Source organism: Somniosus microcephalus, chromosome 3, assembly GCF_052327205.1.
Source record: "Somniosus microcephalus isolate GS21.2 chromosome 3, FLI_Smic_1.0, whole genome shotgun sequence".
NCBI lineage: Eukaryota > Metazoa > Chordata > Chondrichthyes > Squaliformes > Somniosidae > Somniosus > Somniosus microcephalus.
The window spans coordinates 339,185,586-339,307,481 of NC_140989.1; the positions used below are offsets into that span (position 1 = coordinate 339,185,586).

Genomic DNA, 121,896 nt, shown 5'->3' on the forward strand with positions numbered 1-121,896 from the left:
CTATCCGTTCCCCAACTGAAGTATTAAATCGAACAATATCCATCGGAAGCCATACTGACTGCAGCGTCAGTCACGAGCCAACTACACAACCACCAGAGTACAAAGAAAGATTTACTGAAAGCATTTTGATTTGACAGAGCCCAGTAATAGATTTCCCCATGCGACAGGATAAAAGCAAGCCCCTCGTTGGAAGTATCCTGTCATTACCATCCACCAACTAAAAGAGCACCATCGTGACAAAACATTACAAAGTTGTTTAGAACATGCAAGACCTTCAAGGAGGCCCAATGAGTTTGAATATTGGAGGGATGCGCCCCCCCCCAAAGACAAGGTCACAATTTGGCAGTAAGTCAATATGGGGAGCACCCCCCCTGTAAAGCATGAACACTACTGCTGTTGAAACTAATTCAATTAGCCAACACAGCTCTTTCAGCTTAATTGGTTTTGAAGTTAAAAAAAAACTCAAGTTAATTTCCTCTAAAGGTTTTCTGTCGAGGGAAAAATGTTGATCAAGATAAAATGGTAACAGGTCAAACTTGCCTCAACAGAAGCATCACTCCAGCTTGTGGATGGACCTATTCTGCTGCATCATGATGTCACATGCCCAACATTGACAAGACAACAGTCCTGTGCTCTCCAAGTAATCTATGGTGTGAAGTGCTTGAGGATGTTTCAACGCAACACGATAAAACCATGAAGTATTTTCTCAGTTCCTTTGGAGGAAGGCCAGAGAACCAGAGGGTGGAGAAGGTACCAAATTAAGTAAAACACTAGAGCTACAAGAATTGAAACATAAGAATGTATCATGGCTAGAAATGGTAAAAACATGACAGGTTGCATAAATTTGGATTGTATTCCCTGGAGTTTGAAGTGTGATCGAATTGTAGTGTTCATAAAAAAAAAAGGATTTGATATAGTCGATACAGAGTAGCTATTTCCTCTAGAGAGTCCAGAACATGAAAGCACAATCTTAAAATTAGAGCTAAGCAATTCAGAGGAGAAATCAGCCCCCCACCCCTGAAAGCTGGGTCAATTGAAAGCTTCTCAAGACCAAGCAACAGACTGGTTAGGCAATGGATTTAAGGCAGGTAAATGGAGTGGCATTAGAAATCAGCCATGGATTTAACTGACTGCTGGAACAGGCTCGAGTGGCTGAATGGCTTACTCCTGTTCCTATGAAAATTCATATGCTGTGATTTTTTTTTTTTTTTAAAGTGGATCAAACCCACAAGAAAAAAAAAGTTAATTTGGTGCATTCCATCCAGGAGAGCACACTGCCCATTGTTCCAGTCCTCAACTTCACAGCACAATGTTTCCTGCATATCTCGGGGAAAAAACAGGAAAATTCACAGGAACACCCACAGAGATTCCTGAAACATTGTCAAGTTATGGGATTCACAGCTCCTCCCTCCAGCCACCACCATGTTAAACTACTGCTCAACAAGTTTGAGTGTAAATGCAGTACAAAAAAGCTCAAGTGTTTCCTGTCTCCTTATATGCAGCCTGCAGAGGCAGTTTCACTTTAAATTAGTAAGTCGCTTAGAAAGCTGGATAGGGTCTGGAATGTGATAAAAAGACTGTGTTCCTGCTCCAAACTACAGCCAGCGTGCCAGGTGGGTGAAAGGGGACAGCCTTCCTCTAATCTCTCACAATGTTCTAATTATGTAAACCAAAAGAATCTCCAGCAGATGGCATTTCTAAATTAAAGGCCACACGCCCTCAGAGGCCAAGTCAGGCCACAACAACTTCATTCCCATCAATTCTAGAGGCCAGATCCTGGATTTACTCATATCGAGCACGCTCCCCACTCACGTGCCACCTCCCAAGAATGGAAAAAAAAACACTTTCCTCCCACAACAGACAAATACATAAACCCATTATCCCTCCAGCCAGCCTCACCGCCCCCACAGCCAAGTGCATGCAGCCACTACCCCCAACAAGATCACCACAAAGTCATCTCTGCAGCCTGGGGGGGGGGGGGGGGGGGGGAAAAGAGGGGGAGAGAGAGAGAGAGAATACAAATTATATGAATGTATATTTATACACTCAGGGATATATCTGTTTATACACTATGGATAGATCTGTATTTTTGTGTACAACCATGAATGTTTTTCGATGCTTTGGCAACATAAGATGTACCTTGTCATGCCAATAAAGCGATTTGAATTGAATTGAGAGGGGGAAGAGGAAAGAGAAAACTCAGATTAAGAAATTTTTGTGGCAGCCTTTCTCTGCCACATACTGTAGCTACTGCCTGGGCTCTACCAATGCCACTCACAATAGTGTTGGGAGGTTCAGTCAGCGTGAGGCAGTAGTTCCTCCTATTTTCCATAGGGTGTACGTATAATGAGATCTTTAAATACTACCTCTAGCAAGAGGACAAACGTGTAAAGGCCCTCCACTAGCAGCATCCAAGCCCAGATACCATTGGAGGTGCAAAGTTTGATTTATTTTCTTAAGCTATTTAAATTTTAAATGCATTTACAGAAATCCAGAAGGGTTCTAAAGATTAGAATTGCTAACTCCCAAACCAGAGTAGGAACATTTCCAAAGCTTTCTCTACAGCCCCCTCTACCCAAGTTTTAACACTGCAGAGAACAGCTTTCAGTAACCATCTCTGGCCCTTAATCCTGCAATGTTTCCATCTATTATTGCATTTTACATAGGTTTTTGACAAGATCGGAATGTGTTTCTTTAAATCTTTCAAACACAATGCTGAAGTTAGCCCTCCCATGCATTCCTTTAAAATGCAGATTCTACATTCCTTGCAACCCACACCACTGCCTTCACATCAGGCCCAGCTCCAGATGAGTTCTAATTTATTGCATCCTTTCCACTGTAGTATACCTCACACTCAGTGATGTGTTGCTACATGTGAAGTGATTCTTATGTACACACCACTGCCCCAGATTCTTGCAATGTGCAGATGCAGCACTGATCACGACTCACTGATATGAAACAGGCCAGTGACTTGTTGACTACAATGAAAACTTATAGCACCTTTAACATAGTAAAACATCCCAAGGCATTTCACAGGAGTGTGAAGACAAAAAATGACACCAAGCCAGAGAAGAAATTAGGGTGGATGACCAAAAGCTTGGTCAGAGGTAGGTTGAGGAGCATCTTGAGGAATGAGGTAGAGAGGCAGAGAGGTTTATGGAGGGAAGCTTAGGGCCTAGGCCACCAATGGTTGAGCAATTATAATCAGGAGTGCTCAAGAGGGCAGAATTAGAGGAGCACAGATATCTGGGTGGGGGGAGGGGGTGAGGTCATGAGGAATTTGAAAACAAGAATGAAGTGCTGCTTAACGAGGAGCCAATGTAGGTCAGAGAGATAGGTCAGGGTGAATTGGACTTGGAGAGAGAGATAGGACACAGGCAGCTGAGTTTTGGATGACCTCAAGTTTATGTACAGTAAAGCATGGGAGGCCAGCCAGGAGTGTGTTGGAATAGTCAAGTCTAGAGGTAACAAAGGCATGGATGAGGGTTTCAGCAGCAGATGAGCTGAGGCAAGGGCAGAGACAGGCTGCATTAGAGGTGGAAATAGGCAGCTTTAGTTATGCTGCAGATGCATGTTCGGAAGCTCATTTCAGGGTCAAATGACACCAAGTTTGCGAACAGTGTGGTTCAGCCTCAGACAGATGTTAGGGAGAGGGATGGAGTCAGTAGCTAGGGGACGGAGTTTGTGGCGGGGACCGAAAACAATGCCTTCGGTCTTCCCAATATTTAATTGGAGAAAGTTTTTGCTCATCCAGAACTGGATGTCGGAGAAGCAGTCTGACAATTTAGAGACAGTGACGTGGCAGAGGCAGCTGAACGGATGGCCTCAATCTATGCACGTTACTGACTCAAGGAGGGCACTACAACATTCTAGAGTGTGCTACTTTGAGCAGTTCTTGGCCCTCATCAGTATTTAAGACCAAGCTAAATTGGACCAGACTTGACACCAATCAAAAATACAAAAAAAGTCCAAATGATCCACGTCTATAAGTTAGCTAGCCAAACTAAATTTTAGATAGTCAATAGTCCCTGATTAAGCAGGCAATGCTGGAAAAGTTAGATAAATTACCAGACTTCAAATTACAGCCTTAAAATGAGTCAGAGAAAAAAAGTTACGGTCACATCAAAGTGGACAGCACTCATTGGGTAGGATTCTAACATTAACCACTTAATCATGGAGCAGTATTGGCAAACATTAAAAATTAAGTAGATTGTGAAATACAGGATTTATACAGCACTGCCACGCAGGGTAACAAAGTAGACTGTCTTAATACTGAAGGGCCAGGAACTGCTCAAAGTAGCACTCACTGGAATGCTGTAGCACCCTTGGAAGAGTCCTTAAAGCAGAAGGATTGAAGATCACAGGGAACTGTCAAAGCTATTTTAGCTACATATTAGAGTTACTAACTACAAGCCCAGGGCAATCACAACGAGGATCTCATCAAATCAAGAGGATAAAGAGTGCATTAACAAAAGCTGCTGCTTTCAGTCATGAGAAACACAGAACAGCTTGTAATTTTTTTTTTTTTTTTTTAAATTTAAAAAACTCAAAGCATCCTTCATGCCTTCAGAGTACCCCTGCCCAAAACACTAGTCAGACTATATGGCATACTGGATAGTTTGGATTGGTTATGAGGTTCCAGTCAAAATTGCAAGAAAACAGACTTGCATTTATATAGTATCTTTCACGACCCGAGGACATACCAAAATGTTTTACAATCAACGAAGTACTTGAAGTATAGTCACCGTGGCAATGTAGGAAACATGGCAGCCAGTTTGCACAAAGCAAAGTCCCACACACTGCAATGAGATCTGTTTTAGTGAGGTCAGTTGAGATAAATGTTGGCCATAACACTGCCCTGCACTTCGAAATAGTGCCATGGAATAGTTTATGTCCACCCGAGGGCAAACAGGGCCTCAGTTTAACGTCTCATCTGAAAGATTACAATCAATCTGTTGCTAAATTTGAAGTTGCGTCATCATAACTCAAACTAAAATTAAATTGTTTGACAGGTTGAGATTTTTTTTTATATAAATTAAATCCTATTTGGCCCAGAAGGAATTTTTGATTTAGAGGGAGGAGGTTGCTTGAGTCTACAGAAATTGAAGATTAATCTCCAGTCCAACTGTATACAGCCTTGTCCAGATCAATGATGCCATTAAGGGGCACTTCATCAGCACCACTGCTCCATGAGAGGCAGCAGCAAGCGTTCAAATTATTCAAGAAAAAGTGTTGCAGTTGATTACTGTTGTGAAAATGTATGCCAAGGGTATCCATTTCTGTATTTCTTGCTAATATTTCAGTCCATTTACTGTGTTTTTTTTAAATAACTCAGGCAGCTGTGTTTCTGCAACAATTAGGCCATTGTCCACACAATTGAGAATAAGCTGTGTTCTGATGGACAAGAATGGAACAAGCCTAGTCTGCATTGTTATAAACTGAAGCAGAAGTAAACCTGGCAACAGACACCACCATGCAATAAGTCACTCCTACTAGGGTGTTGGCCCCATTAAGATTGGCACCATAAATGCCACTAAAAATCACTTTTTCCACAAGTTCCCATTTTGTTACAATCTAGAATGCACTCTGAAAGGGTGATGGAAGCAGATTCAATTGTAACTTGAAAAAGGAGAATATATACACACACGGAAAAATTTACAGGGATAGCTTTCTCAAAGCCGGCAGAGCCAAGATAAGCCAAATGATCGCCTGTGGGGAGGGAGGAATAATTGGTTAGCTCTTTCAAAGCCAGCAGAGCCACGATAGGCCGAATGGTCTTCGGTGCTGTATGGTTCTATGATGCAAGATCAGTCAGTCCAAGTATTAAAAAAAAAACAGCAATTTACTCAATACATTGTGATATTGGTCATTTTTCTCAAGTACAGTCAGTAGCTTGAACATTTGTATTTTTTTATATAAATTTAAAATTTTTTTTTTTTTTTTTTAAATTGAGAAAAAGGCTGAAAAGGAATGGAAAGATTTCAGGACGGCAGAAATCATGAATTGAGGTCACCTCCAAGGGCCAGCCTGGGTACCATGCATGATCAGAGTTGAGACAGCATGTGTAAGGAAGTACTGAGATCAGCAGCCTGTACCTTTCAAAACTCTACAGATTGGCTGATACTTTCAGACAGAGCTGAAGGACTGTGAATCAGATTCAGTCCTTTTAAAAATGAGTGCAGTTATATTAGCATTAATGTGAAGTTGTTCTCACTTCATCAATGCAAAACTGGAAGTAATTAGAAAATTTGGCTCCAGAATCCATTTTATGCCAAAGGAGTAAATTCTGTAGTAGCAGGTTTCACTTTCAGTTTCTAGGATAATAAAAGACAGCACACACATTATCACGTCCTCCAAACAGCCCAAAATAATTCATAGCCAATTCAATAGCTTTTGAAGTAGTGAGCATTCTGTAGGCTTAACAGCCACCAATTTGTTCAAGTCCCCACAAACAGCAAATGAGACAACTGACCGATGTTCAGGCGACACTGGTTAAGAGGAATATTGGCGAACACCCAGCTCTTAGTTCTCAAAATATGGTCACATCGGGCAAGGCTGCACTTTATTCCCCACCCCTACTTGCATTAAGATGGTTGTGGACTTTTTTTGGAATCACCACCATCCTTGTGGTAAATGGCTGTTCTCCTTGTAGTCGCCAGCTAGGCTACTTCAGTGGCCAAAGTGTCAACCACAGAGTGATTGTGTGTGTCAGTCAGGACAGATCGAGGAGGGGTGGTGTACTTTCTTCCCTGAAGTTACAGTAGTTAGTTAACCAATCAAGTAGTTTTGATGGGTATTTTCTTGGTGCCAGCCCACAGGTTTATTGAAAAATCAATTTCACAGAATGAAATGGTTGGATTTAAACTCAATTTCTGGGTTGCTGAGCTGAACAGCATGGCTTCAGTCTCAATGTTCTGTTGGGGAAAATGCAGGCTCATCCACAACTTTATACACTGCGCTGGTTGTGGATCATGGTGCCGGGGGGGGGGGGGGGGGGGTGAAATATGGCATCATCAGCATACATATAGAAGCTGACCCACACCCATGGGTCACACTGCCAAAAGGCAACATATGGGGAAAAAAAGGTCAGATGGAACTTGTGTAGCCCAGGAGGTAAGAGAACATAAGAAATAGGAGGAGTAGGCCAATCGGTCCCTCGAGCCTATCATTCAATAAGATCATGGCTGATCTGATCCTAACCGCCAATCCACTATCACAGAACCATCTCCTGAATCTAAACAGAATTAGACACACGAAATAGGAGCAGGATCAGGCTACACGGCCCCTGGGCCCGCTCCGCTACCCACAGGGCCATGACCGATCCGAACCTAGACTCATGTCCAAATTCCTGCCCGCTCCCCGTAACCCTTAATTCCCTTTACTTCTAGGAAACTGTCTATTTCTGTTTTAAATTTATGTAATGATGTAGCTTCTACAGCTTTTTGGGGCAGCATATTCCATGGACCTACCACCCTCTGAGTGAAGTAGTTCTCCTCATCTCAGTTTTGAAAGAGCAGCCCCTTATTCTAAGACTATGCCCCCTAGTTCTAGTTTCACCCATCGGGAACATCTTCCCCGCATCCACCCGATCCAACCCCTTCACAATCTTATATGTTTCAATAAGATCGCCTCTCATTCTTCTGAACTCCAATGAGTAGAGTCCCAATCTACTCAACCTCTCCTCATGTCCATCCCCTCATCCCCGGGATTAACCGAGTGAACCTTCTTTGTACTGCTATTGCCAAACAAGGGCAGTAGGATCATGGAAGACAGTGGAGCAATCGACTGTTGTCCTTCTCAAATGCTCCACAATGTTCAAGGAGCGATAATGGACTACAGTCAGTCATGAAGTATAATCACATAACTGACCAAGGCAGTCTGTGTGATGTGGGGAGGACAGAAACCATTAGCAAGTAATTTGAAAAGGAAATGGTGGGAGAGCCGTGTATGGAGCCGACTGGTGATAATATGTTCAAACAGAAGTTAGTTATGGGACTCGTTAAGAGGTCAAGAGTAGACTTTGTGGGGCAGGGAAACACCAGTCTCAAGAGTGGTAGGTGGATAGTCACACCCCAAATGTCTCATTTAAAACATTAAAACAGCAATGGCTAATTAAAATACAGCTTGATGTGAATGTAGCACCAAGTGGCTTGTTACAGTTGCAATTGTGCTCCACATTCCTCCCTCACTATCCTACATATTTAATTGTAAAGTCTCATGATTCTTATCAATCTTGTGATTTGTACTGCATGGATGCCAAGGTCTCTATAGGTCAGCACTCCCACCAAATACACATTGCAGTATCTGGTCATCGCCCCACATCTCAAATAGTAACAGGGTCAATGTTAAGGACTAGAAGGCTGAGAGAATCTCAGGCTGCTCTCCAACTGCAGTGTTGGTGTAAAGCACTTTAACTTTGTAGCGCAAGAGCGAGTTATGACCCAAGCCGATTCGAGACTGACGTGTCGAAGACTGCCTCCACCATGTTGTCTCGCACTGCACTATTCCAAAGCCAAGCCCAAATGCAAAATTTACAATATAAAAAAACTTACCAATGCAGGGCATAAAATCACTTTACACTATTATGATGTTTTCCACCCTTCACCTCACATCTATCAAAGAGAAATTGGGATTTTGTATTGTGCACCAGCATCGACTAGTTCAGTGAACTCAAGGAAAATAGCACTGGTACCAGGCCCGGGAGGGGGAAAAAAAACCATGCGCAGTATTAAGGACAATACAAGCAATTCTAACTACTTAGCCTCATTCTAATCTGCAGAAGGCAGATATGTTCCAATTACATAGTATTTGCAGCACAAACAGTCCCTCATGCCACATCATAGCTACAACATTCGTTCTGCTATTTCAGAAGCCGTTGTTACTCCATTTGTTCATCTCAGCAAGTTATTAAAAAATGCATTCCTTGTAAGGCAGCAATGGAAGGTGCATTTCCAGCCCCTCACTCATTGCTGACCATATTCCCTACCTCCCCCGAATGCCCTTCAACAGACGGCTCCAGTACACAGGTACTTCATGGGCCAAACCCCCCCCCCCCAAATAATTCCCCGCATTGTGGTGTGGAGCCAAGGGGTGATCTTTGGGCTGCCTACACTGGTGGCTTGATAGGCTCAGGCCGCTCGCTCACACCAATTTAAAAATGGAGCTTGCTCCTGCCGCCGCCCTGCAGTTTTGCTACCATGACCAGTTGACGCCCCTGCCATTTACTGAATGGCAAATCATAGTAAAAAAAAAAATTAAAAAAAATCACATTTTCTGTGTGTGCACAAAACCGCCGTATTTTTTTCAAAAAATAAATGAGATTTAGACGTTCCATTACAAGTGAGTGATGCTTTATTACACCCTGAAATTTTGTCTACTGTCTAGGTTCACACAAAGAATGGGCACCTGAATGAGGCATGAGAACACTGCTAGCATATGGAGAACTGTACCCCAACAGGAGTCAGCCCCCTCAGGGTGGGGAGGGGGGGGGGGGGGAAGGAGAGGCAGAAGGAGGGAAGAATCAAGAAATATCAGAAAGATTGTTTACAATAGAGCTATGACTTGGGAAATCAATGATTGAAGTTAACAGTATGGTGTGAAAAGGCATGGGGTCTCATCTCTGTTTGGCAATCAGTTTGAGTGACTGGATGGTCCATAAAACACAAGATCTGTATCCAGCAGGAAGAGAATCAAAAGAAAATGGTACAAGAGATGCTTTTACTTTAGTTAGAAAGAAAGATTGTTGCCGCCTTCAAGACCCATGCGTGAACAGGTTTAGAGAAGCCATCTTCACAGGACCTCAAGCCACACAGCAAGTTTTGGACACAGGGCCAATGTGCACTGCCATGCATGGTTGGTTAGGGAGTTTACAATTAATGTTTTGTCAATAATAAATGAAGTGAATTAACATTACTGTCTGGGTGTACAAATCCATTTAATGGGTAAAAGGACTTGTCCAACACAGATCAAGTAAAATGTCACATTTCTCCCCCCCCCCTCAAATATAGATTCATCACACCCACTCCCTTTGCATTGACTAGCTCACAGACACCTTGAAGTGCTTAGAACTATGTTGAAATGACAATAGGCAGCAGCAATTACAAGTCACATTATTGCACTGCCAATTACAGGTCACCCACTTCCAGTCTCGTAGCTTTTAGCCAGTGAAGTTAATGATTAATAAGAGCAAGATTTTAATATACAGAATTGAATGTTATTTTTCCCCATTTAGCTCTTCCAAGACATCCTCCACTTGTCAACTGGTTGGGCTTCAGTTGACAACTACCATCCCCACTCCTAAATTCACTATGGAAGTTTCACCATGCACATAACTAGCACCATCAGCCTAGAAACTGAAAGGTTCTAAGTGTTAACACTGATTCAATTAGAGGTGACTGGCTAGCACTGGAGCAAAACCTTTAAGCACCAGTTACCAATACCTGGGCAGCCAATATCCCAATGCATAGGATGCTGACTATTGTTAAATTTGAGAAGGGCCAACTCTTCACCCTTCTCTTCCACCCCAAATTACTTCGCAACATTCACCATGCACATAACTGGCACCACACTGGGCATGCTTAATGTAGCAGGGAGCTTACTCCACATTTAACCCAAGTTCGAGGCTGCCACATTGCAAGTGGAAGATAAGTGGGCAGAGAGTAAAATTAAATTAGCAAAGATTTCCACAGCTGAAAATTCAGAAGAATGCAGATGTTCAATGAAGATAGGATTGGGCTCCACTGTGATTCCCTACCTTGAGAACAGCCTGCTGTCACTTGCCATCCTGCCTCAGATGAGGTGAAGAATGGCAATTGAGACACTGAGTATTACAGGTGCCCAGAAAAGGTGACTTAGGTGAAACAAAAAAGGAAACTGAAATAAACAGCACCTTTTGAAGGGTGCTAATCAGAAGTGGACCTTAGCCATTACTTCAAAGGGAACAGTACAAGAAATGCCAACATTGCTTTAGGAATAGGGGTTGGTTTGAAGTCCTCATTATAAAGTCTTTAATCAAGACTTGACACCTTGTCATTAACATTTGTGGAGATTAATTTTACAAGATATCCTTCCTGTTGTTCCAATCCATAGATCTGTTACTATCCAATTTGCACAGGAGCAGGGTGGTTGTGGGGGGGATTAAATAGCATAGATACATCTATTTGGTTTAATTTAATGTGAATGTTTTGACATCTGTAATGTACAATCAATTTTATCCTGCAAATACTGGAATGGAGCAGAGACAAACTTAAAGGCACAGACTTTGTTTAAACTAACAACCAAAATATCCTTTGAAGAATCCTAGAATCTTATAGCATTGAAGGCCACTCAGCCCATCACACCCATAACTGGTCTCTGGAAAAGCCATCCTCCACCCACCCAAGTGCTGGCTAACCCATGGCTTTCTATTGAAACATTGATTTTATTCAGCATTGTGGCCTGTAAAAGCTCATCAGTTACAGATGTTAGGCTAACTGGTGTATCCTTTCATGAACAGAGGTTATATTGACAATCTTCCAGTCCTCTCACCCAACTTCAATATCCAAATGATGTTTGAAAGATTGTCAGAGCTTCTGCTAGTTCTTCTTTGACACTCATTCAGATCACGTCACTTCCACAAGTTTCACCAATTTTTCCTGTGTTAGTTCCTTACTGATAGTTATCCTAATGACCCAACCTCCTCTTCCACCCTTCATTCTATTACAATGTGAAAACTGAGGGAAATTATTCAACTATTCCTGCATCCATAGGATTTTCTTTCATTTCTAGTGAGCCCTACCTGTCCCTTCTATTTTTATGTATTAGAAAATCATGTGCTATTTTCTAGTCTTTCATAACCTTGCTAATCCACTTTTTTGCTTCTCCTTTTATACTTTCTGTACTCCTTTGCTTTTTAAAAAAAGTTAAACCTACGATTAGTCACATACCTCCCAAGTCTCATTTTAAAATCCTTAGTCATCCAAGGAATAGTATTTGCTGGAAAATATGGACCTACTTCTGCAGATTTAACATGAGGCACCATATTAAACATCCAATAATTAACATATCTAATCTATGCAGTGTTACAGAATGGCTTGTCACCAACTCTTGCCTCCCATATCCAGAATAGTCCAGATTTGAAGTTAAAGTGACTCCAATATTAGTTCATCAACCTTCCTGGAGTGTTGAATTCTTTAAAAGATTCGTCCAAAAAAAAGTTTTAAACTAACCCAAATTAGTCCATGTAAAACTATCCATTCAAGAGAGCAGTCACACACCAACAGTCACCATTACTTTAAAACAGAGACCATGTGGCACTACAGGAGAAAGGTATATCTCCTTTCACTTGAGATATGCCAATACACAAGTCTCCTAATCTAAAAAAGTGGAAAGTGATGCATTTATATAGCACCCTTAACATAGGGAAACCTCACAAGCACAAGGCAGTGAAATTAATGCCAAATTAGCTACCCACTAGGATAGGATTTCCCAGTCTTATTCAGAAAAAATGCAAATCAGCAACATTTTAAATACATGTTCAGTCACAAACAAAGCAGGAAGAAAACACTAGTTCCTGTCACCAAGTCATAACCACCTCTTGATTAGGTTATCAATAGTCAAACTCCCTTATGTTACCTAGATAGTAGTAGTGAGAAGACTGAATACTGTTGATGTCTTCCATCAGTTCATGAAGTCAATAATGGCTCACATGCTCCTCTGCACTAAAATTACTTTCTTCTCACCATGTATCCCACATAGCCTCCCTTATCTCAGTCAGAGAGTGATCAAGACAAAGATGGGCTGGGCTACAGATGGCACAAACTGGGGGGGGGGAAAAAAAAAAAAACTTGATTAGCGGTCACACAAGGTCATTCAAGCAAGGTACACAGGGAGGAAGCGGTCCGCTTTGCCACTGTCTCCCAAATGGAAGATAACACCACTGAGCAATGCTTCCTCTAATGGCAGGCCAAAGGACAGATTTGTATACAATATAAAATATCTGACTGAATAAGTTGACTTAATGAATAGTCAAAGCCACCAATTTGTGATGAGAAAAAATTGTAGCTTCCTAAAACACTGGCTAAAAAAAATCCCAGAAAATCCCATGTAATAAAGCAAAATTTGATATTCATAATCAATGGACTTCAATATAAAAATTGATTGAATCATGGAACAGTAAAAATTGAATTTGACCTTCAGTTGCCAGGAAACAGTGAGCTCATAACTATCCAACAGAGACACCTATTCAACTCAGTGGGTTACAAATGGGTTTTTTTTTGCCCATGATCCATGATGGAGGGTGCATGAAAAATGTATATATAGTACTGTTCTGCACTTCACAACCAATTAATTACTTTTAAAATGCAGCCACTTATGTTGGCAAGCACAGCAGCCAATCTGCACACAGCAAAGTCGCACAAACAGCAAGGAGATAAATGACCAAAATGAGATGTCAGACTTGGCTCAGTGGTAGTGCACACCCAGGTCAGAAGGTTGTGGGTTCAAGACCCACTCCAGAGACTCGAGTGTATAATCCAAGCAGACACCTCAGTGGAATACTGACGGAGTGCTACATTGAGTGTTTCCTTCTTACTTTTTCCTCTATTGTCTTTTGGATGAGATGTTAAACAAAAGCCTCACCTGCCATAAAAGATCCCATGGCACTTTGAAGAACAGCAGGGCAGTTCTGATTATCTCTCAATTAACACCCAAAACAGATTATCTGGTCATTTATCTCGTTGCTCTTTTTGGGACTTGCCATGCACAAATTGACTGTTGCATTTCCTACATTACAACAGCGACACTTCCAAAGACAGTACTAATTGGCTGAATGGCATGAAAGCAAAGGTCCAGGGAGCTGGTGCTGGCCCACTAGATAACAAAGTTAACAGGCCATATTTTGCAACACTAGGAGTACATTGCCATTAAAAAACTTCACAGCTAACCCCAAACTACAAATATGATCGTGTAGCATAACATGCATCCTGATCCAGTGTAAGCAAACATTTAGATGGAGGGAGAGGGGATGAGCACATCAGGAACTTTTTTTTTTTTTTTTTTAAATAAATAAAGCTTCTCCCTCCCCCTCCTCACCTGAAGGCAGCAGCTCCTGCTGTGGTACAATTCCATGGCTGAGCAACATCTGGTACTTTACACTGTGACCAGTCTGCATGAATCTAGACCGAGTTACCAGGCTGTTCACAATGGAGCCTCATCCTGCCCTCAATTCACCTGCACACTTCCCATCAGAGAACAGCTAGAAGTCAAAAGCTGATACTACAGCAGATTTACTCCCCACTGAGCCCAGTTGATCTAGACGAGAGAACTAGATGTAATATCTCCAAATTTGCAGACGACAAAGCTGGGTGGGTGTGCGCTGTGTGGAGGATGCCGAGAAACTTTAGGATGATTTGGACAGGTTGGGCGATTGGGCAAAAGCATGGCAGGTGCAATATAACGTGGATAAATGTGAGGTTATCCACTTGGTGGCAAAAACAGGAAGGCAGATTATCTGAATGGCAATAGATTGGGAGAAGAAGTGCAACGAGACCTGGGTGTCCTTGTGCACCAGTTGCTGAAGGTAAGCATGCAGGTGCAGCAGGCAGTTAAGGCAGCAAATGGTATGTTGGCCTTCGTAGCGAGAGGGTTCGAGTACAGGAACAAGGATGTCTTGCTGCAGTTGTACAGGGCCTTGGTGAGACCACATCTTGAGTATTGTGTGCAGTTTTGGTCGCCTTATCCGAGAAAGGATGTGCTTGCCATGGAGGGAGTGCAGCGAAGATTCACCAGGCTGATACCTGGGATGGCAGGAATGACATACGAGGAGAGATTGGGATGATTGGGCTTGTGATGAGGGGATCTCATTGAAACTTATAAAATTCTGACAGGACTGGACAGACTAGATGCAGGAAGGATATTCCCAATGGTCAGGGAGTCCAGAACCAGGGGGTCACAGTCCAAGGATAACAGGTAGGCCATTTAGGACAGAGATGAGGAGGAATTTCTTCACCCAGAGAGTGGTGAACCTGTGGAATTCTCTACCACAGAAGGCAGTAGAAGCCAATTCATTAAATATATTCAGGAAGGAGTTGGATATATTTCTTAAGGCTAAAAGGGATCCAGGGGTATGGGGAGAAAGCAGGGACCGGGTACTGAAATTGGATGATCAGCAATGATCACATTGAATGGCAGAGCAGGCTCGAAGGGCCAAATGGCCTACTCCTGCTCCTATCCTCTATGTTTCTATGTTGTAACATCCCAATAGCCAAGCCCAGACAATTCAGCACTGACCTGGCTTTTTTGGGGGGGGGGGGGGGGGGGGGGGCGTTTGGAATCCTGGAACCTATAAAAAAGTTAGTGACTGATCAATATAGAGGCAGAGAGCACTGGTCTCCGCAAACCAGATTTTCCTCTTCTGTACTTGAACATGAATAATCACCTGGGTGGGTCACAACGGAAAATCAGGTGGGAAGGATTGTACACCTGTAACAGAACTTGCCTGATTTTCTGTCCATTTAAAACAGGCGCCATTATGGCTACACCACCCCTCCCGGCCCAATTTCCCTCCGTGTACTTCAGCAAGGTCCAACTCCTATCCCTTGCGCGGTTTTAAACTTAGCAAATATAGTCAACCCTGTGGCTTGTGCAGAGGGGGCCTTTTTAAAGCTCTCTCCAACTCTGCCTGTTTAGTACCGCGAAAGAAAAAAAGTGCAACTAAAGCTCAATTCAAATAATTGTAAACACTTCTCGCCTCACTAACCCCCCCAGCACTATCTCCGTACCCAGCTTGGAGCAAGGCCTCGCCAATCCCATGCCCGAGGATCAGGGTTTTGTCAGAACTGCAGCCTAAAGGAATGCTTCGAAATGAATGAGTGTCTTCGACAGAAAGTTCTGCTGGGACAGTAAAAGCCGGAAATGAATGACAGATGGATTTTTTTTTTTTTAAATCTTAACTTTTTCCAAGTTACTTCAGCCATTATGGAGAACTGCCGATATATATAATATAAAGCAATGGTTCATGTGATCGGAAACCCCATTGCTTCCAAGCGACAGAGAGAGAGAGAGAGAGAGAGAGAGAGAAACACTTTAGTCCAGTAAAGAACCACATGGAGGTGAAGTCAAGACCCAAGTTACTCACTCAGGGCTGAACATGAGCGATTGGTTTCTCCCGGGTTTCGCAGACTTGGGACAGGGTCGCTTAGCTCGGGTTACACCGACCCGAGACAAAGACAAAAAAAGTTTTGAAAGCGCTACTTCTTGCCGGCTACGATCATCTGATGGGCGCGAACCGGCCGGTTCACTCTCTAGACTTAAACCCGAGCAAAGCTCAGCCCCGCTCAACATCCAAGCCCGAAGCGGAGAAGACGACTTGACAGGGGGCTGAAACCGAATGAAACTCGAGAGAGAAAGAGAGAGAGAGAGAGAGTGGGGAGAGACTCAGCTCTTACCGTATAATCACTCACCAGGGACGCTTGCACTTGCTGGAGTTTCTGAAAAAGGAAGACGGCCCCAACATTAACTTGTCTTGCCCAACCCTTGGATCAGCTGATGGAGCGACAGCCCCTGAGCACAGGGAAGGCACTCGCCGGTTGGATGGAGAGAGGAGATCCGGGGGATGGGGTGGGGGAGTGATAGCAATCTGAACAGTCATTTGTTAACAGGAAGAGAAATAATGTTTGAAAGATGACCTCAGAAAACGGCCGTGTAATTGACAGCTTGTGACTAACTGACGCGAAGGAAGCTCCCGCTCTTGTCAGAGCGAAACTTTTAGGATTAAGCAGAAGTTTGCGATAGCATCCAATTTTTTCCACTCCCCAGAATGAACAGTCGATTCAAACATAATTTCTTTAAAAATTCACAGCATTTCGGTGGTCCCATGTCGTTCTTTATGCAGACACTGATGTACCAAGTGTGGAAACGGTTCTGGTTCAAGATGTGTATTTCAAGCTTACTATTACTAACTTTCTATTATAAACGCGTATCTCCAACTCTAGCGACATAGGAGTTGGAAGGCGATGGGGAAAAAGCTTAGAGACACGTGGGTGGAGGAGCAGCCGCAGACGAAGGGGGTGGGCTAGCAATAACGGAGGCCATAAAAGTAGCTATCCGTTTTTTTTCTAGCATGCATCCATTACGCCCACCCTTTAACAGAGGTCGGATTTGTGGCAAAAAAAGCTGAAGAGGGTTTAACTATCAATTAAATGTTCAATTGGCTACAAATTAAAAAGCCATTGGATTCAGCTAGTAATTACCAACAAGGAACAAACAAGCAATAGAAAACTGTGCAAAGTTGTTGCTTTGTTTTTCAAAGGATCAATTCTGAACTGGCGAGTAACAGGAAAAGACCAACCCCCCCAAAAAAAACACTAAATTGTGAAGTTGATTTGATTTTCCATCTTAATTTCCCCCCTCCCCAAGCTGAAAAATTTACCAGTAAAGTTAACAATTATAACCTACAAGAAGGTCATAAAAAGCTAAACTATTTTGAAGAAAATGCTTACTTTTACTCAGTTGCCTATACAATGTTGTACATCCATGGAAAACCTTTACATGTGTTAGTAGAAGCAAGACCTCAACTTACTGTGCTTCAGTTACTGGGTGCCTATTCTTCAGCATGTGGCTCTCAGTCAGCTGCAAGGCAGGATAACCTCTCGCCTTTTAATTTTGGCTCCACCAATCACCTCTGCTGAAATGACAGCCTCTCGCCTTTTAATTTTGGCTCCACCAATCACCTCTGCTGAAATGACAGCCTCTCGCCTTTTAATTTTGGCTCCACCAATCACCTCTGCTGAAATTCCAACAGCCAGCCCAGCCCAATTGCTTTGTCCCTCTTTTAAAGACCAAGTAAATTAAACAAATAAACAAACTGTAACTAAACCTCTAAGACTTTAAATAACCCTTAGCAAAATCAAATTAAAATTTGGTTATCCAACCCAACTATGCACTCCAGTCCCCGCGGCGCCCACCGGTCACGGAAGTGCTCGAGCGCGCCGGCGGACACCGCGTGCTCCATCTCCAGGGCCACCCGGGCGCGAACATGGCCGCGGAAGAGAGGGAGGCAATCTGGCTGGACGACCCCCTCGACCGCCCGCTGCCTGGACCAATTGATGGCTTCCTTAGCCAGGCCCAGGAGCAGACCCATGAGGAGGCCAATTGCCTTGTCGCTCATGCTTCCTTCAATGGCCCACTAACAGTTCTTTGCAGTCAGGCTTGCCCCGCCCTTACCCAGAGTTCCCGAATCCTTCACTAGGGCTTGCCAACCCTCCAGCATTGTCCCAGGCGGCTCCAGGAATTAAAAATTAATCTGCTACGAGCAACCTGGGAGAAAAATCCTGGGGACATTAAAAAAAATTGTGTGGGTTTCTTTTGCATTTTCTTTGAACATTTATTAGCTCTGAAATGTACTGGGAGACAGGATAAAATGACTGACTGACAGTCAAGCATCGTCCAATCAAGTAATTAAGAGCCTGTTTATGTTCCAATTAGCGTGGGAAGGTGGTGCACTGCGAGGATGGACCCGTTGGGTGACCAATGGTGGGAATGTAGAGGTGGGACGTTCGGAGGGGAAGTGCAAAGAGACCTGGGTGTTCTTGTGCACCAGTCGCTGAAGGCAAGCATGCAGGTGCAGCAGGCGGTTAAGAAGGCAACTGGTATGTTGGCCTTCGTAGCAAGATGGTTCGAGTACAGGAACAAGGATGTCTTGCTACAGTTGTACAGGGCCTTGGTGAGACCGCACCTTGAGTATTGTGTGCAGTTTTGGTCGCCTTATCTGAGGAAGGACGTTCTTGCCATGGAAGGAGTGCAGCGAAGATTCACCAGGCTGATACCTGGGATGGCAGGAATGACGTATGAGGAGAGATTGTGTCGATTGGGCTTATACTCACTGGAGTTTAGAAGATTGAGAGGGGATCTCATTGAAACCTATAAAATTCTGTCAGGCCTGGACAGACTAGATGTTGGAAGGATGTTCCCGATGGTCGGGGAGTCCAGAACCAGGGGTCATAGTCTAAGGATAAGGGGTAGGACATTTAGGACTGAAATGAGGAGGAATTTCTTCACCCAAAGAGTGGTGAACCTGTGGAATTCTCTGCCACAGAGGGCGGTGGAGGCCAGTTCATTAAATATATTCAAGAAAGAGTTGGATATATTTCTTAAGGCTAAAGGGATCAAGGGATATGGGGAGAAGGCAGGGACAGGGTACTGAATTTGAATGATCAGCCATGATCTCATTGAATGGCGGAGCAGGCTCGAAGGGCCGAATGGCCTACTCCTGCTCCTATCTTCTATGTTTCCTATCTTCTATGGAGGCAGGAGGTCATGTGTTGAAAACTACAGGAATATGTCCAACCGGAGTTGGCAAATCTATCCTTCACCCATGGTTTGTTCATCAGCTGTTCCAATTTTTCTATAGCACTTACAGATTGTAATTTCAACGACAGTTGATCACTATGATAAAAGAACCAAAAGTAGAAATCGTTGATCAGAAGACCATGGATGAAGAAAGACAGAGAAGAAAGAAGAAGAAAGGCTAAAAAGAGTTCAGTCAACCAGGTGGGAGAGCATTGGAAATTTGAGTCTGGAACTGACAAAAGCGTGGATGAGGAGGTTCAGCACCCTATGTGACGAGGCGGACAGTTACGCAGGTGGAAGTAGGTGGCCTTTGTGAGGGAGACGATATGGGATCGGAAAATCAGCTTGGGCTTGAGTGGAGATCTGACATTTTGTAGAGTCTGGTTCAACCTGAGGTGGTGGCTGGGGGGTGTGGGGGGGGATGGAATTGGTGGCAAGAGTTTATGGTGGGGCCCAAAGACAATGAAACAAAGAAACAGGAGCAGGCCATTCAGCCTCTTGAACCTGTTCTGCCATTTAATCCGATCATGGGTGATCTTTGCCTCAACTTCATTTACCTGCCTTTAATCCATATCCCTTGATAACCTAACCTAAAAAAAAATTGATCTCGATCTTGAAAATTTCAATTGACGCAGCATCCATGGCCTTTTAGGGGAGAGAGTTGCAGATTTCCACTACCCTTTGAATGAAAAGTGCTTCCTGATTTCACTCCTGAGTGGCTTAAATCTCATTTTAAGATTGTGCCCCTTTGTTCTGAATGTCCCCACCAGAGGAAATAGTTTTTCTATACCTTATTGAATCCTTTAATCATATTAAATACCTCAATTAGATCAAACCTCAACCTCCTAAACTCAAGGGAATACAAGACAATTCTACGCAACCTAGCCTCATAACGTAATCCTTTAAGCCCTGGTAGCATTCTAGGAACATAGGAACAGGAGTAGGCCTGTTCCACCACTCAATGAGATCATGGCTGATCTGCATCTTATCTCCATTTACCTGCCTTGGTTCCATATCCCTTAATCCCTCACCTAACAAAAATCTATCAATCTCAGTTTTGAAATTTTCAATTGACCTAGCCTCAACAGTTTTTGGGGGAGAGAGATTTCCACTATCCTTTGCAGGAAGAAGTGAATAGTCTAGCTCTAATTTTAAGGTTATGCCCCCTTGTTCTAGACTTTCCCACCAGAGTAAATGGTTTCTTTCTATCTTCTCTATCAAATCCTTTAATCGTCTTAATTAGTTTAGCCCTTAATCTTCCATATTCAAGGGAATACAAGCCTAGTCTATACAACCTGGTCTCAAAGTTGAACTCTTTTAGCCCTGGTATCATTCTGGTGAATCTTGGACCCCTAAATCTCTCTGCTCCATCACAGCTCCATCTTCTCACCATTTAGACAGACAATACTCTGATCTATCTTTCTTAGGTTCAAAGTGGAAGACCTCACACTTCCCCACATTGAACTCCATCTGCCACAGTTTTGCCCACTCATTTAATCCATCAATATGTAACTTTCTGCTCCCATCTACACTATTTACTGTGCCACCTAACTTGCTGTCGACAGTTAACTTGGATATAGGGCTCTCTATTCCTTCATCTAAGTCACTTATAAATAGAGCGAAAAGCCAACGCACCAGCCAATGATGCACCAGCCAATGTTTCCATTAAGCTGCGCGACTGCACGGCCGCACGGCGGTCTGGAGGTCCCGCACAGGCTGCTCACCGGCTTTTCAATGGGAATAACCGTGCATGCGGGAAGATTTGCATGGGCCATGCAGCCAGTTAAAGTTCCCGCGCACTAAACAAAAAATTACAGGGAACATTGGCCCTAGTACATAGAAACATAGAAGATAGGAGCAGGAGTAGGCCATTCGGCCACTCGAGCCTGCTCCGCCATTCAATGCGATCATGGCTGATCATCCCAATTCAGTACCCGGTCCCTGCTTTCTCCCCATACCCCTTGATCCCTTTAGCCTTAAGAAATATATCCAACTCCTTCTTGAATATATTTAATGTATTGGCCTCTACTACCTTCTGTGGTAGAGAATTCCACAGGTTCACCACTCTCTGGGTGAAGAAATTCCTCCTCATTTCTGTCCTAAATGGCCTACCCCTTATCCTTAGACTGTGACCCCTGGTTCTGGACTACCCGACCATCGTACAAAACAGGAAGGCAGAGTATTATCTGAATGGCAATAGATTGGGAGAAGGGGAAGTGCAACGAGACCTGGGTGTCCTTGTGCACCAGTCGCTGAAGGTAAGCATACAGGTGCAGCAGGCGGTTAAGAAGGCAAATGGTATGCTGGCCTTCGTAGCGAGAGGGTTTGAGTACAGGAGCAAGGATGTCTTGCTGCAGTTATACAGGGCCTTGGTGAGACCACATCTTGAGTATTGTGTGCAGTTTTGGTTGCCTTATCTGAGGAAGGATGATCTTGCCATGGAAGGAGTGCAGCAAAGGTTTACCAGACTGATTCCTGGGATGGCAGGACTGTCATATGAGGAGAGATTGGGCCGACTAGGCCTGTATTCACTAGAGTTTGGAAGAATGAGAGGGGATCTCATTGAAACGTATAAAATTCTGACAGGGCTAGACAGACTGGATGCAGGGAGGATGTTTCCCCTGGCTGGGGGGTCTAGAATGAAGGGTCACAGTCTCAGGATACGGGGTAGGACATTTAGGACTGAGATGAGGAGAAATTTCTTCACTCACAGGGTGGTGAACCTGTGGAATTCTCTACCACAGAAGGCTGTGGAGGCCAAGTCACTGAATATATTTAAGAAGGAGATAGATAGATTTCTAGATGCAAAAGGCGTCAAGGGGTATGGGGAGAGAGCGAGAATATGGTATTGAGATAGAGGATCAGCCATGATCATATTGAATGGCGGAGCAGGCTCGAAGGGCCGAATGGCCTACTCCTGCTCCTATTGTTCTATGTTTCTATGTTGTCCTGTTTGGTTCTAATGAGGAGTACCACCCAAACAGGAACTTTTCTTTCCCTTTCAGATGCTGACTGGCATGTTGTTGGAGATAGCCTTATACAGGTACTTTGTGGGGCCAGTGCAAAAGAAAGGGAGGTCCCATCAACCTTTTTTTGGGTCAGTCTGATCAGATAAGGACAGAATTGAGTTCTGCTGTGTTGACTCCAATGTCAAATAGTTTACCGACACTGTTCACACAAGGCTCTCGTACAACATAATGATTTAGATATGAATGTAGGAGGTATGATCAGTAAGTTCGCAGATGACACAAAAATTGGTGGAGTGGTAAATAGCGAGGAGGGAAGCCTCAGGCTACAGGATGATATAGACGGGTTGGTTAGATGGGCAGAACAGTGGCAAATGTAATTTAACCCTGAAAAGTGTGCGGTGATGTATTTTGGGAGGACTAACAAGGCAAGGGAATACATAATGAATGGTAGGACCCTAGGAAGGACAGAGGATCAGAGGGACCTTGGTGTGCATGTACATAAATCCCTGAAGGCAGCAGGACAGGTAGATAAGGTGGTTAAAAAGGCATATGGGACACTTGCCTTCATTAGCCGAGGCATAGAATATAAGAGCAGGGAGGTTATGATGGAGCTGTACAAAATGCTAGTTAGGCCACAGCTGGAATACTGTGTGCAGTTCTGGTCGCCAGACTATAGGAAGGATGTGATTGCATTGGAGAGGGTGCAGAGAAGATTCACCAGTATGTTACCTGGGCTGGAGCGCTTCAGCTATGAAGAGAGACTGGACAGGCTGGGGTTGTTTTCCTTAGAGCAGAGAAGGCTGAGGGGGGACCTGATTGAGGTGTACAAAATTATGAGAGGCATAGATAGGGTAGATAGAAAGGAACTTTTCCCCTTAGTAGAGGGGTAAATAACCAGGGGGCATAGTTTCAAGGGGCAGGAGGTTTAGAGGGGATTTGAGGAAAAACTTTTTCACCCAGAGGGTGGTTGGAATCTGGAACTCACTGCCTGAAAGGGTGGTAGAGGCAGGAACCCTCACAGCATTCAAGAAGCATTTGGATGAGCACTTGAAACACCATAGCATACAAGGCTACGGACCAAGTGCTGGAAAATGGGATTAGAATAGACAGGGCTTGATGGCCGGCGCGGACACGATGGGCTGAAGGGCCTCTTTCTGTGCTGTATAACTCTATGACAACGAATGGTCACTTGGGTAAGCGACCAGAGGGCTGCCAGACCATTTTGCTATTCAACACATGAGTCAGCACCTTCAGGAGAAGAGGTGAGGGAAGAAAAATATAGAAAAGTTGGAGGATAAAAAAAAGTGAAATGCTGTACTCTGCTGTGATAGTTAATGTAGGCGGTGGTTCATAGCAAACAGGTTCGTTTACATTCCATTTTAAATTCCTCACTTGTGAGCGCAGGGCATCACTAAAGTAATTCAAGTTAATAAAAACATTTTACTGAACATTTTGGAAAATTGATGCTCGACATTGTAAAAATATTTCTCCTGCATGTTTAATGTACAGTCTGAATTGGCAGCTGTCAGACTTTAGGCTGACTTGCTCCTGAAATTTGACTGCAAGAACTTGTTTGCTGAGTCTGTGCGAGGAGGATTGAAGACTGTTACAAGCAATAAATACCGAGGCTGAACAACAAGAACTGCAACTTACATTTATATTGCACATTTAGTGTAAAAAAAAATTCCAAAGATACTTCACAGAGGCATAATCCAAAAAAGTTGCTGAGCCAAGGAAGAATATCTCCTTAGGAGGGGGTGATCAAAAACTTGGACAAAAATGGATTTTAAGGAGAGGGAGGTGGAGGGTTTTAGTGAAAGAATTCCAGAGCATGGGACCTATGCATCTGAAGTCAGGACTGCCAATAGTGAAGCAAAGGGAGAGGGGGATGCACAAGAGGTCGGAGTCGCGGGGAAGGGAGAGTTCAGGGTGGGGGGGGCGGTGTGGTGGGGGAGGCATTGTAAGGCTGAAGAAGATTAAAGCGATAGGGAGGGGTGAGGCCTTGAAGGGAATTAAAGATGAGGGTGAGAATTTTAAATGAGGCTTTGGGCAGCAGGGCCTGGAGGTGACAGAGGCATGGATGAGAGTTTCAGCAGCAGCTGGGCTGAGGCGGGGCGGAGGTGGGCGATACTATGGAATTGGAATTAGACGGTCTTTGTGCTGGGGAGTATAAGAGGTTGAAAACTCAGCTCGGGGTTAAATAGGATGCCGAGCAATGCTCCCTCTAAATATTACCATGGGTGCGCAGCCTATTTAAATGCACAGTACCTTTAAATGTGCAGCCTGATCGCTGTCGCCCAGTATCTTCAACAGGACAGCTTGTGAGCGGCCTGCTCGGTACCTTCACAGATTGCTGCGTGGCCGTCACCCACGCAGTTTACAGGGAACATTGATGCCGAGGTGGTGACGTGTCTGATTCTGCCTGAAACAGTAGCTGGCAAGAGGCATGAAATTAATGGCAAGCGTTCAGAGTTTGTGGTGGGGGACAAAGATAATGGTCTTCACAAAGTTCCACTGGTGCAAATTGACTGGATGTCAGGCATAGAGTCAGACACTGCAGAGGAAGTGGAGGGTGGAGAGGGAGAGCTGGGTATCATCAACGTACATGTAGAAGCTTACCCCTTGCCTGCAGATGATACCGCAAAGGGTCAGCATGTAGATGAGGAAGAGGAGGGTGCCAAGGTTAGATCTTTGGGGGACTCCAGAGGTAATGGTACCGGGGCAGAAAGAGAAGCCATTGCAGTAGCTGGGCTGGCTATGATTGAATCAGTAAGAGTGGAACCAAGTGAGTGCAGTCCTGCTGAGCTGGACAAAGGACAGGCATTGCAGGAAGGTAGTGCGGCAGACTGCGCCAAAGGCTGCAGACAAGTTGAGGATTTCATTTGTGACTTTGGTTAGGTTTGTTAGGGCAGTGGGAGGGGCAGAAAGCTGATGGGAGAGAGCAGGGGAGAGGGGTTTAAGCAGATAGTTATAGCGGAGAAAAGAAGATGGGGATTTCCAGTTTAGCAGACAGTTGTGGCAGTGGAGTGAACATGTTGCAAGTCCTCACTGAGCTCTACTCTCTCGAATATATACGTGCGTCTGAATGAAATCCTGTTTTTCCCTTTGATCACTACAAACTTTTCAAATGGCTTTATATTCATTCCCACTGAACTTGAATCCCTTAAGAATTGCCTGTATAACTCACCCATCTGTGGTATGTTAGCAAATACCTGCACCTACTGCCACTCCCTGAAAAATTCAAAGAAAAGTAATCATATGGATTTCATCAGACTCTCCCAACAAGCTGGTTCAATGTTCAAGTGATCCAGTTTAGTTCGAAGTCACTTAATTAATAAATAACAGAAAATGCTGGAAAAACTCAGCAGGCCAGGCAACATCCATGGAGAGAGAAACAGAGTCAACGTTTCAGGTCGAAGACCCTTCGTCTTGACAAAGGGTTTCGACCTGAAACTTTGACTCTGTTTCTCTCTCCACGGATGTTGCCTGGCCTGCTGAGTTTTTCCAGCATTTTCTGTTGTTATTTTGGATTTCCAGCATCTGCAGTATTTTGCTATCAGTCACTTAATTAATATATGTAAAATTCCTATTACTCATTCCTTATTTGCATGAACAGTATTTTTCGTCCTACCTTTCGCTCAACGTCATTTATCCTGGTGAAACTGCAGCCAGAATATACGACTCCGACTGTGCCTTCCTCTACTAGCTGGCTATTGTGACTAATGTATCAAGTGCCTTTGACATCCTCAGGGCATCTCAAAGTGCTTCACAGCCAGTGAATTACTTTTGAAATGTAGTTAGTATAGGTATGTAAGTAGGCAATGTGTGCACAGCTAGGATCCACAAACAGCAAATGAAATACATGTCCAATTGTTTTCTTTTGGTGTTGAAGGTAAACCGTTGGTCAGGACACTTCTTCCAATAAAGCCATGTGATTTTGTATATCCACCCAAAGCAGGTTTAATGTCTAATTTGAAAGATAGCATCCAACAATGCAACACTTCTTTAGTACTGAACTAAAGTGTCAGCCTAGATTATGTGCTCAAGTCCTGGAGTGGGGTTTGAACTCTCACATTCTCCTGACTCAGGTGGGGTTGCTATCACTAAGTCAAGCTGAAAGTCATTTATTTCAGAGATTGTTTTGTAGTGATTATCCTTATGCTTGACTGGAGGAATATAAGGGCCAAAAATAATGGCCGGAATTTTATCCTGGAGGCGCGTAGGGGGGCTGCAATGCGGTCAGGAAAGCCGGGAGATCGCGTTTCCCTTAGGCCCTGCCGAATTTAAGGGAAGGGCCTGATTAACATTTAACTTCAGTTTCCCGCCTGCATCCAGCCAGATGGAGAGGCTGGCTGTCGGGCTGGTAAGCCTGCGGCACCAGGCTGCAGCGAGGAGGGGAGAAAGGGAGGGAGGAATCGGGGGCGCAGGGGTGGGTGATTCGAAGGATGGAGATCGTGGAAGGGTCGGAGGGTAGAGACGGTGGAGGGATTGGAAGGCTAGAGGTTGAAAGGGGTCCGGGGGGGATGAACGGCTGGTGTGGGGGTCAGATTGAAGACCAGAGGGGCGAATAGGAGGCCGGAGCAGGGTTTGGGGGCTGGAGGGGGGAAAATCGGAAGCCGGAGGGGAGTTGGGGGCCAAGGGTCAAGGGTCAAAGGCCTCGTGGGGAATTTTAGAGTCCTCAGGGGAGATCAGAAGGGTCGTAAGGACTGTCCGATTACGGGGGTTGGTGAGGCAGGAATGCTGGATCCAGCAGGTAAGTGGAAAGGCACTTACCTCTTGGATCTAGCAGTCCTCACCTTTAGCTGGCAGGTTTCCCAAAGCCAGGGAAACCCACCTGCCCACAGTTAAATTTAAACTGGAGCTTCAAAATGAGACGCGCAGCCTCATTATAACATTTAAAGTGCTAACTTGCCTCCTGGAAGCGGGTTGCCCCACCCCGTTAAAACCAGAAGTGGGTGGGATGGAGGTGGGTTAGAGTCAGGATTCAGATTTTTAAAACATTAACTTCCCACCCAACCCATCCATTTTTGGGGGTTAATATTCCCCCTAAGTGCACTGGTGACCTTTCCAGTCACTGGCAATCATATCCCTATGGTTCCGGTTGGCTACCGTTACCCTTGCACTGGATAGAATCGCCTTGTAGAGCCAGTTCTTTAAAGTCATTGCCAGGTAGGTTATTGGCATCATGCTGGGTGCAGCTGAAATAGTCTGCTGCTCATCATATTCATTCTTTCATCACATTGACAGTAATTGAGGTGCTTTTAAAGAAACCTCCAGCATTAAGGTAACAGGATTTGCCAAAGGACATGCATTTGGTGTATCTTTCAGTTAGATGCCATAGAAGCACGGAGTGGAATGAATATTGGTTTTGCGGCCAGGACATTACAAAGTTCATCTTTTAACGATCTTCCTGTTCTGCAGAACTCTTGGAATGAGTTACTGTACAGTTAGTTTCTCTAATGCTAGCAACAATGATTCAGTTGCTACACTATTTACATAAACATTCCCTCCATGGTCTGAGCAAGGAAACAGGAAAAATACATGAAATGTTAGCTGGAAAAAAAATTACATTAATACATTAAACTTTAGATGCTGCATAAAAATAACTAAAAAATACATTAAATATAAAACCTGCATTTATATAGTATTTTCACATCTTAAAGGATGTACAAGAAAGTTTTACAGCCAATTAACTACTTTTGAAGTATAGTCACTTTTGTAGGCCAACTTAGCAGCCAATTTGCGCAGAGCAAGGTCCCACAAACGATATGAATGACGAGGTAATCTATTTCGGTGACATCGAGATAAGCATTGGCCAGGACAACCAGAGAACTTGCCTGCTGTGGGATCTTATGTTCATCTGAGGGGGCAAATGGGGCTTGGTTCAACATCACATCTGAAAAACAGTACCTTCAACAATGAAGTAATCCCTCAGCGCTGCACTAAACTGTATTTTCTATTTTCCATCTGTCCCTTTAAATAGAAACTTCAAACAGTTTCCTATAACATCTGATTATAAATATCTGAAATATTAACAGGCCTGTTAAAGGTCATGGTTAGCACATTGCATGCAAGAATAATTAGGCTCCTACACAATGAGAGGAAGCGTATGTGGAGTGAATTTTCATTATGGACGAAACAGAAGCACGGCAACAATTTTCCGTTCTGTCTCCCCAAGTTTATGAGCAATCAGCAGATACAGAGAGCCAAATTTACAAATATGTATATATATGAATAAGGTGCTTGAACTTGGTGCAAAAAAGAAAGCTTTACATTTATATAGTGCCTTTCATGACCTTAGGACAGCCCAAAGGACTTTACAGCCACTGAAGTACTTTTGACGCGTAGTCACTGTTGTAAAGTAGGACATGCGGCAGGCAATTTGGACAAGGTCCAACAACCAGCAATGTGATAATGACCAGATAATGTTTGTAATGTTGGTTGAGTGATAGATATTGGGCAGGATCCCAGGGCGAACTCCCCTACTCTTAATAGTGCCATGGGATCTTTTACATCCTCCCGAGGGGGCAGACAGGGCCTTGATTTAACATTGTCTGAAAGACAGCACCTCCGACAGTGGAGCACTCCTCCAATACTGAACTGCAGTGTTCGCCTCAATTTTGCACTCAAGTCCATGGGACTTGAACCCACAAATTTCTGAGAGGCAAGAGTGCTACCACTGAGGCACAACTAACATCATGGAAACTATGAAGAGCAATTGATTTATAATTTAAAAAAAGGCTAACTTCCAAGTAAGTGAGTGAAGGAACAGCACAAGATTGGTGAATTAAAAAAAGGGGGGGGGGGGGGGGGGAAAGGAAGGAGATATGGTGTTGAAGTAGCAAAAGACCTAGGTGCTTTTGTACTGATGTCAAATCACTTCAGGAGTAACATTAAAAACAGCTAATAAACTACTGAACTGGATAGCCCCAAAAGTCCAAGTCAGAGAAAGTAATGCTTAAACTGTAGTACTCTGGTCATTCCACACCTTGTGTACGCTGCACAGTTCTAGTCACAGATAAAAACCATTCATTCAAGCTTGGGAGGCAATGCAGAGAAGAGCCACAAGGCTGCTCTTGGTGTTGGAGGACTGAGTTACAAGAAACTTCAGCTTTTCAATTTTGAAGCGTGGACTGTAGAGACATACAAGAGAAGAATTAGTATAGAAAAAGGAAAAATCTAGACCACTACTTTAAACTGAGTTAGACAACTCAGGTTTAAGCAAACAAAAAGAAACTTAGATTAGATATCAGCAAGTTCTTCACACAAAGTGGTCAACATGGAATGGACTTCCTGATGGAAGCAATAATCCAGGAATGACAAAAACAGTTTGGTGCTGTGACTTGAGATGGGAAGAGCATGGTGATTTAGAATGGATTAACGAAGATATGCCGAATGACAATTACATAGTCTTAAAATCAATTTATTACACACTTTGCTTTCCTTTCTCTGCTTCTCTAGCTCAGCAACATGTACCTTACAAAACAATTATTTGGCTTTTCAATAGAAAACTTATTTTATCAAACTGTGTCCAATGCTGCATTCCAAACACAATACAAGGAGGGATCAGAATCAGCTCTAAGAATCACAGCAGAACTAGATGGCTGGTGTTATATAGTTGTGATCAACCCAGGGGCAAACCCCCCAATTCTCTTCCCCCCCCTTCCTCTCAAGGAAAGCAATTCATCTTTAACAAAAACAAGTGAGTCACTTCAAGTAGTAGACTATAACATACAAGAACATAGTACTTAAACCATGGTCTTTGAAAGCCAGCTTAAAAAATGTAGCAGAGGTTTGCTGAGATAAGATGACCTTCACGGGCCTTGATTGAAGGAGGCAGAGTTTGTGGCCCTCAAACTTCCACTATGGCACTTCTCCCTCCTGCCAGGTATTTTTCCAAGTCAGTAGATATATTAAACATACATTAGAAACAAAGAGGAAAAAAACACCAAGTGCTAAAAATCAAAAACAATAAACTAGAAATGCATAGGTCAATTAGCACCTATTAAAAAAGAGAAAATAGATCTACTGCATTACAAGTTAATAGTAACTTGGTGTACATTTGCTCTTGGGCAAAGTGACTTGAGCTTTGACCAGACATTAATCAACTGATTTAAATCCAGAGTCAAGGTTGCAGCTGACTCATGTGAACTCAAATGAGTAATCTCACACTCCTTTGCATTGACACTATATGGAATGCAAATCCACGGATATCAAACATGTTAGACTAGTCGGTCAGTAAAATAAAAACTTGTCACTAGATGGATATACATACTAGACTATATACAAAGCTTGAATAAGCCATCCAAGTTTATTGAAAAAAAATGTAAAGATAAAAATATGTACAGTTTATTAAATTACAGTGTTTTAAAATGTCCTTTAAATACATAACCTGGTGATGCAGCACACCATTTTAAAATAAGATGGTTATTCCTATGCAACTTAAACTTCTGTAAAAGGAACAATACCACACAAAGCTTTAATACTCAAAAAAAATCATTGTTCATCATGCAAATAGTTTTGAATTTGGAAACAAGTGGAGAAAGGAGAATTGGGATAATGTCTCACTGAAACACTAGTTTCCCTCCAATTGAAAAGGTTTAGTACTTTATTTACAAACACCAGTCATCCTCAGTCTTAAAAATGTGAGTTTTGGATCCTTTGAGCAAGTGTAAACTCCCACATTTTTGTTGTTGTACAAGTCTCTCTAGCAGCAATTGCAGAGTTTTATCGAATGCCATGGTGGAGCACACTGGATTGATTGGCTACCATCTTCTTCTTTTTTGCTGGGTCCATAGCAAAGCACTTCCAGATACGGATAGTTTCATCTGCAGCCACAGAACATACTGTCGTGCCATCTGGGCTCAGAGCAAGGTCCAGCACACGAGCCTGATGACCTGCATGAGAAATAGAGTAACACATTAGATGGCATGATATAGCACCTATACTCTGCAATGTCTTAATCGGACAACTGGAAAATAAAAGCAGGAGCTGCATTGTTAAAGGCAAGACCCACATAAAAGATTTCGACTTCGCCTGTGCTTGAATCATAGCACATCTAGCTTACAGGATCAAGTGGCATTGAAAGTTTAGGCAAAGGGTCTATACTCAAAACGTTAGCCTCTTCTGTTCAGTTGCTGACATTAGTAATTTACAGTATTATTTGATGTTATTTTGAATGTTCAGTCCCTAGAGTGATAACGCAAATAATTGCATTAGGCTTACTCAAGGTTAGATCTGCACACACAAGTTAAAGCTATATAGTTTTCTAATTGTATAACGTTTCCATAATTCAAGTCAGTGACTACAGTATAGTCAACATATAGTCAGACATAAAGCTGCTTAGGCATTTCAGAACTGCTCTAAAAAAAAGGCACACCAAAAGTTAAAAAAACTTGCCCCAAAAAACAAACAAATTTGATTAAACCTAGAACTTGTACAGGACATATTTAAAAACATTTCACTACACAATTGAAGCGTTTACCTTTGAGCTCAGCAACTTTAGTCAAGTTTGGGTACTTCCAGATTACCAACTGATTCTGTGAAAATCCATGACCCGATACCATTTCTTTGTATTCTGTTGACCAGACTATGGAACAGACCTACAGAAGACAATAACGTGAGGGGTAAATTTAAATTTGAAAGTACCAAAGGAAAAAATTGATTATATATGAAAACATTGCCAAGTGCCCAGCTCAACCCACCTAACACCTATAGTACTTCACCAGGGAGGGTTAACCCAAATTACCTAGTCAGGCTGGGTGAAGCAGTTAGGGTACTTCCTTCAGGGATGGGGATGCTTTTAGTGATGTGTACAGGGAAGCAAATTCATTTGCTCCTCCACAGCTCAGTCTCCATTATTGAGAAAATATTTGGATTTGTCCCTGATCCAACAGGGATGACCTCATACTTCATCCGATATAGTTTTACTCACTCACTGTTCCGTTGCAACTTCCTGCTCCCATCCACACAACTACCTCCTCATTTAGTGCCTTCTGCAACTTGGATATACAATTCCCTATTTCTGCATCCAAGGAATATATGGTGAAAAGCAGAGGCCCAGTACAGATCCCAGAAGAACCCCACTTGCCACATCCCACCAGATAGCAAAACCCTTTTTATCTCTCCTGCCTCCTATCCCCCAATCCATGTCACAATCCTGCACTCATTTTTGCTAATAATCTTGTGTGGAACCTTTTCAAATGCTTTCTGCACAATGCTAGTGATCTAAAAAAACAAACTAGATTTGTCAGAGACTACCTACCTTTCACAAATCCATGCATACTGTCTATTGGATGATATTTGCACAAGTGCTCACGCTGTCTCTGGTGAGAAGATCTGTAATTACCAGATTTTGCACTTCCTCCCTTCTTAAATAATGGATTAATGGACATTTGCAATTTTCTAATCCAATGGCATAATTCCTGAATTGAGTGTTTTGGATAATGACGACTAATGTATATGAATTTCCAAACCCATTTCTTTTACTATCCTGGCGCGGACACCATCAGGCTCTGGATATTTGTCCATCGCAAGTCTCATTATTCTGTTCATTACCATTTAAAACAAGATATAAATCCACTAATCTCCTCCCCTCGACACGTTTAGATTCCTTGTACGGCTGGTATTTTGTCCTTTCCCTCCACTGTTAAAACAGATACAAAGTACAGTCCCACTTACACAGTCCCTGCTTATCCCTATGATTGGGCAAATGGTGCTAACCATTTAGACACAGCAGGATGGAGAAACAGAGGATGAAGATTTACTAAAGTTTCTTGGTTAATCAGGCCACTGTGTATAGTGGGCAAATTGCACAAACACCAACACTATAAGCAGTGGAGACTACAAGTCTGCCAATTCCTCATTATCCATTTATAGTCTCACCTGCATCTTCTTTAATGGGCCCACATTCCCCCCACCACACCAGTTAGCTTTGATATCCCTCGCAAGTATTTCATATTCACTTTTGCATATCTAATACTTTCTGTATCCTGTTGTTTTTTATTGCTCTCCTTGTTTGCTCAATGACTTTTCCTTCCATTTGTGCAAGTCTTTTCTATTAGACATTACTTGCCCTCGTCGGTGGCCCTTGGCTCACCATCCAATCATGTTTGAATAAACATTAAAAAACTACAGATTAGGGTGAAATAGTAAAATCATCTACCTGTTAACACTGGTTTCAACTCCCATACTGCATTAACCTCACTACCCTGGAGTTGTAGAACTAACCTGAGATCGAGTATCCACAGCATTCAAACAAGATCCAGTATTGGCATTCCAAAGGCGAATGAACCGGTCATTGGTGCCACCGCCACTTGCAAGGATACTTGCTTGCCAAGGGCACCAGGCAACTGCCTAGAAAAACAAAATGAAGCAGATACAGATCAAATTGGAGCATGAATATTACCAGTTGACCGCACTTGTGGCAATGCCAAAGATGCCAAGATAGCAGCCTACAGAAAAAACATCTATTTTGCAAGTAGCTCTCAAAATTACAGGAGACAGACAAAGAGCAGAAAGTCAAGTTTTTCCACTGAAAATCAGTTGCATATTATTTTCACCGCAACCCAGGTATTTGCATTACTAGCATTTGCAGGGGTGGTGCATGAGGCATTACAATGAAGTGTGTGAGCACTGATTAGCCTGGCAGTCGTCTCATCTTTTTGTAACTTTATCAAATGGAAGGACATGTAAAATAAAAGTGATAATGAAACTAAAAAGACATAAGGCAAGACAGGGCAAGCAATATTTATACATTGGTCATTTTTGTAGCTAAAATTAACTTGAGTTTAGGGTTAAGCTGGTTTCAACATCAAAAGCACAAAAAAAAAATCAAACCAACAGCCCTAGGTGGAACAGTCAAAAGGTGAATACTGTGAAGTTCATATGGGGGAGAAGAAAAGACAGTGACAGAATTCAGACCCGGAGTTACTCCATGTACAGCATTAATCCATCAAGAGTGCCTCAGTAGGCAGTTGTCTATGTATTGTTTATAAATTCGATTCCAGTTCTGTTGTTAGTACCAGTGATTTAGAGATAGACTGGGAGTCACATTGCTACTAATGCACTACAACTAAAGTCTTCACTTTCAAAATTTGTTCAAAAAAAAATTGAATCCTATAGATCAAATTGCAAACTTAGTTAAGCCCTCATCTGTTTGCCAATAAAAGCCATTTACCTTAACAGCACCCTGGTGCTGTGTGAACGTGTGCAATGGGGTGCACTCTGCATCATTCCCAGGGATACTAGGCCAGATATTCAGAATGTTGTCATTGCCACCACTAGCAAGATACCTGCCATCAGGGGACCACTTCAAGCCGCAGACCTCTTGTGTGTGTCCAGTCAGAGTAGATACGTGATGTTCTGCTACCCGAACATCATGGTGATGGATTTGACCCATTCTGGAGCCACTGAAGGAGGAATGCAGCGATAGAAAGAAAAAAAAAGTCAAAACATTTTGTAATTCAACATTTCCAAAGTTTTTGTTAATTACTTATTCTACTATGCACAAGAAAAATATTCATGCTTTGTACCACTTTTTTTTTTTTTTTACCTGGATAGAATGTAACTGCTCCAGCAGAGTGCGCCTACTCGTACAGTGTGACTCACCATATTCCTTAGACGTTTCCGACGCTCAACATCCCAAACCTTCAAATCAAAAATGTTTACAGTAAATTTGTACTGTAGAAGTTGTGCACACTTCAGGTCCAAACAAAACAAGTACAGCTGCAAACTAGAAACATTTCAATTCCTACACATGCCCATGCTTGGTACTAGATTCAGTCCCTAAAGTGACTGTCACACAGCAATAGTGTAAAGTCTCATAAGAGATTGAAAAGTTGGGTCAGCTGTCATAGTTGGCTACTGACCAATTGCATTACCTACGAAGCAGAGTTTAGGATGCTAGCTATCTTTGACCCTAACAGTAATTGGTGTCAAGATTTGTGATCAGAGTCAGAACTAGTTATTTGCCTTGCTAGAGTGTGAAGAAATGCAGACTATAGTACAATTAGTGTCTACAAACACATACCTATCATATGGTGTACAAGTGTCAATCACAGCAATGACTGACCTCTGACAGATCATACTGGTCTGTAGACAGATTACAGTTGCTGCTTCCTGGTCTACTACAACCAAAGTGGAATCAGACCACAAGTCTCGCACTCTGCTCTTACCTGAACCTCTCCATTCCTTGTTCCAACAGCCAAATAGTTCCCTTCTTTTATCCAGGATACAGAAGCAATATAGTCCTCCTGACCCTCCAATTGTACAAGTGGTAGGATATCACCTGACTCAGCCTGCCAGAGATACACATTATTGCCAAGTCCCACAGCCAGGTAATTCAGTGAACTCCAGTCAATCAAATTCAGATCTGAGGAGGGGTTAGAAAAGAGAAAGAAAAAAAACCAAGGGAAAAACAAATTAAGTTAATTAACTAAAATGTAGTAAACCGCAAAAGTCTGAACAATGGTTCTGAATATTACATCATTACACAAAATTAAGACAGATTAGGTAGGGTTATGGATACCAGCAATTTCCTCTGCATGCCAAAAGGAACATTTAAACCCCACAACTTACAGTAATCATTTCTGATCTCTGGAGCATCCAGGATTCTCTCTGGCATGGAGGGTATATACCGGGTGGCCTTCTTGGTAGAACCTGGCGTCGTTGACTGACTGTACAGCACTCTCAGGTTATTCTGGTAACCTAGAGAACAAACAGAGACTAAAACCACAGGACATGATTGGAGGGCTCCCCTACCCAAAGGATGGGACCGCAGCTGACAAAACCACAGAACAGGAGGATTCAAGGACTAGCTAACCAGCAGCATTTTAGCAGAAACATCCAATTAAAAAAAGCTATTTAATCCTCTGCACTGTTATTTTACAGAATAGTCTTGGGCAAGTTCAGCCCCAAATAACATGCACCCTCACCCACCCACCCCATTTTATGTTAACTACAAGAATGCTATGCATCAAGTTAAGCTTCCACAAACAAACTAGATATGGACATCATCCCATGGGAGCCCACCAGGGAGGACAATTCAAGAGATTAATTCCTGGGCAGGCAACCAATCACCTCACCACCTGCCCCCTCCCCCACTTTGTGCATTCTGGGTCATGCTTTGAGCTTTTTTTGGTCAAAAGAACAGCACTGAAACTTCAGTCAGCAAGCGCATTGAAAACCAAAATCCAACACTGCAGTTAACACTAAATCAGGTCAGAAAGAACAAGTTGGGAAGGACCTTTCAAAGACCAAGCTCCCAGTATATCTACCCTGGAAATAAAGCGATTCAATTGCAGGGGAATGTGATGTGACTTGTGCTTTCCCCAGCATTCTATTTGAATTGTCACAAACCAATCTACAACAACTTGCATTTATATAGCACCTTTAACTTAGTAAAACATCTTAAGCTGCTTCACAGGAGCATGATCAACAAAATTTGACACCAGGCCACATATTAGGACTGGTGATCAAAAGCTTGGTCAGAGGTACGTTTTAAGGGGAAAAAAAAGTGATGGGCTCAGGTCTGGAGCGGCAGCCAAAATGCATATGGGAATGGACACGGAAACTCAAGTTACATAGGCATGGTTATGCAGTAAGGTAGTAGAAATAAGATAGCACTCACTCCTTGTCTTGGACCTAGTTAACCTGGTCTCAGGACAAATAGGATGATTCTTACAAATTGCAGCAGCTGCAAGGTTGACACCCACTCTAATCAGATCGCCCATCATGATCTCTGCTAATCTTGCCCATCAGACCCACTTCCTGCTCCCTCAACCCTATTTCCACTAAACTGCTGACCAATCAACTTCCTTTTCTGGCTCCGTGAGCTGATATTGTTAACGGTTCTCTCTTCAGCTACTGTCCCCCTCCTTCAAATCTGCAGTCATCACATCTCTCAAACAAACAATCCTCGACTCCTCCGTCCTTGCAAACTACCGCCCCATCTCCAACCTCCCCTTTCTCTCCAATGTCCTTGAATATGTTGTCGCCTCCCAAATCCATGACCATCTTTCCCAGAACTCCATGTTTGAATCCCTCCAATCAGGTTTCCGCCCCAATACCAAAACAGCTCTGACACAAATGACATCCTATGTGACTGTGACAAAGGTAAACCATCCCTCCTCGTCCTTCTCAACTTGTCTGCAGCCTTTGAGAAGGTTGACCACTCCACCGTCATCCAGCCGGGTGGGACTGCACGCCCCTGGTTCCATTCTTATCTAATCGTAGCCAGAGAATCACCTGCAATGGCTTCTCTTCCCGCTTCTGCATCGTTACCTCTGGTGTCCCCCAAGGATCGATCTCATCTACATGCTACCCCTTGGTGACATTGCTCGAAAACACAGCGTCAGTTTCCACATGTACGCTGACAACACCCAGCTCTACCTCACCACCATTTCCACCCCTCCGCTGCCCCTAAATTGTCAGACTGCTTATCCGAGCAGAAATTTCCTCCAACTAAATATTGGGAAGACCGAAGCCATTGTCTTTGGTCCCTGCCACAAACTCCATCCCTCTCCCCAGCATCTGTCTGAGGCTGAACCAGACTGTCAATTTTTTCATCTTATAATACTCTAAGTGCCTTGGGATGTTTTGACATTGAAGGCGCTATAAAAATACAAGTTGTTGCTTATTGGTTTTAGATTTTAAACCATTTTTGTGACAACCACATACTTATGGTGGTAGGGAGGGTAGGGCAGGGCATGTGTCATTTGGAATTTTAATGTTGTATTGTACATATTAAAATTAAATGGTCCTTTTTCTTGCCTTTGTTACCTCTAAAATTAACTATTGCAACACACCCCTGGCTGGCCTCCCACATTCCACCCTACATAAACCTGAAGTCATGCAAAACTAGGCTGCCTGTGTCCCAACTCTCACCAAGTCCCATTCACCCATCAACCCTGTGCTCACTGACCTACATGAGCTCCCAGTTAAGCAAAACCTTGATTTAAAAATTTTCATCCTCGTTTTGAAATCCCTCCATGGCCTCGGCCCTCCCCATCTCTAATCTCTTCCAGCCCCACAACCCCACCCCCTTCCACAGCACCCCCACCCAGCTAGAGATATCTGCACTCCTCCAATTCTGGCCTCTTGCACCCCCCCCAACTTCATCGCTCAACCATTGGTGGCTGTGCCTTCAGCTGCCGAGGCCCCAAGCTCTGGAATTCATTCCTATCTCGCTCTCTTTTTTTCCTTTAAGATGCGCCTTAAAACCTACTTCATCTGCCCTAATGTGTCATCATGTGGGTCGGTGTTAAATTTCGTTTTATGACACTCCTGTGAAGTGAGTTGGGACGTTTTCACACACACACAATGAATGGCTAACACGGTTACCAAATCCTAGCAGCAGCCATCAGACACATCTGCTGTTAAGTGTTGGTGGCATGTACTGTTCCTGGCAATGCTTCAGATCCAATTCACCTCACCCCTCCTCCAAACCTAAATTATGGAAGTGTATACTTCAGAATGATCCTGTCTCATTCCTCGTCACCCCCATCCAAGAATCTTCCAGGCTTAATTTCTTTCCATTCCCCGGTGTATAGCTATGTCTATGCTTTACAGTACTCAGAAATAGGTCCTCTGGCTGCTTACACATATACTGCCCCTAAAATTTAGGGAACAAAATGGCAGAAGGTACTTGTCTCCATAGTCTCACCCACACAACATTCAGCAACCTACATCAAAATTCAGTCTGAAGGAGCTTCATGTCTGGAAAGGTCAATAGTGATCTGCAGCACTCAAATTTGAAAGTGCAGACAATGGCAGCCAGTAGCAGACATGGAGTCCATCTAGTCTAATTACTTCAATGCTCTGAATAACAAACTGAAGTTGCAAAAGGATTGATATTTGGGAGAAAGTTAATTGAGATTTAAACTTGTGCTCCAAACATAACTTCTGGCACACCAACTTTTTTTTTTTTTTTTTTTGGAGACAGCCTGCCAGCCAATGACTAGAGAAAAAGGTACCAAGACAGGACCCAGAATGTAATGTACCAGATGAGAGAAATCCAACTGTAGTGCCTCAAGTATTTCATCCACTCATTTGTCTGACCCTCACCATGGGATGGCAGCAATCATTTCCTGCATATGTAAACCTACAATAATGAATATTTACCAAAACAGAGATAGCTGAAAAGGGGAGCAGATAGTGACCAATACAATCTTCAGCAGCCAAGGGCACAGCATATCTCAAGGAAATAGAGTCTGCCATTACAGTGGAGCTTTGAATCTTCTAGTAATGAAGAACACCATATTCTTCAGCTATACTAGGACATGTCATTCTGGATAGTTTAAACACATCCCACAAGAGGGACTCTCAGGATGGTAATTTCTATTGTATCCCATTTTCCAAATCACAATAAGCCCAACAGGACAGCAGAAGCAACCTACTTGGCATTCTTGACCAGCCACAGGCAAAGCAGCAGTAATAAATAAGCTGCAACCCCTGAAAGTGCTTCAAGTCCATAGAGACGGGCTCACTGGAAGCACTTTATTAATAACGAGCTCAATTCCACAATCTCAGCAGCTAGACAGAAAGTAGTTTAAAAAAAACAAAGTAATGAACAGGAAGGGACTAGAAGAGCTTCCTTTTAGGCCAGTGGTCAAGACGTTACTTCACCGGCTTGCAAATCAAGTATCTCACAACCTATGACAATCTAGCAATGATTAGATTTCATAATCTGAACAGTTTAGATTGGCCTTTCAGATGACTATAATTTTCACCCTCTTTCACCACTCCCCCCTTTTCACTTTCAACAGGATTGAATCGAAAAGCCAGTCAGATGCACTAGCAAGGAATAGCAGTGATTCTTAAAATAGCATAGAGCCTTTGCTAATTAATCTAGGTTAAAAAATTTAAATTAAAATACCTTCTGGTGCACAAAGGGGTTTCCCACTCAGACGGAGAATTTTTGCCTGCTCAACATCATAACCATTCAAGTTTAAGGACCAGGTCTTCTGTTGCTCCTGAACAAGAAAGATACTGTAATTTATTGCAAGAATCTAGATGCAATTCAGCTTATTTAGCTCAGTCATTTTTGTTGACTCACTCATTTCTGTTATAGCAGCATAAGAAATATAACAAGAAATAGGAGAAGTAGGCCATTCGGCCCTTTGAGCCTGCTCCGCCATACAATAAGATCATGGTTAATCTTCTACCTCAACTCCACCTTCCCGCACTATCCCCATATCCCTTAATTCCCAAAAATGCAATCAACCTCGGTCTTCAATATACTCAACGACTGAGCATCCACAGCTCTGAGAATTCCAACGATTCACAACAGTGAAGAAATTTCTCCTCATCCCAGTCCTAAATGGCAGACTCCTTATTTTGAGACTGTGACCTTGTGTTCTAGATTCCCCAACCAGGGGGGACATCATCTCAGCATTAACCCAGTCAAGCCCCTTAAGAATTTTATATGTTTCGATGAGATCACCTCATTCTTCTATATTCCTTCTATAGGGAAGATAGGCCTAGTCTACTCAGTCTCTTTTCATAGGGCAATCCTCTCATCCCAGGAACCAGTCTAGTGAACCTTCGTTGCACTCCCGCTAAGGTAAGTATGTCTTTCTTCAGGTAAGGAGACCAGAACTGTACACAGTACTCCAGGTGTGGCCTCACCAATGCCCTATATAATTGTAGTAAGGCTTCTTTACTCATACTCAAATCCCTTTGTAACAAAAGCTAACATATCATTTGCTTTCCTAATTGCTTGCTGCACCTGCACGTTAACTTTGTGATTCATGTACAAGGACACCCAGGTCCCTCTGAGTGCCAACATTTCCCAGTCTCACCATTCAAAAAATAGCCTGCTTTTGTTTTTCCCTACCCAAAAGTGGATAACTTCACATTCCCCACGGTCTTGCCCACTCAGTCAAGCAGTCTCTATCCCCTTGCAGCCTTTTTGCATCCTCCTTTCAGTTTACTTTCCCACCTAACTTTGTATCATCAGCAAACTTGGATACGTTACCCTCAGTCCTTTCATTTAAGTCATTAATATACCACTACCACCCCTGTATCGAGCATGCGGAAGATGTGACCCGTCCATCGGAGCTGATCGAGCGTGGTCAAAGCTTCGATGCTGGGGATGTTGGCCTGAGCGAGAACAGACGCTGGTGCACATATCCTGCCAATGGATTTGCAGGATCTGTGGAGGCAGCGTTGGTGGCACCTCTCCAGTGCTTTGAGGTGCCTGCTGTATGTGGTTCATGTATCTGAGGCATACAGCAGGGTGGGTATCACTACTGCTCTGTAGACCATGAGCTTGGTGCCGGGTTTGAGGTCCTGGCCTTCAAACACTCTTCCTCAGGCGACCCTGGCACACTGAAGGCGGTGTTGGACTTGGTCATTGGCGTCTGCCCTTGTTGACAGTAGGCTCCCGAGGTATGGAAAGTGGTCCACCATCTCGTCTCATTTTGAATACCTCTTAATGCCTCTTCACTTCTTTTGTTCTCTCCCAACCCTGCCTTTCGATCTATTTCATTTCCTTTCCAGTTTTGAAAAAAAAAAAAAAGGGTTAGACCTGAAACGTCGACTCTAATTTCTCTCCACGGATGTTGCCTGGCCTGCTGAGTTTTTCCAGCATTTTCTGTTGTCCAAGGCCTTGTCGTGGATTTTGATAGTCAGGTGGCAGTACTGTTTGGCGGGGGCAGGTTGGGAGAGGACCTTTGTCTTACGGATGTTTCGTGTAAGGCCTATGCTCTCGTACACTTCGGTGAAGATGTTAACAATGGTTTGGAATTCGACCTGTGAGCGCAGACAAGTGTTGTCTGCATACTGTAATTCGACAACAGAGGATGGGACGACCTTGGATCTGGACTGGAGACAACAGAGGTTGGACAGTTTCCCGTTTGTTCTGTAAATTAGCTCCACTCCAGTGGGGAGCTTAGAGGGAGAGATGGAGCATTGCAGCAAGGAAGATCAAGAAGAGCATTGGTGCAATGACACAGCCTTGCTTGACCCCGGTCCGTATGTGAATTGGGTCTGTGGTGGAACCGTTGCTCAGGATCACAGCTTGCATGTCGTTGTGAAGCAGGTGGAGGATGGTGACAAACTTTTGAGGGAAGCTGAATTTGAGGAGGACACTCCATAATCCCTCACGGTTGACAGTGTCGAAGGCCTTTGTGAGATCAGAGAAGGCCATGTACAGCGGTTGGTGCGGTTCCCTGCATTTCTCTTGTAATTGACACGTGGTGAAGATCATGTCCATTGTGCCTCTTAGTGGGCGGAATCCACATAGCAACTCTGGGAGGAGCTCTTCGGCCACTGGGAGAAGGCAATTGGGGAGGATTCTTGCCATGACTTTCCTTGTGGCAGACAGCAGGGAAACTCCTCTAATTACCACAATCTGACTTGTCACCTTTCTTGAAGATGGTCACAATTACAGCGTCTGAGATCCCCTGGCATGCTCTCCTCCTTCCAGATAAGAGAGAAATGAGTTCATGAATTCACGCCAGTAGTGCTTCTCCGCTATGCTTTAGTGCCTTGGCAGGGATTCCATCTGCTCCTGAGGCCTTGTTGTCTGGCCAACACTTAGGGAAGTGTAAATTTTCCATTTTAGGGAAGTGTAAATTCCTCTATGCATTGGGAAGTCATTTTACTTTGATTGCTGTTTGCGCAGGTGGAATGGATCCAGATCTCTTGGCTTGACTTGTGCTTGCACTGGGAACAATTTTTGATCGAGTTTTGTAATTAGGCCTAGGTGCAATATGGAGCCCAGCATGTTGGTTGGGGTCATATCCTCCCACACTTGGCCGGCCAGACCATCACGTCTGCTCTTTGAAAGAGCTATCCAATTATGCTCTTTATACTTTAATTATAATAATTTAATTATACTTTAATCTTTGTGTGTTTGTTAATCTAACAGATCAAGTAAACAGAGAGATGTGCCTGGTAACCTCAACCACTGAAACCACTTCAAAAATGAATAGTGGGATGTAGAATCTATTCCTCATACCAGAGAGTGCAAGCAAAATGTCTGTTTCTAACCTGCCTCCAAATAGCAGTCAAAAGTACAAACAAGGGCAAAAAATATATACAATTACCTATAGCATTCAGGAAGAAGTTTTGCAATCACACTCTGAACCATAGAAATGAAGTACTTTATAATAGATCAATAGTTTGATGCTCAATTTAGTCCTTTTTCATATCAATTTCCTACTGGAACCTTTGGCACTCACCTTCTTGGTTGGAGATTCATTTTCTTGCTCACTTTCTTTAGAGATTAAGAAATGTGCCACATCCATTTGCACTGCATTACGGGCTGGAATGTAACGATCACCGCCTACTTTTGATGGTGTCCCTTGAACTCGGGAACATTTAGAAGATTTAGGAGTTTTCGTTTTCCCTGCAAGGCAGGCAGAAAGGCTCGATTAAATGATCTTAGTAGAGTGCAGCTTTCCCCATTCTTTGTGCATTTCAACCTTCACATATAAATCAACAGTTATTCATTTTTGGAGGGGGTGGGGAGAAAGGAGGAAGTAGTGAGGGAAGTGAAGAAAAACTAGAACTCCTTTAAGAGCTTAATACTAAAAGTCATGTATTTCCACTCCACTGATCAATCTATACTTTATCCTGAAACTACACAGCTTTTTTTTTTTTAAGGAACTAAATAAAGTAAGTGGTAATGCAGAGAGGTAGCTTCCTTCCAACAAGAGCACCAGTCTTCGCCAGCAGCCACATAGAAATAAGCATTGCTAGCTCAGAATGTCACAGGAGCAAGTGCTGGTCACCTTGACTGGTGCAATAACAGTAGTATATCAGTTCTAATTTCTCTAGATTAGTGCATCCAATACATTAGTCACTAGCCAAATGTGGTTAATTGCATGTCTGATTACTAAATATAAAATGAGTAATAGACACCATCATTGGGCATGTGATCTGAACACTCAGTTGCACAGTGTATCCATGTGTACTTTAACCTTTTTGGGAGTTTGCTGGCAAGACGAAAAGCAGAGTATGCTAATGTTTTGATCGTTGAGTGCTTTACCATTACTGAATGCTGGTAGATGTTAGTTAAGTAAAGTACTTTTACCTGCATTGTACGAGTTCATGCAAGGAGCTTTCCACTAAAATGAGTGCACGTCACCATAGCCACACTTGTGTATGGACAACTGCTATAAGCATCAACGCAGGCCCCAGGGATTTTTTTTGTATCGGACATTTTGAATGACCATCAGCCTGTTTGAAGATGGGAGGGGCCCAGGTGTTCGTGATGGACAGGAGATTCCAGCCAGGCCTACAAACTAATTATGGGAGAATGTCTGGGCAGACAGAATTCCCTGGGAAGACAATGGGTGACTCATAGTGACGAGCACCTAGATGAGATAGCCCCGAAAGGCAGGAACCAGACAAAGGCCATTGTAAATTAATGGGAAGCCACTTAACCCAGGATCAGGTGAGAAGTGTGGCCCATCATCTACCATTAACACCAGCACCTAGATGGGATAGCCCCGATTAAAAAGACATCACTGCAACTACACAGACCTTAATGAACTTTAAGGGTATAGAGAGAAGGCAGCTCTGGGGCCTCTCTCTCGCTTGCTCTCGAACGAAGCACTCCGTCCGGGACAGAGAGAAGAAACCACCACGAGTGACAAGAGCCTCGCCTTGCTCTTCAACTGTAGGAACGAACCTCGAAACTGGGACTTGGATACTGCATCGGCGATACGGAACCAGGAGACACGTTCTACACAGGGGAGCAGCCAGCAAGAAAATGGACAATCGGGGTGAGCATTGTTCAAGCCCACGCATCCTTAAGACCACCGGTACTGTGTGAGGGGGTGTAGTGTCCCAACCAATCCAGAGGGGTTTAGTGGGGAGGTTGTGTGTGTATTATATAGTGTATGTTCCGGGGTTTGTGGGACAAGTCCGTGTTATACTCTGTATTGCAACACTGATTGTAAGCGTCTTAATGTGAGACAGGGGCCTGTTCGACGGGCCAAGTTGTATTGTTGTACTGCTTGTTTTATGCCACCAGACATTTTACATACTGGAGGCGGGTGTGTGTGTTAACCTTATTAAACACCACGGTTGAGTCTGAAAAGCTTGTCATAGAGTCATAGAGTAATACAGCACAGATAGAGGCCCTTCGGCCCATCGTGTCCATGCCGGCCATCAAGCCCTGTCTAATCTAATCCCATATTCCAGCATTTGGCCCGTAGCCTTGTATGCTATGGCATTTCAAATGCTCATCCAAATGCTTCTTAAATGTTGTGAGGGTTTCTGCCTCCACAACCCTTTCAGGCAGTGAGTTCCAGACTCCAACCACCCTCTGGGTGAAAAAGTTCTTTCTCAAATCCCCTCTAAACCTCCCTCCCTTTACCTTGAATCTATGCCCCCTAGTTATTGACCCCTCTACTAAGGGGAAAAGCTCCTCAGCATCCATCCTATCTATGCCCCTCACAATTTTGTACACCTCAATCATGTCCCCCCTCAGCCTCCTCTGCTCCAAGGAAAACAAACCCAATCTGCCCAGTCTCTCTTCATAGCTGAAGCGCTCCAGCCCTGGTAACATCCTGGTGAACCTCCTCTGCACCCTCTCTAACGCGATCACATCTTTCCTGTAGTGTGGCGACCAGAACTGCACACAGTATTCCAGCTGTGGCCTAACCAGTGTTTTATACAGCTCCATCATAACCTCCTTGCTCTTATATTCTATGCCTCGGCTAATGAAGGCAAGTATCCCATATGCCTTTTTTACCACCTTATCCACCTGTTCCGCCGCCTTCAGGGATCTGTGTACCTGCACACCCAGATCCCTCTGACCCTCCGTCTTGCCTAGGGTCTTACCATTCATTGTGTATTCCCTTGCCTTGTTAGACCCCCCAAAGTGCATCACCTCGCACTTTTCCGGGTTAAATTCCATTTGCCACTGTTCCGCCCATCTGACCAACCCATCTATATCGTTCTGCAGACTGAGGCTACCCTCCTCGCTATTTACCACCCTACCAATTTTAGTATCATCCGCGAATTTACTGATCATACCCTTTACATTCATATCCAAGTCATTAATGTAGACCACAAACAGCAAGGGACCCAGCACCGATCCCTGTGGTACCCCACTGGCCACAGGTTTCCAGTCACAAAAACAACCTTCGACCATCACCCTCTGCCTTCTGCCACTAAGCCAGTTTTGTATCCAATGTGCCAAGGCACCCTGGATTCCATGGGCTCTTACCTTCTTGACCAGTCTCAATCCTGTTCACCGTAATTCCTGTCATATAGAACTAAGTAGGAGGGGCGATTCGAACCAAGGCAAACCACCTACACTGCTCTGGATACTATCTTTTACACACTACCCAGATAAACCCAATACATACTGATCTGCAACATGTCCATCATGAGTACAATGATCTGATGTTTCCTAGCAGCTACTACTACCCCAAGAAATACTGTATAATAAAAGTTCTGCAACCCATTCAGCAGAATGTACAATTATGAATTTGTCTGATGTTCATTACTAATGAAACTTTCCCAGATTGGCAAACATTGAACTGTATCTACATAGTACATTAATGTTCTGTGGCACTCATACTTTCTCTAAAGGCAATGCATACTGGACGACAAAGAACGGTTTGCAGAAAATAAAATTTGATAAGTCATAATTCCAAGCCTGCAAGTCAAACTAAACAAGCTACTTCCACACTTGCAGCAGGAATCCAAAGGCCAGACACTGTCTGCCTTCAATTGGGATCCTCAATCAAATATAGTAGCGTGGCCACTAGGATGGGGGACTATACACATGTACATAGTAATAAATTATTAATTTTGTCCTTTCAAACTGGAAATATTCTAGCTAGAGAAGACATTTTAAGTTATACAATACCAGGATAAAGAATGATTATAGGTCCAACACTAACGATCAAAGCAATTAGACAATTAAATCACAAAGCTCTCCAGATGACAGCCATAAAGACCAACAAATTTCTAGATCTTATTCTGATCTGTGCGGTTAGTGATTTTCACATTAGAAAGGAGGGAGGCAGGGCAGGGGAAGAAAGCATCTCACCTCTGTTTACTACCCACAAATCACTGCTAGAAAGGCAAGTGTGGACATCGAGAGCACAGGGCCACACTGGGATACAATGCCCCCTCTCTGGTTAGATAGCCTATTGACACCATCAGGGCTCACACTTGGGCAGAGTTCTGGAAAGTACCTGGAACTGTACCCTAGAAGGGGCCAGTGTTTTCAGGAAAGGCGGGAAGAAAATTGGCACATTTCGCCTTTTTAAAAAAAAGTGTACTGGCTGTTGTGGAACATGTCACACGCCAGATTGTTATGAATATTCTAAAGAAATTTAGTGACAACACTGATCCAGCAAATATCACATCCACTTTTGAGATTAGTCAAACCAGTTGTCTAGATATATAGAATCCCAGAATGGTTACAGCACAGAAGGAGACTATTCGGCCCATTGAGCCTGTGCCAGCTCTCTGCCAGCCCACTTCAGCTAGTCCCACTCCCCTGCCTTTTCCCCATAGCCCTTCAATTTTTTTTTCCTTCAGGTACTTATCCAACTCCCTTTTGAAAGTCATGATCGAGTCTGCCTCCACCACCCTTTCAGGTAGTGCATTCCAGATCCTAACCACTCGCCGAGTAAAAAAGTTTCGCATGTCACCTTTGGCTCTTCTGTCAATCACCTTAAATCTGTGTCCTCTGGTTCCTGACCCTTCCGCCAATGGGAACAGTTTCTCTCTATCTACTCTGGCTAGATCCCTCAAGATTTTGAACACCTCTAGCAAATCTCCTCTCAAACTTCTCTGGTCCAAGGAGAACACCACCAGCTTCTCTAGTCTATCCACGTAACTGGAGTCCCTCATCCCTGGAATCATTCTCGTAAATCTTTTCTGCACCCTCTGTAAGGCCTTCACATCCTAAAGTGTGGGGCCCAGAATTGGACACCGTACTCCAGTTGAGGACAAACCAGCAATTTATAAAGGCTCATAACTTCCTTGCTTTTGTACACTATGCCTCTATGAAACCCAGGATCCCGTATGCTTTTTTAAATTGCTTTCTCAACCTGCCCCCTTCAATGATTTGTGCACATATACCCCCAGGGGTCTCTGTTTAAGCACCCACTTTAGGAATGTACCTGTTAGTTTATATTGCCTCTCCTCGTTCTTCCTGTCAAAATGTATCACTTCGCACTTTTCTGCATTAAATTTAATCTGCCACGTGTTTGCCCATTCCACCAGCCTGTCTATGTCGTCGAAGTCTATCACTATCCTCCTCACTGTTCACTATACTTCCAAGTTTTGTCTCAACTGTAAATTTTGAAATTGTGCCCTGTACACCCAAGTCCAAGTCATTAATATATATCAAGAAAAGCAGTGATCCTAGTACCGACCCCTGGGGAACACCACTGTATACCCTCCTCCAGTCCAAAAAACAACCATTCCCCACTACTCTGTTTCTGGTCACTTAGCCAATTTTGTATCCATGCTGCCATTGTCCCTTTTATTCCATGGGCTTCAACTTTGCTGGCAAACCTATTATGTGGCACTTTGTCAAACACCTTTTGGAAGTCCATATACACCACGTCAACCACTTTGCCCTCATCAACCCTCTGTTATCTCATCAAAAAACTCAACCAAGTTAGTTAAACACAATTTACCTTTAACAAATTTGTGCTGGCTTTCCGTAATTAATCCACACTTACCAAGTGACTTAACTTTGTCCCAGATTATAGTTTCCAGAAGCTTCCCCATTACCAAGGTTAAACTGACTGGCTTGATCCTTGCACCTTTTTGAACAATATGCAGAAAGTGCCAACAGGGGCTGTTCTTACAGACAAGCACTTCCAACATCCTGGGATCTGCTGTTAGGCCACTAATGGGAAGAACTTCATACTGATTGTCTACCTCCTTATTGAAGTCTCAAGTACTTTCTGTAAATTTGTAATCCAGTACAATACACATTCCATTCTGAAAGTACACCTATTTTGAGATCACTTCTCTACCAGCTAGTCTTTAAAGATATAAATTCATTTTATAAATTATATATGTAGTATTAGCTTTACTTTTTCTGCAGAAGAAATGCCACAATGAGTTTACTTCAATGTTTTCCCTCCTTAAAATGTCATTACCATACCACAGCTGGGTGAACCAAGAACAGAATAAGGCACACAGAAGCAAATGTGTCCGAGGTCAAAGGTTACCCAAACATTATAACTATGAACAGAGTAGGCCAGGTGCACAATGAGCCCAGACTCAAGAGGAACTATATATTTATGGTTCTGATGAAGGGTCCCAGACCTGAAACTTTAACTGTTTCTCTCTCCACGGATGCTGCCTGGCCTGCTGAGTGTTTCCAGCGTTTTCTGTTATTTTATATATTTATGGTTCGGTTTCTCTACCTCTTTTCCCCCCTCCCCCCCCAAAATTTAGGAGGCATTGGTCTGAAAATTTAATTAAAAATGCTCTCTAAAATACAATTACCATTGAAAAAAATTAAGCCAAACATTAGAGACTGGCACAATGTTAATACAGTTGAAAGTTTAAAAGTTACTCCAGCTACCTGGTGTCTTGCTGGGCGTCAGCACCTTTGACGTGTTCAGTGACCGGTTTGTAGTTTTCATTGGCGACAGGCCACTGATATTAGCTGAAGTAGACAATGACCCAGAAACACTACTGGTCTCCTTCGCTTTCCGCTGCCACCTGGCCAACGGCCCGTTTGTTATGGGAGCATCCAATTTCAGGAGGTTGTTGATATCACTCTCAAAGACAAACTGAGACATTCTGTTCACACACTTCTGTGTAGAAAGAGGACATTAAAAACACAAGTCAGGAGATCATCCACAAACTCACCTATAGTTATACACATCTTTCATAGAAACATAGAAGATAGGAGCAGGAGTAGGCCATTCGGCCCCTCGAGCATGTTCCTCCATTTAATACGGATATGATATAATTGGGATTACGGATACACGGCTCCAGGGTGACCAAGGCTGGGAATTCAACATCCAATTCAATATTCTGGAAGAACAGGCAAAAAGGAAAAGGCGGTGGGGTAGCATTGCTGGTTAAAGAGCAGATTAACACAATAGTAAGGAAGGGTTATTAGCTCTGATGTGGAATCTGTATGGGAGAGCTGAGAAATACCATGGGGCAGAAAACGTTAGTGGGAGTTGTATACAAACCCCCCCCAAACAGTAATGCTGAGGTTGGGGATGGTATTAAACGGGAAATTAGAGATGCGTGCAATAAGGGCACAGCAGTTATCATGGGTGACTTTAATCTACATATAGATTGGGCTAACCAAATTAGTAACAATACAGTGGGAGAGGAATTCCTAGAGTGTATACGGGATGGTTTCCTGGACAAATGTGTCAAGGAACCAACTAAAGATCAGGCTATCTTAGACTGGGTATTATGCAATGAGAAAGGATTCATTAGCAATCTTGTTGTGCGAGGCCCCTTAATATAATTCTTAATGAAGATGGAGAGTGAAGTAGTTGATTCAGAGACTTGGGTACTGAATTTAAATAAAGGAAACTACGACGGTATGAGGCGCAAGTTGGCTAGGATGGATTGGGGAATGTTACTCAAAGGGTTGACGGTGAATAGGCAATGGCAAACATTCAAAGATTGTATGGATGAACTACAGAATTTGTTCATCCCAGTTTGGCATAAAAATAAAACAAAAAAGGTGACTCAACTGTGGCTAACAAGGGAAATCAGGGATAGCATAAGATCCAAGGAGAGGACATATAAATTGGCCAGAAAAAGCAGCAGACCTGAGGATTGGGAGCAGATTAGCATTCAACAAGGAATTAATTAAGAGGGGGAAAATAGAGCATGAGTGTAAGCTTGCAGGGAACATAAAAACTGACTGTAAAAGCTTCTATAGATATGTGAAGAGAAAAAGATTGGTAAAGTCAAGCGTAGGTCCCTCGCAGTCAGAATCAGGGGAATTTATAATGGGGAACAAAGACATGACAGACCAATTAAATACATTCTTTGGTTCTGTCTTCACAAAAGGAGGACACAAATAAACTCAGATGTCAGGGAACATAGGGTCTAATGAGAGGGAGGAACTGAATGAAATCAGTATTCGTAGGGAAATTGACGGGATTGACGGCCGATAAATCCCCAGGGCCCGATAATGTACATCCTAGGGTACTTAAGGAAGTGGCCCTAGAAATAGATGCATTGCTGGCCATCTTCCAAAATTCTAGAGACTCTGGAACAGTCCCCATGGATTGGAGGATAGCTAATGTAACCCCACTTTAAAAAAAAAAAGAAAACTGGGAATTATAGACTGGTAAGCCTGACATCAGCAGTGGGGAAAATGCTAGAGTCCATTATAAAAGATGTAATAGCAGAGCATTTGGAAAACAGTGACAGGATCAGACAAAGTCAACATGGATTTACAAAAGGTAAATCATGCTTGACTAATCTACTGGAATTTTGTGAGGATGTAACTGGTAGAATAGATAAGGGAGAACCAGTGGATGTGGTGTATTTGGACTTTTAGAAGGCTTTCGATAAGGTCCTGCATAAGAGACTAGCGTGCAAAGTTAAAGCACATGGGATTGAGGGTAAGGTACTGACTTGGATAGAGAACTGATTGGCAGACAGGAAGCAAAGAGTTGGAATAAACAGGTCTTTTCCGAGTGGAAGGCAGTGACTAGTGGGGTACCGCAGGTATCGGTGCTAGGACCCCAGTTATTCACAATATATATTAATGATCTAGACGAGGGAACTAGATGTAATATCTCCAAGTCTGCAGACGACACAAAGCTGGGTGGGCGTGTATTCTGTGAGGAGGATGCAGAGAAACTCCAGTATGACATGGACAGGTTGGGCGATTGGGCAGATGCAGTATAATGTGGATAAATGCGAGGTTATCCACTTGTGGCAAAAACAGGATGACAGATTATCTGAACGGCAATAGATTCGGAGAAGGGGAAGTGCAACGAGACCTGGGTGTCCTTGTGTACCAGTCACTGAAGGTAAGCATGCAGGTGCAGCAGGCGGTTAAGAAGGCAAATGGTATGATAGCAAAATACTGCAGATGTTGGAAATCCGAAATAACAGAAAATGCTGGAAAAACTCAGCAGGTCAGGCAACATCCGTGGAGAGAAATTTGAGTTGACGTTTCGGGTCGAACCCTTCTTCAAAACTGGAAAGAAAAGGAATTAGATCGAAGGCAGGGCTGCGATCAGACAAAAGAAGTGAAAGAAACAAAACAGCTAGACGAGATGGTAATAGGCTGAGATTAGGTGTAAAGTGTACTGGCAGGGCAAGAGATAGCTGCCAGGTGTGAGAGAAACAAAAAGGGGGGGGGGGGGGGGGGGGGGAGAAAGAGAAAGGAGTGGAAAAATTACAAGAAAAAATGTGTAATAGGGGCCGAGGTTATGATCTGAAATTGTTGAACTCGAGATGGAGTCCGGAAGGCTGCAGAGTGCCTAATCGGAAGATGAGGTGCTGTTCCTCGAGTTTACGTTGAGCTTCTGTGGAATACAAGAGGCCAAGGACGGTGGTATGCTGGCCTTCATAGCGAGAGGATTCAAGTACAGGAGCAAGGATGTCACGCTGCAGTTCTACAGGGCCTTGGTGAGACCACATCTTGAGTATTGTGTGCAGTTTTGGTTGCCTTATCTGAGGAAGGATGTTCTTGCCATGGAGGGAGTGCAGCAAAGATTCACCAGACTGATACCTGGGATGGCAGAAATGACATAGGGAGAGAGATTGGGTCGATTAGGCTTATATTCGCTAGAGTTTAGAAGAATGAGAAGGGATCTTATTGAAACTTAGAAAATTCTAACAGGACTAGATGCAGGAAGGATGTTCCCGATGGCAGGGGAGTCCAGAACCAGGGGTCAGTCTAAGGATAAGGGATAAGCCATTTAGGACTGAGATGAGGAGGAATTTCTTCACACAGAGTGGTGAACTTGTGGAATTCTCTACCACAGAAGACAGTTGATGCCAATTCATTAAATATATTCAGGAAGGAGTTGGATATATTTCTTAAGGCTTAAGGGGATCAAGGGATATGGGGAGAAAACAGGGAAAGGGTACTGAATTTGGATGAGCAGCCATGATTGCATTGAATGGCAGAGCAGGCTCGAGGGGCCGAATGGCCTACTCCTGCTCCTATTTTCTATGTTTCTATGTTATGAGATCATGGCTGATCATCCAAATTCAGTACCTTGTCCCCGTTTTCTCCCCATATCCCTTTAGCCTTAAGAAATATATCTAACTCCTTCTTGAATATATTTAATGAATTGGCCTCAATTGCCTTCTGTGGTAGAGAATTCCACAGATTCACCACTCTCTGGGTGATGAAATTCCTCCTCATCAGTCCTAAATGGCTTACCCCTTATCCTTAGACCGTGACCCCTGGTTCTGGGCTCTCTGACCATCGGGAACATCCTTCCTGCATCTGGTCTGTCTAGTCCTGTTAGAATTTTTAAAGTTTCAATGAGATCCCCTCTCATTCTTCTAAACTCTAGCGAATATAAGCCTAATCGACCCAATCTCTCTCCCTATGTCATTCCTGCTATCCCAGGTATCAGTCTGGTGAATCTTCGCTGCACTCCCTCCATGGCAAGAACATCCTTCCTCAGATAAGGTGACCAAAACTGCACACAATGCTCAAGATGTGGTCTCACCAAGGCCCTGTACAACTGCAGCAAGACATCTTTGCTCCTGTACTCAAATCCTCTTGCTATGAAGGCCAACATACCATTTGCCTTCTTAACCACCTGCATGCTTACCTTCAGCGACTGGTGCACAAGGACACCCAGGTCTCGTTGCACTTCCCCTTTTCCCAATCTATTGCCGTTCAGATAATCTGTCTTCCTGTTTTTGCCACCAAAGTAGATAACCTCGCATTTATCCACATTATACTGCATCTGCCCAATCACCCAACCTGTCCAAATCATACTGGAGTTTCTCTGCTTCCTCCTCACAGCACACACACCCAGCTTTGTGTCATCTGCAAACTTGGAGATATTACATCCACAGGAAACTCTATTATCCGACACCAACGGGACCTGCATGGTGCCGGTTTATCAAAAAGTCTGGATTACAGAGAGGTATAGTTTAAAAGGTACGAGAGCACCGTACACAGCAACAAATCCAGGCTTCCCTGTTGCTCAGCAACATGTGCAGGAACTCCGGCCACAGACCAAGCGTCCCTGTTGCTTAGCAACAAGTGCACAAACCCCAGTTACACAGCCACAGATCCAGGAACTGCCACTAATATGAAGTAAAACTTACTTGAACCTACTCCCGAATTTTGCTGGTTAACAGATTTCCAGTTATTTAGGTGCCGGTTAAAAAGAGTTTCTTGTAGTTCCCTCGTCTAAATCATTAATATATATTGTGAATAGCTGGGGTCCTAGCACCGATCCCTGCAGTACCCCACTAGTCACTGCCTGCCACTCGGAAAAAGACCCGTTTATTCCAACTCTGCTTCCTGTCTGCCAACCAGTTCTCGATCCAAGTCAGTACCTTACCCCCAATCCCACGTGCTTTAATTTTGTACACCAATCGCTTATGCGGGACCTTATCGAAAGCCTCCTGAAAATCCAAATACACCACATCCACTGGTTCTCCCTTATCTATTCTACCAGTTACACCCTCAAAAAATTCCAGTAGATTAGTCAAGCACAATTTACCTTTTGTAAATCCATGTTGACTTTGTCCGATCCCGTCACTGTTTTCCAAGTGCTCTGCTATTACATCTTTTATAATGGACTCTGGCATTTTCCCCACTACCGATGTCAGGCTTACCAGTCTATAATTCCCTGTTTTCTCTCTACCCCCTTTTTTTAAATAGTGGGGTTACATTAGCTACCCTCCAATCCATGGGAACTATTCCAGAGTCTATAGAATTTTGGAAGATGCCCAGCAATGCATCTACTATTTCTAGGGCCACTTTCTTAAGTACCCTAGGATGTACGTCATCAGGCCCTGGGGATTTATCCGCCTTCAATCCCATCAATTTTCCCCAACACCATTTCCCTACAAATACAGATTTCATTCAATTCCTCTCTCATTAGACCCCATGTTCCCCAAAATCTCTGGAAGGTTATTTGTGTCCTCCTTTGTGAAGACAAAACCAAAGTTTAGTTAGGTTTTTTCTCTCATTTCGTTGCTTCCCCCCCCCCCCCACCAGTCAGGCTCTGCAAGGTCTCACTGAAGCTGTTGCTAAGCTACAGAGATACTTACAAGGTACGGCCGACTGTTTAGAAGCTAAGCAACAGGGTTTGTTGCCAGATGCGGAGCTCAAAGCTCCGTATGTTTCAACATTAGCGCTGGTTTGTCCGGCAGTTTTGATGGGACGGTAACAGCTCGGTCCCGTCGGTGCCGGATATCAGTTTCCTGTATGTATTTAATTGGTCTGCCATTTCTTTCTGCCCCATTATAAATTCCCCCGATTCTGACTGCAAGGGACCTAGGCTTGACTTCCAATTTTTAGTCAGTTTTTATGTTCCCTGCAAGCTTACTCATTCTATTTCCCCCCTCTTAATTAATCCCTTTGTCCTCCTTTGCTGAATCCTAAACTGCTCCCAATCCTCAGTTTCGCTGTTTTCTGGCCAATTTATATGTCCTCTCCTTGGATCTTATGCCATCCCTAATTTCCCTTGTTAGTCACGGTTGAGTCACTGTTTTATTTTTATGCCAAATAGGGATGAACAAGTTCTGTAGTTCATCCATGCGACCTTTAAATATTTGCCATTGCCTATTCACCATCAACCCTTTAAGTAACATTCCCCAATTCATCCTAGCCAACTTGCATCTCATATCGTTGTTTCTTTTATTTAAATTCAGGACCCTGGTCTGAGTCAACTACTTCACTCTCCATCTTAAATGAAGAATTCTATCATATTATGATCGCTCCTCCCCAAGGGGCCTCGCACAACATTATTGCTAATTAATCCTCTCATTACATAATACCCAGTCTACGATGTCTTGATCTCTAGTTGGTTCCTCGACATATTGGTCCAGGAAACCATCCCATATACACTCTAGGAATTCCTCCTCCACAGTATTGTTACTAATTTGGTTAGCCCAATCTATATGTAGATTAAAGTCACCCATGATAACTGCTGTGCCCTTATTGCACACATCTCTAATTTCCCATTTATGAAGGGGTTTTATGAAGGGGAAGTCATGTTTGACAAATTTGCTGGAGTTCTTTGAGGAAGTAACATATATAGGGTGGATAAAGGGGAACCAGTGGACGTAGTGTATTTAGACTTCCAAAAAGGCATTTGACAAGCAATAATCTTGTGTGTGGCACCTTAAGATAAAAAATCACAGGATTGGGGGTAATATTCTGGCATGGATAGAGGATTGGCTATCTAACAGAAGGCAGAGAGTTGGGATAAATGGTTCATTCTCAGACTGGCAATCAGTAACTAGTGGTGTTCCGCAGGGGTCAGTGCTGGGTCCCCAACTCTTTACAATCTATATTAACAATTTGGAGGAGGGGACCGAGTGTAACATATCAAAGTTTGCAGATGATACTAAGATGGGAGGGAAAGGAGTGAGTGAGGAGGACATAAAAAACCTGCAAGGGGACATAGACAGGCTAAGTAAGTGGGCAGAGATTTGGCAGATGGAATACAATACTGGAAAGTGTGAGGTTATGCACTTTGGCAGGAAACATCATAGAGCAAGTTATTATCTTAATGGCAAGAAACTGGAAAGTACTGAAGTACAAAGGGATCTGGGGGTCCTGGTGCACGAAACTCAAAAGGTTAGTATGCAGGTGCAGCAAGTGATTAAGAAGCCCAATGGAATGTTGGCTTTCATTGCTAGGGGGATAGAATATAAAAATAGGGAGGTATTGCTTCAGTTGTACAAGGTATTGGTGAGACCGCACCTGGAATACTGCGTACAGTTTTGGTGTCCATACTTAAGGACATACTTGTTCTCGAGTCAGTACAAAGAAGGTTCACTCGGTTAATCCCGGGGATGAGGGGATGGACATATGAGGAGAGGTTGAGTAGATTGGGACTCTACTCATTGGAGTTCAGAAGAATGAGAGGCGATCTTATTGAAACATATAAGATTGTGAAGGGGTTGGATCGGGTGGATGCGGGGAGGATGTTCCCGATGATGGGCGAAACTAGAACTAGGGGCTGCTCTTTCAAAACTGAGATGAGGAGGAACTACTTCACTCAGAGGGTGGTAGGTCCATGGAATATGCTGCCCCAGAAAGCTGTAGAAGCTACATCATTACATAAATTTAAAACAGAAATAGACAGTTTCCTAGAAGTAAAGGAAACTTCTAGGAAACTAAGGGTTACGGGGAGCGGGCAAGAATTTGGACACGAGTCTAGGTTCGGATCGGTCATGGCCCTGTGGGTAGCGGAGCGGGCCCAGGGGGCGTGTAGCCTGATCCTGCTCCTATTTCGTGTGTCTAATTCTGTTAGATTCAGGAGATGGTTCTGTGATAGTGGATTGGCGGTTAGGATCAGATCAGCCATGATCTTATTGAATGGCGGAGCAGGCTCGAGGGGCCGATTGGCCTACTCCTGCTCCTATTTCTTATGTTCTTATGCCATCCCCAACCTCAGCATTACTGTTTGGGGGGTCTGTATACAACTCCCACCACGTTTTCTGCCCCATGGTGTTTCTCAGCTCTACCCATACAGATTCCACATCATCAGAGCTAATATTCTTCCTTACTATTGTTAATCTCCTCTTTAACCAGCAATGCTACCCCATCTCCTTTTCCTCTTTTTGCCTGTCCTTCCTGAATATTGAATACCCCATGATGTTGAGTTCCCAGCCTTGGTCACTCTGGAGCCATGTCTCCGTAATTCCAATTACATCATATCCGTTTACATCTATTTGCGCAGCTAATTCATCCACCTTATTATGAATGCTCCTCGCATTAAAAAAAGCCTGAAGGCTTTGTCTTAAACACTTAGTCCATTTAGAATTAATATTTACTGTAGCCTTGTTTGATTTACACCCTTGTATTCTCTGCCTTCCACTTTTGCTTTCTCCTTCCTGTCTTTTGTTTCTATCCTTGCTTCCCTTTCCTCTGTCTCCCTGCACAGGTTCCCAACCCCCTGCCATTTTAGTTTAAACCCTCCCCAACAGCACTAGCAAACACACCCCCTGGGACATCAGTCCCACCCAGGTGCAAACCATCCAGTTTGTACTGGTCCCACCTCCCCAGAACCGGTTCCAATGTCCCAGGAATTTGAATCCCTCCCTCTTGCACCATTCCTCTAGCCACGTATTCATCTGAAATATCCTTCTATTTCTACTCTGGACGAGCACATGGCACCGGTAGCAATCCTGAGATTACTACCTTTGAGCTCCTATTTTTTAAATTTACCTCCTAACTGCCTATATTCAGCTTTTAGGACCTCATCCTGGTTTTTACCTATATCGTTAGTACCTATATGCACAACAACTGGTTGTTCACCCTCCCCTCCAGAATGCCCTGCAGCCACCCAGAGACATCCTTGACCCTTGCACCAGGGAGGCAACATACCATCCTGGAGTCTCGTTTGCGGCCACAGAAACACCTATCTATTCCCCTTACAATAGAATCCCCCATCACTATAGCACATATACATGCAGTATAGTGGAAGTACCCTTATTTCAATAGTAAATGGATTAGGGCTAGTCCATTCAGTCTTCAAGCACACGTTTAGTAGATACCAGCTTGTAGTGAAACTGAAATCCCAAGCTTGGTACATTTGCTTTACCCAGTCAATGATTTTGAATCTATTACCTCTAGTTATTGATCCACACAACAAAGGGAATCATTTTCCCCTACTTACTCTATTAAAGTAGCTTTCATGGTGAATATTAGAGAGCTCACAGCAGAAGAATGCAGGGGCACAACCAAGTACTGACAGAATATTATGACAACATTTGTACCTCTGAGATTAAGCACCAGCTGTGGAAGCAGCAACTTTTGCACAGTAACTTGCTACATTGCCCCACCTAGAAATCACTGTGACGTTGTTGAGACTCAATGTGATGTCACCACAGAACAGTACATGGGCAAATTGCTGAACCAAGAAAGAAATGTCAAGAATGATTCTTGGACTTTAGGAATGAAGGAGGGTTTGCAATTTTCAGCACACTATTATCTCTGTTAATGTGCACAATGTACCAGACGAGTTCCAAATGAGTTATTGAACATATTGTGTAGTGCAGCACTCTGTTAACAAAGTTTTTAAAATGGTGGTGTTTTATACAAACCTGGCTACAAATCTGAAACTGAAGTTCTTTCCACATTTGGAACCTCATACATGCAAAGTAGTCCCCATCATGAATAGCAACAAGTCTAAACCACATTCTCAACTTTGTGACACAAACCTAAAATAGTCAAGTTAGCTTCAGTCATTTGCTCCAAAATGTTGATGCAATGGTGCAAGCCAAGAGGTGCCAGATATCAGGGAGCGGGAGTAGTAGTCACAAATAAAATCTAAATGAAATTAAGTACCCAAATCATTTAACTGTCACTGAATGTTCCCCACACCAAGTGCCAGGATATCAAATCAGGCCAACCATTTAAAATGAATTTGACAAGATTCTGAGGGGGGTTGATGCTGAGATCTCATTTCCCCTGGCTGGAGAGTCTAGAACTAGGGGGGGCATAGTCTCAGGATAAGGGGTCAGCCATTTAAAACTGAGATGAGGAGGAATTTCTTCTGAGGGTTGTGAATCTTTGAAATTCTCTACTCCAAAGGGCTGTGGATGCTGAGTCATTGAGTACATTCAAGGCAGAGATCGATAGATTTTTGGACTCTAGGGGAATCAAGGGATATGGAGATTGGGCAGGAAAGTGAAGCTCAGGTCAAAGATCAGCCATGATCTTATTGAATGCTGGAGCAGGCTCAAGGGGCCATATGGACTACTCCTGCTCTTATTTCTGATGTTCTGCCATAAGCCAATGGCCCCGATTATAGCCAGAATCAGCGCTGTAACATAAATGGGACCACAAAAAGTGTGTCTGCCAGCACCAGCCTGTCTCTTTAGCAGTGCAAGGTCACCAACACGGATGACCAACAAGGGCGGGCTCACATTCAAGCTGCAGAATCAGTGCAAAGCAGTTTGTTTCCCTTCCAACCATTCTGGCCCAACACAGCAGAACTCTGACAGCTGCAGAGTCAGACCCAGTACCACCAGCTGACAATGAGGAAGGATGTTCTTGCCATGGCAGGAGTGCAGCAAAGATTTACCAGGCTGATACCTGGGATGGCAGGAATGACGTATGAGGAGAGATTGGGTCGATTGGGCTTGTATTCGCTGGAAACTTATAAAATTCTAACAGGACTAGAAGATGCAGGAAAGATGTTCCCGATGATCGGGGAGTCCAGAACCAGGAGTCACAGTCCAAGGATAAGGGGTAAGCCATTTAGGACAGCGATGAGAAGGAATTTCTTCACCCAGAGTGTGGTGAACCTGTGGAATTCTCTACCACAGAAGGCAGTAGAGGCCAATTCATTAAATATATTCAAGGGAGTTGGATATATTTCTTAAGGCTAAAGGGATCAAGGGATATGGGGAGAAAGCAGGGACAGGGTACGGAGTTGGGATGATCAGCCATGATCGCATTGAATGGCGGAGCAGGCTCGAGGGGCCGAATGGCCTACTCCATTCAGCCCACCACCCCCCGGTAGCCTGTCCAATGGCCGGTCTACGGCTTCCCGCTGCAAAGCCGGACATTCAGCCCTGGGAGTGAATGCGCCGCTGAGCAAGGGTCCTGCCACCGCCGGGCGCTCATTCCCACACAACGACGCCCTTTAAACCCAGAGCCCAGCACTGTCCGTGCATTAAAGACACACACGCCGCGCCTCAGAGAGGCGAGTCTCACCGGCTCCGCTGCCCAGAGTTGGAAAGGCGAGTCTGCGGTTCCTCCCGAGCTCTCTGTCTCTGTGCCGTTGGCCCAACTCTCCGCCTGTGCATAAAATGGCCCCCCGCTGCCTCGCCGGTGGATTTAAATTCCAGTCTCCAACCGCTGTCCAAATCGCCCTTCTCCCATTGGCCCACTCAAACAAAAACAGCCGTCTCATTGGACAAAGCAAACGGAGGGCTGTGATTGGAATGGCCGGTTCCAACTGCCGCCGGTCGCTATAGGGACCACGCACACGCTGGCGCTCCCCCCCCCTTCCCCTCCCATTTCAGCTCTGTAAGGTGAGCCAACTCCCGTGCGTCACGTCCGGTGCCAATTGGAGACCGCGGGCGCCATGCTTGATAAAGGCCACACGCCCTCAAGTTGTCCAGCAGCGATAGGGTTCCCCCAATAGTGTGACCCGAGTAACTTAGAAAGTGCTCAAAAGAAGTTAAAATACTGCTGATGCGGTAAGTTTGAAGACAAAACAACCCAGCAAAAAGTTGCAAATACGCAGTTGGTGAGGCAGCATCGGTGGAAAAACATAGTAGCACAACAACCTGTATTTATACAGTGCCTTTAACTTAGTAAAACTTCCCAAGAGCTTCACAGGAGCGTTATCAAACAAAATTGGACACCGAGTCACATAAGGAGATACAAGGACAGATGCTTGGTCAAAGAGTTCAGTTTTAAGGAGTGTCTTAAAGGAAGAAAGAGAGACAGAGAGGTTTAGGCTGGGAATTCCAGAGCTTAAGGCCTAGACAACAGAAGGTACAGCCACCAGTGTTTGAGCGATTATAATCAGGGATGCTCAAGAGGGCAGAATTAGAGGAGCGCAGATATCTCGGGGTGGGGGGATGGTTGTGGGGCTCCCTTTCCTCTCCAAAGTCCTTGAACGTATTGTTGCCTCCCAAATCTGTGCCCATCTTTCCTGCAATTCCATGTTTCAATTCCATGTTTGAATCGCTCCATCAGGTTTCCGCCCTTGCCACAGTACCAAAACGGCTCCCATCAAAGTCACAAATGACATCCTTTGTGACTGTGACAAAGGTAAACTATCCCTCCTCGTTCTTCTTGACTTGTCTGCAGCCTTTGACACGGTTGACCACTCCATCCTTCTCTAACGCCTCTCCACCGTCGCCCAGCAGGGTGGGACTGCACTCGCCTGGTTCCATTCTTATCTATCTAATCGTAACCAGAGAATCACTTGCAACGGCTTCTCTTCCCGCTCCCGCATCGTTACCTCTGGTGTCCCCCAAGGATCTATCCTTGGCCCCCTCCTATTTCTCATCTACATGTTGCCCCTTGGCGACATCATCCAAAAACACAGCATCAGTTTCAACATGTACGCTGACGACACCCAGCTCTACCTCACTACTACTTCTCTCGACCCCTCCACAATCTCTAAATTGTCAGACTGCTTGTCCGACATACAGTTCTGGATGAACAAAAATTTTCTCCAATTAAATATTGGGAAAACTGAAGCCTTTTTTTTGGTCACTGCCACAAACTCCGTTCCCTAGCCACTGACTCCATCCCTCTCCCTAACATCTGTCTGAGGCTGAACCACACTGTTCGCAACCTTGGTGTCATATTTGACCCTGAAATGAGTTTCCGACCACATATCCGCAGCATAACAAAAACCGCCTACTCTCACCTCCGTAACATTACCCGTCTCTGCCCTTGCCTCAGCTCATCCGCTGCTGAAACCCTCATCCATGCCTTTGTTACCTCTAGACTTGACTATTCCAACACACTCCTGGCTGGCCTCCCACATTCCACCCTACGTAAACTTGAGGTCATCCAAAACTCGGCTGCCCGTGTCCTAACCCGCACCAAGTCCCGTTCACCCATCACCCCTGTGCTCGCTGACCTACATTGGCTCCCAGTTAAGCAGCGCCTCGATTTCAAAATTCTCATCCTTGTTTTCAAATCCCTCCATGGCCTCGCCCCTTCCTATCTCCATAATCTCCTTCAGCCCCATAAACCCCGAGGTATCTGCACTCCTCTAATTCTGCCCTCTTGAGGATCCCTGATGATAATCGTTCAACCTTTGGTGGCTGTGCCTTCTGTTGCCTAGGCCCTAAGCTCTGGAATTCCCTGCCTAAACCTGTCCACTTCACTACCTCTCTTTCTTCCTTTAAGACGTTCCTTAAAACCTACCTCTTTGACCAAGCTTTTGGTCACCTGCCCTAATTTATCCTTATGTGGCTCGGTGTCAGATTTTTTTTGTTGTCTTATAATTCTCCTGTGAAGCGCCTTGGGATGTTTTACTGCATTAAAGGCGGTATATAAATACAAGTTGTTGTTGTTGTTGGAGGAGTTTACAGAGATAGGGAGGGGCGAGGCATGGAGGTATTTGAAAACAAGGATGAAAAATTTAAAATTGTGGCATTGGTAAACCAGGAGCCAATGTAGGTCACTGAGCACAGGGGTGATGGGCGAACGGGACTTGGTGCGATTTAGGACACAGGCAGCCGAGTTTTGGATCACCTCAAGTTTACGTAGGGTGGAATGTGGGAGACCAGCCAGGAGTGTGTTGGAATAGTCAAGTCTAGAGGTAACAAAGGCAAGAAAAAGGACCATTTAATTTTAATATGTACAATACATCATTAAAATTCCAAATGACACCCGCCCCGCCTTCCCATAAAAAGTATTTGAGGTTGTCACAAAAATGGTTAATAAACAAATAAGCAACAGCAACATGTATTTATATAGCGCCTTTAACATAGTAAAACATCCCAAGGCGCTGCACAGGATTATTATAAGCCAAAAAATTTGACACCGAGCCACATAAGGGGAAATTAGGACAGATGAGTATTTCTCTCTCCTTTTTTCCAAACTTAAATTTTGTGGTTTATAGTTTATAGGGTGTCTGTGGTGTAGCGGGGATTGCTGGTAAACAAGGGCCCTTCAGTATATCATTTAATTGTAGTGTAATTGGTGGGATTGATTTGATTTAATTTAATTTGAATTAATTAAAGGGTAAGTCATGACAGGAGAGCTCTGTGCTGTGGTATGCTCCTCCTGCGCTATGTGGGAAATCAGGGACACTTCCTGTGTCCCTGATGACCATGTGTGCGGTAAGTGTATCCAGCTGCAGCTACTGACAGACCGCATTGCGGTGCTGGAGCTGCGAGTGGATACATACTGGAGCATTCGCGATGCTGAGGACGTCGTGGATAACACGTTTAGGGAGTTGGTCACACCGCAGGTAAAGGCTGCACAGGCAGAAAGAGAATGGGTGACGACCAGGCAGAGTAGTAGGCGCAGGCAGGTAGTGCAGGGGTCCCCTGTGACCATCCCCCTCTCAAACAGATATACCGCTTTGGATATTGTTGGGGAGGATGGCTTATCAGAGGAAGGCAGCAGCAGCCAACTTCCTGGCACCGTGGGTGGTTCTGCTGCACAGGACGGGAGGAAGAAGAGTGGGAGAGCTATAGTAATAGGGGATTCTATTGTAAGGGGAATAGATAGGCATTTCTGCGGCCGCAAACATGACTCCAGGATGGTATGTTGCCTCCCTGGTGCAAAGGTCAAGGATGTCTCAGAACGGCTGCAGAACATTTTGGAAAGGGAGGGTGAACAGCCAGTTGTCATGGTGCATATAGGCACCAACGATATAGGTAAAAAACGGGATGAGGTCCTAAAAGCTGAATATAAGGAGTTAGGGGGTAAATTAAAAAATAGGACCTCACAGGTAGTAATCTCAGGATTGCTACCAGTGCCACGTGCTAGTCAGAGTAGAAATAGAAGGATATTTCAGATGAATACGTGGCTAGAGGAATGGTGCAAGGGGGAGGGATTCAAATTCCTGGGACATTGGAACCGGTTCTGAGGGAGGTGGGACCAGTACAAACCGGACGGTTTGCACCTGGGCAGGGCTGGGACCGATGTCCTAGGGGGAGTGTTTGCTAGTGCTCTGGGGGAGGGTTTAAACTAAAATGGCAGGGGGTTGGGAACCTGAGAAGGGAGACAGAGGAAAGGGAAACAAGGATAGAAGCAAAAGACAGGAAGGAGAAAAACAAAGGTGGCAGTCAGAGAAATCAAGGGTTTAAATCAAACACGGCCACAGTAAATAATAATTCTAAAAGGTGTAAGAGTGTTAAAAAAAAGCCTGAAGGCGTTGTGTCTTAATGCGAGGAGCTTTCGTAATAAGGTGGATGAATTAGCTGCGCAAATAGAGGTAAACGGATATGATATGATTGGGATTATGGAAACATGGTTCCAGGGTGACCAAGGCTGGGAACTCAACATCCAGGGGTATTCAATATTCAGGAAAGATAGGCAAAAAGGAAAAGGAGGTGGGGAGCATTGCTGGTTAAAGAGGGGATTAACACAATTGAAAGGAAGGATATTAGCTCTGATGATGTGGAATCTGTATGGGTAGAACTGAGAAATACTAAGGGGCAGAAAACGTTAGTGGGAGTGGTATACAGACCTCCAAACAGTAATGCGGAGGTTGGGGATGGCATTAAACGGGAAATTAGAGATGCGTGCAATAAGGGCACAGCAGTTATCATGGGTGACTTTAATCTACATATAGATTGGGCTAACCAAATTAGTAACAATACTATGGAGGAGGAATTCCTGGAGTGTATACGGGATGGTTTCCTGGACCAATATGTCAAGGAACCAACTAGAGATCGGGCCATCTTAGACTGGGTATTATGTAATGAGAAAGGATTAATTAGCAATGTTGTTGTGCGAGGCCCCTTGGGGAGGAGCGATCATAATATGATCGAATTCTTCATTAAGATGGAGAACGAAATAGTTGACTCAGGGACTAGGGTCCTGAATTTAAATAAAGGAAACTACGATGGTATGAGGCGCGAGTTGGGTAGGATTGATTGGGGAATGTTACTCAAAGGTTGACGGTGGATAGGCAATGGCAAACATTCAAAGATTGCATGGTTGAACTACAGAATTTGTTCATCCCTGTTTGGCATAAAAATAAAACAAAAAAGGTGACTCAACCGTGGCTAACAAGGGAAATTAGGGATAGCATAAGATTCAAGGAGAGGACATATAAATTGGCCAGAAAAAGCAGTAAACCTGAGGATTGGGAGCAGTTTAGGATTCAGCAAAGGAGGACAAAGGGATTAATTAAGAGGGAGAAAATAGAGTATGAGAGTAAGCTATCAGGGAACATAAAAACTGACTGTAAAAGCTTTTATAGATATGTGAAGAGAAAAAGATTGGTGAAGTCAAGCATAGGTCCCTTGCAGCCAGAATCAGGGGAATTTATAATGGGGAACAAAGAAATGGCAGACCAATTCAATACATACTTTGGTTCCGTCTTCACAAAGGAGGACACAAATAACCTCCCAAAGATGTTGGGGAACATAGGGTCTAATGAGAGGGAGGAACTAAAAGAAATCAGTATTTGTAGGGAAATGGTGTTAGGGAAATTGACGGGATTGAAGGCCGATAAATCCCCAGGGCCTGATAATCTACATCCTAGGGTACTTAAGGAAGTGGCTCTAGAAATAGTAGATGCATTGCTGGTCATCTTCCAAAATTCGATAGACTCTGGAACAGTTCCTATGGATTGGAGGGTAGCTAATGTTACCCCACTATTCAAAAAAGGTGGTAGAGAAAAAACAGGGATTATAGACCGGTAAGCCTGACATCAGTAGTGGGGAAAATGCTAGAGTCCATTATAAAAGATGTAATCGCAGAACACTTGGAAAACAGTGACAGGATTGGACAAAGTCAACATGGATTTACAAAAGGTAAATCATGCTTGACTAATCTACTGGAATTTTTTGAGGATGTAACTGGTAGAATGGATAAGGGAGAACCAGTGGATGTGGTGTATTTGGACTTTCAGAAGGCTTTCGATACGGTCCCGCATAAGAGATTAGCGTGTAAAGTTAAGGCACATGGGATTGGAGGGCAAGGTACTGACTTGGATAAAGAACTGGTTGGCAGACAGGAAGCAAAGAGTTGGAATAAACGGCTCTTTTTCCGAGTGGCAGGCAGTGACTAGTGGGGTACCGCAGGGATCGGTGCTAGGACCCCAGTTATTCACAATATATGTAAATGATCTAGACGAGGGAAAAAGATGTAATATCTCCAAGTTTGCAGATGACACAAAGCTGGGTGGGCGTGTGTGCTGTAAGGAGGATGCCGAGAAACTCCAGTATGATTTGGACAGGTTGGGTGATTGGGCAGAAGCATGGCAGATGCAGTATAATGTGGATAAATGTGAGGTTATCCACTTTGGTGGCAAAAACAGGAAGGCAGATTATTATCTGAACGGCAATAGATTGGGAGAAGTGGAAGTGCAACGAGACCTGGGTGTCCTTGTGCACCAGTCGCTGAAGGTAAGCATGCAGGTGCCGCAGACGGTTAAGAAGGCAAATGGTATGTTGGCCTTCGTAGTGAGAGTGTTTGAGTACAGGAACAAGGATGTCTTGCTGCAGTTGTACAGGGCCTTGGTGAGACCACACCTTGAGTATTGTGTGCAGTTTTGTCCACCTTATCTGAGGAAGGATGTTCTTGCCATGGAGGGAGTGCAGCGAAGATTCACCAGATTGATACCTGGGATGGCAGGGATGATGTATGAGGAGAGATTGGGTCGATTGGGCTTATACTCGCTGGAGTTTAGAAGAATGAGAGGGGATGTTATTGAAACTTATAAAATTCTAACAGGACTAGACAGACTAGATGCAGGAAGGATGTTCCCGATGGCCGGGGAGTCCAGAACCAGGGGTCACAGTCTAAGGATAAGGGGTAAGCCATTTAGGACTGAGATGAGGAGGAATTTCTTCACCCAGAGAGTGGTGAACCTGTGGAATTCTCTACCACAGAAGGCAGTGAAGGCCAATACATTAAATATATTCAAGAAGGAGTTAGATATATTTCTTTAGGCTAAAGGGATCAAGGGATATGGGGAGAAGGCAGGGACAGGGTACTGAATTTGGATGATCAGCCATGATCTCATTGAATGGCGGTGCAGGCTCGAGGGGCCGAATGGCCTACTCCTGCTCCTATCTTCTATGTTTCTATGTTTGTATGCCCAAAAGCTTGGTCAAAGAGGTAGGTTTTAAGGAGCGTCTTAAAGGAAGAAAGAGAGGTAGAGAAGCGGAGAGGTTTAGGCAGGGAATTCCAGAGCTTAAGGCCTAGACAACAGAAGGTACAGCCACCAGTGTTTGAGCGATTATAATCAGGGATGCTCAAGAGGGCAGAATTAGAGGAGTACAGATATCTTGGTGGGGGGGGGGAGGGGGCAAGGTTGTGGGGCTGGAGGAGATTACAGAGATAGGGAGGGGTGAGGCCATGGAGGGATTTGAAAACAAGGATGAGAATTTTGAAATCGAGGCGTTGCTTAACAGGGAGCCAATGTAGGTCAGCGAGCACGGTGGTGATGGGTGAATGGGACTTGGTGCGAGTTAGGACACAGGCAGCAGAGTTTTGGATGATCTCAAATTTACAGAGGGTAGAAAAAGAGAGGCCGGCCAGGAGTGCGTTGGAATAGTCAAGTCTAGAGGTAACAACTTGCCAAGGCTTCTTCGGCAGCACCTCCCAAACCCGCGACCTCTACCACCTAGGAGGACAAGGCCAGCAGGCGCATGGGAACACCACCACCTGCAAGTTCCCCTCCAAGTCACACACCATCCTGACTTGGAAGTATATCGCTGTTCCTTCATCCTCGCTGGGTCAAAATCCTGGAACTCCCTCCCTAACAGCACTGTGGGAGTACCTTCACCACATGGACTGCAGCGGACCGTTGTTCACCACCACCTTCTCAAGGGCAATTAGGGATGGGCAATAATTGCCAGCCTTGCCAGCGACACCCACATTCCCGTGAACAAATATAAAAGAAAACCTTTAACATAGAAAAATATCCCAAAGTGCTTCATGGAGGTGTAATCAAAACATGGATGCTGAGCCAAATACGGTGATATTAAGAGAGATGAATAAACGCTTGGTTGAAGAGGTGGGCTTTTACGGAGGGCCTTAAATGAAGACGGCTTAGGAAGAAAATTCCAGTGCATGAGGCTTGGGTAGCTGAAGGCATGACTACGCGTTTCTCAGGGTTTCCACGGATCTTTTGCTGAAGTAACAGCAGTCAATTAGGAGAACCCCCATGGAAATCCAACCCCCTGGCGAGAGCTAGAACTCAAAACCTATGATCAAGAGTGCTAGCAACTGTACCGAGCTGATATCATTATTGCTGTGCCATATTATTTGTATATTTTAAAATATAGGCATTACTCAAATATCTACGTAATATTTCTGCTTGATGGTTAGTGGCCCATTATGCCCATCAAACCCTGCACAGTGAGAAGCCCGTCCTCGGCTCTCGGACAGACATGTCGAGGGCAGCCAGCTTGTTACCCCAGCCTGCCCTTTGTGATGGCTATAATAATGTCTTGCACAAATGATCTAATGGATGGCACTAAAGATGAATGGGCTGAAAAATCAAGTTCCATTGCTTAGATCGCACAAGATCAAATACTGTCTACAAAGAGAGACACATTTTACTAAAAAGCCATTTTTTTCACTGCTTTATTCAATTAATTAAGCAGTGAATCCCATAACAGCACATGTAGAGCCTTAGGGAAGATCTCTCACAGAAAAAATATACACTGTTATCAATATAACTGCAACATAGAAGGCAGAACAGTATTTACATGGCTAATATTACAAGGAATTGAGTATATTAGAATATGAATAAACACCACAAAAATAGAAAGTTAAACGTTTAGTATTTTTTTTGTGTATTTCAAACAGTTCATTACAGAGCTGCACTATAGCAACATTTCAGCTGCTGAGCTATTGCAGTGTTCACAATGTATATCAGAGAAACATGCTGTACAATCATTTTAGAGTAGACAGTGGTTCATTTGTGAATACTACAATTGCACTGCTCACATACACTGCCCCATGGCCATAATGAATACTGTTATAGTGAATAATCGGTTATACAGTGGAACCCACTAATTGGCACTGCTCGAGACAACCTCGCAAATTGTGATAAAATGGGAATTTCTGTTAAGCGGAAAGCAATAAAGCAAGATCTGGTGCATAACAACCTTTATTTGTCTAAATTCTGTACAACATCTGTACACAAGGGTGAATGTCATTTAAAAAAATTACAATGTCTTACAAAGGTGAATACAGTAGAACACATTAAAAAATTTTAAAAAATGTACATGTCTCCTGAGTGTTTTTTAAGCTGGTAAGAATTCTTTTATTTCTTTTGGTGGAGATCAGAAGTCATCAACCTCCACACTTTCCCCTCCAGTGAATGAAATTTTTCACTATTTTTTGATTCATTGACTCTCTGCAGAACACACAGTGCAGAAGCTACCTCTTTAGCTGTGGGAGTTTCCAGCTCTGGCACATCTTCATTTACATCTTCACAGCCTCTGCCACCGAGTCTTTCAGAGAAGAAACGATTTCTGCATCAGTCAACTCTCCACAGATGCCGAGGTCGTCATCCATCAGAACCAAAAAGGTCAAACTCTGTTTCACTCAAAGTGCCAAGAAGATTTGACCAGACAGGGCACAATAGAAAAGTCCAGTGTTGTCGCAACTGTAAATGCAGTCGGGTGGATACTCTGCTAACAGACGCAGCAAAAACATCCGCACTCCATGCCTCAGCAGCGGGTTTGTTACTGTCTGGTTTTTCATCACACAGGTTTTTGTGAACAAGGTTACGTCTCACTTTTCAGCGGCACAGGAATCCATTTGATGCTTCAAAGCTTTCCACGCCGAGTTCTTTGGCAAGTGCATCAGCTTTAGCTTTCAACAGGCTGCTGTCAAGCGGGATTTTCTGAGCTCTTTTGTGATTAAACCACCTAAGTAGCACTTCATCAATGTCAGCCATCTTACTTTCACACTTCTGTTTCCTACCCCGGTCCTCATTTCTTTCCCAGTCCTTCAAGACATCCGCTTTTCTTTTCAAAATTTTAGAAACCCAGGATTCAGAAATGCCAAGATTCTGTGTGACTTGCTTTTGACTGCGCAATTCCAGTTCTAAACAATCAATTGCTCATTCAGCCACAAGTCACAACACTTTTTTTGTTGAGCCATCTGGAAATTCGACTTCCATTCCTTCCACACAACACTAATACGCAGGTGGATACCAGGTAAAACTGGGACATGTTGACCACCAAACTCAATCAGGTTGAGAGGTGAAAGCCTCAGGTTCAACGGTAACAAGCCTTGTTAAAGTGGGTTAACAGATAACAGAGAGATAGAGATCACGGGGGGAGAGATCATGAGGGAGAGATAGAGATCGTGCAGGGAGAGATTGGGGGGGGGGACGCAGAACACGGAGGGGGTGGGTGGGGTGGGGAGAGATTATGGCAGGAGATGTGCTTGAGGGGCCGGGGAGGAAGCACGCCTGCCCCTCCTGGCCCACAAGCAGTGCTGAAAAAGCACTTACCTGCTAGAGCTGGCTGCTCCCACCTCCCTTCAGCTGCCAGGTTTCCTGAGCCCTGGGAAACATCTCCAGAGCGGGTTACTCACCATCTCCCAACCCATTGCGACGCTTCACATTTTTAACAATTTAACCCCTCGCCTGACCCTCTGCTGCCCATTGCGGGCAGGGGGTTAAAATTATCCTCAGTGAGTCCAAAGCACGTAACTGACATACAGTAACTCAGTAAAAGAAACCCATTTACCATAGTGCATGTTTTTGCAGTCCTCAAAACATTTGTCACAGTGAGTTTACAGTGTACTTCACCAGTGTGTATTTTTTCACAGCAGACATCCTTATGAATGAAAGTGCTAGTTTAAGTGGTAATTCCACAATCCCAGGTTGGAGATGGGGCTACAACATTGGGATTACTCCTTTAGCGTCAATTGATGCTAAATTGTGCACAGTTTTGTGATACAAGCTGACACCAACTGGGAACAGGATTCAGATTTAATAAGTTACTTTCACATAGAACTCCTGCAGTTAGAAATAGTAGACTTTCAACTGATTGGTTTGGGCTGGATTCAGATAAAGGTTCTAGAGGTGAAAGGTCAGTGTGCTGCCTGTCCCCTCACGTATAGTTTTAAATATATGACACATCCCCATATTACAGATAGGATAAGTATACATTTTTTTCCCCCAAGGAAGGCACACCTTTTTGGGTCTACGGGGTAGATTTTGCCGAACCTGTCGGGAAGAAGGCGGGACTTCCCCTTTTGGTTTTTTGACCCACCTACTTCGACGTCCAGCCAATCCGCGCGATTTTTCCCTTGATTGACCTTGTTGAGCCCGCCCAGTGGGCTCAGCAGGCCAATTAAGGGCCACCCAGCAACAGGTGATGTCACAGACTGGAATTTCATCTGTCAAGAGTCCTTGACAGATGAAATATCAGCATTTGACAGCTGTTTGAAGCTGTGAAACACTGACAGTCTGAGTTCTGACATGAGTCATTCTGCACAGACTCAGTTAGAACTCACACCGGCACTCAAAGCTGAAGGCTGTCACTTTTGACAGATCGCAGCCGTTCAGCTTTAAGTTCCGGCTGAGTGATGCGCTCCCGGCAGCTACAGGAAGAAAGGCTGTTAAGGTAAGTACAGGTAAGTAAAAGTTCTTTACACACTTTAGACACACCAAACACACTTATCTTTGCACTCATGCACCCATCACTCACCTGAGCGCCGACATCGCGACCCCTCCAACTCCTTCAACCGGACGGCCCGCCTGCTCTACCTGGCGTGGTTTGGAGCCGTTGGGAAACCCACACGAAACCCCTGAAAATAGGGATTAGGCTAAAAACTGCCTGTTAACTACCTGTTAACAGGCAGTTAAATTGGCACTAATCCCTTCCCGCCTGGTTTCGGCAGGTCCCAGTGCGGGGCGGGTACCCACCGCCCCTGAAATTTACGTGGGGCGGGGTTTTGGGTGAGATGGTATCGGGACCCCCAAATTCGGGATTTTCCCCCCCCACACGCCTGAAACCCCGCCTGACGGCTCCCCGAAAATCTAGCCCTACGTAGCTGTGAGCCACCCCACTGGTGTCAGTAAGAAGGCTGGTCAGTGAGTGCCTCCAAAGGATTCCTGTGGTATCAAGGCCAGGTGAGTCATCAAAACTCAATACTGGTGCAATATTTTCACTGTGACCATTACACATCTTCAGGTGTCTGCCCATTGAACGGTTAGAACCAGCAAGTGAGGATCAGGCTTGATGTCCGACGTGATGATACAAACGCGGCAATGATATAGACTTGATAATGTCGGTGATATGGTAATTTCTCAAAAAGTGGACTACAGTTTTATTCTCACTTCACTATTAAGAGGCTATGAAGTTAAAGTTTCATTTACACAACACGTTTTGTGCTAGTGTGAAGCAGTTCCTGCCTTGCACAACACTATGTGTAATCTAAATCCTGAGTTAGGGCCTAACCTGACCCTGGATGTTGGCTACCGTTATACTGTAACTGTAGTATTACTGCAACGCATAACCACTTTGCACCAATGCTCTCAGGGAGCACTGGGGATGGGCAATAAGCGCAGTCTCGCCAGTGTTGCTCACCTGCCAAGAACCAAAAAAAAGAGCACCCTATGTTTCGTTGTAGTAGCATACACAGTTCCTGGAGATGTAATTGTGTCTTAAAAGTGACAAAACCAGGGGTAATTTACTGCCTTGGTTCTCCTGAGGCAGAGCCTTGCTAACCCAATGTACAGCAAAAATTCAGGTAAATGCTTTGTACAATTTTCCAACTATTTAGATTAATGGTTGGAAAATCAAGCAAAGCTCACCAGAATTTCCAATATACTCTGCAAGCCAGTGGGGTCCGCCTATGGGAGGACAATATCAAAAATTGCCCCAATACAGTACGCTATGTCAAGGTTTATGTCATGTTAAGTGTGTATAGGGAAATTAGTGTACCTGTGTCTGGTACCAACTCATTTTCAGAGATGTCACGGCCAGATAAATTAAGATCTACTGCACCATGTGACAGTGAGGTGGGAGAATGGTTCTTTAATTGACAATGAAAGGAAGCCTTCATTAAGTTTTTCCACATGTTTGATAAGCTGAGATAAGCATTCAAATGGATTATTGAGGTTAGCAACTGTATTCAAAGGAATAGCAGACCACACAGATTAGCACTAGTAACCTATTTGGTGACTTAATTCTTTACTGCTGAAGCTTCTTTTATGTTGCCTGCATGTTACTGTATATTTGTCTAGATGTTTTTATTCTTTGGCTAGTGAGATCTGTCGTGAGAAAATATCTGGTTCCAAATCAGAAAGCAGGAGATACGAATGGTTTGAAATGTCTGTTGCACTCATTGATCGATAATCAAATGTTGCTGGGAAATGCAAGTGACCAAAGAGATGGAACATGTCATCATAACTGACCAATGGTGTTGGGTGTTGTTGCTTCATGCAGGTGATATTGATTGGCTGCACTGATGGGAACTGCTTGTTCCAATTGATGTCATTTTGGATATGTCCTTTATGACTTTTTGTGTCAGGGGCAAGAGGCCACACTCGTGACTGAGAATCCTGCAATGAACTAGTTTTGTCTCGCTTATGAAAGTTGATATCTTCCGGAGGAAGAGATGATGAGTCTTGCAGATCCAAAAAAATATAATTCTGACTGGAGTTATTGGAACTCTCAGTTTCATGATTTGACATCTCTCTGTGTTGCTTGGCGGCGGAGCATTCACTGAAATGATGTTTCTGACAAGCATCCTCTTGCTTTTCCACACATTTTGTGCTGTCATTTTCATTTACCTCAGATATGATTTCCAGAACTGAAGGGAAGAGCTCATCATCAACAAGTTTGTCACAAGTGGGCTGCAAAGGCTGTGGACAGAAAAGGGACACATTTTTTGTAATTTTATTTTTCCTCTATTTTTTTTCCTCAAGGATTTGTTGCATTGAAGCAGTGGATCTTGTCAGGGTAAAGTTCCATTAGGTGTTGGCCCTTCAGTACCTCACCCAAGGGTCATTCTTTATGTGTAGCAGGGGTCATTGTCTAGTGACCCTGGCTGATGGTTTCCCTCCCTACTCTGGCAACACTCAGGCTAGTTATCCCCCCTTACTTTTTTAAAAGAGACCTGTCCAGGAGATGGTGAAATATGGGCATCAGAAGGCAATACTTTTTCATACTCCTTTTCCCTTGAACATTTGAAGCCCCCAAGGGATTACTCATATCAGAAAAATACTTGAATGCTCTAAGCATTTCCTGATTTTTCCTTTCATTAGCTCAAGGGCACTGAGGCTGGTTGCAGCACTGGTTGACTCACTGGCCTTGCTTCGATCAGCCAACTCAACACAGTCCAAGGATTGAAGACAGGAACCCCTGGGTTTGTATGGACCAGTATCACTGCAGCAGTGCATTTATACACCATTCTATCAAGGAAGCACTGGTCCAATATTTTAAATCATGAAATAAATTAAAGAGTTAGATTTGGAGAAGTTATTTGTGCTAAGCCAGGAGTTATGTGGGTATATCGGTCCCTGGTAGCTAATGATTAGAAAAGTCAGTACGAATATAAAACATATTTCCTTGTTTCATACTTGCATCAACTTTTTTGCTAACATTAGTGAATAAAGTAAAATAATCCTGATGGATGTGGGGAGGGAGGGGCATAGTTTAGGATCTACTCCTAAAGTAGAGTGCCATAAATTGGACATAATATTGGCCCGGATTTTCCGATCGGAGGCTTCCTGCGTGCGGATGCCTCAGATCTGGAAAAAAATCTACAAACTTACCTGCTGGCTTCGTAGGTCCCGACACTTCCGATCCTGGGCCTCTCCTGGTCCGCGCGCGCAGAGGCCCAGGTATCCCAGAGGCGCAGGCAGTTTGCAAACGTCCCTGGGATCACGTGGGCCATGGAGAACCAATGGAAGAAGGGAATCTCCCTTCACACTTTTGACAGATCTCTCCGGATAGACCTGTCAAAAGTATGAATGGGGATCACTCAAAAAACACACTAAAACATTAAATATTTTTTTTTTAAATCACGTATTTAAAATTAGTTAAAATTACATTAAATTAAATATTTTGAACAGAAGTTTAATTTTTTGAAAAAAATAATTAAAGTTTTTTACGGGGCTAAAAATAAACTTACCTTTTTTAAAAAGTATTTTAAAATTATAAATGAGGTAAAAAAATATTTAAAAATACTTTTTAAAACTCTTATGCTGGTAAAAGCAGGCCTTACGCCCACAGAGGCCCTTCTCCAGGGCAGGCGGAGGAATTCTTGATAAATCGGAAGTGCAGGTTTTCAGCGCATGCGCTTCGCATACCTGAAACCGGCACATGCAAGGGCCCTACGGGTGTGTACACAGCTCGTATACACCTGTCGGGATCGGGAAATACGGGCCAATATTCTAACTGTGGCCTAACCAATGATTTGTTGTATCTTCATCTGCGCGGGCCCTAGGCTCTGGAATTCCTTCTCTTAGCCTTTCCGCCTCTCTATCTATCCCCCTTCCTTTCAGACGCTCCTTAAAACATGTCCTAATATCTCCTTATGTGGCTCGGTGTCAAATTTTGTTTGATGATGTTCCTGTGAATCGCCTTGGAACGTTTTACTACATTAAAGGCGCTATTTAAATGCTTGTTGTTGTTTAGCATTACCAGTTTACTTTTGCACTCAAGGTTTATATGATGACTCTATTTATAAAACCTAGGATCCCGTATATATTTTTACAGCTTTATCAACTTATCTTCCCACTTTTAAAGATTTGTACATTTGAGTCTCTCCGCTCTTCTATGCCTTTTAAAGTTTTATCATTTCATTTATATTTCTTCTCCATATTCTACCTCCCAAAATGTATTAACTCACATTCATCTGCATTACATTTCTTTTGACATATAACTGCGCAATCTATTAACATATTTATATCCTCCTGAAGTCACATACAGTCCTCTTCATAGTTAGCCATGCTTACTATTTTTGTGTCATCTGCAAATTTTGATATTATGCTCCCGATACCCAAGTCCAGGTTTATATATTGAGAAGAGCACTGGTCCCAAAACTGAGCTCTGGGAAACACCACTGTTTATGTTTCCAGTGCTTTAGTTAATTTCCTATCCATGCTGCCACATTCCCTTTAATACCATGCATGTTATCTGTCAGCAAGTTTCCTATGTGGCACCTTATAAAGTACCTTTTGAAAAGTCATATACACAAGATTGTAGGATAGGGTGTACCTGTAGGATTTAGTAAACATTATCAAGATTCTATAACCATTTTTATATAACTATAATATGTGAAATTGTATGTTAAAAGCCTGTATAAAATGGTGAATGGCTAAGAGCAAAGCAGGATGGGATTATGCCAACCTGACTAAAAACCTCTGTTTAAAATTACTGAAGTAACGGAATGTTGTGCTAAGTTTATGGAGACGAGGAATTCAGCAATATTATGCTTAATTGGTTCAGCTATAGGTTGGACAGACTGTTTTGTCAACATTCTAGGAAGTGTTCTGTGAAAAGTGAACATCTGAGATAAAGGTACTTTGTTATGCATAGAGAAAAAGTCAGAAGGATCAACAAGGTCATAAGATGGCTAACGAGGGAAGCAAGACTTTTTACCAGGTGTCAGAGAGTTAATTACTGCCACGTAAGCAAAACGAGAGGAAAAAGGGGTATAAAGGTACAGGTTTTGAACATCGAAAGCGCGGACCGTGTAACCAGAGATTGATAGGAGCTTCGGTCAACAGAACACAGCAAGATCCCAAGGAAACGCGCATCGGTCAACGGAACACAGCAACATACATCAGGAGACTTGCGCCGCGGTCACTCGGAAGGAACGCCGGGGTTTGAACGAACAGACTGCGACTATCCTCTTGTTAAGTATTACTTCTTTGTCCTGGATGTTTAATGTTTAATAAACCTGTTTTATTGATACACAATATACCTGTACCCGGAGTGGTTTGTGTAGTCACAGACTGTTTTACTGATACACAATATACCTGGACCCAGAGTGGTTTGTGTAGTCACGGACTGTTTTACTGATACACAATATACCTGGACCCAGAGTGGTTTCTGTAGTCACGGACACATTATTGTATTGATTTCTTTGTGAGTTCAATGACGAGACATTTATGAAAGAGAATGGCCTAGAAATTGGGTTTTGGCGCAGCGACGGCTTTAGCGCCGGAAGTTAGTGCCGGAGCTAAGTCGTGCTGGGCGGGCCAAAAATTCACTACTTCTGCGCCCAAACGGCTGCCGGCGCTGCTGAAAGCTGTTAGCGCCTGAAAACTGGCGCTATGCGCTGAATTTTGGCGCTATTCCGGCGCTGCGGCGCCCGCTGCGGTGCGGCAGGTTTGGGAAGTGCAGGCCTCCTCCTTCCCTTAAGGAGGAGCTGCCTGCACCCGGCCGCGGCCCGCGATAATCTTTTTAAAAATGAGCCCGGCACCTCGGACAAGTGCCGGGCTTGCTTCTGTTCCGGGGGGGGGGGGGGGGGGAAGTCCGGGGAGGGAGCTGCGGCCAGGCGGGCGGCGGGAAAGCGGCCGGCTGCCGCGGGGCCTTTAATGCGCCGGCGCAACGTTCTGTAAGGCACCTCTGCCAGAACGTTGCTTGCGGCTGCCACGGGCGAGGCGGCCGCAACTCAATTTCCGAGTTCGGGCGGGTTACCATGGCAACCGGGACGCTGCGCACACCGATGACGTCATCGGTGCCGGCGCAGCGCTACCGGCCTAACGCCGATTTAGGGCCCCTGTCAATTTCAAAACTTGCCATAACTTCGCCGCTAGGCCCTCTAGCGCCTCAAAAGCGGCGCTAAGGCCAGTGAATTTCTAGGCCAATGTCTTTTAATCTAAAGTCTGTTCAACTCTTTATACAGCATTTCAGGAGACACCATGCTAGTGATCCATCTGGAACGAAACTGAAACTAAACTAAACTGCCTTGCTTGTCTCTGTCACATGCCCTCTGCTGGTCAGGCACAAGCAATCAATACATGCAAACCTGCTGGTAAGGCATCATAATCAAACAGGCAAATACCATCTCTATTTGCTGATATCATTACATCTCCTTTTCTTAAAACAAAAGTATTTTACTTTTAACTAACAACATGTTTTCTTTGTATTAATCTGCATTTTAACTGTAACACTTAATGAACTTACATTATCATTATCAAGGTTTTTTAACCTTGCTTTGTGTGTTCACATGAAATATGTCAATACACTAGAACTTGAAGAAAGAATAAGATAACATTACTTCCTTCTATAACAATAGTCCTTAAATTTGCTCAATGAGTCTCTCAGGAGGCTTCACGTGCCTTGAGGATTTTCTGATTGATTGTCCTTGAATCTGAGTTGTTGCCTCAGATGATGTGTTCTCAGCTGTGTGATCAGGTTGTTCAACAGTATCAGTCTCTTGACCTGCTGTGGCTGGTCCCATGAGAAGATCTCGATGATTTCTTCTCAGAACAGCACCCTCATCTGTCTGAATGGTGTATGATCTTGGTTGAACTTCACTCAGGACAGTTCCCTTCTGAGTCCATGTGTTTGTTTTGTCTTTGAACCTTACTTGGTCACCAGTGTGGAGTTCAGGTAGGTTTTGTGTTCCTCTGTCATAGTAGTACTTTTGCTTTTCTTTCTGTTGCTCTTTGAACTTCCTCACTTTCTCCCCCTCTTTTGTTTTCAGGAGGTTCTCCGGGATGGGTAGGTTTGACCTTAGCCGACGTCCCATAAGGAGTTGGGCTGGTGACTTACCACACTTGAGCGGCGATGTGCGGTATACAAGCATGCTGTGGTAGAAGTCAGTTCCACTGTCTTTTGCCTTGTACATCAGTCTTTTCACTGTCTGGACCGATTTTTCCACTAGACCATTGGACTGTGGAAAGTGAGGACTTGACGTTGTGTGGACAAAGTCCCACTCTTTGGCAAAGTGTCGGAAACTTGCATTGTAAAACTGAGGTCTGTTGTCTGTGAAGACCTCGCTTGCCACGCCATGTCTGGAGAATATGGCTTTCATACATGTTATCACAGCATCTGCAGTGGTGGTGTGCAGTCTACAAACTTCTGGATACAGGGAGTAATAGTCTGTGACTACAAGATAGTCCTTCCCTTGACATACGAATAGGTCAGCGCCTACCTTCTGGTAAGGTCTGTCTGGTGCTGGGTGTGGCTTTAGTGGTTCTACCAGATTGCTTGCTTGATATTTCAGGCATATTGTGCAGTTTGACACCTCATTTGTCACATCTTGGTTGATTCGTGGCCAGTACATCACCTCTCGTGCTCTTTTCTTACACTTTTCGATTCCCAGATGTCCTCCATGGATCCTTTTTAGCATCTCTTTTCTCAGACTCTTTGGGATAACTATTTTACTTCCTTTGTCGACGATGTCTTCGACCACTGATAGTTCCGCCCTGCAGTTCAGTTCCAGTATTCTGCTATGTCAGGTGAGCAGCCTTGCTTCATGTTGGGCCATCCATCCAAGATGCTTTTCCTCAGTCGTCTCATTGTTTCATCTTTGTTTGTCTCAGTCTTTATGAGCTCCATTTTTGCATCTGCTATGGGCAGTGCACTTGTGATCATGTCCATGTAGGCGTTCACTTTTTCATCCATTGTGGTGTTTGCGGGCCCACTTGGGTCTACAGCTCTGGACAACGTGTCTGCTGTATACATCAGCTTACCCGGTGTGTACGCAACATTCAGTGTATAGCGTTGCAGCCTGATCATCATTCTTTGTATTCTAAGCGGACAGCTATTTAGTGGCTTTTGGAACAATGCAATCAAGGGCTTATGGTCAGTCTCTACACTGATTGCTTGTCCTGCCACAAACTGGTGAAATCTTTCACAGGCGTATGTGATGCTGAGCAGCTCCTTTTCTATTTGAGCATATCGCGTCTCCGCGTCTGTCATTGAGCGCGATGCATATGCAATAGGTTGCCAGTAGTCATATTTTTGCAGAAGAACGGCACCGAGCCCACTCTGTGATGCATCTGATGATATCTTGATGGGTCTCGCTGGGTCATAAAACCTCAGAACTGGTTCCTCTGTGAGCAGTTTCTTTAGATCGCTCCATGACTTCTCATGCTCATGATTCCATTCCCATTCTATGTTCTTTTCAGTTAGTCTTCTCAGTGGCGCCATCTTTTCTGAGAGGTTGGATATGAATTTCTCCATGTAGTTGATCATTCCATTAAACCTCTGTACGTCCTTTTTGCATTGTGGCTTTGGCATATTCTCAATGATGGACACCTTTCTGGGATCTGGTCTGACGCCCTCACCGCTAAGGATATCTCCCACGAATGTCAGTTCTGTCACCCCGAGCTGGCATTTCTCTCTATTCAGCTTCAGGTTTGTTTTCCTTGTTGCTTCCAGCACTTTTTTCAGTCTCTCGTCATGCTCAGTTCTCGTGGTTCCCCATACTATGATGTCATCCATTGATGTATCAACTCCCTCCAGGTGCTCATAGATCATATGGATAGTCTTGTGATACACTTCAGGAGCTGAGGCAATGCCAAATGGTAACCTTAGGAATCTGTATCTGCCAAATGGACTGTTGAACATGCACAGTCTTGAACTTGCCTCGTCCAGCTTCATCTGCCAAAATCCTGATGATGCATCTAACTTGCTGAAATACATTGCATTTGCAAACTGTGACATGATTTCCTCACGTGTAGGAAGCTTGAAGTGCTCTCTCTTTATTGCTCTGTTTAGATCTCTTGGATCCAGGCAAATTCTGAGCTTTCCATTCTTTTTGTCCACTACGATGAGGGAACTCACCCACTCAGTTGGCTCATCTATCTTCCGAATCACGTTCAGGCTTTCCATCCTGTCCAACTCTGCCTTCAGTTGCTTTTGAAGAGCAAACGGAACTTTTCTGCATGGATGTATGACCGGTGTCATACTTTTATCTACTCTGATCGTGTGTTCTCCTGGAATGCAGCCTAGACCCTTAAATAGGTCTTTGTACTCTTTCATGAGTTCATCATAGACTGTCTCTCCTTCGCTTTCCACAACGAGGACTCTCTTTACCAGGTTCAGTCTCTCACAGGCTTTTAAACCTAGTATGGCTTGCACCTCCTTTGGCACCACGATTAATGCTAACGTGTGCTCTCTGTCCTTGTGTGTTACTTTGACAATGCATTTTCCTTTCACTGGTATTTCAGTACCTGAGTATCCTGTCACTTTCACTTTGATTCCATGTATCTTTGGTCTGGGTCTAATTTTCTTAAAATCAGTCTCTGATATCACATTAACTTGTGCTCCAGTATCCAATTTAAATGGAATGTGTATGTCATTCACTTTTAGTGTCAACATCCAGTCTCTTTCTTCTTTTTTGTTTTCAGACACAACATCTACATAGAACTCCTCTATGTCGCTTTCATCTACTGCATGGACCTTGCTTTGTTGCACTTGGTTCTTGCAGCAACGGGCATAATGGTTGTTTTTGTTGCAACTATTGCATTTTTTACCATATGCTGGACACTTTTTTGGTGGATGCTGTGTACCGCATCGACTACATGACTTTCGATTGTCCCTTTTATTTTTGTTCGCTGGCCACGCCTCTTTTTTCACATTGGCGCTCGTTTTGTTAAACGGTTTGTATCCGTTCTTTCTCACTGCACCCACGTTGCAGCTATTGTCACTGAACAGCTCCTTTGCCTGCAACTTCACAGTCTCTGTAGCCCTACACAGTGCTATGGCTTTTCCCAGGTCTAGATCTTGCTCTCTTAGCAGTCTTTCCCTTAGACCATTATCTGGAATACCACACACCAGTCTGTCTTTTATCAGCGAGTCTATCAGTCCCCCAAATTCACATGTTTTGCTTCGGTTTCTCAGTTCAGTCACATACTGATCAATAGTCTCACCCGTTTTCTGTACACATGTGAAAAATCTGTGCCTCTCAAACGTCACGTTACGTTTAGGTATGCAGTAGGCCTCAAACTGTTCCATTATTTTATCTAGCTTCATTTTGTCTCCATCAGCAGCGAATGTGAAGTTATTATACACCTCCAGCGCTTCATCACCCATGACATGTAAGAACAGTGACGATTTCCTTTTATTACTTTTCTCGTCAGCGCCGATTGCCGCTAAATACAACCCCACACGTTGTTTGAACCTCCTCCAATTTTCAGCCACATTACCTGTTAACTGAAGCTTCGCCGGTGGGTGTAAACCTTCCATTTTTTCACTTCGTTAGCTATTCTCCAATGGTAAGCAACGATGTTCTCTTTTGGCCTGCTAATTTGTGGAGAGCTGATTTAACTTCAGATTTTTTCTCTTCATCTCTTTCAATCACTTCTAACACCATGTATTGATTTATTTGTGAGTTCAATGATGAGACATTTATGAAAGAGAATGTCTTTTAATCTAAAGTCTGTTCAACTCTTTATACAGCATTTCAGGAGACACCATGCTAGTGATCCATCTAGAACGAAACTGAAACTAAACTAAACTGCCTTGCTTGTCTCTGTCACATGCCCTCTGCTGGTCAGGCACAAGCAATCAATACATGCAAACCTGCTGGTAAGGCATCATAATCAAACAGGCAAATACCATCTCTATTTGCTGATATCATTACAATTATTATAAGAGCTTTTGAAAGCTACAAGATGCACTGCATTTCCTTTATCAATACACTCCAGTATTCCCTCCAGGAACTCTATAACATTTGTCAGACACAACTTGCCGTTTACAAATCCTTCCTGACTAGCCATTTATTCAAGTTTCTCCCCTATTACAGAAGTTAATCCACAGTTGCTGTTAGGCTGACTGGTCTATAGTTGCCTGGTTTATCCCTTTCTCCCTTCTTGAACAGAGGGGTTACATTGGCAAACTTCCAGTCCTCTGGCACAGCTCCCATATCTAAGGATGATTAAAAGATTTTGCTCAGAGCTTCTGCTATTTCATTCACCATTTTAGGATGTGTGTCATTAGGACTAGGTGCCTTCTCCACTTTCAGTTCCGCCAATTTATTCAGTACTACTTCCTTATCTATAGTGATTCTATCTAATTGCTCCACTTCCTCCTCTTGTACCTACTATCACACTCTTCTTTGTTATAACTGAGGCAAAGTACTTACTTAACATCTCTGCCAAACCTTCATCCTCAGAAAGCAATCCCTTCTTCCCTACACTATAGAGATAAATTGAAAATTTAGCTGCTACCAGCATGCCTCAGTTTTGTTTCTCTCTCACACCTGGCAGCTATCTTTTGCCCTGCCAGTACACTTTACACCTAATCACAGCCTATTACCATCTCGTCTAGCTTCTAATCTCTTTTACTTCTTTTGGTTCTTTTATTCTTTTGTCCGATCGCAGCCCTGCCTTCGATCTAGTTCCTTTTCTCTCCAGTTTTGAAGAAGGGTCAAACCCGAAACGTCAACTCAAATTTCTCTCCACGGATGTTGCCTGACTTGCTGAGTTTTTCCAGCATTTTCTGTTGCCTCAGTTACAAGCTATTTTCCCTTGTAAGCTCATAAGAGGAGATTCTGATCCATTCCACAACTGCACTGAAGATGTGTCTTGTTACCAGTATTGTTTGTATTATTAAACTATCACCTTACTTGGGGGTGTTTCTGAAAATCGGTGAGATATCCTTCCAGCAGCCTTTCCAGGTTTGGAATCTGTGGCCACAGTTTCTTCTTCACATTACTGACAAAGAAAGAACATGATCGTTAAAAAAGTTAGCATTTTTTGGTAAATGTACATCATTGCATCCTCTCAGTACTGATTACCGTCTGATTACTGAATACTCTCTAACTACTAACTACCCTCAAAACAACAACTTGTATTTGTATAGCGCCTTTAATGTAGTAAAATGTCCCAAGGTGCTTCACAGAAGCGTTATCAGACAAAGTTTGACTCTGAGCCACATAAGGAGGTATTAGGACAGGTGACCAAAATCTTGGTCAAAGAGGTAGGTTTTAAGGAATGTCTTAAAGGGGGAGAGAGGTAGAGGCGGAGAGATTTAGGGAGGGAATTCAGAGCTTAGGGCCTAGTCAGCTGAAGGCACGGCCGCCAATGGTCAGGTGAAGGAAATCTGTGTTGCACAAGAGGCCAGAATTGGAGGAACGCAGAGTTCTCAGCGAGTTGTAGGGTTGGAGGAGGTTACAGAGATAGGGAGGGGTGAGGCCATGGAGGGATTTGAGTACAAGGATGAGAATTTTAAATGCAAGGACTGGAATGATTGCTTTCTGAGTGCTGCAAATCCTATCATTACCAAATAACCCACAATACTAAATGCTGTCTGAGTCTTGATTACTTCCCTAGTACTGACAATCCTTTAATGAATAGGATCGCTCTCCAGCACAGTATTCCCCACGCTCCTAATACTGCGCCCCTTAAAAACGTAATACTCTTTGATAGCTACAAACTCTTTGAGTATTGGAAAGTCTCTCTGTGTTAAATATGGTCAGACAGAGTGCCGATTATCCTTTCAGTACTGAGTGCTATATATACATTGAGTATTGCACCCTTGAACTGCACACACTGGTTTGAGATGAGCCATGCTTTCAAGTTGTCACATTACAGTGCCAGCTCTGGTGTGAAAATGAGAGGAAACGTTTTAATTTTGGAGAAGTGCTGATGAGCCTGATTGCTCTCTGCTAACATTGCAGTTATAGTGCAGCTGGTTTGAAGCCAAAGCCATTGGAGACTACGCCCTTGAGGAGGTCTCACCACTTGACAGAACATTGTAGGTCACCAGGTTGGCAACGTCCTCGGGTGCACTATTCATTCAGCCTTCTAATGTAATTTTCAATTTCAGTTTTTAATCCTGCTTTTTGTAGTATAATTTTATTAAAATTGTAAGTGTTGTGCTTAATTCGTGTAATGTGGCCTGTGCAACCAAAAGTGGGTGTGCTTGATTTCTGTGGGCTGTGTCCCTGATTGCTTGGATCAGAAATTGAGCGGTATGATCTATCGCACTGTACAGAGTTGAGCGCAGTGACACACTCACTATCCACAGTTTTCTAATGTTCCACTGATTGATCCTTTGTATGTGGAGAGATAGATTGGTCCCTCTAACTCCATGCTATGGAGATCCTGAATGAGGTTTGCCTGAATATATTGTTACTGATACCTGTAGACATTTGGAAAGATGAGATGGGACACAAAAAGTGCTATCGCCAACAGAAGTGCGACGCCAATAACAAGAGACACTGCAGTCGGATCTGTCAGAAAAAGGGATTTGAGTTAGAGAGAAAAATATTGGCATTTATACAGCACCTTATCATGTCACGCAGAGCTGCATATAACAAATTATTTTGAAGAGCAATGAATATTGTTATGTAGGAAATGTAGCAGCTATCCTACGTACCACAAGATATCACAAACCGCACAATGATTGACCAATTAATCTGCTTTTGGTAGTGTTGGTTGAGGGAAGAATGTTGGCCATGACACCGGGAGAATTCCCTGCTCTACTTCGAATCCTGCTATGGGATCTTTAACATCGCCGGCTTTGAGGCTTTGAAAGTGTCAACTTAGTTTAGTTGGTAACTTACTCACCTCTGTGTCAGCTTATGGGTTCAAGTCAAACCCCAGGGCCTAGAAATTCAGTGGGCTGCGGCACCCGTTAGCTCCTTAAGAGGGCGCTAAGTGGGTTGGAAGCCACTGGCCACGCCTCCCGCTAAATTTAGCGGGACGCTAATGGCGGCGCTAGCCGTTAGCGCTGCACCGCTACCGATGACGTCATCGGTGTGCGCAGCGCCCCACTACCGCCCCGATCGCAATATTTAGTTGCGCCCCCTGCTTTAACGCTGGATGCTATTTGTGAATGGTTCAGGGGGCCTACCTGCGGCGGTAGAAGCGCTAATTAAAGGAGAGGTGCGGGGCGGCCATTTTTTTTGCTGGCCGTCTGCTAGCACCTCTCCGCGCTGTCGTCCCCGGCCCACTGAGCACCCCCCACCCCCCGCGGAGTGCCGTCTGCGTTCCAAGAGCCCGGCACTTCTCCTCGGTGCCGGGCTCTTTTGCCGGCATTCGCTATCCTCGATCGCGCTGCACAAGGCCCCTCCCCTTTAAGAAGGAGAGGAAGGCCTGCAGTTGCGCAGCGATCCTCAGCTGCAGCGCCCCAAGAGGGATGCGGGGCGCCTCCAGTAGCGCCGCGCTTCCCTCTGGGGCGCGCAAAGTGAATTTCCGGCGGGCGGCCGCGACTACTTCCGGGGCGCTACTTTTGACGCCCTGGCGAGGCTGGCGCCCCAAACGGGGCGCTACTAGCACATACTTTAGGCTTCAATGCAGTGCAGTACTGAGGGAGTGCTGCATTGTCAGAGATACTGTCCTTTGAATGAGAAATTAAAGGGGGCCCAGTCCACCTGCTCCATTGGGGGTCCACTCCACCAGCGTAAGTGTGGCAAAAGAGAACCCTGGTTGCTCTAGCCCCAAGCCAGAGACCCTCTCCCAAATCCTGGGAAAAGGGTTATTTGTATGACCGGGGTGGGCGGGGGGGGGGGGGCACCTGCCAGAACACTTTAGCAGCACCTGCCCGATCCATCTAGCAGAAGGCAGAACGGCCTAAAGTCGCTCTGCTGGGGAAGCCCGAGGCCCATCTCAGGGCCGAAAAGTAAAGATAAAAATGTCTTCAGCTTCAAGGGGAGCCATGCAAAACGTAGAAATGAGCTTTCTCTCAGAAACTTCTTGGGCTTTTACTGGGGCCTCAGTCATGCTCATGCCAGCTCTCAGCTGGATTGAGTTCCACTGAGACCTATGGCGGGCGCAAAGGCTGGAATTTCCCAGGGAAACCTGGGAACTCCCCCAGATATATGCCCTTGATGTAGGCGGAAGATCCACCCATGGTTCCCCTCCCATCAGAATTTAAAAGGCCAGTCTAAATGGGGTGGAATCCCAATTCCTCAGTGCTCCCAACTATAAATCGGGTTTTCTGCCTGTCTGAACCCAGGAAATTTGGGGCCAAAATTCACAATCTAGTAGGAATTGTTGCTTGTTTTTTGCATTTCAGAACAAAAATGTACAATTTGGAAAAAGTTCTCTTAAGCATAAGCATTACAAATTTTAATAAAGTCCAGAGCATGTCTTGACAATGACAGCGGCATCGCTGTATTGTGAGCATGTCACACTTACTCATAGAGCCTGGGATTGTTGCAGTGAAAGTGTCTGACCAGCTGCTCCAGTATCCTCTGTACGTGACTCCATTGGGTTTGGCTCTGAGCTGCATATAATATGTTTTTCTTTGGAGAACGTCCAACACCTCACTGTGCAATGGCTTCTGGATAAGTAGTGTCTAGAAAAGAATACCAGGAAATTCTAAGCATGGTCCAAGCCAGCCTTTACTTTCATTGACTATGTTGACCAACGGGCGGGCAGTGACTAACTGAGATAACGCAAAAAGCACTAATACATTCTAGTTTGTTGCTTTCTGCTTTTTGAAATATTTGTCTTGGTATTATTTGAGCCATGTGCTGCCAACTCACATCGTCTTAACTGTTGTGCTGTAAACTCGCATAAGCTCAGTGTTGCTGTCAATCAGTATCTTCTTCAGGTATAATGAAAGAGCTGTCGACTCAAGTGTTTCTATTCACAGTCTAAAGATAAGGGGTAAGCCATTTAGGACAGAGATGAGGAGGAATTTCTTCACACAGCGAGTGGTGAACCTGTGGACTTCTCTACCACAGAAGGCAGTGGAGGCCAATTTATTAAATATATTCAAGAAGGAGTTGGATATATTTCTTAAGGCTAAAGGGATCAAGGGATATGGGGAGGAAGCAGGGACAGGGTACTGAATTTGGATGATCAGCCATGATCTCATTGAATGGCGGAGCAGGCTCGAGGGGCCGAATGGCCTACTCCTGCTCCTATCTTCTATGTTTCTATGTTTCTAAGTCATCCGCGTTCAGCGCGGTGTTGTGCAATAGGGATTGCCGAGTCGTCACAGGTGTGGCTATGGCGACATCACTTTAGCCACACGCACTCATTTTTGTAGAAAGCTCTTTTTATGACCTCATACAATGCAGGTAAAGTACTTCACATACGTACATTTACTTAACAAGCACCTGTCACGATTCAGTAACCAAGCAGGTAACACGTTCACAGCGATCAAAACACATTTGCACGCACTGCTTTTCGTCTTATCATTTTATCAACAAATGCACGTAGGCGTAGAAATTCGTCTCGGGCGGTGATGCAAAATTATCAGTATTGGACCGGCCGCCTGTTACAGTATATGCAGCTCCTGATATTCAGCTCCATTGACTGCAATAGGACTGAATATCATTCGCTGCGTATAACAGGCATCCAATACCGCCCGTTTTTTGCTACTGTCCGAGATGAATTTCTAGGCCAAAAAGGTTAAAGTTCACATGCATACAACATGCGAATATGAGTTTTGCAATTATATGCCCAACAGCGGTGTTAGTCATTTTTTATTTACTAATCAGAAATGCAGTTAGCCACACCTGTTTCCCAATTAGCCACACGTGGCTAGTTGCTAAAGTATCAGGCAACTCTGTTTTGGTGGTAAATATGTGGAAGATGAGTATAATCTTTCTCACAGATTAATCAAGCATTACAGATTCATGACATCATCTTCACATGAAGCAAGCATGCTGCAGACTCATATCATCTGTCTCAGGGAGTAAGTACATGGTGCACCATGACGGCGTAGACTTGAGTAGAATGCTACGAGTCACCCCAAAACAGAGCACCTGGCCAAAAAGGTCCCTTTGTATCGTATATGAACAGAACAAATAGCCACAGACCCATAACAGTGTGCTGTAGAACTACACTTGTCACTGCATCTCACTGACAGCCTTGTCCAATTACCATCACCTTTTGCTTTTTATGCCTAACCAATTTTGAATCAAGACAATTTTACTATTAATTATATGTACATTCATCTTTTACAAAAATCTTAGTGGTAAGGGAAAATTCAGTGATTTGATGCTTTCTTTGGGGAGCTATACACCCAGCAAGGAGCCACATTTAAAGCGAGCGGGGCCCAGTGAATCAGCACTACCGCGTTGTCGCCCTAACTTTGTCCTGCGCTTCCTTTGGGTGTGTTCCCTCGCTGCAAATGTGGGATTGCTGAATTTACCCTGTAGATCTTTATTAAATGCCTCATGAGAATCCATAACTCTCATAAAGTAATTTAGTTACCTACTCAAAGGATCCTAGTAAATTTGTGAGGCGAACATGATGGGGTCGATTTTCAGTGTGCCGTGGAGTTGGGATTGGAGGCGTGCGGGGGGTTAAATTCCTGAATTTGGGGGTCCCGACACCATCCCGCCCAAAACCCGCCTCCATGTAAGTTTCAAAGGAGGCAGGTACCCGCCCCGCACTGGGACTCGCCGGCCCGAGGCGGGAAGGGATTAGTGCCAATTAACTGCCTGTTTTCAGGTAGTTAACAGGCAGTTTTTAGCCTAATCCCTATTTTGAAGGTTGTTGTGTGGGATTCCCAACGGCTCCAAACCACGCCAAGTTAGAGGAGTCGGGCCGTCGGGTTGAAGGACTTGGAGGGGTCGAGATGTCGGTGTTCAGGTGAGTGATGGGTGCATGAGTGCAAAGGTAAGTGTGCTTGGTGTGTCCAAAGTGTGTAAAGAAGTTTAAATTACCTGTACTTACCTTTACAGCCTTCCTTCCTCTAGGTTTCGGGAATCCATCATTCAGCCGGCACAGAAAGCAGAATGGCTGCGATCTGTCAAAAGTGACAGCCTGCAGCTTTCAGTGCCGGTGAGATTTCTAACTGAGTCTGTGTAGAAGGACTCAGGTTAGAAGTAAGGCTGTCAGTGTTTGACAGCTTCAAACAGCTGTGAAACACTGATATTTCATCTGTCAACACGTCTTGACAGATGAAATTTCAGTCTGTGACGTCACCTGTTGCCGGGAGGCCCTTAATTGGCCTGCTGAGCCCGCTGGGCGGGCTCAACAAGGTCAATCAAGTGAAAATCGCGTGGATTGGCCGCATCTCGATGGAGGCAGGACTACAACCCCGAAAGTTGTAGTCCCGCCTCCTTCCCGACTTCCGAATGAAAATCACCCCCGATGACTTCCCATGATAGCAAAATACTGCTGATGCTGGAAATCCAAAATAACAACAGACAACGCTGGAAAAACTCAGCAGGCCAGGCAGCATCCGTGGAGAGAGAAACAGAGTTAACGTTTCAGGTCAATGACGAAAGGTCTTCGACCTGAAACGTTAACTCTGTTTCTCTCTCCAGGGACGCTGCCTGGCCTGCTGAGTTTTTCCAATGTTGTCTGTTGTTATTTATGATGACTTCCCACTTTGGCCTCGTTCATTGGGCAGTACGGTAAAATTCACTGGACATCTTCTCCACCACTCATTTAACTTAGCTTGTCTATAATTCGCTGATTCATGTTACGAGTCCAGATTACATGAGCTATTGTCTAATCTTCAGAAGCCTTTAAAACAGTTCACCAGTCCCTTCCAGCGCCAGAAGTCACTATTGGTACTGATTGGTTCAGATGGTCACAAATCAGTCTCAGTCTCAGGTTTGTCCACAGAGTCATTATACTATGGGAAATGATTCAAAATGGATAGAGACTGGACGGTGGCTGTGACTGATGTTTAAGCAGAGAATCTCACCGAGCAGGGAGCATTCTGATCTAGAAATACATCAGTGTTGTCAGTCGTAGGTGGAGTGTTTGCAGTTGCTGGGAGATGGCTCTCCGAATTCCATTTTCTTTTCTTTATACAACAGACTTTACAGAAAATAACAAGCTACTGATAAATTCCCCTCCTCCTCCTACCACCTACCCCCAACAATGTGTTTTTACATTTTCCCATCACATCTTGCCCATTACTCTTTCACTCAGTCCTTCGTCCCCTTTCCCCTGTGTCCCACGACTGACACACCTTTCCTTGGCTTACTGGCTCACCCAAGTCCCACTCACCAGGGTGGAGTTTGGGTGACCAATTGACGGAACACGCCAGACGATTGTCCTAACCCCCGGCGAAGAGGCACCCGCGATTTTGAGGCACCGGACACATTAACACCGGGCCGGCGAGATGCTGGGGCACCAAACGGGTGTCCTAAAGCAAGCTGCTGGATTGAGGCCTCCCGATATCGGGCCTCCCCAACTTCCAGCAAGGTGTGTGTGGGGGAAGGGAGGATTCCAGGGGCATCGGCGACCCACATTATTTTTGTGCGGCCCGGAATGGCATGTTCTGACCAGTTCTGACCTCAAATGGCAATCGGGGGTCCGAGGGCCCTGATTTGCATAATAAAAAAAAGGGGTACAGCCTGAGGCCACCAGGCATTTGGGCGCAAAGTGGCAGGCCTCTTTATTACTGTTAACAGGGTGGTAAGGCTACTGATTCCATTTTGAGGCTGTTACAGTCCCGTTAACGGCAGGTGATGGAAGTGAAATTTGACCCCACCCACTGATCCACTCACCTTCCAGCCTGTGCCATTTTCCTCAGAGTATCTGATCTGATAAACCATTTGTCCCAGGAGTTTCCTGATTGGTGGCTCCCAAAAGAGGCGGAGTTTCCCACCAGCTGTGCTGATATCAGTCTTCACGATTCTCGGGGGATCAGGGCGAACTATAAGGTTTAAATAAAAAGAAAAAAAATTATATTTGTTTTATTATATTAACAGTTAAGGAAATTGTTTCAAGAAACCCCATTAGAATTTACCTTAGTTACTGTATATGTTTAAAGACAGCACTCACTTAGAATGAAAGGTGTTAGATCCGTGGTTCAGTGGATAAGTAATTACACGGATGCTGTACATAAACAAATAACAGGTCTTTACTGGAGGAGGGCAATCTCTAGACTGGAGTACAGAGGCATGCGCACAGCTTTATATACCGGTGTGGTTACTGCCGGTACTACAGTATACAGGAGCTGTAAAAAGTAGCTCTGACTTAAAGCACATACACTACAATTCCTCCCTTTTTAGATTAATAATACCCCCTTAATATTCAAATAACAATTACATTTTTACATGTACATTCAATAACAAAAGTCCATTTATAGATTCAGTCTTTGGGGCGGCTTCCTGACCCTTTCGGGATAGCGCCTTTCCAGAGGTTCTTGTTCTTGGTGCAGAGGCGATTCTGACCCCCTTTCATCGGGTAGTTCATCGGGTTCCACTGCTACTGGGTCTGAAGTAGATACTACCGGTATGTCGGGTTCATCCCCAGGTACTTGAGACATGGGGTTGATGCATTCCTGTGATGCTAAGATCTGATCGACGTGGCGTCTCACAATGTTCTCTCCGACATCCACTGTGTACATTAATGGCCCCTGCCTTGTACATATTGTTCCGGGTTGCCACTTCTCTGTTCGATAGTCCCGGGCCAAGACTGGTTGCTCTACATTGAAGCTCCTTGTCGGCTTCTCGTTGATGTGCTGGAATTGTTTGTCCTCAACATTTCTTCGCACATTTGGTCTGAGCAAGTCCAGACGAGATCTCAACCTTCGGTTAAAGAACATCATGGCCGGGGTCTGGTTGGTAACTGCATGTGTCGCGTTTCGGTAGGCTAATAATAAATTGTCCATCTTATGCTGTAGTGGAATTTCCTCGTCGCACATGGCCTTTATCGCCTTCTTAAAGGTTTGTACGAACCTCTCAGCCAATCCATTGGTGGCTGGATGATACGGGGCGGATGTGTAATGCCTTACCCCATTCTTTTTCATGAATTTTTGGAACTCATCGGACACAAACTGTGGTCCATTATCAGAGCAGATCTGCTCTGGCAACCTGTTTCTGGCAAATATGGTCCGTAGGACTGCAATCGTTTTCTCTGTAGTGGTTGAAGACATCTTTATCACCGTCATTTTCGCCCGTGACCAAGATGTCGTCCAAATAACACTGGGTCCCTGGAATCCCTTGCAGGACCTGATCCATCGCCCTTTGCCAGATAGCCGGAGCCGAGGCTACTCCAAACACCAGCCGGTTGTATTGATAGAGATCTTTATGGGTGTTGATCGTAAGGTAATGTTTCGAAGCTTCTTCTACCTCCATTTGCAAGTACGCCTGGGCTAGATCAATTTTTGTGAAGCGTTTACCACCAGATAGCGAGGCGAAAATATCCTCAATTCGTGGAAGCGGATATTGCACCGTGTGAAGGACTGGGTTCACTGTCACCTTAAAATCCCCACAGATGCGGACCTTCTTTGGTTCCCCAGGCGTATTACTCAACGACCTCTTCATTACAGGAACGATGGGTGTAGCCCACTCGCTCCAGTCCACTTTGGACAGTACTCCTGAATGTTCCAACCCTTCCAGCTCTGCTTCAACCGCTGGTCTGATCGCATAAGGCACTGGTCTGGCCTTCAGAAACTTTGGGCTTGCATTATCCTCTATTTTAATTGTTGCTGTTATTCCTTTTAGTGTTCCTAGTCCCTCCTGGAACACTTCTTTTGCGTCAGTTAGCATTTTTGACAGTCGTCCAGGTGTGACGTCGTCATCCTTTTTGGCTTCCACCTTCAGTGCCTGTATGGAATGCCAATCTAAATGTATCTTCCGGATCCATTTACGTCCTAGCAGTGGTGGTCCTCCATTTGGCAATACATATATATCCATTTTAGGTATTTCCTGACCTTTATATGTCACTTTCACCCTTATTTTTCCTTTGGGGTAGACTTTTTGCCCCGTATACGTCTTCAAGACAATCTCTGTAGCTTTCAAGGGTATGTGTGAAAATAGCCGCTTGTAGTCTCTTTGATTTATGACTGTTAGAGCTGACCCTGTGTCCAATTCCATTTCCACTTGGACTCCGTCTATCTTGAGTGTAACCCAAATAGTCTGGTGATCCTCCATTTCGGCTACATTATGTAGTTTCAGACAACCCAGCTCCTTGCTTCCGGAGTCTGTGTCACTTTTCTGTTCATCTGAACCACTGTCCATCACCTGGTGTACCTTTTTGTACTTCTCCTGTGGAGATTTCTTACTGTTGGTTTTCTTCCCAGACCTGCAGACTCTTGCTATGTGTCCTGCTTTCCCACACTGTCTGCACACTTGGTCCTTGAACCAACAATCTTTCTGGTCATGTGTTGTTCTGCCGCAGCGATAACACTTCCCTGTTCCATAGGTCATTTCGTTGGTGCCATATTCTTGCGGTCTCCGTTGTATCTCTGCAGCGCCCCTTGCGGCTGCTTCATGTGATACTGCCATACTGAAAGCTTTGTCCAGCGTAAGGTCCTTCTCTGATAGAAGCCGTTTCTGGGTTCCTTCACTTTGTAGCCCACACACAAACGTGTCCCTTAACGTGTCTGCTAGTCCCGCTCCAAACTGGCAGTATTTCGATAGCTTGCGTTCTGCTATCAGCAGCGGTGTGGGGTTTAAGTGGTCCTGTAGGATTTCTACTATGCTTTCAAAATTCTTGTTTACCGGCTTCTCTGGGGTTATTAGATTTCGCAGTAACCCATAAGTTTTTGCACCCATGGAATTTAACAGAACCAGTGCTTTATTAGCATCTGGCACTTCATTCGCCCTGCAGTACACCTCAATACGTTCCACATATGTCGCCCAATCTTCGACTTCATTGTCGAACGTAGAGATACTGCCACTCTTCGGCATCCTTGGTTGTGCGTTAACTATCACCAATGGCGCCTCCCGCGCTTCCCCTTCTGCTCCGCTGGCACAAAATGGCGTCTCCTGCGCGTTCCTTCCTTCCCGCGCTCGCCCGTCTTCTCCGCTGCGGCTTCGCAAAATGGCATCTCCCGTGCTCTTCCTTCTTCTCCGCGGCTCAATGGCGCCTCCCGCGCTCTCCCTGCTTCTCCGCGGCTCAATGGCGTCTCCCCTTGCTTCACCCCGCGGACCCTGATCAGCCCGTGATCCCTGGCTGTGCTCTGCGCGTTCTTCTCTTGATATTTGTCGACGCCGCTCAGTCTAGAACCCGGCTGTTTCTTACCCTCTCTCTCTCCGGTTTTGCAGTATTTTTCCTCGACGCCGCTCGGTGATCAACCCCCGGCTGCGCCCTGCTCTCTTCACCCTTTTCTTACCCCGTTGACGCTGCCCGGCTCTCTCTCTCTGCCGTCGGTCGGCTCCAGCCGTGGCTGCTCGGGAAGGGTCTGTTCTGGACCTGTCGTCGGTCTCTTACTGCTCGTTGTGGCTGGGGAACCAAGCCTGGCTCTCCACAGCCTCCCCAGTGAAGTTGGATCTCTGCCTGACTGCTGGGCGGTTGCTCGCGGTCGACGCCCGTGTTCCTGGACTCGACTTTTTTGTTGTTGTTTTTTTTTGTTTAATGTTGCAGGTAGATTCGCATCAACACTTGTCGCCACTGTTAGATCCATGGTTCAGTGGATAAATAATTACACGGATGCTGTACATAAACAAATAACAGGTCTTTACTGGAGGAGGGCAATCTCTAGACTGGAGTACAGAGGCATGCGCACAGCTTTATATACCGGTGTGGTTACTGCCGGTACTACAGTATACAAGAGCTGTAAAAAGTTGTTCTGACTTAAAGCACATACACTACAAAAGGGACCACCTCTTTTGCGTGTATCTTAACACAATATTAAGATCACTAATTTTAACATAGGAAATCTAGGCAGTTCTTTAAATGTGATAGAGAAGATTTAAGTGCTGGAAATAAGGTGAGGAAATTAGGTGGCATGCAGTGTGTGGGGGTTGCGGATTAAGTAGAGAGAGTGTACAACAGAGAGTTTGAAGATGAGAAATGTTACACGTAGGTTCTCCAAGCCACAAGGTAGCACAGGTGAGCGCTGAATTGTGAAGGAAATGCAAAAGTTGATCAAATAGATGGGTTAGAGGTAGAAACACAGTTAAGCTGCTGGCGGCTACAAAAGGAAGAGGAAAATAAAAAAGCAAGAGAGCACTGGATGACCATTGAGGCAGGCAGAAGTCAGATCAAAGTGGAAGAAAGAGTAAACAGCAACAAGGGCATGTCGGAAGCGAAGGAGCAGCTAAAACCAGGTGAGTGGGGTAGGAGCCAGAGAGCATGTGGAGGACTGAGAGTGTTAGCAGTGTAAGGAGTGGTACTGATGGAGACATATAATTCTGAGCGCCCAGCGAGGTGCCAGGCTTACAGGGAGTGCATTGTGAGAAATCGCAGGCATGCAGCCTGAGGTCATGCAGCCTAATTTTAGAAGTGTGATGCCTCGCAATACTAAGAGACAATTGGAATGTACTCTCAAGGTAAAAATGATAGCCCCAAAAATCTGCAAACCTTCTGGTGGATCTGAGGCGCATTCAGGGCATGCAGAGAATTGTGGCGGAAATTGGAATAGCACCCAGTTGTGCTGGGTCTCTGCCCTGTTTAAGCTAGCATTTTTTGTCTTGCAGCTTGACATCATAAATGGAGGCGGGATTGGCAGGATGGCATCACCCACCGGCAATCCCACTTGCCCCACCTCTGGAGCTCCCAACGTACTGTATGCCAACAGGTGTACAGTAGCAGCAGCAGAAGTGGGGCCCGGAGAAGTGTTTCAGGCTGGTTGTACAGCTTGGAACACCAATGAAACGATTGGGTTAGCCATTGTTAGAATTGTCCTTCCGAGAAAGGGGTCGATTTCCACTTGCCACCAAACTCTTCAGCCAGACCTGCCAGCTACGCCCCCAAGTGACTTTCCACTGCCACATTTCCCTGAACCCACCCCAACTGTGCCATTATTGCCGAGGGTGCGCGCCAATAAATTGCAAATTGCCTGACCCTGGGAAATCCAAAGAGATCAAGCAGTTCACTCTCGAGTGCTTTAGAAGTCCTGCTCTGATTATGTTTAACGGTATGATGTACATCTATTCCAATGACTATGGCTCTAGTCTATTCGGGGACAAGTTTCGTGAACCGGGGATTCTTCCGGGGACATTGTTTGCCTGGGGACACAGCACTGTCCCCGGAAAACGGCCTATGTTATATTAAAATTGAACTGTAGTTATTTAAAATAAAAATATTACATAGATTAAAACCAAGAACCATAGGATGGGAATATTTTTGACATTTGAATTTTTATCTGAGAATGAACTCATTTTGTGCACCGATAATGTTAGCTGTAGCTCAGTTGGTAGAACTCTTGCATCTGAGTCAGCACGTTGTGGGTTCAAGTCCCACTCCAGAGAATTTGAACACACAAAAATCTAGGCTGACATTTCAATGCGGTACTGAGGGAGTGCTGGACTGTTGGAGGTGCTGTCCTCGAGATGAGGCATTAAGCAATGGTCCTGTCTGCCTTCTCAGGTGAACGTAAAAGATCTCCTGGCTCTATTTGAAGAAGAGCAGCGGTGTTCTCTTTGGTGTCCTGGCCAACATTTGTCCCTTAAACAACAAACAACACCTAAAACAAAAACAAATGACCTGGTCATTTATTTCATTGCTGTGTGTGGGAGCTTGCTGTGCGCAAATTGGCTGCTGCGTTTCCTACATTACGACAGTGACTACACTTCAAAAGCACCTTCATTGGCTGTAAAGTGCTTTGGGACGTCCTGAGTCATAGAGTCATAGAGTCATAGAGTAATACAGCACGGATAGAGGCCCTTCGGCCCATCGTGTCCGCGCCGGCCATCAAGCCCTGTCTAATCTAATCCCATATTCCAGCATTTGGCCCGTAGCCTTGTATGCTATGGCATTTCAAGTGCACATCCAAATGCTTCTTAAATGTTGTGAGGGTTTCTGCCTCCACAACCCTTTCAGGCAGTGAGTTCCAGACTCCAACCACCCTCTGGGTGAAAAAGTTCTTTCTCAAATCCCCTCTAAACCTCCCGCCCTTTACCTTGAATCTATGCCCCCTAGTTATCGACCCCTCTACTAAGGGAAAAAGCTCCTCAGCATCCATCCTATCTATGCCCCTCATAATTTTGTACACCTCAATCATGTCCCCCCTCAGCCTCCTCAGCTCCAAGGAAAACAAACCCAACCTGCCCAGTCTCTCTTCATAGCTGAAGCGCTCCAGCCCTGGTAACATCCTGGTGAACCTCCTCTGCACCCTCTCTAACGCGATCACATCCTTCCTGTAGTGTGGCGACCAGAACTGCACACAATATTCCAGCTGAGTTCGTGAACGGCGCGATATAAATGATGTTCTTTCTTTTCTAGCATTGCAAAGTGGGATCTGGGTGTAAATTTACTCCCTTTATTTGGTGTATAAGTGTGCTGGGAAGGGGGCGAGATGGTTACTACAACAGAGACATCACAGGATTATGGTAATTATGTGTGCTGTATGTAGACAGGTGTGGTCTATATAATGTGATGTTACAGTATCCATGGTAACCAACCCTTTCACTTACCAACATTTTCAGTCCTGAAGGGCTTTTTATAAAACGTCTGCATGTGATGTGGGTAGGATGCATTAATGATAATGACAGTCTTATTGACTTCTGATGTTGCAATCATGCAGTGGTAAGTGATGGCATCACCTGTGGTCGCGTTTCTTTGATCGCTGCATATTCTCCACTCCACCCCTCTGACAGGAAAATAAGTGACTTGTTAAACAAACTGCAGCAAAATACAAATCAGAAAACAATTAGATGCCTGCTCACAAATCTTTGACAAAATTAGCGATTAGTCACTTACCCTGCTGTGCCTTCCCTCATTTAATTTTGGTACAAGTTGCACAAGCGTAGCAATCGGAGATGTTGCAAACTACATACGTTGTCAAATAACTGATTGAGCAACAGACAGATCGACTCATAGCTGTGGAACCACCCTCATCATTAGTATATGGAAATAAAGCCTGTTATCTAGGAGGAAAGCCACTGAGAGGGTACACGCCCATTTCTATAATGCACTCGGATATACTCCTCACCTCTACCCATAGCATTCCGATATATCACTTAGATTATTATAATGGTCTCCACACTCCTCTCCAGACTGGAGATTGAGAGTGTGAGCTCAACATCTGAGTATCAAGTATGTATTTGCAGCCTGTCACTTATACCTGCTACTGACCACAAGGAGGTGCTCTGGATTCATCCTTTTACGGTCCAAGAGAAGAAGCTGTGTTCTCACTATTATTGACCGTAGAGAGCCTGTTGTCATTTTTATTGACCATGTGGACATTTGCTCCATTTTCCTTAATGTTGACCACAAAGAGACTCTGTACATGCCTGTGGAAGTCTGACTCACAGTTCAAATCGAGAAGATTTTTTACGAGATGCTCGAATTGTAAAAATGAGTTTTTTGAACTCCCTTTTCAAACATATGAGAAAGTCACTTGGAGACTTTCCTTGCCTTTCCATAAGAGCAGAATAGGTGTGCATGCCGTAAGAGGAACTAGTTACATCAAAGTACATTTTAAATCCGTTAATGGTGAAACCTTGAGAGCACATGGCATAGGGGGCAAAGAGAGATGGATTCACAGAGCTGGCCCTAGGAAATCAGACCAGTTCCCTTCAACAGAGAGTTGAAACGTTGAATTCTGGCAACCTTTTTAATTTGAAGGCACTCCAAAATGCCCGCTTGTAAACATTTCCCCACTTCATTCACCTACTGGAGGACAGTTTTTCGTTTCCAAGATCTTAATAGATTCAAAAGGTCAATCTGTGTTCAGACTCCGCGGAACATGGTCAGTTGAGTTCATCAGGTCAGTTTTGGCAGTTTAGAATACAGAACCCAGGAAACCACGAGAACATGTAATCGCCCCACAGATAATGGTTCCATGTGCCCAATAAGATAAGAGTCATTTGTTTTTCTTATGGAGTATTTGATCATCTAGATTGTTATCTGAAAGAACCTTCAATCCCGTTAATAAACACATGTTCATCCATCCCTTTGTACTACACAGTAATTAATTATACATAAGTTTTGTTAAAGAGGAATGACTGCAGTGATGTAAGAAAACTACTAGGCACTTGGTCTAAGCATTAAACAAAGCTTTAATCAACTGTTTTACAACATGGAGGTCTAGTTGTGTCCTTCACTAGTACCTGTTAAGAATGTCCTGCGCAAGCTGGGCCCATGCCCGAGTATTTATACTCTCCCTGGACAGCGCCACCTGTAGGCTGCTCAGTATTATTTCATAAGTCTTTCTTTCATGAATGACTGATTCATGTCATGTGGATTGTAGGGGTTATCTATTACTCAGGAATGTGATGTATGATGAGATACATTTGAGGCACATCTTGTACTCCATAAGGGCTTCAAATGTTTCCATTTTTGCTTTTAACTCAAACACAGCTTCTTTAGCTGCTCGTATTTGCATAAGGCTGAATGCAACAGACCACTTTTTTACCTTCTTACCCCTAAGTGCCCCCATTCTCCCAATTTAGTCCTTCACTAGAATTGGGAGACCAGAATGGACTGTGAAGAGCTCAGAGGGTGCCGAAACTAGGCTATATATTTTGGTAATGTAGGTCCCAGAACTTCTCCGCTCCCCCTCCTCCCCCCACCCGCCTGCCCCTCCGCCCCCACTCCCCTTAGGAACTGCCTTCCCCGCCTGAGGCCTCTGAATGATCACTGTTTACACAGCGGGATTACCTTGTCTGATAGTACAGACTATAGAGAGCGCTAGCTTCAGTTTTATTCACTTTCCATTGGCAGGTTATGAATTGGAGGTCAGAGGTTGAACAACGTAGATTTATTACATCTGAAAAGGAAAGAAAAGGGAGGCTTTCAGTCACTGAGCAGACAAAAGACAAGATGCAACAAGGATATGAGACTCGTTTGTAAGTTAGCTTAAAATGATTACATTTTACACTGAAAGGCAAATACCTGCTAGAAAGCCATGATCTTTGTAATTATTTATGGAGTGTTAAAGGGTCTGTATTCCTTCTTTGAAAATACTGTAGTCTTTCTGAGCAGGTGTGTGCTCCTTTTTTATACCTGTGCTGTACTCAGAGGGACTGAAAAAAGTTAACACTTGACAGTGATTTGCTTTAAAGTCACCTGAAGAATAGGGAGTTACAGCTGATACTGTTTCTGACCAGGCGCTCCAGAACCCATCAAATGAAATGCCATCAGGCTTGGTGCGCAGACGAACCATGTACCTAATTCCAGCCTTTAGGTCCTGAAGATCATGTTGCTGTTTGGTATTGACAGTCTCTGTCTGAAAGAAGAGATTTGTTGGTTATTAAACTAGCACTTAAGAGAGACGATAACCTGTGAAAACTGGGTTTGAATCCAGCTTACATGCAAAGGGATCAAGGTCTCTTCCCTCTCCTGATTATAATCGCTCAACCATTGGTGGCGGTGCCTTCTGTTGCCTAGGCCCTAAGCTCTGGAATTCGATGCCTAAACCTCTCCGCCTCGCTACCTCACTTTTCTCCTTTATTACGCTTCTTAAAACCTACCTCTTTGACCAGGCTTTTGGTCACCTGCCCTAATTTCTCCTTATGTGGCTCGGCGTCAAATTTTTTGTCTTATAATACTCCTGTGAAGTGCCTTGGGACGTTTTACTATGTTAAAGGCACTATATAAATACAAGTTGTTTTTGTTGTTGTTGTCATGACAACCAGGGGGAAAAAGAGAAATCAAGTTTGACAACACTCTCTGTTCTGCTCTAGTACTAGAGGGTGTGTTGCAGTGGTCTCATGGAGTCGGGTTTGAGTTCACCAAACCTTACTGCGCAAATGTGAACTCTTCTACATTTCACAAGGTTAGATGCTGTATATGCAAATCTGGGTTTGTGTGTTTCTAAATATGTATGTACTGTTTTTTATTTAGCCTTCACTCCAAGCTTCACTTTAAACCATTCACACAATACATGACTGAAACTGGATTCCACTTGAATGGCTCAAACGAAATAATTGATTTTTCAAGTCACGCAATATAACGAAAGAATTGGCTGTGAACTAAAAATCAATAAGCACTGAGAAGAAGCTGTGGGGAAGGGAGGGTGGTGGAGAGAAACAGAAAAGCCAAAAAACTTAGTGAAAGGGTCAGACGAGGATTTGATTATCTTTTAAATCTCTAGGAGATGCTCCATTGCTCTAACAAAGAGTCGACACAGGCATGGTGGGCCGACTGGCCTCATTCTGGGCTGTACCATTCTATGATTCTATGTGTGAGAGGCTAGTGAAGGTGGGAGGCTGTATCTTGGAACTCCCCAGGTTGCATGGAGCTCTCAGCTACCCATAGGGCCAGTTTCGTGACAGGGTTGCTAACGTTACTGTTGCCTTTGGCTTCATCTTATTGTTAATCTACCAAGTGCACTCAACAAAAACAAACGGACTTAGGTGTGTTGCACACTGTAATAGGTAAATGCTTTTCTTATCATGGGATCTACTCACCTTTTCTGAAGCAGGGCCAGATTTATTCTTCCAGTAGCTAATTTCATATATTAGAAATTCGTTTATGTCAGGATTTCTTGGTGGGACCCAGCCAATACGAAGCTGGTGAGGATTCCCGTTTAAATACACTGCCACGTTAGAAGGTGGGTCTAGGAGAACTGGATGAAGAGATACAGTGAGAGTTTTTAAAGCAATTGGAAGTGATTGTATTTTAATATGTTAATAATTGTGTTTCATACTAACACCATTTACAGGGAAGTAGCTGAGACTAGGTGCACCGGGCATTACGGTAATGCTCTTTTCCAAGCTTGCAGCCTTTTTTTTAATGCTTTGTATTGTTGGGAATGTAAATTTTGTAATACTATATTGCCTATATTCCAAAAATAAGTTCTTGGACATGGATCAAACACTTGCAGTTTATTAAAAGTTAACTGACACACACCCAAGATTACAAAAGGTGCTTTGCTGAATAAGATATACACAATTCAGTTGGATGTGGTCAACCCTCCTGTTGTCTCCCTTCTTCATCTCCCAACCTCACGATACAATTTCACCATTTTCATATCCTTCTAACTACATTATTTCACATAATCTTGATGAACTTTGCACCAGTTTCCACCAGCCATTACCAAGAAGTTCCTGACATTCTGAACATTTATCTCTATCAAGCATCCATGGTCTGGTGATTAGGGCTAGCAAGACATAGAATACATTATTATGGTTAGTTACAGGTAACTTAAGCTCTAAATGTAAATAATGTGTAGCCCTAGCCCCACAACCTCTGTACTGTTAACCATTAGCTGAATTCCAGGTTTAGGTTTTCTACTATAGAGGTTAATATAAAAATGGAACTTAATACAAATGGATTGAACTTAATGCAAATGGATTCTTTTAGTATCTCTCGATCTTAATCAACCTTGATTCAATCTTCATCCTTCCAAAGTACTCATGGTCTCTCCCTCCGCCATTCCCCTGGCATAGTCTCTATCTATGCACCCTGAAGTCTGAACTCCACAGACTCAAATACACCTGCCGTACAACCAGCCTGGTTGTATACATCACCAGATCTGGCCTGTCCTTGTCAGGTAATACTCTGGCTCCCTCTCCACAGCAAAATCCGACCATTTTTCCAGAATCATTTTCAAAGGTAAGAACCCAGATTCCTTCTAAATGACCAACATTTGTCTCAAAACTGCTGTTATCGTGTCTTCCTCATAAAACTTACCCTTGGCCATTGCATTCTCTCCAACTAGCACCCCATATTTAACCTTGAATTTCTCTCCAAGTGCTTTGGATGTATCAAAGCCATTCAGCGCCATGCTCACTTCTCCGAAAACCTTTGTTTCAAATCCGGCGAATTTGACTTCTGGACTGCCCACAGCACTGAGAATGCCCTAGGCAAAGTCACAAATGGTATCCGGTGACCATCGTACATTATCCCTCCTTGTTCACTTCAACCTTCAACTACATCCTCCACCACCACATTTCCTCTGCTGTCCACACCCTGGGGACTGTTCTTCATTGATTCTATTTCTACCTGTTCCAATGTAACTAACATATCTCAGGCAATGACTTTTCCTTCTGCCCCCTTGCAATCACATCTGAAGTACCCTTACATTCCATACTTAGCCTCTTCCTTTTCCTTGTTAACATGCTGCCCCTTCAGAGATATTATCCACAGGCACGGGGTTAGTTTCTATATGTATGTTAATGACACTCAACTTTTCTTCAACGCCAGCATTCTCAATTCTTAACTTGTCACACTGCCTATCTGACATCAAGTTACAGATGAGCCAGAAATTTCTCCTGCTGAACCAGGCAGTATACAGCCTAGATATAGGTGTTCAACCCTGACCTGATCTTCAAACCCCATATTCTATCCACCACCAAAATGGCCTATTTCCACCTCTTTGATACTGCCTACCTCTGCTTCACCTTCCCCCACAAGCTGCTGAAACTTTATCCCATACTTTTGTTGCCACAAAACTTGACTTCTCCAATGCCCTCCTCTCTGGCCTTCCAAGCTTCATGTACACAAATTTAAATTCCTCCTGAGTTCTACTGCCTGATCATGCCCCTCACTAAGCCCTGCTCACCATCACTCTTGGCTTCACCAACATTCACTGGTTTCCTGTACTGTATTCAAAATCCTCGTCTTTGCCTTCAAATCCTTCCCCATCATACCTATGTCTCACCACACCTTACCTTTTCAACCTACTCTAACCCTATGTCCCTTCTTGCGCCCTTTGGTCCTCCAATTTTGAACAGTGGAATCTCCAACCTACAGCTCCTCCATCTGTGGCAGAACTTCCGCCATCGGTACTACTCTCTGACATTCCCTTCCCAGCCTTGCTACTTGTTTGCCTGCCTGTCTTTTTTAGACCATACCTTTGATAGTCTCTCCTAACTCCTCTACTGTGGCTTGCCATCTGTTCCCTCCTATGTGAGGTGGCTTGGGCCATTTTATTACATTAAAGGTGCTACATAAGTGCACACTGTTGCTTAAACATGGCTTCGGAGTTGCTCTAGCTTATATCAAAAATACTACAGTAATTCCTTCAATTTCAGCCGAACACTTGAGGCAGGCACTGACTGGAGGCACAATGGCAGCACGGTGGTATAGTGGTTAGCACTGTTGCCTCACAGCGCCAGGGACCCGGGTTCAAATCTGGCCTCGGGTGACTGTCTGTGTGGAGTTTGCACATTCTCCCCGTGTTTGCGTGGGTTTCCTCTGGGTGCGCCGGTTTCCTCCCACAATCCAAAGAGGTGCGGGGTAGGTTGATTGGCTATGATAAAAAATTGGCCCTTAGTGTTAGGGGGGATTAAATACGTGGGGTTACGGGGTTACGGGGATAGGGCTTGGGTGGGATGGCTGTCGGTGTAGGGACCGGGTGCTAGGGTTTGGATGATCAGCCATGATCTCGTTGAATGGCGGAACAGGCTCGAAGGGCCGAATGGCCTACTCCTGCTCCTATCTTCTATGTTTCTATGATGCTCTCACGTACTTCCTGGAAGACAACATAAGAGTGACATTGGTGGAGAATGTTAAACATTATCACATTTGGCCAATTTCGTTAGGCCCAGTAAGGGGACCTAAAACGTGGCAAAAATAAAATGAATATTATTTTTTTTAAGTACCAATTTTGTGCCAGGGACAATATAATGCCTGACAAGGCCCTTATATTCGTGTCAATTCAGATACAAGCTGTGCTCACTGAGCGATAGACGAGTAGGAGGGTCACTCACCTACTGATTCAATTGATACATGTTGTAGAATTTTAGACACATTGGAAAACGAGTCACTTAGTTCGATGATAAATGGTTGAAAGAGCACAATGTCCTCAGCAGGGATAACACAAACATGTCGCATCGTATTCCTGAGAACCATGTATGAGGTTGTGTGACACTGTTCCTGGATTCTTTGCCTGTAAGGGAAGAAAACATGTAGTGTGGCATCTTGAGGGTTTTATTCATTTGCAGAAGGGTTAAAATTTTGCCTCGAGCACATGGATGAGACCAGCTGTGCCCAGTTTCTGGTGCTCAAATCCCCTCCCGTACACTCACCATTACCAGAAGTAGAAACATTATCACATTCGATAGCATTCTGTGTACACGGATACACTGCTGTGAGTACACTGACACGCTTAGTCGCATTCTGTGTACACGGATACACTGCTGTGAGTACACTGACACGCTTAGTCGCATTCTGTGTACACGGATCCACTGCTGTGAGTACACTGACACGCTTAGTCGCATTCTGTGTACACGGATCCACTGCTCTGAGTACACTGACACGCTTAGTCGCATTCTGTGTACACGGATACACTGCTCTGAGTACACTGACACGCTTAGTCGCATTCTGTGTACACGGATCCACTGCTGTGAGTACACTGACACGCTTAGTCGCATTCTGTGTACACGGATACACTGCTCTGAGTACACTGCCACGCTTAGTCGCATTCTGTGTACACGGATACACTGCTCTGAGTACACTGACACGCTTAGTCACATTCTGTGTACACGGATACACTGCTGTGAGTACACTGACACGCTTAGTCGCATTCTGTGTACACGGATCCACTGCTGTGAGTACACTGACACGCTTAGTCGCATTCTGTGTACACGGATCCACTGCTGTGAGTACACTGACACGCTTAGTCGCATTCTGTGTACACGGATCCACTGCTGTGAGTACACTGACACGCTTAGTCGCATTCTGTGTACACGGATCCACTGCTGTGAGTACACTGACACGCTTAGTCGCATTCTGTGTACACGGATCCACTGCTGTGAGTACACTGACACGCTTAGTCGCATTCTGTGTACACGGATCCACTGCTGTGAGTACACTGACACGCTTAGTCGCATTCTGTGTACACGGATCCACTGCTGTGAGTACACTGACACGCTTAGTCGCATTCTGTGTACACGGATCCACTGCTGTGAGTACACTGACACGCTTAGTCGCATTCTGTGTACACGGATCCACTGCTGTGAGTACACTGACACGCTTAGTCGCATTCTGTGTACACGGATCCACTGCTGTGAGTACACTGACACGCTTAGTCGCATTCTGTGGGGGTAATTTTGACTTTGTGCGATAGTGTAAATCAGCAGCCCGTTTTACACCACTCCCGATTTTTAGTTCCATTGAAGTCACCCACGACCATCCGTTTTACACTATCACACAAAGTTAAAATGACCCTCTGTGACACACTGTGCAATACTCTGTATACACCTGCACATTTAGTAACCAATTGGCTAGATTTTCCTCTGCCCTGCTTCTAAATAGCACTTAAAAAAATCGCTGCCACACAGAGGAGAAATGAGCGCTGTCCTGCAGGCCTGAGAGGAAGTACAAGCAGTGGGATCTTCATCCCAGCGGGGCTCACTTCCAATGCGCTCCATCTAATTTATCCCTGGACAATACCAGGCGAGGAAAACTGACCCTAATATATGTACATTAACATACTTGATAATACTGTGGGAGAGGTAAAATAATGACAGACACCTAATCCTCTGAAGCGCGTTAAGCTCCCACTCCCCATGTTATCAAGCACAGAGGCCTCAGGCCCGCAATACACCTGAGGTACCCGGAGTACCCTAAAGTGGGTGGCAAGCACACAGGAGGCTGGGAGCCTGCACGCTAGCTGTGTTTTAATCTGATTAGGCCCGCGACCTCCACGCAAAACCCTCACACCTGCATCTATAGACATGGCGCACATACTTCACTTTGACAGAGGATTCGCACTCTCCACGTTCTCTCTCTGCCCGTTCGTTTCCCACTCTCCACGTTCTCTCTCTGCCCGTTCTTTGCCCACTCTCCACGTTCTCTCTCTGCCCGTTCTTTGCCCACTCTCCACGTTCTCTCTCTGCCCGTTCTTTGCCCACTCTCCACGTTCTCTCTCTGCCCGTTCGTTGCCCACTCTCCACGTTCTCTCTCTGCCCGTTCTTTGCCCACTCTCCACGTTCTCTCTCTGCCCATTCGTTGCCCGCTCTCCACGTTCTCTCTCTGCCCGTTCGTTGCCCACTCTCCACGTTCTCTCTCTGCCCGTTCGTTGCCCACTCTCCACGTTCTCTCTCTGCCCGTTCGTTGCCCGCTCTCCACGTTCTCTCTCTGCCCGTTCTTTGCCCACTCTCCACGTTCTCTCTCTGCCCATTCTTTGCCCACTCTCCACGTTCTCTCTCTGCCTGTTCGTTACCCACTCTCCACGTTCTCTCTCTGCCCGTTCTTTGCCCACTCTCCACGTTCTCTCTCTGCCCGTTCGTTGCCCACTCTCCACGTTCTCTCTCTGCCCGTTCGTTGCCCGCTCTCCACGTTCTCTCTCTGCCCGTTCGTTGCCCGCTCGCCACATTCTCTCTCACCGCCCGAGAGAGAGAGAGACACTCACACAGAGAGAGAGAGACACTCACTTTGACAGAGGATTCGTGCATGCGGACACTCCAGCTCTCGAGATAGGTTGTTGCAGCAGGCTTTAAAGGGCCAGATATTATCAAAGGTCTGACCAGCCATTATGCTGGATACTTTCTCTGAAGCTTCCCAATCACACTTTTGGTGGTACTGTGTGAGAGGAGGCGTACCAGAGTGATCACCAACTAGCAAAGTCTGATTGGCTGCACCCAACAAGATGCCACCGACCATATTTGCAGACAGCATTACAATTACCGGACAACAGATTGTAGCGCTGTGCCATCTGCAGTAAGGGTGCCCGCTGCTAACATGCACCACATAAGGCTGACACAGCCAACGACAGTACTGGTCAGCTGTGGCCTCAAGCTAGTCAGCAACTCACTCAGCAACACTCTGTGCACAGTAACATTCTCAGCAACACAATGCACACTGCTACGTTAAAATGATGACGTACTCAATGCTGTAGAAGAACTTGTAAGTCGAATTTGCCTCCTCACTGTCATCCCAGAAACAGGTCAGGTCATCTAACATTCGAGTAAAACATTTCAGATCTTCAGCTTGTGATACCAATGATGCAGTGCCTGCAGGAAACATGTTACTCATTCATTTTATTACATACATTATCTGCAAATGACATTGTTCACCCAGTATATAGGGACATAGGAAATGTCAGGGATAAGAAAAGGACATTTGTTTCATTGGAGCTCATCCCTCTGGGGCATTACAGGGTGATTTTAACCTAACCTGCCCATTGGCAAACCGACGGGATCAGGTGAAATGCCAGTTTTACACCCTGCCCGCTTTTACTCTCCATTGAAGTCAGTGGAGAGCAATATTGGTTGGTGTTCCACCTGATCCCGTCGGTTTCCTGACAGGTTTCCTACCCAACGAGTTAAGTTAAAATGACTAACCCTCCCATCATACGGCGAGAATTTCCCCCAGTGGTTCTCCTGTTGGCCGCCCTAACTTTGGTGGAAGATTGGCGGACACCCTAGATCGAGACGTAAACCGACATTACGCCGGAGCTACCATGGCCGATCGGGAAAACCCCGGAGGAAATTCCTGCCGATGGTATCTAATTGTGTTTTCACTTCATTGCTTTTCTTTTTGTTAACAAAGTACAATGAGATACCACGATGAGAGAGTTAATATTCTAGAGGGAGGAGATCTGTTGAAATGAATTTCCTTTTTTCATGTTGGCAGATTATTGCAAACAGTTTTCACTCCTTCTATTTATGTCCTCTAATCCTACTTTCTTGGTGTTCTTTGAATTAATACTTCGGGGTTTATCTTATCTATACAATTTAATATTAGTAAAAATCCAACTAATGTCCATCTGCAAAGAGAACCTACTTGCTCTGGACTATACCTGACTCTGGTCTACACTAATAATTGAAGGAAATAGTTGAATATATCCAATGAAAAAATTACTAACATAATATACAATCTGTTGAAAGTAATTCATCCATAAGGTTTGAAATAGTTTAAAGTAAATCTTTTCCTGATTAAAGGTATTAAATAAAAACAAATAACAATTGTTAGTAAGTGTCTTACTGGAAACCTTTAAATCGTTAAGTCCATTATTATTATGTCACTAAAGTGTTTCATTTCTTATTTCATGTTGAAGCAATTACATAGTCCACATTTACAGTGTCATAGTATTATCCACTATAATCCACCCATGATATAATCTATCCTTTTAAACACACCTTCACTGACACTTTTACTAAAAGCGTAAAAACTATTCTGATTACCTTTTGAAACATTTTTTGTGATGTTTTTGCTAAACACATATAAATGCCTTTGTTTTGCAAATAATTTGTTATATGTGAGAAGTGAATAAATTTGAAATGATTTAAAGCAGCTCTCCTGAATGCAGTTGCTAAATACAAATAATATATATAGCTGTTTGTGGAGGTCTGAACAGAGACTTTCAGGACTAAACTTGTTTAGGGGTCTTTTGCTAAGTTGCCAGTCTCTTACAGTTCCCCTTTTGGCTTCAAGCATTTAAAAAGTTTGATATCAAGCTTACCTTCCTGGAGAAATGTCCAATTCTCCAAGCCTGACACAGAGATAGTGTTGAAATATACACACACCCCAAACAGGAGCCACACTGCACAGCTACCCATTTCTCTCAGCAACACTAAAGGCATTTCTGACTCTCCACTGTTGCTGTTGGACTGACTCAGAACAGAAGGAGTTTACAAGTTGAAGTGGGAACAGGCACATCCTCAGGAAACCAACAAACCGTGAAGTGGGTCTGCAGTACGGAGCGCGTCCATACCCTCACTAAAACCACTCCAAACTTTCATCTGGTAGAACCAATGCTGATCACCCAGCAGTGAACAGCTCTGAAATCATTGCTCTGCCAGGCGTTAGAAAGGGGTCAGATAAGAATTCTAGTAATTCAAAGTAGGAACACACTTTATCTGACAGGGACAGGTTCCTGCACTTGACTTTCCACTCAGAGTTCCTAGAATAAAGGGAACATACTCCAGGTAATGCAGAGAATTAGATTCCTTGTCCAATATATCAGCCTGTTTGTGTTTGTATAAGCACACACCAGGACCAATTCTGTGGTCTACGCTCCCAATGCGTGTCATGTTAGCTGATTGGCAGCCTGGCCGCAGTAGCTCAGGTAACCATCCTTTCAGTGAAGAGAGCCCGGAGTTGTAAATGGAGAAGGTGACCCCAAGGAAGGTCGTCATTTTAAGACACAACATTAGGGTGTGGATAGCGCATGTAATGATATCAGCAAATAGTGATGTTATTTGCCTGTTCGATTATGATGCCTTAATAGCATGATTGCAGGTATTGATTGCTTGTGCCTGACCAGCAGAGGTCATGTGACCAGACAAGCAGGCTGAGAGTTTTTAGTTTCACTTTAGCTGCAGCTCAAGCATGGTGTGTCCTGAAAAGCTGTATGAACTCTTGAACAAACCTTAGATTAAAAGTCATTCTTTTTTAGAAATGTCTCATCATTGAACCCACAAGGAAATCAATACATGGTGTCAGAAGTGGCTGAAAGAGAAAAAATCTGAAGTTAGCAACTCGATGGGACAGTGAAAGGAGTTGTGGCAAGTAAGCGAAATCAGCTCTCCACATATTAGCAAGCCAGAAGAGAACATCGTTGCTTACCATTAGAGAATAGCTAACGAAGTGAAAAATGGAAGGTTTACTCCCACCGGCGATGCTTCAGTTGTCAGGTAATGTGGCTGAAAATTGGAGAAGGTTCAAACAACGTTTAGAGTTGTATTTAGCGGCAACCGGAGCTGACGAGAAAAGTGATAAACAGAAATCGTCCGTGTTCTTACATGTAGTGGGTGATGCAGCGCTGGAGGTATATAATAATTTCATATTTGCTGTTGATGGAGACAAAATGAAGCTAGATAAAATAATGGAACAGTTTGAGGCCTACTGCATACCTAAACGCAACGTGACCTTTGAGAGGCACAAATTTTTCACATGTGTACAGAAAACGGGCGAGACTATTGATCAGTATGTGACTGAACTGAGAAACCGAAGCAAATCGTGTGAATTTGGGGGACTGACAGACTCGCTGATAAAAGACAGACTGGTGTGTGGTATTCCAGATAATGGTCTAAGGGAAAGACTGCTAAGAGAGCAAGATCTAGACCTGGGAAAAGCCATAGCACTGTGTAGGGCTACAGAGACTGTGAAGTTGCAGGCAAAGGAGCTGTTCAGTGACAGTAGCTGCAACGTGGATGCAGTGAGAAAGAACGGATACAAACCGTTTAACAAAGAGAGCGCCAATGTGAAAAAAGAGGCGTGGCCAGCAAACGAAAATGAAAGGGACAATCGGAAGTCATGTAGTCGATGCGGTACACAGCATCCACCAAGAAAGTGTCCAGCATATGGTAAAACATGCAATAGATGCAACAAAAACAACCATTATACCTGTTGCTGTAAGAACCAAGCGCAACAAAGCAAGGTCCATACAGTAGATGAAAGCGAGATAGAGGAATTCAATGTAGATGTTGTGTCTGAAAACAAAAAAGAAGAAAGAGACTGGATGTTGACACTAAAAGTGAACGACATACACATTCCATTTAAATTGGATACTGGAGCACAAGTTAATGTGATATCAGAGACCGATTTTAAGAGAATTAGACCCAGACCAAAGTTACATGGAATACAAGTGAAAGTGATCGGATACTCAGGTACTGATATACCAGTGAAAGGAAAATGCATTGTCAAAGTAATACACAAGGACAGAGAGCACACGCTAGCATTAATCGTGGTGCCAAAGGAGGTGCAAGCCATACTAGGTTTAAAAGCCTGTGAGATACTGAACCTGGTAAAGAGAGTCCTCGTTGTGGAAAGCGAAGGAGAGACAGTCTATGATGAACTCATGAAAGAGTACAAAGACCTATTTAAGGGTCTAGGCTGCATTCCAGGAGAACACACGATCAGAGTAGATAAAAGTATGACACCGGTCATACATCCATGCAGAAAAGTTCCGTTTGCTCTTCAAAAGCAACTGAAGGCAGAGTTGGACAGGATGGAAAGCCTGAACGTGATTCAGAAGATAGATGAGCCAACTGAGTGGGTGAGTTCCCTCGTCGTAGTGGACAAAAAGAATGGAAAGCTCAGAATTTGCCTGGATCCAAGAGATCTAAACAGAGCAATAAAGAGAGAGCACTTCAAGCTTCCTACACGTGAGGAAATCATGGCACAGCTTGCAAATGCAAAGTATTTCAGCAAGTTAGATGCATCCTCAGGATTTTGGCAGATGAAGCTGGACGAAGTAAGTTCAAGACTGTGCACGTTCAACACTCTATATGGCAGATACAGATTCCTAAGGTTACCATTTGGCATTGCCTCAGCTCCTGAAGTGTATCACAAGACTATCCATATGATCTATGAGCACCTGGAGGGAGTTGATACATCAACGGATGACATCATAGTATGGGGAACCACGAGAACTGAGCATGACGAGAGACTGAAAAAAGTGCTGGAAGCAACAAGGAAAACAAACCTGAAGCTGAATAGAGAGAAATGCCAGCTCGGGGTGACAGAACTGACATTCATGGGAGATATCCTTAGCAGTGAGGGCATCAGACCAGATCCCAGAAAGATGTCCGCCATTGAGAATATGCCAAGGCCACAATGCAAAAAGGACGTGCAGAGGTTTAATGGAATGATCAACTACATGGGTAAATTCATACCCAACCTCTCAGAAAAAATAGCACCACTGAGAAGACTAACTGAAAAGAACATAGAATGGGAATGGAATCATGAGCATGAGAAGTCATGGAGCGCTCTATAGAAACTGCTCACAGAGGAACCAGTTCTGAGGTTTTATGACCCAGCGAGACCCATCAAGATATCATCAGATGCATCACAGAGTGGGCTCGGTGCCGTTCTTCTGCAACAATATGACTACTGGCAACCTATTGCATATGCATCGCGTTCAATGACAGACGCGGAGACGTGATATGCTCAAATAGAAAAGGAGCTGCTCAGCATCACATACGCCTGTGAAAGATTTCACCAGTTTGTGGCAGGACAAGCAATCAGTATAGAGACTGACCATAAGCCCTTGATTGCATTGTTCCAAAAGCCACTAAATAGCTGTCCGCTTAGAATACAAAGAATGATGATCAGGCTGCAACGCTATACACTGAATGTTGCGTACACACCGGGTAAGCTGATGTATACAGTAGACACGTTGTCCAGAGCTGTTGACCCAAGTGAGCCCGCAAACACCACAATGGATGAAAAAGTGAACGCCTACGTGGGCATGATCACAAGTGCACTGCCCATAGCAGATGCAAAAATGGAGCTCATAAAGACTGAGACAAACAAAGATGAAACAATGAGACGACTGAAGAAAAGCACCTTGGATGGATGGCCCAACATGAAGCAAGACTGCTCACCTGACATAGCAGAGTACTGGAACTGCAGGGCGTAACTATCAGTGGTCGAAGACATCATCTACAAAGGAAGTAAAATAGTTATCCCAAAGAGCCTGAGAAAAGAGATGCTAAAAAAGATCCATGGAGGACATCTGGGAATCGAAAAGTGTAAGAAAAGAGCACGAGAGGTGATGTACTGGCCACGAATCAACCAAGATGTGACAAATGAGGTGTCAAACTGCACAATATGCCTGAAATATCGAGCAAGCAATCCGGTAGAACCACTAAAGCCACACCCAGCACCAGACAGACCTTACCAGAAGGTAGGCGCTGACCTATTCGTATGTCAAGGGAAGGACTATCTTGTCGTCACAGACTATTACTCCCTGTATCCAGAGGTTTGTAGACTGTACACCACCACTGCAGAAGCTGTGATAAGAAGTATGAAAGCCATATTCTCCAGACATGGCGTGGCAAGCGAGGTCTTCACAGACAACGGACCCCAGTTTTACAATGCAAATTTCCGACACTTTGCCAAAGAGTGGGACTTTGTCCACACAACGTCAAGTCCTCACTATCCACAGTCCAATGGACTAGTGGAAAAATCGGTCCAGACAGTGAAAAGACTGATGTACAAGGCAAAAGACAGTGGAACTGACTTCTACCAAAGCATGCTTGTATACCGCACAACGCCGCTCGAGTGTGGTATGTCACCAGCCCAACTCCTGATGGGACGTCGGCTAAGGTCAAACCTACCCATCCCGGAGAACCTCCTGAAAACAAAAGAGGGGGAGAAAGTGAGGAAGTTCAAAGAACAACAGAAAGAAAAGCAAAAGTACTATTATGACAGAGGAACACAAAACCTACCTGAGCTCCACACTGGTGACCAAGTAAGGTTCAAAGACAAAACAAACACATGGACGGAGAAGGGAACTGTCCTGAGTGAAGTTCAACCAAGATCATACACCATTCAGACAGATGAGGGTGCTGTTCTGAGAAGAAATCGTTGAGATCTTCTCATGGAACCAGCCACAGCAGGTCAAGAGACTGATACTGTTGAACAACCTGATCACACAGCTGAGAACCAATCATCTGAGGCAACAACTCAGATTCAAGGACAATCAATCAGAAAATCCTCAAGACACGTAAAGCCTCCTGAGAGACTCATTGAGCAAATTTAAGGACTATTGTTATAGAAGGAAGTAATGTTATCTTATTCTTTCTTCAAGTTCTAGTGTATTGACATATTTCATATGAACACACAAAGCAAGGTTAAAAAACCTTGATCATGATAATGATAATGTAAGTTCATTAAGTGTTACAGTTAAAATGCAGATTAATACAAAGAAAACATGTTGTTAGTTAAAAGTAAAATACTTTTGTTTTAAGAAAGGGAGATGTAATGATATCAGCAAATAGTGATGTTATTTGCCTGTTCGATTATGATGCCTTAATAGCATGATTGCAGGTATTGATTGCTTGTGCCTGACCAGCAGAGGTCATGTGACCAGACAAGCAGGCTGAGAGTTTTTAGTTTCACTTTAGCTGCAGCTCAAGCATGGTGTGTCCTGAAAAGCTGTATGATCTCTTGAACAAACCTTAGATTAAAAGTCATTCTTTTTCAGAAATGTCTCATCATTGAACCCACAAGGAAATCAATACAGCGCACACCCCACACTATCACCAAGGACAGGCACCGAGGAAGCAAACATTGGTACAGGAACACACACATGCTCAGTGGAAAAATAAAATGATTGCATCTTCTTTGGAATATTTGTTGATGATTTGTTGGCCAGAGGAAAAGTATGACTGTTGGTAATGGGGAAAACATGTATGTATGGATGGTAGTGGTGAGGGGTTGACAATTTGACCCAGCATGTTGATCCCTTTAGCCTTAAGAAATATATCCAACTCTTTCATGAATATACTTAATGAACTGGCCTCCACCGCCCTTTGTTGCAGAGAATTCCACAGGTTCACCACTCTCTGGGTGAAGAAATTCCTCCTCATTTCAGTCCTAAATGGCTTACCCCTTATCCTTAGACTATGACCCCTGGTTCTGGACTCCCCGGCCATCAGAAACATCCTTCCTGCATCTAGTCTGTCCAGGCCTGACAGAATTTTATAGGTTTCGATGAGATCCCCTCTCAATCTTCTAAACTCCTGTGAGTATAAGCCCAATCGACACAATCTCTCCTCATACGTCATTCCTGCCATCCCAGGTATCAGCCTGGTGAATCTTCGCTGCACTCCTTCCATGGCAAGAACGTCCTTCCTCAGGTAAGGCGACCAAAACTGCACACAATACTCAAGGTGTGGTCTCACCAAGGCCCTGTACAACTGCAGCAAGACATCCTTGTTCTTGTACTCGAACCCTCTTGCTACGAAGGCCAACATACCATTTGCCTTCTTAACCGCCTGCTGCACCTGCATGCTTACCTTCAACGACTGGTGTACAAGAACACCCAGGTCTCTTTGCACTTCCCCTTCTCCCAATCTATTACCATTCAAATAATAATCTGCCTTCCTGTTTTTGCCACCAGAGTGGATAACCTCACATTTATCCACATTATAGTGCATTTGCCATGTTTCTGCCCAATCACCCAACCTGTCCAAATCGTGCTGGAGTTTCACGACATCCTCCTCACAGCATACCCTCCCCCCCAGCTTTGTGTCGTCTGCAAATTTGGAGATATTACATCCAATTCCCTCGTCCAGATCATTAATATATATTGTGAACAGCTGGGGTCCTAGGACCGATCCTTGTGGTACCCCACTAGTCACTGCCTGCCACTCGGAAAATGACCCGTTTATTCCAACTCTTTGCTTTCTGTCCGCCAACCAGTTCTCTATCCAAGTCAATACCTTGCCCCCAATCCCATGTGTCTTAATTTTGCACGCTAATCTCTTATGCAGGACCTTATCGAAAGCCTTCTGAAAGTCCAAATACACCACATCCACTGGTTCTCCCTTATCTATTTTACCAGTTACATCCTCAAAAAATTCCAGTAGATTAGTCAAGCATGATTTACCTTTTGTAAATCCATGTTGACTTTGTCCGATCCAGTCACTGCTTTCCAAGTGCTCTGCTATTACATCTTTTATAATGGACTCTAGCATTTTCCCCACTACCGATGTCAAGCTTACCGGTCTATAATTCCCCGCCTTTTCTCTACCACCTTTTTTGAATAGTGGGGTAACATTAGCTACCCGCCAATCCATGGGTACCGTTCCAGAGTCTATCGAGTTCTGGAAGATGACCAGCAATGCATCTACTATTTCTAGGGCCACTTCCTTAAGTACCCTGGGATGTAGATTATCAGGCCCTGGGGATTTATCGGCCTTCAGTCCCATCAATTTTCCTAACACCACTTCCCTACAAATACTGATTTCTTTCAGTTCCACCCTTTCATCAGACCCTATGTTCCCCGGCATCTCTGGGAGGTTATTTGTGTCCTCCTTTGTGAAGACAGAACCAAAATATGTATTTAGTTGGTCTGCCATTTCTTTGTTCCCCATTATAAATTCCCCCGATTCTGACTGCAAGGGACCTACGCTTGACTTCACCAATCTTTTTCTCTTCACATATCTATAAAAGCTTTTACAGTCAGTTTTTATGTTCTCTGCAAGCTTACTCTCATATTCTATTTTCCCTTTCTTAATTAATCCCTTTGTCCTCCTTTGTTGAATCCTAAACTGCTCCCAATCCTCAGGATTATTGCTTTTTCTGGCCAATTTATATGCCCTCTCCTTGGACCTTATGCTATCCCTAATTTCCCTTGTTAGCCACGGTTGGGTCACCTTTTTTGTTTTATTTTTATGCCAAACTGGGATGAACAAATTCTGTAGTTCATCCATTCGGTCTTTGAATGTTTGCCATTGCCTATCCACCGTCAACCCTTTGAGTGCCATTCCCCAATCAATCCTACCCAACTCGCTCCTCAGACCATCATAGTGTCCTTTATTTAAATTGACGACCCTCGTCTCCGAGTCAACTATTTCATTCTCCATCTTAATGAAGAATTCGATCATATTATGATCACTCCGACCCAAGGGGCCTCTTACAACAAGATTGCTAATTAATCCTTTCTCGTTACATAATACCCAGTCTAAGATGGCCTGATCTCTGGTTGGTTCCTCGACATATTGGTCCAGGAAACCATCCCGTAAACACTCCAGGAATTCCTCCTCCACAGTATTGTTACTCATTTGGTTGGCCCAATCTATATGTAGATTAAAGTCACCCATGATGACTGCTGTGCCCTTATTGCACGCTTCTTTAATTTCTCTTTTAATGCCATCCCCAACCTCCGCCTTACTGTTTGGAGGTCTATAAACCACTCCCACTAACGTTTTTTTCCCCTTAGTATTTCTCAATTCTACCCATACAGATTCCACCTCATCAGAGCTAATATCCTTCATTACAATTGTGTTAATCTTTTTTTTTTTTTGCACCTGGTATTCCCAGGCGGTCTCCCATCCAAGTACTAACCAGGCCTGATTTGCATGTTGATGGAATGAAATCTTCTTCAATTCTTACATTCTATGGGGTTGCTGTTTGGAACCCTGATGGCAACATGGGTGCCATCAATGATGACCTGAGGTCTTGGGAACCCAGCCCTTTCCATCTTTTCCCTTCTTACCATTGGGAAAATGAGAAACCTGTTGCCCCGGGCAAACAAGGCAGTCGTGACCTGCTTGATGTAGCAGTGTACGGACAACTGACTTACCAGACAAATGTCAACAGTGGTGGCTTCAACTGAGATGGTAGCGAAAAAGTTCAATGTGGTGGTGACTTCAGTCGCAGCAGGTAGGGTTGTCCCTGTACTCTGCAAGTCAGGCTTTAGTATAAGGCACAACCTACACGAGAAGTAGAGGTGTTCTAAATCATGAACCGTTTTGATAGAGTAAATAAGGATAAACTTTCCAGTGGCAGAAAGGTGATTGGCAAAAGAAACAGAGGCGACATGAGGAAAAAAACAATGCAGAGACTTGTGATCTGGAATGCAGTGCCTGAAAGGGTAGTGGAAGCAGATTCAATAATAACTTGCAAAAGGGAACTGGATAAATACTTGAAGGGAAAAGATTTACAGGGTTATGGGGAAAAAGCAGGGGAGTGGGACTAATTAGTGAGCTCTACCAAAGAGCCGACACAGGCACAATGGGCCGAATGGCTTCCTTCCGTGCTGTACCTTTCTGTGATTCTATGAACCTGGTGACTGGCTCCCTTCTGAAGATTAGACATACCCAAGTAGTGGCAGTTTTTCAGAGGTCTCATTGGGGAGGGAAGCTCCAACAAGGCTATCCTTGTCAGAGGGGGCATGGCCAAAGGTTGGGACTACAAGAATTTATTTCACCCCGCCTTGGTAGAAAGGCAGCAGGTCAGTGAGAGTGACCCTCTTGTAAAGTACTTATTAACAAGAGGAGCCTCTGCTCACCACCATCAACCCCGAGACCTGGTAACCGCTGCCACGTTCTGAGGCCTTCCCCCACTGTCGGGTGTCCGAGATGTGCCAGTTGTGCAGTCACTTGCCCAGATTATGCCAACAGGGAGACCTCCTCCTCACTCCACATACTTTGTCGGAGTCTGCGGTGAAGGTCACCGGTGGGCACTCCAGATATTTACGCTTGGGGACGACCCGCTGGTTTTTTGGGCCCACCAGCTCTAGTGCTGAAAACTCAGTTGGTAAACTCAATCACAGTAGTCAGAAATAATATAGTAACCTAGCTTTAAATGGTGGAACTCCTCAAGGAATGGCTGTAAGATTCACAAAATTCAACAGATTCCTCAAACCCTAAAGAAGGAATTTTACCCTAAAGAAGGAATTTTTGGACTGTTAATAAACCATGTCAGAGTGGTATAAGAATACTGGGCCTAAAGGGAGATTTAAAAATCAAGGACCCCAGGATTTTGTTTTTTATTTCAAAAGCATGTTCGAGCCTGTGGAAGAAAAGGGGGCTGCAACAAAAGGAATTGGGATTGGCCTCCGTAAATGGACAGTTTTGAGTATTGGCCTTTAGCCAAGCTGTCTGGGGACTATCTGGACTGTCTCAGTCATTTTATATAATGACAGTAGACCTACAGAAGAGCAGTTCCCACCCAAAATTACAGAACAATCCAAAGCACACATAATGCAGAACAGAACCATCCAAAGCATACATAATGCAGAACATGCCACCAACCAACAAAAGAACCTTGGGCCCCACAGGAAAAGACAAATGTTACTGCAATTAAGCAAGAGGTTAAACAATCGCTTAAACCAATTAAGAGTCGATGAGACTACCCCAAAACCACTTCACGCAATGTTAAAACCAATTAAGATCGATGGGGCCATCCCGAAACATATTAAACAATTTTTAACCCATCAATGTTAATGAGCCCACCAAAACTAACAAAGAGACAGAACTGATTTGGCGTGTAGATTAGCAGGCCTCAAACAGTATAATTGAGGGCCTGTTTTTACAGTTCGGGGCAGTTCAGTTCAAAGAAGAAGACAAGTTCAACAAAGGTGCAGTGCGGTTCCAGAGTTCGGTTCAAGGAGTGCGGGTCCAGAGTTCGGTTCAAGGAGTGCGGGTCCAGTTCGGTTCAAGGAGTGTGGGTCCAGTTTGGTTCAAGGAGTGCGGGTCCAGTTCGGGTCAAGGAGTGCGGGTCCAGTTCGGGTCAAGGAGTGCGGTTCCAGGGTTCGGTTCAAGGAGTGCGGTTCCAGGGTTCGGTTCAAGGAGTGCGGTTCCAGGATTCGGTTCAAGGAGTGCGGTTCCAGAGTTCGGTTCAAGGAGTGCGGTTCCAGAGTTCGGTTCAAGGAGTGCGGTTCCAGGGTTCGGTTCAAGGAGTGCGGTTCCAGGGTTCGGTTCAAGGAGTGCGGTTCCAGGGTTCGGTTCAAGGAGTGCGGTTCCAGAGTTCGGTTCAAGGAGTGCGGTTCCAGGGTTCGGTTCAAGGAGTATGGGTCCAGTTCGGGTCGAGCGGTTCAAGCAGTTGAGTGAGAGGAACGTTCGAGG

General features: G+C 44.3%; 3 protein-coding genes across 6 annotated transcripts in view; all 3 read right to left on the reverse strand.

Annotated features, from left to right (window-relative positions):
• Nucleotides 1-17,666, reverse strand: part of LOC147122271 (very long chain fatty acid elongase 1-like) — a 99,567-nt gene extending 81,901 nt beyond the window's left edge. Inside the window, exon 1 of one of the 4 annotated variants that reach the window (XM_085983231.1) lies at nt 17,558-17,666. The gene's annotated coding sequence lies outside the window, so the exon portion shown is untranslated. Of the gene's footprint in view, nt 1-16,424; nt 16,608-17,477 lie in introns of those variants that run through there. The other 3 variants (XM_085983232.1, XM_085983234.1, XM_085983233.1) reach the window with 3 other exon arrangements.
• Nucleotides 17,667-30,587: 12,921 nt separating this feature from the next.
• Nucleotides 30,588-61,334, reverse strand: cdc20 (cell division cycle 20 homolog). Its single transcript, XM_085983237.1, has 11 exons — nt 61,108-61,334; nt 49,819-50,053; nt 43,481-43,647; nt 40,171-40,267; nt 35,874-36,002; nt 35,471-35,667; nt 34,849-34,943; nt 34,474-34,705; nt 33,525-33,650; nt 31,780-31,897; nt 30,588-31,192 (listed from the first exon to the last, which is right to left on the reverse strand). The coding sequence occupies exons 2-11, from the start codon at nt 50,036-50,038 to the stop codon at nt 31,023-31,025; spliced, it is 1,551 nt and encodes a 516-aa protein (XP_085839363.1). The 5' UTR covers nt 50,039-50,053; nt 61,108-61,334; the 3' UTR covers nt 30,588-31,022.
• Nucleotides 61,335-70,153: 8,819 nt separating this feature from the next.
• Nucleotides 70,154-111,190, reverse strand: mpl (MPL proto-oncogene, thrombopoietin receptor). Its single transcript, XM_085983238.1, has 12 exons — nt 111,054-111,190; nt 109,476-109,602; nt 106,357-106,535; nt 103,111-103,268; nt 101,768-101,927; nt 101,360-101,468; nt 99,172-99,347; nt 92,371-92,519; nt 88,082-88,241; nt 86,082-86,172; nt 84,565-84,652; nt 70,154-74,893 (listed from the first exon to the last, which is right to left on the reverse strand). Exons 1-12 carry the CDS (start codon nt 111,172-111,174, stop codon nt 74,279-74,281), a joined length of 2,133 nt encoding a protein of 710 aa, XP_085839364.1. The 5' UTR covers nt 111,175-111,190; the 3' UTR covers nt 70,154-74,278.
• Nucleotides 111,191-121,896: the final 10,706 nt, after the last annotated feature.

What these genes read in the sequence shown, in the direction of transcription:
- mpl (XM_085983238.1), bottom strand. Translation starts at nt 111,174, where the DNA reads ATGCCTTTAGTGTTGCTGAGAGAAATGGGTAGCTGTGCAGTGTGGCTC. An exon ending in TGTATCAATTGAATCAGTAG is followed by an intron (nt 103,269 to 106,356) that starts GTGAGTGACCCT and finishes CTCTTCATCCAG; the next exon opens with TTCTCCTAGACCCACCTTCT. An exon ending in CTTCAGGACTGAAAATGTTG is followed by an intron (nt 92,520 to 99,171) that starts GTAAGTGAAAGG and finishes TAAACCTTATAG; the next exon opens with TTCGCCCTGATCCCCCGAGA.
- cdc20 (XM_085983237.1), bottom strand. Translation starts at nt 50,038, where the DNA reads ATGTCTCAGTTTGTCTTTGAGAGTGATATCAACAACCTCCTGAAATTG. An exon ending in GACGCCCAGCAAGACACCAG is followed by an intron (nt 43,648 to 49,818) that starts GTAGCTGGAGTA and finishes CCTGCCTTGCAG; the next exon opens with GGAAAACGAAAACTCCTAAA. An exon ending in AGCACCAGGGTGCTGTTAAG is followed by an intron (nt 33,651 to 34,473) that starts GTAAATGGCTTT and finishes TTGTTTTTCTAG; the next exon opens with GCAGTTGCCTGGTGCCCTTG.